At 44.0% G+C, this 140,322-nt stretch overlaps 7 protein-coding genes across 11 annotated transcripts; 2 read left to right on the top strand and 5 right to left on the bottom strand.

Annotated features, from left to right (window-relative positions):
- The first annotated feature begins 24,485 nt into the window (after window positions 1-24,485).
- On the top strand, window positions 24,486-28,153 carry SPP1 (secreted phosphoprotein 1). The gene is made up of 6 exons (XM_058024915.1): window positions 24,486-24,544; window positions 24,644-24,694; window positions 26,064-26,168; window positions 26,320-26,364; window positions 26,629-26,886; window positions 27,341-28,153. The coding sequence occupies exons 1-6, from the start codon at window positions 24,491-24,493 to the stop codon at window positions 27,875-27,877; spliced, it is 1,050 nt and encodes a 349-aa protein (XP_057880898.1). The 5' UTR covers window positions 24,486-24,490; the 3' UTR covers window positions 27,878-28,153.
- A 360-nt stretch (window positions 28,154-28,513) lies between these two features.
- Window positions 28,514-50,243, top strand: PKD2 (polycystin 2, transient receptor potential cation channel). Of its 4 annotated transcripts, XM_058024649.1 has the most exons (16): window positions 28,514-28,901; window positions 33,907-34,020; window positions 36,567-36,700; window positions 37,055-37,305; window positions 37,569-37,793; window positions 38,717-38,945; window positions 40,394-40,564; window positions 40,985-41,166; window positions 42,116-42,236; window positions 44,071-44,169; window positions 44,494-44,615; window positions 45,342-45,459; window positions 45,696-45,859; window positions 46,647-46,794; window positions 47,549-47,815; window positions 47,930-50,243. In XM_058024649.1, the coding sequence occupies exons 1-15, from the start codon at window positions 28,514-28,516 to the stop codon at window positions 47,780-47,782; spliced, it is 2,700 nt and encodes an 899-aa protein (XP_057880632.1). In that variant the 3' UTR covers window positions 47,783-47,815; window positions 47,930-50,243. The 4 variants fall into 4 exon arrangements, with proteins under 4 accessions (XP_057880632.1, XP_057880631.1, XP_057880634.1 ...); XM_058024648.1 differs by having other exon boundaries at window positions 47,549-50,243; XM_058024651.1 differs by lacking the exon at window positions 28,514-28,901 and adding an exon at window positions 28,930-31,499 and having other exon boundaries at window positions 47,549-50,243.
- Window positions 50,244-56,889: 6,646 nt separating this feature from the next.
- On the bottom strand, window positions 56,890-76,349 carry ABCG2 (ATP binding cassette subfamily G member 2 (Junior blood group)). The gene is made up of 16 exons (XM_058024325.1): window positions 76,286-76,349; window positions 70,376-70,588; window positions 69,007-69,066; window positions 68,407-68,521; window positions 67,517-67,669; window positions 66,936-67,093; window positions 66,411-66,562; window positions 65,858-65,953; window positions 64,603-64,853; window positions 62,862-62,944; window positions 61,922-62,011; window positions 61,193-61,317; window positions 60,126-60,280; window positions 58,925-59,014; window positions 58,122-58,219; window positions 56,890-57,628 (listed from the first exon to the last, which is right to left on the bottom strand). Exons 2-16 carry the CDS (start codon window positions 70,579-70,581, stop codon window positions 57,478-57,480), a joined length of 1,983 nt encoding a protein of 660 aa, XP_057880308.1. The 5' UTR covers window positions 70,582-70,588; window positions 76,286-76,349; the 3' UTR covers window positions 56,890-57,477.
- Window positions 76,350-86,941: 10,592 nt separating this feature from the next.
- Window positions 86,942-87,842, bottom strand: LOC131083931 (placenta-specific gene 8 protein-like). The gene is made up of 3 exons (XM_058024940.1): window positions 87,734-87,842; window positions 87,402-87,526; window positions 86,942-87,049 (listed from the first exon to the last, which is right to left on the bottom strand). Exons 1-3 carry the CDS (start codon window positions 87,840-87,842, stop codon window positions 86,942-86,944), a joined length of 342 nt encoding a protein of 113 aa, XP_057880923.1.
- A 3,408-nt stretch (window positions 87,843-91,250) lies between these two features.
- LOC131084110 (placenta-specific gene 8 protein-like) lies at window positions 91,251-98,351 on the bottom strand. 2 transcript variants are annotated; one of them, XM_058025227.1, is made up of 5 exons: window positions 94,417-98,346; window positions 92,666-92,794; window positions 92,393-92,517; window positions 91,670-91,773; window positions 91,251-91,402 (listed from the first exon to the last, which is right to left on the bottom strand). In XM_058025227.1, coding segments are annotated over exons 2-5 (345 nt in total). In that variant the 5' UTR covers window positions 92,781-92,794; window positions 94,417-98,346; the 3' UTR covers window positions 91,251-91,401. The 2 variants fall into 2 exon arrangements, with proteins under 2 accessions (XP_057881210.1, XP_057881209.1); XM_058025226.1 differs by lacking the exon at window positions 91,251-91,402 and having other exon boundaries at window positions 91,666-91,773; window positions 94,417-98,351.
- A 4,211-nt stretch (window positions 98,352-102,562) lies between these two features.
- On the bottom strand, window positions 102,563-110,946 carry COQ2 (coenzyme Q2, polyprenyltransferase). The gene is made up of 7 exons (XM_058024192.1): window positions 110,721-110,946; window positions 110,472-110,638; window positions 107,568-107,689; window positions 107,252-107,337; window positions 106,226-106,359; window positions 105,581-105,769; window positions 102,563-103,105 (listed from the first exon to the last, which is right to left on the bottom strand). Exons 1-7 carry the CDS (start codon window positions 110,944-110,946, stop codon window positions 102,992-102,994), a joined length of 1,038 nt encoding a protein of 345 aa, XP_057880175.1. The 3' UTR covers window positions 102,563-102,991.
- A 10,417-nt stretch (window positions 110,947-121,363) lies between these two features.
- HPSE (heparanase) lies at window positions 121,364-133,921 on the bottom strand. The gene is made up of 13 exons (XM_058025157.1): window positions 133,806-133,921; window positions 133,575-133,751; window positions 131,980-132,125; window positions 130,849-130,974; window positions 129,942-130,115; window positions 129,327-129,498; window positions 128,768-128,815; window positions 127,296-127,389; window positions 126,552-126,658; window positions 125,922-126,036; window positions 124,174-124,292; window positions 123,901-124,047; window positions 121,364-123,160 (listed from the first exon to the last, which is right to left on the bottom strand). Exons 1-13 carry the CDS (start codon window positions 133,919-133,921, stop codon window positions 123,001-123,003), a joined length of 1,701 nt encoding a protein of 566 aa, XP_057881140.1. The 3' UTR covers window positions 121,364-123,000.
- Between the last annotated feature and the right edge of the window lie 6,401 nt (window positions 133,922-140,322).

Raw genomic sequence — 140,322 nt, 5'->3', positions numbered from 1 at the left:
AATTTCTGACATAGGGTAGAAACAGTCTTTTGACAAAGTTTGGGTTCTGCTTGATATTATGCAAAAACTTCAGACCTAGAATATAATATCCTGTCTGGAAGAGAGCTACTTTGAAAAAAAAAGAACTCCTAGCAAAATGCAATGGAAATTTTTCTTCTGTGTTCATGAGGTCATTAATGAATGTGTCTTACATAATTGCTTGAGATGTGCTGAACTGCTTGCAGTACATAAGAGTTTTTGGAATAATTGTGTTGCTGGGCTGGGGTGTTGCTAAGTCAGAGCAGGGGATGTTTTAATTTCTGACATTCTATGTATCAGTAACACTTTATGTGTGGTGAAATTAATGGCTGCATGTTCTTTCTGGCTGTGTTCTCTCTAGTGCATGGTCATCAGGTATTCTTGGTTCTCCAAACTGGGTGGATGAGTACTTAGAGGTAAGGATCCATGTGTTGTTATGGTTTCTGTTTTGTGGGAGGGGAATGGGCAGAGAGGGCACTGTACAGCTCATGTGGCCAGTGTGAGGTGCTGTGGGCAGCTGGCTTGAAGCACAGCCCTTGCTTTGGAGCTCCAAAGAGCTCGACTCTCCAAGTCACTTCTTGGTGGTGTACCCTGAGGGGGAAACTCCAGCCAAGGTGGCACTGGCAGATCTGTGGGTTCCTCATTCTTCCAGCAGCTACTGACAGATTGCAGACATTGGAGTTCTATTTGCCTAGTGCCCATAGAGCAGACAACTGGAATTTTTTCCTCCCAATCCCTGTTCTGGTTTTTGGGCTTTTTTTTGTTTTGTTTTTGGTGCCTGTTTGTTTGTTTTGGTTTTATCTTTTCTTTAGTTCATCTAATAATGAATTTTCCTGTTTTGGGGAAAATTGAGGGAAAAAACACCTCCAGCCAACATCCAGTTTGGAAGCTGAAATGGGAGGAGGGAGGAGGGTTTTCAGGAGGTTCTAAAGCTGCCTCTGTTTCTATCCTGTTCTAGCAGTGGGAAGAGAACTAGCAGCAAGCTCTTATTTGTTCTCAGGACAACAGCTATTTGGCTACTATTTTTAATGTTCTCAACCAAAATTAGAGAGCGATAGCCTAGCACTCTTCATCTGATCTGTTGTAATTGCTTGGATGTGCTGGTGGTGGTATGTAACCCTGCACACCAAAATCTAATTGTATTTTCTTTTTTCTCTCTTCCCATATGCACTGATGCAAGCTTATTGAAGGTGAGTTTACATTTTAAAGTTGATAATGGAACTGTTATAAATATAATTATTAGTTTTTCTGTGTCCTTTCCAACCATCTCAAACACCAGGGATTGAAACTGCATTTAGCAAAAGGCAAAGAACAGTGTTAAAGCCTCTGTCCAGTGTCTCACAGAATGGATCCCACCTATGTCTGATAGCTGCTATCAAACACAGTATAAAATCCCCACAACATAAGTTGTTGATTTATACTTATGTAGGAAGGAACTTTAATTTGGTGACATTTTCTGTAATTTTTAATTGCTTAGTGCTTGATTATTGTTACATGGACATGGAAGTTGCAGAGATCATTGTTGCATGTGTATTCTGAGAATTAAAAAGCAAACAGCAGTTCTTACCCTTTAGGTGTTACCAGGCCATTAAAAATGTATCTCCTTTGAACTATATGTGTTATCATTTTCAAGTTACCTTAACACCATAGGACCACAGCAGACCTTGTTAGTACGAATTGTGTGAGAGATCTTCCCTTTATAAGGCAGATTTGTTCATAAATAGTATAACTCTGTGGAACTTATAACACTGAGACTCTCTCAGGTAACATTTTTAGCTGTTCATAGGGTGAACAGAACAAAAATTTTGTTTTGGTTTGCAGCAGAATAGTCTCAATGTGTGGAAGAGGTCAGCCTCAATATTTAGCGAAACTAGTTTATTTAAAACTGATTTTAACCCAGCTGAATAGAGTCCATTTCAAATAGGAACCATTACAGACTATTTATAATAACTCATTTAAAGGGTAGTTCCAAGGAGAGAGAGTAAATAATAGATCTAACTTACAGAAATTAAATTGCAGAGTGTGATCAGCAAAGAAGCCAGCTGCTGTTGGACACCTCTGCACTGAGTGATGATGATGAGGATGAAGCAACAGATAATGATGTATCTGTGACTGATTCAGAATCTGAAGAAAGGGATTCATCAGAAGATGAAACTGGGAGTTCAGAGTACGTATGCCTCATGATGTACCAGACATTGAGGTTTGCCTTTTGTTTTTCATACAGACAAGACTATGTTTTACTGCTGTGGGCTGGCTTACCTTTGAAACCTTTACTTACTCTACTTATTTCCCTCTTCCAGTGATGACCACATCCCATGCTGCATGATGATCAAATGATACCATTTTTACTTTAGGAGAGGAAGGCAGCCCAAGGCAGATGGAAAGCTTTGCACACAACCCTCAAGACAAGTTTGGGAGTATAGCAGGAGAGGGTGATTAGGCACAGGCCATAGCTCACAATACGTTACATTTTCTTTTCATGCCAGGCTCTAGTAGTGCTGTTAGATAAGGAAATACTTTCATTGGTATTGATGGCTTGGCAGCAGCTGGACATATTCTGTGCAGGCTCTATTAAATCTGGTGTGCTTTGGATTACTGGAAGGCAAGATAGGAGAGAACTTAATATAAAAAAGGCATAATTTTTCCCTTTGATCTCAAGCTGCTCTGTTACAGCTTGTGCCTTCCTGCTCTGTTTAGGTGAGGCTGAAGAGCAGCACTTAATGCTGAGCAAAGCCCTTCTTGCCAGAGCTGTCTGCAGTGTTACTCTGTAGTGTCAGGCCTTGTTCCATTCTAGAACTAATAATTCCCAGAGGACAGCTCAATGCTGTAGTTACAAAGCTGTTATTGATGACCTGTTGGACATAAATGCTGCTGTACATAGACTGCCCAGTGCTGGAGGCTGCTGGTACTTCAGATCCTAGGGCAGGGTGCCTGACTTCATCCTCCTCTCAATGACAACCAAGATGCTCTTTCCTTTGCGAGACCCACACTCATTTTTGCATACGGAGAGAGTTAAGGGTATGCAGGGTTCTCCAAAGGAAATGCATTGTGGCTGCTCAGTGCAGCTGGAGATTACATGACATTTTGTGTGTCACTCTGGTGACATAAACAGCTGCATGTTCTTTTTGGTTCTGTTCTCTCTAGTGCTTGGCCACCAGGTACTGTTAGGTGTCCGATCTGCATGGATTTTTACCCACAGGTAAGGACCCACCTGTTGTCGTCTTTCCATCTTTGTGGGTGGGGAATGGGGCACAAGGGGAGCTGCACAAGGGAAGCTGAGCTGGCTGATGTGGGATGCTGTGAGCAGCTGGTTTGAAGCACAGACCTTGCTTTGGAGCTCTAAAAGTTACTTCTTGTTGGTGTACATAGAGGGAGACACTCTTGCCAAGGAGGCACTGCCAGAGCTATGTGTTCCTCATTTTTCAGCAGTAACTGACACGTTGCAGATACTCCAAATCCTGTTTGCCTGCTTCCAGTAAAGCAGCTAACTCTGATTCTTTCCTGTTGTGATTTCCTTTCTTCCAGATTGTGCAAAGTGGACGACTGATTTTGTCAACACTGTGTGGCCATGTCTTCTGCAGTCAGTGTCTGCCTTTTGCCCTTCAGACTGCCAGCTTTTGCCCAACCTGCAGGACAGTTCTCACTCCAGGACAATATCATCCCATTTATATATAAGTACTTCTATTTTTCAAGACAGCATCAGATGGATTTGGGGGGATAGGTGGTATAATGAGTTTTTTCTCTATGTGTATATAGTTTTTGTTGTATAAAGTTCCATTTTCTCTGAATTTGATTACAAATAAATTTTAAATTTATTTAAATATAATCAAGTCTGCTCATCTATGTTAGATTCTGCTGGTAGACAGAGATTTCTTTTAACAGGTGGAAATAAAACCCTAGGTTTGATCAGTCAGAAGTGCTTGTTCTTTTCATCACAGTATAGTAACTGATTTTTTGGGGGGAAATGCTAAAGGCATAAGCTTCATAGTTCTTGTGATAGCATGTGCTTTATAGAGGAAGGGAAACAGGCACTGCTTGGGGTGAGAAGACTTTCGTTTCTTAGGACAGACACAACTGGATGTTTTGCTAAAAAATGTAATTATTTCAGTGCTTTGAAGGTTGAAAGAGTAGCAGGTTGTGCACACATCCAAAGACAACTATTTTCTTTGAGAATAATTCATTTGTATCTAGACAGCTTGTTTATGGCCCAAGCTGCTTCTTTTTCACTGGTTGCAGTGTTCCATTGATGATTGCCAGCTAATGACAGGAGCACTGCCAGCTTCTATGAAGCTCTTCAGCTTCTAAAAAGCCTGTAAGATTAGGGACATAATTGCTTCAATATAATTGCTTTATTATAACTGCTTCAATATTGCTTCAAATCCAGTGCACTATACTAGTAGTAATAGCTACCTAGCTGTAAATAACTCTGATTAAGCCCTTTAAAAATTATTGCAACCAATTTAAATGAATAATTCAATTTATTTTTATAAATATATTTGGTTTGCCATCCTTTGTGCTGCTGGACAAAGTTGCATAAAGTCTTAATTACCCCTGTATAACCTTTTGCACATATACCATTGACAAAGTCTGGTGCCCAAGACAGGATTGCAAACTAAGCTCTTCTTCGAGGAATTCAAAAAGCAAGGGGGTTCTTTCCACACCTTTCAACTTAATGGGAGGGCTTCTCTTAATAAACTTTTTCTGAAGCTCCCAATCTGCCTGCAACACAGGAACCAACCCCCACTGTTGTCTCAGGCATCTCACAGCAGTGTGGACAAGCCCTTCACACCCGTGTTTCACCTCTGGGAAGATGTGCTGGCCACAGATCCTGCAGGCACTGCTGCTTTGCACACTCCTCCCACCAGAAACTTGATCCAAGGACAATTTCTGGGCATGAAAAGTACATGTTTAAGGAGGGGTGGCAGCCCAGCTTGGCTTGCTTTGTCAATAAACACCGGGGGTGTGTAACGCAATAGCACGTATACTTGGCCCCAGCTGAGCTGGTTCTCTATACTGTGTTGTTTTGGTGTTCTGGATCAGAAATCTGTAGGTTTGTTTTTGTACCAGCCACTCAACCACTAAACTGCTCAACCTTCTCCGCAGTCAGCGTCTTGCAAAAGCCAAACACAAGCAGCTTGGGCTGCATGAAAACATGTGCAGCAGACTGGCCTGAAAGCAAAAACAAAGCTGTAATTTACTGGAAGGGAAGGTCCGCTTTAAATTTACAGAAAAGAGCATATATAGAAACCTAACAAAAGCATGTAATGATTGTCTGGCCAGGACCAGGGGATGCGAGAAGTGGTGATGTGAATCAGCTATCAGATGTTAAACATATTTTGTCTTGGTCAGGTCATAATCCCATATCCCTAATGACAAGCATCTTTTCCTAATTCTAAAACTGCAGAAATGCTGTTAGAAAAACAAAATCTCAGCTTGAATTTAGGTTGGCCAGAGATGTTGAAAACTGCCAGAAAAGGTTCTTTAGATGCATAAACAACAGGCAGAAACCTAAAGGAAATATTGGCCCTCTGTTAAAAAGGAGAGGTGAGTTTATCACCAGAAACACTAAAACGGTTGATCGTGATGCAGAAGTTCTCAACATTTCTTTATCTCTGTCTTTGCCAGTACTGCTGCTCTCCACCTTGAGAGAAATTGGATAAGGTAGTTGCAGCTGGCATGTATTTAAGGGGAGTCCCGATGGCAGCATAGGCTGCACATGCCAGCAAGCCAGCAATAAAGGGGCATCCTTCGGCAAGCTATGGAAATTCAGAGCACTGCATGAGCACCAGGGCTTGTGCCACAAACATTTCAGTCAACGCTCAAAAGCTTTTGTGCGGATCATGCCAAGCTTCAAGGCAGAGTTTGCAAAGTTGATTACTTGGGGAAAATATATTAATTAAACAATCAAGTTCATGAGAGCACAGTTGATGCAGGAGTACGGACACTGCCAGACCTACCCCAGCAGGGACCACTGCCACCTGTGCAGAAGGCTGTGTGGGCCTGTGGGGACAGGGACACTTGGGGCCACGCTTTTCCCTCTGCTTAAGCTCAGCCTCTGACAGACCAGCTCAGCCTTATGGAGGGGATTTAAATTCATTATTTTGCTTTCTCTCCCCCTTTTCCAGTCCAGTTTCCTCAGTTACCTGTGCTCCAATCCTTCTCCCTCCCAGCCTTCTGGCTTTTCTTCCCTATTGGCCTTTTCCCCCTCAACCCTTTTTTTCCACTGCTGTTTCTCCAGCTTTGCCTTTTCCACTATGCATTTCTACCCTGGTGCTTCATTTTCTCCTGCTCTGTCCTCTGTCAGTGTTCACCTTCTGTGTTCCAACCTGAGTAAACTGGTGCTAGCTCCTTGCTCTGACTGTCCAAAATTCTCAGCCAAATGAGGTCGAGGGACCCTTTAATGAAATTCCTTGGATATCAGTCTTGTGCAATAGTCTGCTACTCATTTTATCTGGTTCTTTTATGCTTCCTAGCTTAATTTTATGCTTTTTGAAATGGGCCAGAACAGAAGGGAAAGGGAAATGCTGTAGAGAAGGCTGTGGGGGAACATCAAGAGACCTAGTGCTGCCATGGCTTGGCATATCTGGGAGTCTCATTTTTTGCCTGGAAAATTTTTGCCCTTGTTCCTGTTTATCATTAATGCTTCTGAATAATGATCATTAATGCAAAGGAGTGGTTCTTGCTGTGCAATAGTCCCCTTTACCAAAGTAAATAACTGCTACCCTGGTGATGAGAATGTTGATGTTGAAGACCTGTAGGTTACTTCATACAGGTTCTGACTCCACTTGGTAGGGGGAGGTCCATGCTGCAGGAGGAGCATGGACCCTTCAGGATGAGTTTATATGGTTTAATTATTTGATGAAACAAAAAAAAGTCAAGATAAAAAAAATGAATGCGTAAAATAGAATTTAAATATTAGTTCCTAGTAAACGGTAAAATAATTCATATGTCTGGCAACGATTACATTATCTCCTGTCTAGAGGTAGGCAGTGCACCTTTCATGAATAGGATCAAAGTGCATCGGTCCCAAGTTTGCCACGACCTTAGGGACCCTTCAGGATGAGTTTCCCTTGGAAAAATCCCTGGGTTTTGCAAACAGTTCCTGTACCCAAAGGTTCTGGATGTAAATTCTGGATGTAAATCACTAACAGGCAGGGAGAGATGTTCTGATTTCCCAAAACTTGAGGTGAGTCACAATCAGATGATGATGATTTTGTCATCTCCTTTGGACCCACTGTCTGCTGTGGCCTCCCAGCTCTCATGGGTCACTGGAAAAAGTCTCTGACACATGCCTGGGGGCAAGATGGGATTTTCTGTGGAAGAACTGGGGAACAATTGCTGCTCTCAGCAGTTCCCAGCAGTGAGTAAATGCTCCTGGAAATGAATGCGTGTCAGGAAACTCTGCCTTTTTCTAACCTCCCTGTGTGCCTTCTCCCTTAGTCACCAGCTGGGGCTGTTGGGGGTACTTAAGAGTGTTTAAGGTGACATGCTGTGATACACAAGGTCTAACAAGTTTTTGCCCTCTCCCATCAGAGGAGGATGTCTCCCTCCCTGTTTCCACCCTGCACAACCTCCCTGTAAGCCCTGTATGCTTTCCTTTGCCTCCGTGTGGTCCTGCCTGCCCTAACCAGCGTGTCCCACTAAAAGGGCTTTGTGGAGGTGTGCTTGAGGAAGGTAAGGAAGTTTTAGCTTCCTGTTTGCAGAGCCAGGAGTAGGTTTTTAACAGAAATTATGTTATACCTTTGTTATTGCTTACTTAGTGCTGCCTGGCTCTGGGCCACTTGGAAAGTCAGATCCCAGAAAAGAGCAAAGCATTGCTATCATCACTGGAAAAACTGATCCGTGTCCTTTCTCCATGCAGCTCAAACACTGCCCAGGCCTGGGTTTTCAGAGCTATAGAAACTTCCCCCGAGTTGGGAGGTGGAGGTGTTTGTTGAGGTGTGGACTTGTGTTTCTCCACACAGGCACAAGGAAACAGCAGGGCGTCTGTGTCATCCGGAGGAGTTTTGTGGCTGGGGAGAAAATTTAACTTTCTGCATTTGCTGTGGCATCTGCTTCTGAAGGGAAAATCAAAGGGCTGATGCCCCAGGTGCCGTAGGAAGGGGACCAGGACACCAGCTGGTTCATCACAGGTCCAATTTATTAAAGAAAGCGTCAAACACTTATACAGCAAGTAATAGGCTTATGAATATTCTGTAAGCCAAGCGATCTATTGGTTAAACTATACTCATTCCTTAGGGGTTACATCTCTCTTTTCTCATGTCTCTTTCACTATTTGTTATTATACTACAGCTAGACCCAAGGACACACTATCTAGCAGGTGCAGGACTTGGAATTAGCCACGGCTTTGTACTTTTCCATTCTCTAGTCACCTAAATTTCCCAACACCCAGGGACTGAGGTCTATGGTCAGGCACTATCCTGGGTCATGCTGTCTGGGCAGGCCGCTCTGGCACACCTGACAGGAAGAGAAGGTGCTAGCAGTGGGTTTGGCATAGCAAACTCTGCACTACACTTAATCCCTGGAAGTCCTGCTTGTTTAAAGGCATGAATAGTCTGGTAGTTCATGGCTAACTAGAAAATGAGATTTAGTTAACAAGGTATGCATTAGGACACCAGTGAGATTAAATCACTTGACTTTTAATGACAGCAATAAAATCCTTTGAACCCATGGTACAAAAGCCTCAGGAGCAGCTGGTGTCAGCCTTGGTTTCTCTCCATGGTTTCAAACACCATGCTGTCAGGGACCAACTGAGCAGTACACAGCTTCATGTCAGAGCCTTATCCAGGGCCCTGTAGAGGGGAAGGGAAGGAGACCCCTTCCTAGGGCTGCTGGGCTCAGGAGGCAGAGCTGTGCAGGGCTTTGGCATGGACTTGCTGAATCAGACTGTTTTCAAAACAGCTATTCTGCTTCTCAGGGTTTGCAGAAGAATTCCAATAGCCATGAGGACCATAGAAAGGTTTGTAAGGGCTCAGAGATATAAGAAATATAAGGGCACAGGTCAAAAGCTAACATTTTCCAGAGCAGGTAAAGCCCTAAGGCTGTAAACAGCTCAGTGTGGGACAGCTGACTGTGCACAGGTGATAGTCTAGAACTAGTGTGTGAACATCTACTGTGATGTGCTCTTCGTATTTAGCTTGCTTGCTTTCTCTTTAATCCTCCACTTCCACTAAGCAGTCCCTTGGTGTGACTTGTATCAGAAGGGCAATAGTGATGTTGTTTCTTACTCTTTCTGCACTCAGGACTTGTATTTCCAGAGCCTGCTGCAAGGGCGACTGATGTGTCAGCATGGCAGGCACAAAGAGGGGGGGGGTTTGTCAAGGTATTTGTCATGGCTTGCTCTGTTTGCCTCCCCTTCTTGCAGAAACCATACAGGAATTAGTTTTCAGTATAGTTTCTAGCAAAATGCTGATATAATTCAATTCAGTTCATTTAAAAGCACTTACTGATAGCTACTTGTGTTCTTCTGACACTGTTGGATATTCCATATTTGTGTGCCTGAGAAATACTTTTACTTGGGGTTCTTCTGTCTTGCAATGGAAAGCTGCCACTAAAGGTCCCCAGAAAGGCAAAGCTTGAACTGGAGAGATGTTGTCTAGTGACTGGTGGAAGTTTCACCCCCTCTTTTTTACAAGCAGAGCACTGCTCAGGCTGGACCCTGCTCTCATTTCAGTGAGCAACACAGAGCTCAGTCCCTTGCTGCAGGGTCTGACATACCTTGCTGATGTGACAGGCAGAACATGATTCAGAAATCATTAGTCTGGCACTGGAATGCTGCTGGAAAATTCCAGTTTAAAAGTTTTACATGGTACTGAAACAAAGCAGTCTGTCACACCTCTCAAGTTGCTCAGAATTCATGTGCATTTCCTTGTGTTTGAAACAAGGAGAGGAAATTTGGACCTCAGCTCCTTCTGAGAGTCAGGCTGGCTCTCCAAAGCCTGCAGGTGTTTGGTCTGAGAGATGGGCATCTGCAAGAAGCTACAAGCCAACAGAGCCTGTGGATGGGGGTGCATGAGGCAGAACCATTGCACACAATGCACAGAATGCTTTGCTTAACCCACCTCCCCTCAGTGATTGGCCTGACAATTTCTCTGTGTCTTTTCCTGCTTGTTTTTCCTTAAGAAGTCTTTCTGTACCCCATGACAGGCTATGAGGAGAACTTTGTATGGCTGTGAGCCTGTGGCAGTCCCAGTGACCACTGTCAGTATCAGATGGATGCTAAATCCAAGCTGTGCCTGGCACCCTCACCCTCCTTTGCACCTGCTTGCCTGCATTATCCACTTGCCCAGACAAGGACCACCCAGGCCACCAAGGTCCTGGGTTTTCATAGATGAATCTTTTCACAGGTTTCACAGACAAAGCCTGAAGAATAATTGGGTTCTAAAAGCTTGCTGGAAGGGTCAGAAGTCTGGGAAATCATTGCTGAGCTGTAGCTGTGAATGTTATGTTCATTATGTTCTCTGTATGTGACAGAGCAAGTCATCAGACTGAATAGGCCAAAATATTGTGAAACACTGGCGACAGTTTTTGGATTCCTGGTTTTTAGCAAGAATTTGATTCAAGAAAATCTTCAGGATTTGTGAAGTGGCCTTTGTGCAATCACCTGGGAATCAAAATATCCTTCCAACTCCCCTTCTGAACACACCTTCCCAGCAGGATGAGGGCACCTTCTGGTAGATAACCAGCTATCTTCTGATATCTAGAAAATTAATTTTAAAAGTGTATGCTGTGTGTATATACCACTTGTGCTTAGTCATGTGTGCTCCTAAAGTCATGTGCTTAGTCATGTGTGCTCCTAAAGCTTTCTAACTCAGAATCACAGAATGGTTTGGGTGGAAAGGGACCTTAAAGACCATCTTGTTCCAACCCCCTGCCCCTGTGTCCCCTGACACCCCTGTGTCCCCTGCAGGGACACATTTCACTCGACCAGGTTGCTCAGAGCCTCATACAGCCTGGTCTTGTACAATTAGATGGGGATTCCAAAGTTTCTCTGATCAACCTGCTCCAGTGTCTCATTACGTTTACTGTAGACAATTTTTAACTAATATCTAATCTAAACCTGCCCTCTGACATTTAAAGCCACTTCCCTCTTGTTCTTTTTGTCTCTAGTAAAATGTCTTTCTCCAGCTCTCCTGCAGCCCCCTTTAGATACTGGGAGGTACTATAAGGTTTCTCTGGAGTTGAGTCTTCTCCATCCTAAATAATCCCATCTCTCTCAGCCTGTCTTCACAGGAGAGGTGCTCCAGGGCTCTGATCATCTTTGTGACCTCCTCTGGACCCCCTCCAAAAACTCCATGTCCATCTCCTGTTGGGGATCCCAGGGCTGGATGGAACACTCCAGGTGGGGTCTCAGCAGAGTGAAGTGGAGGGGCAGAATCCCCTTTCCTGACCTGGCCACACTGCTTTGGATGCAGACTTTGCACTTGGCCTTGTAGAGCTTCGTAAGATTCCACATTTCAAGTCTGTCCAGGTCCCTCTGAATGGCATCCCTTCCCTCCAGTGTGCCTATTGCACCACACAGCTTTGTGGTGTCATCAGCCTTGCTGACTGTACTCAATCCTGTTGTCCATGTGTGCCACAAAAGTATTTAACAATGCCCATCCAAACTGACCCCCGAGGGACACCACTCATCCCTGGTATCCAGGTGGACAATGAGCTGTGGATTGTAACTTTGCATTCTGCCATCCAGTCACTTCTTTATCCACTGAGTGATCTAGCCATCCAAACCACACCTCTCCAGTTTAGAAACAAGGACGTTGTGCGGGACAGTGTCAAATGCTTTGAAGAGTCCAGATAGATGATTTCAGTCACTCTTCCTTTATCCATCAACACTGTAATCCCATTGTGGGACGCCACCAAATATGTCAGGCATGATTTGCCCTTAGTGAGGCCACATTTGCTGTCACTAATCACCTTCCTTGTTTTCCATGTTCTTTAGCACAGTTTCCAGGAGGACGTGCTCCAGGGTCTTTCCAGGCACTGAGGGGGGACTGACTGGTCTGCAGTTCCTCAGGGTGCAAATTTGATGCCTGTTTTTCCCAGTGGTTTATTCAGCCAGGCCACTTGTGCTGCAGTGTCTTGTTTTATGGATGGAGGACGATTGTATATTCCTGCAGTGAATAAAGAAGATAAGAGAGAAAGCAGCTGATGTTTTTTTTAAGGTACACTGGCTCAAAAAAGATTTATAGTAATGACTGTAGAGCCCACATCCAAACAAATTCAGTACACAAATTCCTACTTCTGCTAGAGAGGGTTTGTGCTGATGGAATGTAAATTCTCACTTACGTTTAATGATTGACCTGGTGTGGAGAGCTGGAGAAAGTAAACCATTTGTTATTTCAGTCCCCTGTTTCCGTCTTGGATTATATGTTTTGCATGTGGGGACACGTTGCAGGGAATTGCCCATCTGGATACAGTGACCTCCAGGCAGGAGGTGACTCACCACTGCTTCCCTGGGCTGCAGCCATCCAGTCCCACTGTGCCACACTCCACTGCTCTCAAAAGCTCTTGGGGCTCAGCTGTGTACAAGTTTAAGTGCTTTGCCACCTGAAGAGCAAGTGCAAACACACAGTGAAATGTGAAGATGATCCCACGTTTGGTCAGGTTCTTATGAAATGCTTTTTCAGAGGAAAGTCTCGCTCGTTTCTTTGACTTTGAAAGGATATCCCACATCCTTGTTTGAGTTATGTGTGAGAAAGTATATAGAATCATAGAATAGTTTGAGTTGGAAGGCTCCTTGAAGGTCATCTAATTTCAATCCTCCTGCCATGTGCAGGGACACATTCCACTAGGCCAGGTTGCTCAGAGCCCCCTTCAACCTGGCCTTAAACACTTGCAGGAATGGGGCTCCCACAGTTTCTCTGATCAAACTATGCCAGGGCCTCACCACCCTTACAGTAAAGAATTTCTTCCTAACAGCCAATTTAAATCTGCCCTCTGTCAGTTTAAAGCCATTCTCCCTTTGCCCTATACCCTTGTAGAGTTAGTCTCCAGATTTCTTGAGTTCTCCAGAATTCTTGTAGGCTCCCCTCAGGTATTGAGAGGCAGCAGGTTTGTCAGAACTGAGGCATTTTTATGTAAGTTTTAATACAACTTGAAATCAGACCAGGGTTTGCCATGTCACACAGCATCACAAAGCACGTGCATATTCTGGCATATGTTCAGCCTTCAGAAAACTGCATTTATCGACTGGGGGAAGCAAGTTTCTTTGCATGAGCTGACCATCATTATAGGTTATGGCAGCCCTTCCCAGACCACTGGGTTAAACAGGAAAGGAAAGAGACATCTGCCCCGTCTTCTGTTTGACAAACCGAACTAGTCACAGTATTTTGCTGCACAAAACCATCACCCAAAATAACCTCATTCTTGTGTGTCAGTCTATATTTGTAATTATACTTTGCAACAGGAAGAAAACCATGTTAATTACATTTCGCAGAAGAAACATTTCTCTTGTGCTTTCCTAGAGCGCCTGCAGGAAGATTACTATGTCGAAATAAAAACCCAAACAAATAAACCAATAGCTGTTTTCATTGGAGAGCCCAATTTCCACCTTGCTGCTTATTAGAGTAGGGCCTGTGCCATCAAAAAGATTTTCTGGAGAGTAAGAGCAGGAAAACCTGCACAAAAATTGCTCCTGCTGGAAGACAAGGTGCTCTTAGGAAGTTGAGAAAAGCTTTTGCAGAAGAAAGAGCAATGAGAGTACATTGTATTGCATTAAGAAAGATGTGGAGAAATATTGTAATTTCTAAATATTTTTAATACCCATGTGCTTCCAATTCATTTTGCATCAGTGGTTCAGGTAATTTGACATCCTGCTGTTTTTCAGAGTTGATCACTGGGAGAAGAAATATTATTTCCAAAAAGCCAGGAGATCTCAGGAGGTGTGCATGCAGCCTAAGGGAGCTGGGGAAGCTCCTGTTTCCCTAGAAGTCACAGATAGGTTTGCCATGCAGTGAAACAGACTTCTTGGGCAGTAAAATCTGAAACTGGATCAAGGTGAGAAGCCAGTGCTCTGGGGAGCCTTTCCCAGCTGTGAGCATAAGGATGCTGGCAAAACCTCACCAGCATTGCCATCAGGCTGATCTCAGTTAAAATCAGTATATAACTTGTGAATACCAGGGACTGGAATAGAACTGATAATTGTGAGCCAATCTGCTGTGTTTATATGTGGCTGAATTGTGTAAATTGCCCCAATAATCTAATCTCTTCTCTGGCCGCAAAAAACAAGGGGAAATCCGAAGGCCTGTGCTTAATTTAATTCTTGGAGTTACAGCTGGGTGGTATAGCTGCTGCTCATCAACATGACTCTGTGGAGAGTAGCTTTAACAACAGAACAACTCCAGTGCAGGAGGAATAACTACATTTGGGCAAATGCAAGCTGATAAGCTCAGTAGAATGTGAAGTTTGTCCTTCAGTCTGATGTGTGCAGGGGGGTCAGAGTAAAAGGTGGCCTGTTTAAGCTTTTAAAATCCACAGAGTCTCATCCTCTGGTTTGTATCATCTGTACACTGTGGTAATTTACCTTTCAAGTCTGTCTGTATTACCAGTCCAGGCCTGGGACAGTTGTTGGCTTTCCAGGAAAGATCTCCTGGTACTGACCTGGACACCTGGACAGCTCTGCAGCTTGAGTATGGAACAAGGGAGGCCATAGGCTTGCCTATGCCCCCTTTAATTGCTAATCAGGGAAGAAGCAGACAGGCTAATTTGTCAATAGGCCTTATCTTTGTGAAAGGGGAGCAGCCCTGCTGTCTAAGGGTTCAATCTGCAGCATTTGTGAAGCCCATGTAATTAAAAGAGACTCTCTCCTTCTCTGCCTCCTCTGTATGTGTAAACAGAGCTGCTCTTCACTGGAGTCTATGGAGAAGACTTCCTGCTGGAGAAAGAGATTTAAAACCTACAGCCAATGAATGCAATTACTTGGCTGGGTTTATTTTTTATTTGTTTTCTATTTTGCCTCTGTATTTTTCCTTGATAGAGTGGCCTGGCTTTAAAAACAGTATATTTAATAGTCTACTCAGTAACAGGACCTGATAACTATTTGATCTCTAACAGAAAGCTTGTGCCCATACAGCAGCTTTGCAAGACCAGAGCCATACTTAATGTTATTTTTGCTGAAAATTATCGAAGTCACATGCTATAACATCAGTGTGGGAAGGGCAGGTATGGTAGACAGGAAGATGAATGAAAGGTCACTTAAAAAAAAATCTTGCTGTGGTAGTTTGCATTTCTAATTATTTAGATGCTACTGGTTTTTAATTGTTATTGGAAAATCTACATTATTCCTACCATCTTAAGACCCCAAACAAGCCACTGAGGGTGCTTTGTAACTTGCCTGTGAAGCAGCAGTGTTACACCCCAGCAATGACACTGCTGGCACTGCCCAAAAGAGAGTCATGGATAATATTCCCTGGACAATCCATCTTCTATTGCTCTTGCTCTGAGACTTGGTCCTGCCTTTCCTCTTGTAAAAATTTGTGTCGAATGGGACTGCCACACTGCTCTCTCTCTCAGGAGAGCAGCTACCTAAAAAATAGGTAGGATGAATGAATCTGCTGACCTGAGAGATTGGAAGGTATATCTACAAATTCCAGTAGGTATTGGGGGGTATATATACAAATGCAGTGTCTCAGCCTGGCTTCTTTGCCTGGGGGAGAGGAAAAGAGACCTCCATGACCATGAACATTTGTTGAAATTAAGCCTTCCTCTTCCTGTTTTTACTTAAGCCTGAATCAGAAGACTAGCAATAATCTCACTGGGAGTTTCTGTGATGCAGCACTCCTTTGCTGTTGATTTTTCAGTGGCCAGGTTTAGGGAGCCTGGATAATGTAGCTGTGTAATATGCCCTTGCCTGCACTTTTAGGGTAAAGCAGAGGTAGGATTTGTCAGGGATGTGGCAAACTCCTGTGAGATGTGGTGCCAATGAAGGTACAGAGTTCCTATAGTGCTCCCTTCAGGAGCTGGGTGCATAAAAAATGCTTTTCAGCTCTGCAGAGGGCACAGAGTTATCTGGTGACAACCTGCACCCTGAGATCTGTGTTCTCCAGCCTGGCACAGCCCATGTGTCACTGCCCTGTTGCTGCCCTGCTGTCTGAGGTGAGACCAACTCAGTTGCAGCCAGCAGTTGAGCTTTCTCCTTTTGCCTAATCAATTGCTGAGATGAGATCTAGTCTGTGTTTCAACAGCAGTTATTTTGGGTACAGCAAATCAAGTTTCTCCATACAGAATGGATGTTCCTTCCCAAAATTGCCTGTCATCCACTGTGTTCACATTTTCCATGGGTGAGGAGAAGTCATTTGACTTCTTTGTGACAAACAAGACTCAGTGAAGAAAATAGCAGAGTTATTTATTGACTGGTAATGTTCTTCCTAATGCAAAGACCTCTGATGCTGCATATCCTCCTGAAAAGTAATTTGCCCTGACAGCTGCCGCTTCTTATTGTTTGATTCAGATCCTGCTGCATAACTCAGTTTCTTAGGCTTCTCTTTCCTCTAGTTAATGTATAGCTGCAGTTTGCATCCTGCTTTGCCTCCATATGCCAACCACAGTTTGCCATTTATTCTGCCAAATTTATAGCTACACACTCAACCAACAATCTGTCTAGGTAGCCAGTATGAATTATACGCAAAATGTTATTTCCTAAATCTGGATGTGATTATCTCTCAACTGTGTATTTCCAAAATAGCAGCTCTCTTCCAAAGAGAGCTGGTAAGCAAGGAGGGAGAGCAGGGATTTGCCAAATGTATTTGTGCTTCTGTGCTTAATGAGAAGAAACCTTTTTCCCCAGACATTTGTATCTGAACTATTCAGTCTCAGACACTTGTATCTGAACTATTCAGTCTATAAATTTATCCTATTTTCTTGAAAAATTACATGTTTAAGAAAACATCCCCTTTGATTTGCTGATGGTAATATCTGTCAGGTATGAGTTATTACTTCAAATTTCACTAAAAACCCTTTCAAGTTTAAAAAATGTAGTATGCTTAACATGAGGAGAAATTGCTGGGTCTGAGGGATTTCTCTATTGGCACTTTTATTGCTTGCTGTACAAGAGGTGGCGGCCCCACCAATACCAATTCAAAGAAGAGTACTGACATGCAGGATATGTTCTGGCTTTCCAAGCCAGAGTCAAAGTGATTCCTTGCTGCAGTGGAGAGGATAGCTCCTGCAGAGCTCCTGCCTGCATAGGCTTTGTGGGAAAATAGCCTTATCACCTCCAGGCTGAGCAGGCTGTGGGGAATGTCTCCATTATTCAGTCGAGACGGGAGAGGCCTTGACCCCGGCCTGCTGATTTTTGGTTCCCCCACAAAAACAAATCAGCTTCTTGGCCAAACAACTTCCTCCCTAAGCCCAGTCTCCAACTCTTTAATTTCCCTTCACCAGGCCCACAGATGGGTTTTTCCTCCCACTCCACCACAGGGCCCGCACAGCCTGGGGCGCAGTGCCTGGGACATGTTTGCTTTCACACTGACTCAGCTCTGCCCCCGGCCCACCTCAGACCACAGTGGCCCTGGGCTGAGAGTTAAGAAAACTGCTCGCAGCAGAAGCTGAAGCCGTGTGAAATCTGACAGGATTCTGATATGTAGCCAAGCCTGTACCTGAGGTCAGGTTTGTTGACAGGGTCACAACATGCAAGCAGCACATGCTCCAGCCTTCTGCAGAAAAGATGCCTTGTGTACAGATAGCCACAGATATGCAGGATGGAATCCTGGGTTGTGCAACACCCGGCACCTCTCCAAATTATCTGTTTTGCACTGGCCTCTTCCAGGAGCCACTCAGAAAGTGTGTCTTGCCAAAGGTTGGGCTCTGGGTTTGGTAGCAAGCTTTTTTGGACTCAGCTCCTTGTGCTGTGATCCTTGTGTGGCTGGGTATGGAAACATGACATGAGCTCAACATGGTAAGTGTGGAATGCAAAATCAAGGCTGCTGTGTGATAAGGATTCCCGGGATGCAGTCAGGACTCTGTCACGCTCATCTCAGTTATGCACAGAGCAGCACATGGAAGAGTTGGCCCATCATCTCCCTGTCTACCTCTTCTCTGTCCAGCTGTGCTGTGATCCACTCTGTTTCTTGCAGCAAAGGCTTCTCTCTGTTTTGCCAGCAGAGCTTCATGGAGATACAGCTGGAGGGGTGCAGTGTGCAGAATCTTTCCTGTTGTGACCTGCCAAAACTGCCAGCACTTGGGAGAACAGGCATCTTGTGACTTTCCAAGTTTCACAATGCAGAGTGAGAGGATGCTGTTCTTTCCATATCCATTCTGCATATTCAGATTTTTCCATTAGGGTCCTTTCTCAGTAGGAGGAGAAAATTTTGCAGTAGGATCAGAAACAGGGAACTGAGCAAGGCGGAGAGAGGGAAACAACTTGTCACAAAGTTTTTCCAATACTTGTCTGAGAAGCAATCTTCTGTAAAGCTGTTTCCTACTTTCCAATTCCTCTCAGCACTCAAACTGTGAGCCCTGAGCTGGCAATCCGATGGCTGCTGTTTTGTGAGCTTATAAAGGATTTAAGCACACACACCTCACATCACAGGCTTTCCTTCATCCTGGAGCATTATCTCTGCAGCAGTGTTCAGACTTCAGACTGAGCTCAGCTCCTTCTCATCCTCCTGTTCTCAAAAAATTGCTTTTTGAGGGTTACATACATTAAGAAATGGTACAGTTAGGAAAACATGGTGTACACATAAATTCTTTCACTGGTCGTTCTTGATTCTATGAGTACTTCAGACTATTATTGTGTTTGTTATTTTCCAGTCAAAACAAATGCATTTCTTCTCCAGTCAATTCAGAGCTGAAGCACAGCCACAAACCCAGCACTGAAAAGCTGGTGTTTAGCTCTTCACACTGGTAACTCTGATGACCTGAAAATAACAAAATGTTTCTGTGCTGGTTTAATTTCTCCTGCTACATAGACTTGAGTATTAAAATACATGAATTTCAATGGGGAAAAAAATCTGGATTTTTTTTCTAATTGGCTGTAAAAGTCAAGGGAGAGGACATCAGTGGGGCTTCATTTTAGAAGTTCTAGACAGCTTGTCTGTATTTATGCTGTTTCAGGAGCACCCACTTGCCTCTCTGAAAGATAGGATCTGACTGAGGTTGACTAACCTCCAGATTTGTGAGATTCAGCTGCATGGCAGTTTCCCAAATATTAATTTTTTTCTTCACTTTCCAAAGCTGTTCCTAAAACGCCATTTGAAAATGGGAATAGATAGTGACTAGTCCCAGAAGCCAGAGACAAATGAGTGGGCTCTCTTTGAGTAGAGGAAGATAAGGACAGACCAAAAAACTGCAATCTGTCAGACACTGGCACTTTCTAGTATGCTGTCAGCCTACTGTGGGGTTGTTTCCCAGAAAGTCTGTGCCAATTTATCACCTACTCTAGCTCTAGGTCGGTGTTGTGCCTAGTTCTGCAACTCCTCAAGGAACTGGTAGGGCTGACTCTGGGAAAGTGACTTTAATTGCTCCAAGTGGTACAAAGGAAGAGATAGATATACAGCTGTGCTGCAAAGCATTTGTTATCAGGGTGCCCTGTTCGCACGTGTAAGGAGAAAATCTCTGTTGTAATTGCTTTATCAAACAGATCTGACACCCATATCTCTACTGCGTACCAAATATTCTCCTGGGCCCAGACACAAACACTGTGGTGGTCTATGTGGTCTATTTAAGAGGCAGAAGGCTTTGTTTTAAGTCTACCCACTGCTGTAGGTAAGCTTTTCCTCACTATTGAAGGTTTAATTAAGAAAATGTAATGGCTTTGGGAGGTATATTGGTTAATACACTGAGTTTCCGAAGAGCATTTTATGGTAGCAATATTTCTTTTCATCTGTCTTTCACAGAAACCTATCTTTACTAAGTCTGCCTTTCTTGGAGATATTCTAATTGCAAAACAGTATTTGACAGCATTCTTAATGCTACCAAAGAAAATAGCCTCTCTCTTCCAGCCTTAGTCTTTGCCATCTAGTCTTTGTGTTTTCCTCCAGACTTGCTTTTTGATGAACAAAATTCAACAAAAGCCAGCTGTCTTGAAAGCTGACTGACCACTACAGGTCGCTGCAGGGAGGCTGGGATTTCCCAAGCCAGCCAGAGGTATTGCTGGGCATCACACTGATGTCCTAGTTCAGGATCTTAGGTAGGTGTTGGAGGCTGCGCAGGGAGGCAGTGATACAGCTTCTTGACAGCACAAAATGACAGCCTAACCACATGTTACCAATATAGCCCAGGATGGAAGGAATTGTGGTCAAAAGCTTTGTTCGACAGGACAGACAAGTAGAAAATGTCGCCTACATGGCAACAAATCACAGCCAGAGTCATGCTCTGCACAGACCCTGACAGATCTTCACAACCAGAATCATATACCCTCCCACCTGTACAAATTCAAGCAAGCTGCTTCTGCTGTGCCACCAGCAGACATGAGTTCTCTCCAGAACTATGGATTTTAATGTGGGAAGTGAAAATGGTGAAAGCTCCCTGCTTTCACCAAAAGAAGCACAAATCCTACCAAGGCAAAGGATTTCTCAGCTAGATGATTTACAGGAGGAATAACCACATAATGATAGGCATGAGACAAGTGCTAAATTTACTATAGCTCTGTACAGGCTAATCTTGCATAAAATGAAGACATTTAGTAATAGCCATGGCTTCTCATCCTGCTTCTGGATTACTGCAAAACATCCTTGCTGCTCCTTAGCTCTTACAAAATCTACTGTATAATGGATTGCGTAGTATGTTTGGCAACATACTCAAAAACACTGTAATCTCCCAGCACACTGGAAACACCAGTTGTTTGCCAGAAACAGCTCCCTGGGGGTCACACAGAGACTCTGCTGGGAGACAAGTGTTTCAGGTTCTTGCAAAACATTTGCCTTGAGGTGCCACAGTAATAATTGACCTGTACAGGAACGTCTGTAACAAACTGCAGGAAGGCTCTGTTTCTAATGGCTCCATCAGCACAACTGATAACTGCTGCTGAACTTGGTGAAACAGGTTGTTTACATAATACAGATTTTCCTGATGGTCTGATACTCAGTAATACACCATTATGCAGATTGCAAGTGTTGGTTTTGGCCAGACAGCAGCTCTAGAGGATCTTTGAGCATAATGTTGTTTTTCAGTTCTGTGTCTCTTGATGAAAGGCTTGTAGGGAAAGTGGGTTTTTCAGGCTTAAAATTTAATTCAGGGTGTGGACAGGAGAGCAGGACACAGCACACCCAGTCCCACATGCAGTGGTGTGAGCCACTGGCTTCACTCTGTCTCCATTTTTGCTCTGTCAGACCAAAGTAGTTTTTTGCTGATGGTCAGGACTGGTGTTTGGGACAAAATGTACTTGGCCACCTAAGGGCCTGGCTTGGGGTTCCCTGGAGTCAACAGCAGTGGCCTTTTGAAGCCCTCTTAGTAACTAAGTATTGGCTACCACCTGATGCTCAAATCAACACTTCCAAAGAGCACCCACTTCCAGCTGGAGTCCTGTATCTGCATGCAAGGCCTTCAGCAAACTAGTTTTCAGCAGCACTGAGCTGCAGATATAATGGGAGATGGTAGATCTGTCTAAATCTGCATAAGATCTTGATGCTGAAATCCTAGTTGCTGAAGGCTTTTTTGGTTGAAAAGTCTTTCCTGAGTTATGTTATGACAATGGTCATATAGCTTCAAAAAGAGAAGCTAGGATGGTCCTGGCTAAGGTGGATCCTTACAGTCAGAACTACTAATGATATACTATTACTATGTTTTTATGCAGTTCTCTCACTGGGATATTAGAACACTCTCTTAAGTACACTAAGTTGAACTTCCAGCTGTTGCTGATCTCAACTCAAAAATATAATCAGCTAGGTCTGTGTGATGGTGTAACCGGGAGGTGCTGAGCCAAGCATGGGTATGCTGCTCCTGAGGTCTTTAAGCATGCCCCAGCAGTGCCAGTAAGCACAGGATAACTGGGAACAGGAGTTGCTACAAACAGATCTTTCTTGTCGGCTTGGCTAAAGATACAGCAAACACCAGTGGGGTGCCACAAATGAGGAGCAAGATAACCACCTTGAAACAGTTACAAATATTCTGCCTTCTAAGAGGGCTGTTTGGAATGTTTTTCTGTGTTTGAGTGACTCCTCATTGTTCTTTTAGAGAAACACCACACAGAAGAGGGTCTGAGAGTCCCCCAGCACATCCCAGCTGATGCAGAATCAGTCCAAAGTTATGGACATCTAAGGGAGGCCACAATAGGTTTGTCACCCATCAGCAGGGCTGACGCACTGCTCCAGAGCAGGCATGGAATTTCATCCCATGATGTCCTTTGCTTCCCAATGCCAATCATGGTACTCCTCATGCTGGAGCTATATCTGCACTTTCTTTTCTTCTTCTTCTTCTTTTTTTTTTTCTTAATTGAAAAATATCTGATAACTGGTCCCTGAAGAGGGCTCTGAAATGGATTTGGTGCATGAGACAGCTGTAGCAGATGACTTGACCAAACCACCTGAGAAAGGAGCCAGAAGGAATACAAATGAACAGAAAAGGAGTAAGAATTCCTCCTAATTCCTTATAAGGATGCACCAATCTTCTTTAATAAGAGCTCTTGTACATCTTTACAAACAAGTTGCTGGATGCAGAATGCCTACTGAGACAACTAGTACTACTAATTTTAATTTTTTTTTTAATCCAGGTTGACCAAAAAATGCAAAAGGCCATAATCTGCAACATCTTTGCAATTCCTGTAGCACCATGCATGCCCTGGAGAGAAAGTCTACAGTTTTGTGGAAACATTAACACATCTTTTATGTTCAGATTTATTTCTTCCAGCACACATTAGACATTCCTACCCCCTACAGAACAGTGTACAAAAGATTTCTGGAAAGCTGGGCTTTTTACAGAAGTAAACCAGGCATGCCCTGAAACCCTCCTACATGATACCAAACAAACACTGTGCATTCAACAGACCTGCTGGTTAATGATCTCGCTCATAAGTAATGTTTCAACCTTAGAATGGTTTTTGTTTGCTTCAAAAGCCACAAAGCCAAAGAGGAAGTGTAGGAGAACGTGGGCAGGACGGTGGCCACGAGCCTCATGACCTCATCTTTTTCCACCACACGGGGATTGGTGGCTGTGCTTGGGACAGAGTTTAAATTCCCAGAGCTCAGAGATGTCAGGCAGCAGGGGACGAGGGGAGAAAGCCAGAGCTGCTGGGAGCCAACTGTCTGGAGCTGCTGCTGGGATCACTGAGAGTGCTCTTGTTGTGGCTGACTCCTTCAGCACCAAAAAAGGTAATTTTTTTTTTTTCTTTTTCACCTGACATGTCCCAGTCCATCTGCAGCTTTAGCCTAGGAAACACTGAGCAGAACTTTGAAAACTGCTTCACTGAGCAGGGATGTTTGATATTTCTCTGCGGAAAAAGGGGTGCTTTTATAGGACCAAGGTTGTTTAGCAATGCCAGGTATTGCACATAATCACAATTTTAAATTTGTGCACTGATAGATGTTGGGAGAAGGTTACTGAAAATCCTGCCACTGAATCATGCACCAGAAACACAGAAAGCTTTCTTCCTCATGTAATCACTGCCTGCCAGTGTCCTGTTTCTCCTGGCAGGCTCACGATTTGTGCTGCACAATCCTGAGTTGATGGGACAGTGAATGGGATACATTTCTCTGTGAAACTTGAAATTGCAATACCTCTAATAGAGTGCCCTGTTCTCAGGGCCAGCCTTTACTAACGCATTTAAATGTCCCAAGCAGCTTTCTTTTCTGCTGTGATTTACCAAAATTTTGAATGACTCTTGTTCATCAGTAAATTGGTTTGAATTCTCAGCGATTTTCTTTATTCTGGGAACTGGTCAGTAAGCACTGAAGTTTACTGTAGCTCTCCTAATTTCAGCAGGAATCAGTTATTTATTAAATTGCTATTGGAGCAGCTATTTCACCTAATCTCTTGTTTGGAAACACAGGTTATTTTGTTCTAACTTCTGGATGGGGAAATGGAGATCTATAAATAAAAGCAGTTTATGTTCATGTAAACTGACTTTACTCAGCAACTCAAGTTAATAACCCTAAAAACTAGTTTCAAAATAGCTGACAAGACAATACAAATTCTTTGCCTTAACCTGCCTCTTTTTCAAAACAATCATGTCAAATGACTGAAGAAAGCTGGTATTTATAACAGTTTTTCACAGAGTTTTTCCTTTGCCTATGCAAGTCAGTAGACAGCAGGGGTCAGTTCACCTTTTCAGTGTGGTTTTTCTCACCACTGCTCAGCTCTTTTTAGCATTCAGTTTCAAAATTCCTGGAGCTTTTTGAGTTGCTAAATCATTACAAGGTAAGTGGGAGGTGGTGACAGAGGATAGAAGAAATAAAATTAGCATGGGCAAGTTGAATCCATAGTAGGGACCTGGTCTTGGCATAGTGAAGTATACAAAGATAAAGGAAAAGCCTATCGTTTTTTGGGGTATTTTACTTTCTTGACTTACTGTTCCAAAATATTTTCTAGGTAAAATATCACAATGAAGGTGGTAGTTCTGTGTTTATGCCTTATCAGCATCACAGCTGCATGGCCAGTGAGTAAATCACAATCACTATCCCCAGTACTTGCATTATTTCCTTTGCACATCAGCGAGAAGCACTGATCAATGTTTTTTCTCTTTTTTCCCTTCAAGGTGATTCAATCCAAGCAGCATGCCATTTCTTCCAGCTCCAAAGAAAAATATGTAAGCTCATTTTGTCTTTCTGTTAATTTTCTTTGATAAGTACTTTTTGATTTTTGTTTTGTGGTTTGTTTTCCTCCAAAACACATTTTCTGGTACCTGTTCTATGATTGTAGATGCTTGTAGAACATGTCCTTACCTGGCTGTTATGAGCTAGTTTTAAAGCAGAGAGCCACTGATGTCCACAGACTTTTTCCTGTGTCATGTGTCTTGGTTGTGGACTTTCATTAGTTCTATCTCCAGACCAACACTGGAAATCTTTTTTTTTCAATGAAAAATGTGTTAGCTGTTAATTAAAAAGAGAAAGAGACTGCAGTGTTGAAAGCGAGGGGAGACGACCCATCCTTGTTGATCAGCATCGAACTCCAATTTATTGATCTCACACACTTTTATAGTGGTGTTAATTAAGCTCATGCATATTGCAAAATCCGAGCTCATCATAGGTCACAGATTACACATTAACCCCTCCTTTTCTTTTCAATACCTGTGGTTTGTTATTGAATCCAATATTTATTTTCTCACCCTGTTATGAAAGTTCTCAAGGCCTCTATGTTTGTCAACTTTTGCTTTCCCAAACCAGCCAAGGACAAGATATTTACTTGTTATTAAAAACAACCTGAGAACCTCAGCTGTTTACATAAACGTGCCTGAGAACTTTTGTTGTTTACAAAAACAGGCTGTGAGAATTTGCTCCTCACAGCTGCCTTTTACTTTTCCATCAGCTGTATATGATTATGGCATGTCTGAACAAAACTCTATAAGCCATTTCTGAGCAAAATTCTCCAACACTGCAGTATGGCAAAATTACTATAACCCATATTTGTTAGTGTGGATCACTATTTGGTGTTGGAGGAGCGCCTTAATCCAATATCCTATTTATTTTTTTGAGTGATGTAAGTGAACTGCATTTAGTCTTGTTATATAGCTCTTTAAATCATTCCCTATTGCTAGCTGTTACCCTTGTAAAATCAATTCTTGGCTCTGAGAACCAACTACTGCATTTAGTTTAAAGTCTTCATGAAGTGGGAGATAAATCTCGCTCCAGAAAGGGCTTAAGAATTAGAAGAAGCAATGATTGTTAGATATAACTCCAAATTCTACTTAATGAAAACAAGCTGGAGAAACTGATCGGAATTTGCCCAGGCTCTGCCAGTGAGAGAGGCACATCTCTCTATCTTATCTATCAATGCTCATCTGGGATGATGGCTTGCTCTGAGTCCTCTTCCTACTGCAATGAACAGCTGAGGACACATCCCATAACAGAAGGACTAGGTACTGCAGATGCCACATCTGCCTGAAAGAACAGGATGGGATGCAGCAGTTTTCCCTGCTCCTTAGAGGATTAACCCCTCCTTTTTATTTTCTCTTTAAGGACTCCAGGGGCCATCACTTGCATAAGTACCACAATGACTATGTGAATTCTCAGTCTCAGGAGAGTCAGCAGCACCCACAGAGTGACCTGGCATCATCTCAGCAGGTACAGACACTTAACTGGAAGAGAAAGCAGAGTATCTTTCCATGCCAATATTTGCAAGTTAGGATTAAGTACTTAAAGAATAGTCAACATGCTGATCAGCTCTACTGTATGTGCCTTTGTGTACTAACATTGAGCTTTGTGTTGCTTTCAGACCCTTTACTCTTCAGAAGAAAGTGTGGATGTCCCAGAACAACTGGTAAGTGTTTTGAAGGACAGCATGTCTGTTGAATGCTGTAGGGCAGCCAGTGTGGAGCAGCTCTCATTTTCCTCACTCAGGTGTGGTTCTTGCACTAACATCTACCAAAACAAAACAAAGCTCCAGGCAGGGGGAGGTGAACTCAGTGCAGTGCCTGCACATAGCTTCTCAACAGTGCCTATGCCCTGGGCCCATAGGACAGGTACCAGTCTGCCCCTCTCACATCCATGTTCATTTGCCTAATGGGTAATAAATGTTTTCCAGCCCTTTCCTGATGTGTCAAGCAAGAGCCATGAAGACGTGGATGATGATGATGATGACGATGACAATGATTCCAATGACACAGATGAATCTGAAGAGGTTGTCACGATTTTCCCCACGGACATTCCAGTAACTGAACCATTCCCCACTTTCCCTTTCACCCGAGGAGACAATGCTGGCAGAGGTGACAGTGTGGCCTACAGGACGAGGGCAAAAGCTGCACTGTTGAAGTCTATCAAACTCCGCAAAGCCACGAAAAAGGTAAATAGCACTGACCAGTGGTGCCCATGTTCTTGGAAATGGGGAGTGAACTTGAAAATGGGCATTTCATAGGGGTTGGTTTTAAAAACTGATATGGGGAAAGTAGGCATAAGTGAAGGAATGCATTTCCTTTCTCTGGGTACCACAGATCAGGGGTCTTGATGACTGCCAATGCACTGGGGCAGGAGTGCAGCTTGCTGATGCAAGCTGTGCCAAACTGCAGTTTGCACTGTCACGATTTACTTGCACACATGAAATCTGAGGCCAGGAGCAAATGAGAGTTTCTCATATGAAAGGTTCATGTAACTCCATAAAACATCAGAGTAGCTCCAGGCAGAGGTTCATCACGCAGGCTTTGAGCATCCCTGCAGTCCAAGCAGCCTGCATTAGTGCAGCACTTGATGAAACAGTTCCTCAGGGGTGACAATGGCTCTTATTCTGCTCTCTAACACAGCTCATCTATGATGCGACTGAGGAAGATGAGAGCGACATGGATGCAGAGAGCCAGCACTCTGTCTCCCGGGAGGATCCTGCTTCCCGCAGGTCCCTGAGGAAGCACGCCAGCAGTGTGGTGTGGTCTGACCGGAGCCACGGGCGGGACAGCAGCGAGCAGGACAGCCACCCGCATGACCGGAGCTTGGAAAACGACAGCAGGCCCAAATCCGACAGCCACGAGGCAGAAGGGGACAGTAGCAAGTCTGGTATGAGAGGGGCCAGCCTCTCGAGTGTGGAAAGCAGGGAGAGAAGGGACAGCCACTCGAGTGTGGAAAGCAGGGAGAGCCATCCGAGTGTGGAAAGCAGGGAGAGAAGGGACAGCCACTCGAGTGTGGAAAGCAGGGAGAGAAGGGACAGCCACTCGAGTGTGGAAAGCAGGGAGAGCCGGGACCGCGTGTCAGCGGAGCTCTCTGACCATATCAGCAGCCAAACGCTGGAAAGTGCCGAGGATTCTCAAGATCGTCACAGCATCGAAAGCAACGAAGTCACCCTTTAAAAGGAGATAAAAATAATTTTTCCCTTCTTTTCCAATCTCTACCTAAGGGGAGCAGGGAGTAGCTTCATTCTTCATTTCGGGGCACTGTTTCTTAATGTAGTTCGCGTGGTGGCTTTTGGGGTTCGGGGCGGTCCGTGGCCCCTGGGGCTGTGCCGGCGGAGGCGGTGGGACACGGTGGGACACGGCGGGAGAGCGTCGCCCCTCGGGCCCGCTGCTCTCTGCGCTGCCGAGCGGTGTTTTGCTGTAAATGGAATTCAATAAAACCTCAAAACCCTGTACTTGCATTACTGTTCACTGGGGCTTGGACCGAACCGGGGGAGCTTTAATACTTCTTCTTAAAATGATGTGAAATGGCTGTTCCTCACAAATTTAACCAGTACAACCTCTTCGCGAGGCCTCCTCGTACTTTCGCCGAGGATGAGCGGGACTGCAAACACCCAGCGCCGGCCCTGCCCCGTTACCGCACGGGCGGTCCGGGGCTGTCCTGGAGAGCGGAGGGAGGCGTGGGAGGAGGAGAAGGACGGCGGGAAGGAGGTCCCGGCCGCCGCTCCCGCCGCCAGCCGGGGGGACTACATCTCCCTCCGCACCGCGGGCTTTCCGCCAGAGGGCGGGGAAGGGGCGGCAGCGGCGGGGCCCATGGCGGGCGGCGGCGGCTGCCGGCGCGGCCGGGAGCAGCTGGAGCTGGAGCGGCTGGGGCAGGCGGCGCGGGCCGGCTCCTGCCCGCCATCGCCGCCGCTCTCCGTCTGCTCGCGGCAGGCCTGGAGCCGGGACAACCCGGGCTTCGAGCCTGAGGAGGACGCGGCGGCGGCGGGGCCGGTGCTGGAGATGGACGTGGAGTGGGGCAGCGGAGCCGCGTCGTCGCTGGGCAGCGGCACCGGGGGCCCGGCGGGCGGCGGGCGGCGGGCGCGGCGGGGCCCCGCGGGGCGCGGCGGGGCTGAGGGGCCGGGCCGCCTCTCGGGGCCGCCCGACGGAGCCGCGCCCCGCAGGGCGGCCTGGGCCAAGCGCCTGGCGCGGAGACTGCGAGGTGAGAGCGCCCCGGGCCGCACCCCGCACCCTGACCCGGCTCCTCAGGCGCGGGTGCCGCTTCCTGTAGAGTTGTTTGTAGTCTCTCCTCTGTAGTTGCCTGCAGTGCTCCTTTTCCTCTGCCCGTGTCCTTTTCCATCCTGTGCCTCTATGTCCCCATCTCTTCGTGCACATCTGTCTTCCGATCCCCGTCCCGGTTATGGCCCCAGCACACGCAGACGCACCCCCATCTCGCTCCTTCCTTTCCCCACCTCTCTGCCTCCCAGGTCTTGCTCCTGGCTGCTTTCCCTGTGCCACACTCCTGCACAGGGGAAGTTTAGGTTGGACATTAGGATGAGTTTCTTCACAGAAAAGGTGGCATTGGAGTGGACTGCCCAGGGAGGTGGTGGAGTCATTGTCTCTGGAGGTGTGTAAGGAAAGACTAGATGTGGTACTCGATGCCATGGTCAAATTGTCATGGTGATGTTGGGTCATAGGTTGGACGTGATGGTCTCCAGAGGTCTTTTCCAACCTTGGCTATCTGCCCCACCACCAGGTCTTTGGAAGGTTGGGGCAGAATGCTTGTGCTTCATTTTCAGCAAAACCCTATTCTATAGAAGTGGTTAGGATGGGGTAGGATACCTACAGTGGGTTGCTGGGAGGGTGTTTGAATCACTTTTCTTTTTCTGCAGTATTGTACAGTGCCTTGGTGCTGCCCTTTACAGTCAAGTGCTGTCTGCTGCCACACAGCTGGTGACCAGGGACAGAGTTGGAAGCAAAACTGAGCACATATCATGTGAACATTTGAGGTGTCGTTAAAAGCTTACTGCAGTAACTTCCTGCTGATCTGGCCTTGGGCTGATTTGACAGCATCAGAGAGAATGCTGGATGGGGAGTCTTTTGGATTTAAGGTTGTGAGAACACATTGAAAACCTTCCTTTCTTTTCAGAGAAGCTTAAAATGTCAGCTTCAAAGTACAAGGATTTTAAACAGAGCATCGATTTAAGTGTCGGGTAAATCTTTATAGTTATAAAACTGCAGAAAAAGTAAAACATATTTAGAAAATAAAGATTCTTCTTCTGAAATGTGGATTTTCTGAAGATAGTAGATCGTACTGCTGTTACTGGCTGCCACGGCATCAGTGGAACTATGAAAACAACCTTGACTATAAGGAAGGATTTGTGCCTTCTCTGATTTTCATGGGCATTCAAAGATTATTTGCTGTAATGATTTCTCTGGCTTTGGCTGTATTGCACCGAAAGAAATCCCTCTTGAACATTGCAATATCTTGGTGGTATGCAAGTCAGACTTGCAGAGATTATGGAAGAGAGCATGTTTTCTTTTTAGCAGGTTTTATTGGGACCATGTTCAATGACCCAAGTCACTTCATAGCAAGAAACCAGAATAACCAGGAAGAACTACCAGGAATAATTGTGTTGGGCATGAATTGGCACTGTGCTGTTTGGAGTCTCCAGTAGAGTGTTTGTTTTAGTCCATTGCTGAGATGTGTAATTTCCTAGGAAAAGAGCTGCTTCACATGTAGAAAGCAGAGTACTTTTATAAAAAGTTTTACAAAGTTTTTATCCTTCAGATGCTCCCTTCACCTTAGTTGTTGCCAAGAAGGAGCCTCCTGGGCATGTTTTCAGCTGTGGTGAAAAACAGCAATGTTTGTACATGAGGCGAATGTGAGTCACCTGGTGGTGACCTGGCAGGTGTTGCTCCTGTTCCATCTCTGTTGTGATTTGTGTAGTAGTACTGAAAACAGTTTCTGGTGATTCCTGACCTCCTTCTGTAGGCAAGTGTAGCTAAAGTTGCTGTAGTCGACAGATCCTTTTCTGGCTCTTTGATGAGAATGTTGCCATAAATTCCTGGGCACAGTAAATGTCTGGGTGAGCCTTTGGTGCTGTGGAGGTGCTGCAGGGTGCTGTACTTCTGTGGAATAGGAAACACCTTATCTGAAGGATGTGATCCCTGTGCTGCAGAGTTCAAAGGGGCTGATTGCAAGCCTGACATTATTATTGGGCACTTGAAGGATCACTGTGGGTTTATTGTGGGAAAGAATACTCCACGGTTCTTTAGATATTCCATGGATGTCCATGAGTATCTTTGAAGACTGGAAATGGTGCTTTCAGTTTTATTTCAAGGACTACAGGAAAGTTGGCATAGATTTATTTAATAAATTGCATCTCACTAGACAGAATTCAACAAGAGGGAACAATCCTTTGGCTATCACAAGTGATAGAGTCACCATGGCAAAAAAGATGCCACTTAGTATTGAAGGATGTTCAATGACAGATTGCACTTTACTTGCCATGAGTTATGAAAGAAAAATGCAGAGAGGATTTAAAGTATTGGGATTTTTGTAATTGCTGTAACAGGAGTTACTAAGTGAATAGAACCGACTATCAGTAGTTGAGGTCCTTCTTTATGTGGATTCTGTTCAGATTCTAACATGAATGTTTGTGAAGTGCCTTTAGTTCCTCTAGTTTTACAGATCTCTCCAGCAAAAATCCCAGATGCTGAGACAAGAGGGACTGATTATTTTACTCTCTTAAGGAGGAAGTTGCCAGAAGTTTTGATGGGTAAAAACAAGGTGTATTTCCAGAGCCAGCCTGGAAAGGTAATCCTGCCTTGTAGAGCTGTGCTTGGTCACCCAGTGCTGCCATGTCCTCATGTCTGTCATCACTGATGTGTGTTGGGCATTTCTTGAAAGGTTTTCTTAGTTATTGCTATATAAAGGTACAAAATACCCTTCCCAGTCACTCATTAATTGATACTTTCATGAAGACTGCTACATACAAAATGAGTATGAGCAATTTCTAGTTGCAGATTTATTTGATAAAAATACACAGATTATGTCAAAAAGTTGATGAATAGCAAATGTATATAGGAAAACAAAACAGGTTTGTTGTTTGCAGCAGATGTCACATCCAGCAGTGCTTACCTCTACTATATTTGATGCATCTAAATCAATATTCTAACAAGAGAAAAAGGGGAATAATATTTATATTGCAAAAATGTTACAGCTAATGAAAGCTCCAAGCTAGCTCATTTAACACAAAAATCATTGTGTGATCCCTGGTGGTGTTTAGTTGGATTTTTTCTTTGCTGTAACTATCTGTTCTTTGCTGACTTGATTCCTAATAGCAGTCTAATATGACAGAGTTTGAGTTTGGAAACTTTCTGCTTCTGCTCACCACATATCTTATTGGTGAGTAATTGCTGACAGCCGGGACTTGGCTTTCTCGCCAGCTTAGCTCACTGCCTTTTCCAGCCTTTTCCTCCTCTCTTCCATAATGTCTTCCTGCCTTTATTATGAAGGTTGCTAGTGCAACTTAGTTTTGTGCTAGAGGCTGAATTTATTGAGTTATTATTATTAGTGACTCAGTAAATGTTCTTGGATTTGTGTTTTTGTCTTCAGAATGACCTAATGGGGAGGATTTGGCATTCAGTGTAGTAAAGTTGCAGTCTTTTTTCTGCACATTTTCAAACTGGGCCTTAAAGAACAGCTTTGGAAAAGCTCTCCTATTTGGGGGCTGACACTAGGGAAGGCCCTAAGTTACCAATTAAACCATGTGAACAGAGATTAATGCTTAAACTGTTAGTGCTTGCTGTGCCCATGCAAGAGAGGTTTCCAGGTTTATGTCACAACTTAAAAATGTGGTAGCTGAAAGGCTTCAAGAAACATCTAAGACATTTTTTTCTCATTTACGCAGGTAGTGGTCAGAGCTTCCTTATTCCCATCTCTGTTAGCAAACAAAGGTCTGCAGCTGGCAGCTTAGCCCGTTGTCTTAGCCTTGCAGCAGTGCTTGCAGATTGACTGAACTCATGCTTCATTGTCAGGTTTATAATGCATTTTGGCTATCCCTTGTTACTGTTCCATTTCAAATTACTGTGGTATGTTTGATGGACCCAGGATTTTTCTAGGGAGTTTGAGGTTACTACATTTCCATCTACTATGAAGGTAAAGGATGTTTTGAAAGGTTAGCTGTTTAAAACACCTGCAAAGAATGGAAGTTTACTGCAGTTCTGTAGGAGTGAATTTTTAGTTTTAAATGCTTTTTCACTGATCAGAAACTGAGGTCAAATTGCCTTGCTTTAGGTTTAAATGAGGAGAAGCTCCATGAAGGGAGCAGTCTGAGCAACAGCAGCTGTTCCCAGCTTTTTTTCTACTCTATACTAGACATGGGAAATAGGGATGGTGATTGCTAACTGGATTTTGTTTTGAGGTGGTTGTTCATTTTAAAAGAGTCTATTTAAAAGATTCTTTTGCTTTTTTGTTACCCACTTGGAAGAGATCACCAAAGTTTAATAGCTTCTCTCCCTGTCTTTTTGGGAATATCAAGCATTATATGGAATGAGGACCAGGCAGAGAGAGTTCAGCTGATGCAGTTGCTCAAGCTGACAGCTAGACTGTAGAGCAGTTGCTCATTTAGGCTGCTACTGATGTTTAATTGATAACTCTTTGTTGTGCAGGGAAAGAAACCATGCAGAAATACTCACCAACATCCCTGCTGTGTCTCTTGCCTATCTGAGAGAGGAAGGTTATCATACGGTGTTTTAAAAATAAATTTGACTCAAGTATCCTCCCTTCATGTAGAAAATTAAGACTGCTTCTAAAGGCTCAATAATGAATGTGCATTTTCATTCATTGAACAACGATTTGCATGTTTAAAAGATAACATACCAAAGCACTGCATTTCCATTTCTTGAAGGATGGCTGTCTGTGCATGTCTCTGTATGCTTGTATCTGTTTTTATACCATGTGGTTCTAAGCAACAGTATTTCTGCAATTCTGCTAGAGTTCTGCTGAACTGTTCCTAAATTATTATGGTATCTCATTGATAGTTGATACTGCCTCAGGCCCCATTCTGTCTGCAACAAAACTCCTCTTTCTTAAACTTAAAATCCATAGAAGAACTTGCAGCAATGATAAAGGTTAAGCTTTCAACACCACTTACTATGTCACCTGTGTAACTGTACCAGACATCTGTGCACATCATTATATATATATTTTTCCTTTTAAGGTCTGTGGGGAACAAGACTCATGGAAGAGAGCAACACCAGCAGAGAGCAGTACTTGAAAAGTATTTTACGGGAGCTGATCACGTACATGGTTTTCCTCGTGGTCCTGTGTGTCTGTAAGTACTATCCAGCACCAGTGCATCAGTTCTGTACTACCTGCTTGTGTCATTCCAGAAAGGAGGTTGTTTGATGTGGGAGAATGAATAGACAGGTAGGCAAATACTTGGAATCAAATATTTCTCTTTTTTCTGCACATGGGCTGTTGCTTGAGACTGAAAATACTACAACTTTCTGCATCTTAACAAGCTTAGAATCTTCAGGCAGGATGATAGTAGACTTATTCTTTGTTTTTAGACAGCATTTTTTTATTGTAGTACCACATTGCAGTGTAATACTTCTGCTACACTTTTTGCAATCACTGAGAAGAAATGGTAAATGAAGAGGAGGAGTTAGCCATCCAGGACAAATAATTGAATTGAACATTTAAAGTTCATCAGCAAGATTATATACAGATCACAGCTGGAGACTTCTGTGGTTTGTGCCATTTGTTGTCTTGATACCATATGAAGTATCATAACACTAAATGGCACAGAACATAGTAACATTACTTTTACAATGCAAGAAAGAACTTCTGGTGGAGTTACAAAATATCTGTTTTATTTGTTTGCTAGGGAGAAAACCAACAAAATGTGCACATTAAGTTAGTGTATCTTTAGAAAGCCAGTATGTTTCAAGTCTCCAGTTTTTAGTGTGAGCAGTTCTGCCCTAAATGGCTGAAATGCTGGTGGTGACTCTTGAGTTGCCATTTATGATCGGTTTTAATATAACAAAATGATGTTTTAATTTTTGTGAGAGGGAGTCTCAGAGGAAAAGCAAAGGCAAAACTGCACTGATAGACTGTCTCTGAGAGCAAGTCTGCTCTGCTTGAACATAACAGAATTACTAAAAAGCCCCAATTTTATACTATTGACACAACTGTTTTGATGTTGTACTGCAGGCATGTTTATATATGAAATATCATGTTTTTTCCTTCCTGAGTAATTTAAGAGTGCTTAGAGCAGGTTTATGAACAAAGCAGTGCAAGGATTCTTGTCGCTGGCACACTGTAACCCCAGGAGAAGTGTTGCAGTGAGGGGTCTGCTTTAAAGTGAAATTTATTTCAGTAGAAGTTTGGCTCTTAACAGGCTGTTAACTGTTTGTTTTGCTACAGAAAAAGATTTTTGCTAACAGAATAAAGGAAAAATGTGGTGTGTTAAATATCTGGAGATATTGCTAACTTATTAGTATTTTTAAAGTATCCTTTTTATTTTACACATAAGCAATAACTGGAGGTCAGTCTGGTTCTGTGGCTGGGCATGCCCTAGGAGAGTGCTTCCCAGTGCAGGCTAAATGCTGTGAGCATTTCTTGTTCTCTTGTTGTTTGGAGAGTAATGTTTAGAGAGAATCCAGGTATTGCACAGTCACGTGATATATTCCATCCATGTGCACAGCAGAACTCTGTTAAAAATAGTTTTTGCTCTCTGGTTGTTAAGGGAAAAAAAAAAGTTATAAATTTTAAACAATTATCAAAACTGACAGTAATTGTTCAGTGTAGGCCTAATCTTTCAGATTCCTCTGAGTTTTAGCCACAGAGTGGTTCAAGTATTTACAGGTGGTAACAATACCTATTGGCAATGGAGAGACAGGAGCATCTGAGCTTGGATCAGAAGCCAATTTTATTGAGAATACAAGGCATTTATATATGATTTTACTGGTATGGCACTTCATTAAGGTTCTATTTTTGGTAAAAATTTCCCATTGGTTACATATTCTTCATGACATGACATGACATGACATGACATCACCTGGTAACATTATCTTATCACAAAAGTTTCACAACATGTCTCTTGCTCACTTCTTGCCCAGGGAGAATTTATCTGTGTTTGTCTCTCCCAAGGTTTCTGCTTGATCAGGCCTGGGATATCAGGCTCCTTTATCAGTTCCATTGTACTCTGTTTTATTCCCCATAAATACCCATGCCAAAGACTGTTTCCTCAATGCATCTTAGTTTTGTACATCATTTTATAATTTATGCTCTGTGGCCCTCAGCCATACCTTTGGCCCTGTGTGAGGAAATACAGTAATTTATTTTCTGTGGGGAGTTTTTCTTAAAGGCACTGCACATCTGTACTGGATGTTCATTGCTTAATCCATGTCATTCCCAGTGCCCTGCAGTATCCTGGTTGACTGTCATTATCTGCTCAAGCAGAGCATAGTTGTCCTGAGGTCTTTGTGCCACCTGTGCCAGTTCTCCATGCATGCCTTGGGTAGCACAAACCACCTAAAAGGCCCTGCCAGCCTCTCTTCAGGCTGCTGAATTGTGCCTTTTTTTCCTTGAGGTTTACTTTGGTAGAAGCATTAATGATAGAATGAGATGTGGAAAGGAGAAGAGAGTATTACAAATTGGTTGATCAGTCTACCTTCACTGCTTTTTGTATTTTTATCACAGTTGACAGATAAATGCTGCTTGGTGTGGATTTTGTTTTGGAGCTTAATAGTTCCACTACAAAATCTGTACAAATTCAACTTGATGCATTCAAAACAAATAAAGGCTTTTGTTGTTTTTTTTTCCCCCTCTTTCTTTCATTCCTTTATCTCTCACTCCCTACCAAACCTTCTGCAGTGACTTATGGGACAGTGAGTTCCAGTATGTACTATTATACAAGGGTTATGTCACAGCTCTTCCTGGAAACACCTGTGTCAAAAACGGAGAAAACTGATTTCAAAACTTTGTCCACAATGGATGACTTCTGGAAGGTAATCTAAACCCAAGTTTTTATATCTCTGTTGCTGTGGTTCACTGGTACTGTCATGAACCTTAAATTTTACCTTTAGAATCTTATTTCCTAACGTGGTCAGACTTGTGCATGAAAATCTATGTGCACAATGTCAAAGCTATGGAACAAAGTAGGCCTTTAATATGTGAAAATTTAGAGCTCAAATAATGTTGGTGGGGCAGGGTAGGGCCTGTGGGATGTCTTTGGAGGGCAGGTAATAGTAAAGTCTTATGTCAGAGAAATTATTAACGGCAATTCTAACACTTCTGTGGAATGAAGAGCTACAAAAACAGTGCTGGCAGCATGCAAACTGAAGTTCTGTCATCCTCCCCAGTTCACAGAAGGCCCTTTGCTGGATGGTCTTTACTGGGAAATGTGGTACAACAACAAAACCATGGCAGAAAACAAAAGCTTCATTTATTATGAGAACCTGCTCCTAGGAGTGCCTCGCATTCGGCAGCTGAAAGTCAGAAATGGTTCCTGCTCCATACCTGAAGATTTAAAGGAGGAAATCAAAGACTGCTATGATGTCTATTCTGTAGCTAATGAAGATACTGCTCCTTTTGGGCTCCGGAATGGAACTGCGTACGTAGCATTCCTGTAGATACATACTCATTTTTTATATACTAGTCACCCAGTTTTCTGTCTTAATTTTACAGTGTTAGTCAAAGGAACTTTGTAACTTCTTTCTCAGAGGTTACATCAAAACTTTGTAGCAAGGACCCTCTGAATTAAAGTATATTTAATAGCTAATGCATGTTTTTTGGTCAGGTTTGGTTGGTGTCTGTTTTATTAATTTTAAGTTGAAAGTGGAAAGACCAATGTGCTCTCTTTCATTTCTGAACTAGCTGGACATACACCAATGAGAAGGATTTGAATGGCAGCAGCCACTGGGGCTTGATTGCCACGTACAGTGGGGCTGGTTATTACCAAGACCTCTCGCGGACCAGAGAAGTGACAGCTCTGCAGATTGCAAGCCTGAAGGAGAACCTGTGGCTGGACAGAGGGACCAGAGCAGCCTTCATTGATTTCTCTGTGTACAATGCAAACATCAACCTGTTCTGCGTGATCAGGTATGAACAGAATCACCGCAGTGTTCAGTTGCACAGTGTGGGTTGTAGACTGGGATTTTCTTGTGATGGCTTTGTTTTGGGGACATAGGTGTATGGGTGATATTTTTGCCTGAAGTCCAGGAGAAATGATGAGGACTCCTCCATGGATATCAGAAAACTAATTAATTAATTTATTATACTATATTATTCTATATTATATTACACTATATTACATCTAAACTGAATCTGCGCAAGCACCCAACTGCACAGAATCTTGTGACTGTCTGCTGACTGACAGTCTGCCCATGTGCTTGGCCCTGATAGGCCAAGGAAACAAAACCCCATCACTTTGGGTAAACAATCTCCATATTGCATTCTGCTTTGGCACAACACAGGAGCAGCAAATGAGATAAGAATTGTTTTGATCATTCTTTTCTCTGCTTCTCTCACTGCTTCTCTCAGGTTCAGAGAATGTGAATCCCACATAGGTGAGTGTATGTTTTGTGTAAAAGAGACAGACAGCTGAAGTGCCATACCTCCCTGTCAAAGAAGTGAGGCTCCTCATGGAGTCTGTCCCGGCTTTCCTGGTGCCACCATGCCTTGGGTGCAGTTTGCAGGAGACCTTTCTATAGAGTTAGCATATTCAAGTAAATACATGGGTGTAGAGCATCAGCCTTTGGTTTAGACAGAATGAAACAGGCAGAGATGAAAACAAATCTTTTAGTCTCTGTTTCCCCACTGTTCCTGAAAGGCTTTGAGTTTTAGTCAAAAGTGAGTGTGGTCACGTTTACAACTTTTGTGTGGTGTGAAAAATTGGAATCATATATGGGTTTGTTTCTATTATTTAGATAATTGTACAAATAAACCCAAGTCTTTTAGTAGTGCTTTTCATCAGTTCTTGTTAAATTAAATTCTTTTTTTTCTTTGCCTTTTTTTAAATGCAGGTTGCTAATAGAGTTTCCAGCCACTGGAGGCCTGGTTACATCTTGGCACTTTCAGCCTGTGAGGCTGATTCATTACATCTCCACTTTTGATTTTTTCCTGGCAGCCTGTGAAATGTCCTTCTGTCTTTTTGTTCTGTATTATATGGTGGAAGAGGTCTTAGAAATTCGCATTCACGGACTGCGCTACTTCAGAAGTGTTTGGAATTGCCTTGATATCCTTATCATTGTGGTGAGTAATCTTTGTAATCAGGCTAAAATTGCTTTCTAGAGTGCACTTTGTGGGAGACATGAATTACTCAGTGTTCCTGTTGTGGTTTTAAAGTACAGGACCTTGATTAGGAAGGATACTTCCAGACTATTAGGGTATTCAGTCTGAATATGACAATTTTAGTCTGTGTTTCACAAAGTTGGTTGTTCTGTCTTCAGTGCTTTCAGCCTGGTGCAAAGTTAGAGTATTTGTCTATCATGCATTTGTGGTTTTTGTTTATACAGACTTTTACTGAAGGTGACAAACTTGCCCTCCCTTCTACATATCTGGTACAGACTATTGGCTTTCAAATAAGAAAATCATCTGCTTTAAAGAAGTGATTTACATTTCAAGGAATGGGACTTGGATTTGAATATGTTTGCAAAGAACCACAAGGAGATTTATCTTGGTATTAAATACTCACCAGCTAATACCAAGTTTGAAGAAGTGCCTCAGAATTGTAGAGTGCTAGCAGCTGTCTGGGTTAAGTGGACAGTGTTGCACATTAGTAATCTTAGTGTGCCAGAAAATATGAGCTTTGGATATAAAGCTGCATAATGTAATTCTCTCTAGACTCAGATCAAGCTGTGCTTACCAAAAGTGTACAAAGCCAGAAATGCTGAAACAGTTCCAGTCCTGTACTTGTTTTATATCTTCAGGATTGGATTAATCAAAGGCTTCAAGTCTTGAAGCCGGTATTTGTAATCCAGGGAAATATTACTTGCATCACAGTGCTTTGTAAATGAAGGGCTGCTTAGGAAGATGTTTACATGAACTGTGTGCTGATTTTTACACTTAAAGGTTGGGCAGGGAAAAAATGCTTTGCTATTACAGTCAGTGAAGAGTATTCTACTGTGAGTGTAAAATTCAGATCACACAAGAGGTCAGAATTCTGTGTTTATGTGTTGCCTGAGGGGCATTGTTTAAATGTAGGATTATGTACTTATGACTCTCCATTTGTGGTGAAGTGTTCACTTACAGTAATGAACAGAACATTTGCAGAAGTGAAAGCAAGAAACCTCTGTGGTAAAACTGCAGCTTCTCTGCTGTTGCTTGTTCTGGGCAGTACTGCTCAGTCTGTGCTCTGGAGAAACTGTAGTACCTTTTTGGCTACGGCTGTCTTTCTGTTCTGTGTTCTTTTTCACCTTTGTCTGTTTGAATTCCTTACATTTTCTTCTCTGCGACAACATCACTTCTGTAATACTGCTAGCTGCCACTGTCATCTTGTTGTTCACAAACAGTGGCAAGGAAATTACTTTTAAATCTTCTTACTCCCAGACTATTTGTCTGTAGTCCAGGACTATAATGGTTTTATTGTGAAATGCATGAAGTTCCACATATCTTAATTTTATCTGACGTAGATGTCTCAAACATGTTGTTTTAAAGCCCTAATTACTTTTTGTAAATTTGTGTGTTTCTTTTGTCCTCAGCTGTCTGTGGTAGCTATAGGAATTAACATCTATAGGACATCAGCTGTCGATATGCTCCTGAAGAAGCTGCTGGAAGATCAGAACTCATTCCCCAATTTTGAACCCTTAGCATATTGGCAAATGCAGTTTAACAACATTGCTGCAGTCACAGTGTTTTTTGTCTGGATTAAGGTAATTCAAGACACACATCTTTATTCTACCGTTAGAATGGAAGCAGTATTCTGAGTTTCATGAGACACATTATTTGAGGTTTACTCATGTTTCTCTCAAAGTCAATCATGTGAGAAAGTCAGAGCAGTGGTAACTTCTTGCAGATGAAAAGCTAAGTTGTAATTTGCCACAGGTGTAGTCAGCTCTTGTTTAGGTCTAGAAAAAGTAGTCAGTCCTTGTGTTTTGTCAGCAGACATGTTAAGAAATGTTTTTATTATTCCTCAATTGATAAGTCAGTAATTCTTACTGGGTATTGCTTTGTCTCTAGCCATGTTCAGGACATCTTATGTAAAAGAGCAATTATGTTAAGCAATTATGTTAAGAAATTGTCTTCCTTCTCTTTTCATCTTTTTTCTTTGTTATTTTTTTTTCTTTTAACAGCTTTTCAAATTTGTTAACTTCAACAGAACGATGAGTCAGTTATCCACCACAATGTCTCGCTGTGTCAAGGATGTAATTGGCTTTGCCATTATGTTTTTTATTATTTTCTTAGCATATGCTCAGTTGGCCTATCTTGTCTTTGGCACTCAAATTGATGATTTCAGCACTTTCCAAGATTGCATGTAAGTACAGGTATAAAAAATGGAAAGAAGATTTTGGTGCGTTGGTGAATCAGTTACTTTATCAGAGGCAAATCCTGTGATGTCCGTCTAAGCAGATAAGCTGCAGGCACACTGCTGTTGATATAACCTGGTAGCAAACACGTTTTTATTGCATTTTAATCTCTGTATTATTGCTGTCAGAGCAGTAAGCTAAAAATGGCAGGGCTGGGTTGGTGTGATTTTTATAGGGGTTGGTTACATTCCTAGACAAAGCAATGACTCCATGTTCAGTGGTTAAATGTTTATTGAAATACTGGATGCATAATAAGGTTGTGTTCCTGATAGCGTTCATAGTTGCTTGACTCAGAGTCCATCTTAGACAACCACAAAATTTATAAGCATCTGGAATCCCGGAGAGAGAGAGAGGACTTAATATAAGATTGCTGATCAATTTTTCCTTGATCGATTTGGTGCAACACAACCTGATTGTAACTGAGGAAATTAGTAGGTTGTTCAGTCACTGATTTCCTCTGCTCCCTTACACTGGGGCAGTGTAGCAAGGAGTTTCTTGCAAAGAAGTGAAGGAACTGGAAATATGCTGATGGTGCCATAAATTGCCAAGCTTCTTCCAGCTTAGAGGGAGAGGGTTGGGGTTGTATGTGTGTAAGGAAGATGGGACTGGATCTAAGAGCTTCACAGTAGTAATTGTTAGTTTGTTCTGCTTCCTGTTGTGACCAAAAAGGAGAAATAACCCCCATGGCTTTGTTCTGTGTGTGCACCTGACTGTGAGTTGGGTTATGCCTATAAGATGTGCTTGATGAATTGTTTTTGCAGACCCTGATAAAGTGTTACAAGAGTGCAGATCTCTCTGCAGCCTGTCAGTCCCACTGCTAGAATAAAATAGTTTGAGAATCCTCACACAGCTCCAGTAATATTTTCTCCAACTCCTGGATGTGTTTTGTTTTTTAAGATTTACTCAATTCCGCATCATTTTGGGAGACTTCAACTTCACAGAGGTTGAAGAAGCTAATCGAATTTTGGGACCTGTTTATTTCACTACATTTGTGTTCTTTATGTTCTTCATTCTTTTGGTATGTACACTTTGTTTATATGGGGTGTGTCAGTGGCTGCTTTTGCATCACTTGTCCTTTGATTCCTCCTGCTACTTTTGGGGCTTTTTTGATAATGATGAGTGTATGGCCCATGAAGGGGCCTGACTGCTACATGCTGGTCACTACACTCTTTCCTCACTATACTCTTTTACACTGTTTTTCCTCATTTAAAATTGATTTGCATAGTATATTTTTTGTCATTCTCATGTAGTGATCCACATTTTAAATTTATTATTATTATTAATTTTATTTCTAAAATCTGAATAGTGCCTGGTAGTCAGATACAGCAAGGCTGTCTCTTTTGGTGAAAAGTACCTGTACTGTTCCACGCAGTCTCTTGATTCATAAATTGCTCTAATGTGTGGCTGGCTGGGTTTACAACAGCTTTGTTCCTGCATGCCACACACAGCTTTGCCTGCTGCAAGAGCATGGTTCTTCAGCAGTCCTGTATCATCATAATTTTTAGTGTTATTTAGTGACCCTCAAACTGCAGGGTCACTAAATAACAAAGTGCAGCTTTTTGTTACTGTTTGAGATGAGGAGGAATGGCATTCAGATTTTATTTGTGGGAAAATACTTCATCTTGGATGAAGTTCACTGGTAGGGATGCAGAGAATTTTAAATCTTTTGTGAGGAATTTAAGTGTTTGGTGAGATGGACCAGGATTCAGTGGGAAAATAACAAATATGTCACTATGTGCCAAAGGTTCACATGAAGCAGGTTTCCTGTTTGCTTTGTAGCACCTAAAGTGTTCCTGAGGAACAGTCTAGTGTCCAGCAAGGGAAAGAAATCTCTTCTTTCTAAGGGGCAACAGAAAAGCACTGAAAGGTGAAGTCAGAGCAGGTTATCCAAAATACTCACTATAATTTGTGTGGTTTTTAATATCATTTTGTCTGAATGAAATATTGGTGCAAGTCCCTTCAGATCACTCTGGAAATTCAGTTAGGGAAGATGAGCAGAAAGCACCAACTCTTAAAGCTGGGCAAAATAGCAGCAGAAAATAGCACAACAGTGAATTGTCAAGTTACCTTTTACTTCTCTGGTGTTGGGCATGAATGCATAAGGATACAGCACTGAAAGATTGTCCCAAAGCATGTTTTAAAAGTCCATGAGGAAACAGAGGATAACATTGCCTTTCTACATTGAGCATGCCAGTAAATTGAGTAACTCTTCTTGAATATGCAATTTGTAATTCAGTCATGTTTACTCCATGTCTAGCAGGAGCCCTTCAGCAATGAGAGCATGGTTTAAGTTATATGCTTGGCACAGAGTTAGTGAGACCAATATTTTCTCCTTTCTCTGTACCAGAAAGAGCTCTTTCCAGAGCTGGTGCCATAAATGCCAAGTGCCTGATTTTATGCTTTTTGATTTTATCTTTAGTTTGAAATGCAAGCAGAGCTGTAAATAGATAAGAACATCTGTTTTGTGCTGATTATTACAGGATGAGTAGTTAACTTGATTCCTCAGGCATTTTTGTTGCCAGCCCTTCTGCCTGCATTAATTCACAGCTGTTACCTATGTAAGCTTTGCTTTGCAGGGTTTACTGCCACTGCTGTGTGTAGGTGTGAACTGTCTCTGGAAAGGAATTCTCCACTTATGTTAATAACCAGTGATGTTGATTAAAATTTGTTATACTTCAATATAACAATATCAAGCTCTGGATGTTAGTTTCATTTTAAACAGATCACCATTTTCTTCTGGCCTTTTGAAACAAAATCCATGTTAAGGTCTGCACAACAAGGTCATAGGAGTAGTAGGGCTCAGTCCTGTTGAAATTTGAAATTTCAACATTTTTGTTTTCTCTTATGAACAGAACATGTTTTTGGCCATTATCAATGATACCTACTCTGAAGTCAAATCAGATATGGCACAGCAGAAGGCAGAAATGGAATTGTCTGACCTTATCAGGAAGGTAAATGTAATGCTTTGTTTGTTTGACATCTTATTCATCACATCTGGACTTATTTCATAAAATACTATATAAACTGTACAAAGTAAAGCTTGCAGCAGCTAGTGAGAGTACACATCTCAGTTAAAATAAATTCATCTGAGCTGAGTGTAAATTAAATTAGTGAAAACTTCCCATCACAATATATTTCAGTCATCTGAGACTTTGCCTTGAATGATCACACTGAACACACTGAATGAGATTATACAGTAGCTGATTTCTGTAATCAATATACTTATTAGGAATCTCGTTTCATGACAAACAACAGAATTTTACTTTCTCTTTTAGGGCTACAACAAAGCCATGATCAAACTCAAATTGAAGAAGACTACTGTTGATGACATTTCAGAAAGTCTGAGACAAGGTGGAGGAAAACTCAATTTTGATGAACTCCGGCAGGATCTCAAAGGGTAAGGGAGTTGTTACTTCTTATCTTGAATAGTATCCCCAGGGACTTGTGGTGTTAATTTTGTGATGTGATTTTCCTCTAGCAGAAGCACACTAATGTGGATAAAGACACACACCAGAGTGTTTTTCTCTGCATTATGGCTGGTGTTGGCATCACATATCAGAGAAAGGTTTTTGGGGCTCTGGGGCCCAACCTCCTTGAACTTCTGTGTTTTGGGGAGAACAACACAGAAATCTCTGAGGAAGAGATTTCTCCTCAGAAATCTCCTCAGAAATGACAGAAACATTACCATTTCCTCAGAAACATTACAATTTCTCCTCAGAAATGACAGAAACATTACCATTTCCTCAGAAACATTACCATTTCTCCTCAGAAATGATAGAAACATTACCATTTCCTCAGAGACCTTTGAGGAAATGGTAATGTTTCTGTCAGACTGCTGCAGGAGTTTGTGAACAGTCGGGAGTCCAAGGCAAGGGTACAAATCAAGGAGATATAGAAGGGAGTTGTGAAGGAGAAATGTTCAATGTCAGGAAGACTGATGCTTTAACTAATGAAGAATAAGGACTGAGGGGTTTTTATCAGTGTTGTGAATCTGTAGGCAACAATGGGATGTCTTTGTCTTGAGGATGAAAGTCTATTTGAAGTGAAATGTTTTCTAATACACAGAGTTCTTTCAGCATCTGAAAAATGGAAAGTGAAGGAACTGCTTTTACTGCCTTTTCAGGAAGGGGCACACGGATGCAGAGATTGAAGCAATATTTACCAAATATGATCAGGATGGGGACCAGGAATTGACAGAGCATGAACATCAGCAGATGAGAGATGACCTGGAGAAAGAGAGGGTGAGCTCAGCATTAGGAGTGGGATGCTGCCAGCATTGTCTGCCAGTCTGCTCCCTATGCTGGTTTCCTGCCTCAGAAAAATCCTCTTGTCTCCCTTCACTTTTGCTGTCATTCCTGGCTGGCTGAAACTGATAGAGGACAGGAGCTCTTTGACCTTGACACCACCATCCCCCATGTACAGGTGAAGGGTTTTAACATCTTCTCTCTCTCTCTCTCTGGCTTGTGTTTTCACAAAGGAGGATCTGGACCTGGATAGGAGCTCTCTACCACGTCCTCTGAGCAGCCGCAGCTTCCCCCGGAGCTTGGACGACTCTGAGGAGGATGAGGATGAAGACAGTGGACACAGCTCCAGGAGGAGAGGCAGCAGCTCCAGTGGGGTTTCCTATGAAGAGTTCCAAGTGTAAGTTTGTCCTTCTGAGGGGGACAAATCTGCATGTTGGGTTTTGGTTTGTTTGTTTGTTTTTTTTATTGTGGGTTTTCTTCTTTGGGTTATATAGTATTCTCTCCTTGATATTATTCAAATTATTTATAAAAGCAAGTGTTAGGATTTTGTTGTGCATAAATCACTCCTTTTAGTAGCTTTCAAATAATATCTGAATTGGAAGTGCCTTAGAGAGCCTCATGGGAGTTGGTTAGAATATAGAAAATCAGAATAAACAAACAAAAAAAAAAAAACAGCAACAAATCCCCTGTCCTTAAAACCTTGTCACTGAAAAGTCAGACAAAAGGGTTATGTTACAATAATGCCAGAAAATACTTTTGTGGTGTTTTTAAGTAGTAAACTCTTGAGTTTATTTAAAGTTCAGTGAGAGCTTTAATGGTTGTTTCTAATAAGATTTAAGTTACTCATGAGTGTGTATTTTGTCCGAAGTGATAGATCTCCATATTAATTAATTACTGGCTGAATAAAGAATTTTATAACTGGAACCAACAAATTTCCATGATGATGCCCTAAGAGCAGTGAAAGCAGAGTGCAAGATGTACTTTTTTCCCCCATGTGCTTTGCCCCTGTTTTACTTTCTTGCTCTGGAATGCCTTATCCCTCCTGGCTGGTAGGTTTGTGGGAAGTCAGAGGCGTGTTTGGATAACAGTGATGTCTCATCCATGTCTGCCCTGGTGCTGACATGCTAGAACAGTGCTGTCTGGGCAGTGTCTGAGCCACTGAAGCTCCCACTTGTTGCCCCCAGGCTCATGAGGCGGGTGGATCGCATGGAGCATTCCATTGGCAGTATCGTCTCCAAGATTGATGCTGTTATCGTGAAGCTGGAAGCCATGGAGAGGGCCAAGCTGAAAAGAAGAGATGTGTTGGGAAGGCTGTTAGATGGAGTGACAGAGGTAAGAAACTCACTCTCTGTGATCTGGTCTCAACCTGAATGTCTTCCTTTCTGTTGGCAGTTCCTCCTACTGCCTGGCTTGGCAGGATTGAAGGAGTGGTTGTAAAGAGGAGGTGGTTGCTTGGGCAGTAGGTGAGTGATTTCAGTTAGGTGTTAGGAAAACATGAAATTTAAAACATGAAATTTTGGGAACATGATTCAAGATTCTGATATGACAACATGTTTTACAGCAGCCCTGTGTCACCATTTAAACCTATGATCTGGACAGCAGTAGTTGCTGAAGCAGCTCCTCCAATCCTTGGTGTCTGTTGGGATTAATACAATATTTTTTGTGGACTAATATGTTAGAGTCTATGGGATCCAGTCCAGTCTGCTCTTATTCTCCTTTGTTGTTCTGGGACTGTGTGTGGCAGGTGGGGGAGGTCACTTCTGTCACGAGGGTGACCTGACTTCTGCTGCTTCCCCTTTCACTCTCTCTTTCCTTGAGGGCCCTTTGGAAATGGCCAGTGGGAGAAATGTGTTATTTCTGTAGATGCTAAAATCTGTCAGGTGGAACATAAGTTGTGCTTTGCTAGGTGGCAAACTGGGCATTTAATTTCATCCCTGGAAATAAAACACTTTGCTGTGGGAGCTGTATCCCCATTAGCCTATGGAAGTACTCAAGTGGTATAAGAATTTCTTGTGGTTGTATAGGGTTTTGCCTAGACTTCAGTTTGGAAGCTGCACTTCCAGCTTGTGCCTTTTAATGTGTTTAGGATGAGAGACTGGGCCGGAGCAGTGAAATCCACAGGGAGCAGATGGAGCAGCTGGTGCGAGAGGAGCTGGAGCGCTGGGAGTCGGACGACACGGGCTCTCAAATGAGCCACCGGCTGGGAACGCCGCTGGGACCGAGCGGCCAGCCGCGCTCCCGGAGCTCGCGGCCGTCCTCCTCCCAGTCAGACGGGGTTGATGCAGGAGCAGGAAATGGGGGCAGCAACATCCATGTGTAGCTTCAGCTTTGTAGGGGATCCCACATGTTTCAGGTCAGTATTCAGTCAGCAAATTCCCCAGCACGAGGGGATCGTTCTGGTCAGACCCCTAAGGACATCTTGCACTGGTGGGTAAAAGTAAATATTCACTCCATAAATCATTTTCAGGCCTGCATAAGCCATTTGTAATGCCAGCAGTGAGAGTGTCACCCTTGGAAACAAAAATGCTGGAAACTGAATGGATAGCAAGTGGGAAAACATCCACCAGGACAGAAATCTGATTCCATAAAACTGTTATTGGGAACAATTGCACGAGGGCAGCAAGCTTCAGACAAAATAATGTGCAGTGGCTGACATAATAAGAGGCTATTAATTTTCTGCTTCCTCTTGGAATGTACAATTTTTAAAGGCCTTCAAAAGCAAATTTTAAAATAATATGGCATCACTTTGTCTTATTCATTAAAACAGCTGGCAGATAAAAGGGCACTTTTTTAGAAAATAGGAGTTTCTACTTGTCTTTCTGAGTTATTCTTGTGTACTTAGTATTTTACTTAATTTAAAAGATTTTTCTCCTGTTTTGAGAGGTACATTTCTTTAAGCAGAAGAAAGTGCACTTAGTTTGTACAATTGTAAATTGCATCATTCTGTGGTAGAAACTGAATGCCTTATAAGTAGCATTTAGCAAGAAATACTCTTCACCCAACAAACATAATAATTTTCAGCTAAGTTGCAAAGTGCCCATTTTTTAATGCTATCTTTTAATGTGTTTCTGGGATAAACATTCCAGAGGTTCTTAGATAAGTACAACTACTTTGCAGAAAATACATTATTTAAAAGCACACAAAATTGAAAACCACTGAGTTTTCCTTGGGTGTGACAGGGAAAGAGGCAGAGAAGTTTCTGACGGTTGGGAAAATCTGATCTTGTGCCATGTGAAGTTCTAATCACATCTCAACTATGTGGTCTGTATTTACATTTAACTAAACTGCTTGTGAAATGGTTAGCTACATTTCTACATAGACTTCTCTGCTGAGGTGCAGCACAGGATTCCTTTGGGAAGGTGTTTGTATTACAATCACTGGTTTTTAGCATTTTTAGTATTCCCTCTGCTCTGTGTCATAGAAGCTTTATTTTTGAAAGGACATGCAACGTTGAAATTCTGTTGGTTTCCTGTAGAGAGCACCGAGGCAGTGTCTGCAGTTTGGCCTAGGAATGTGTCTCCATGTGTGGAATGCTGGTTTAGGAGGAAGGCTGTCAGTTGTGCTTTTTTCCTGAAGATGGCAGTGTTCTGGTGTTTAAAGACTGAGCTGGTGAAAAAGATAATGGGAAGCCACATAATCAACCTCATCTTAGCTATTAGTAGCATATGCAGAGGAGAAAAGGCCAGTTTAACACAGTATAAGTGGCATGTGTTATGTTGGTGCCTTCTGTTTCAACAAGCAGTTGGTATCTCTTCATTCTTGTGGGAGTGCTGCCCAGGCAAAGCTTCCATGTTCCATACCTTCTTGCAATGGCATTGCCTGGATGTGTGGAATGCCTTTCCTCTCACCAGGGAACTTGCTAAAACTAAATTGATTCACACCTTTCCATTTTTGATTTTATGAGAAACCATATGCACAGAAACCTAATTAATGTAAGCTGGAAGAGGACGAAATTCAGTACTGGAATTTTTTAGTAGCTGTGTCTTGGGAACAGAATTAAGTAGGAGAGCAGGTTGTGGTTCTTGTGTGGGTTATTTGGTCCTGTATTGGGAAGGAATTCATACCCTTTCACAAGAGTCCTCATGAACCTGCAAAAACAGTGCACAGCACAGTGGGGGTAGGCCATTTGTGCAGGGTGAGGGCATTCAGATTAAGCTCTCACTTGCCTTGATTGAAGGGTTTTACACCTCAGAAACCTTTCTGAGGGAAGCTTTTCAGTGTTGAACTGCATTTCTGACTGTAAACAGACCAAAGAGAAACACCAGCTGTATTCATGGCCATTGGGTGTGCAAGAAAATAGAAAATACTATACCAAAGCAATTTAAATATACAGAGCCTTGTCTTTATGTTCATATCCAAAATATGTCTTTCAAAATGTAAATTCAGTCACTCAGTTCACCTTTCATTTGTACTATATGTTTATTATGAAAGTGTTTGCATTAATAGCTGTATTTTTTGGGGTATATTTCTGTAACATGTCGTTACTTGATAACAAACTTCATCTTGAAGTGCAATAAGTTTTCATGGAGTACCCATGTGCGTGGACAGTGGGCCTTGCAGTAAGTGCATTGCCGCTTGATAAATGTTACAAACATTTTATTGATGCATTTTTCAGTTTTAGATTATAATATCTTTGTCACTTACTACAAAGGTACAGTTATGCATAGTATTGTACAGTGTTTGGTCTTATTTGGAAGCTGTTAATTATGCAAGTCTTCTACAATGATCAAGAATGAGCACTTTATTTCCTAATAAACATTTTATATAATCTACAAAGCAAATATTGTGCCTATACTTGGTTTGTTTATAATGGAGCATGAAGAATCCTGCATTTTATTTGTGTTTCTTTTAGCTCATATCTTATTCTCAGATTACCTAATAAAGGGAGTAGAGGGTATAAATGAACACAGTGGACTGGGCTGATCCTGCTGATTCATTGCCCAAGCAGTCCTTTTTTAACACTTTATTTCAAATCTGTGTTTCTGCAAATGCACAGATCTGCTTTCTGCTACTTCAGGTAGCAGCTCCCACTACTAGTAACTGTCTCTTCATTAATTGCTGGGTAATTTAAGTATTTTTTTTCTCTATTCCCCCTGCCCCCCGCCTTCATTCAGGAGAGAATACTACAGCATCTGGAGGGTTTGAATAGAGCTTGGAAAACCCAGGCTGTCATGTAAAACCCATGGTTCTCTCTGGACAGCTGTATTAATGAAAATGGAATTATTAATGTGAATACATCTCAATCTTTAGTGAAATACATACATACTGAATTTATTAAGTATATTAAGCCTTTAGTCAATGCACTATAAAAGTCACAGTGTGTGGGGAGTGGGAACTTTATTGATTTATCTATTTATTTATTTAATATTGTGTGTATGCTGTAATATTGCTGATTTTGGAAGATTTCTTCAGGAAGTGCAGTTTGAGGTGCATATTTGAAATAAGAGCTTTTTGGAGTAATTCTTGCATGTCCACAGGCATTACTTGGATGTCTTGTATAGTCCAAGATTCTTCTCCAGTAAATCCAAGCAAGAAGAAAAATTTCGTCAAAAAACTGAGGAAAAGGGAACCTTTATGATTAAAAGCCTGCAAGAAATTGTCACTTGTATAACAAGGACTTCCAGGTTTTAAGCACTGATCATGCAAAATAGGTACAGAAAGGTGGAGTGTGACAGCTTAATGCTTCAGGTGACAGACTGGCATTCAAAGAGTTGTGTTTTATTTGTGTCACCTCACACTGATGCCTTAGCACACACTCAGCTGCTTCCAGCTTGGATCAAAGGGCTGCTACAGACATGCTGCCTAATCACCAGTAATGCTAAAACCCTGGATTTTCCTTGGATTGGAGATTCTGGCAGCTCTTCTGCTTTGTTTCTACTCCAAGGAATAGTCAGGGAGACTGAAACTGCATCCCAGGATGCAAAGAGCAGCAAACTTGTGCCTTCTGTAACAGGCCTGAATTTGGATGAAATGTGAGAGCAGATCCTACAGCCAGATGTTCAGGTGTTTTGGAGCAGGCCTAGCAGCAGTGGGGTACCAGGAAGGGAGCAAGAAGGGTTTTGAGATGTGAGGGAGTGTACTGGGTTTGTGTGGTTTTCAAAAAGCCATTAGTAGTCAATGCAGTAAGATTGCCAAAGGATCATGACAGCTTGTATCAGCCACAGTTTTGCTGGTGACATTTTGCCAAAAGTTGAGACCAGTAATTTAATTCATTTGCAAAGTCATGGAAAGAGTTAAAGATTAGCAGAGACTCACAGGGGACAAAGTGCTCATTAAGGAATTACTCATGAAAAACAAATCAACAATATTCATCTCTTTCAGAGTTCAAATTTGTTTTAACTCCTGTTCAGGTTTTAAGACTTCTAGTTTTGAAAAAAATAATTTCCAGTGAGAAAAGTTAGGCTTTGTTTTCTGGGAAGTCACAGTAGAGGTGTTCTCAAAATAAAAACCTAACACTGTCAAAAATGCCTGTGTGTGCTGCTCAGGCTGCTGCTTTTCACTGCTGCATGGAGAGTGGTGTGATGTAGACTCCGAGAAACACTCAAAGGAGAAGAATGCTCCTTTCAGGCTAAACCTGAAATTACCAATTCATTCCAAGGTCTGAGGTAACCACACTTCTGTACTGCTACTAGCTTTTCCTGGAGCTGAGGTGGATGCTGTCAGACTGAGTTCCCCAGCTCCTCAGTTTCAGATGTCTGTGTGCAGAGGATGCAGCCACGAGAAACCTTGTGCTGCAGGAAGGCAGAGCTGGCAAGCACTGGAAAGAAATTTCCATCTCTCTCAGTGTTCCTGTGATGCCACAGCTGTGTAATAAAGGCCAGCTGTGTTTCCTGGCTTAGTTATTTGAAACAGGTTTGACAAGGGCTTTAACTGTCTTAACTGATTGTAATTTCATGTCCAGCAAGAAGAGGAGGGAGATGTCAATTGGGAGAGGAAAAGCATTTACGTTCAGGATACTTCTCCCTTTTTTTATGGCACAGGAAGATGAAAATAAGATCTACCTGATAGGAGAACTAATTTTTTTTAAAAAAGAAGGGAAATATTTATGTTGAAAGAAGTTGTTCATGTCTGTAAGAACCATAATCACAGATTATTTAGCAAATAGAAGTGTGTCACATGGAATATCCAGGGGAGCAACGCCAGGAGCCTTGGTTGGCATTGCTGCTATTTACATTATCAGATTATATACTCTCTCCTCCTGCTATGTAGCTTTTGTGTAAAAAAACACAGCTGAACACAAAGTAAGCACTTTCACTTCCCTGAATGTTCAAGAGACAGCAAGTTGATGCTTATAAAAATGGCATTCACCAGTTAATATGAGAAAGCTATTAATATTTTTTTTCAATTTTCTAAATTATGATGTTCTCTTTTAGAAGAACATTTGTATGAAGTGTGCAGAAAACCTGGCACTGTAGCAAGGAATACTGAAAATTTTTATCCAAGACATAAAGGTTTGAATACTTGTAGTGTATAACAGCATCCCAGAGAAAATTTGCAAACTGAAGTAATTACAAATCCATAACAGGGATCATTCTGATGTTGCTATCCTAATTGTTTTCTTTCTTCCTTTTCAGTGGATATATTCATTATCATTATTGTTTGACAGCTTCCAGTGTCCACCTGACATAAATTCTTTCTGTCCTTTATGGTGTTTTTTCCCAATTCTTGCTCTGTACTGCAAAAACACAGAACTGCAAACCTTTTTATTGATTTGTTCTCTGTTTTAGAGGAGTGCTAACCTACAAGTACATTTCTCAATGCTTGTGGAAAACCCAAATGAAACAAATGTTTTTCCTCACAAGTGGTTAGTATGCAGCCTACAAGGCTCTTATTTTATCCACCAGCACAGAAGTCAAGAAAGATGATGACATTTTTTTATGCAGCCCAAAGCATCCAGACAGTGGTAGTGGCTTCATCAGTAGAACATGAGGGCCCATGGTGAGAACGAGAGGGTCAGCAAGCAGTCAGACACTTGTTAAATCTTTGCTTTTGAACAAATACAATTTATAAACCCTTGGTACACTGTGAAAAATAAGTAACAATCCCCAAGTCAGTGTAATGGGCCTTTTACATGTGTCATTTGAAAAGTCAGCAGCCTATGTCATTCAGTTGTCCAGGTATGTGTATTTTCCATGCTGTCTAGCCTTCTGCCTCCTCATCAAAAGCCATTCATACTGCTCTGCCTCCAAGCTTACTAACCTGCTTCAAAATTCACTGAAACAATTCTTTATTCCAGAAGAATTGTTCCAACAATTTTAATTATTGATAATTAAATATTTTTAGCACAAAGAAGAAGAATTGAATTGAATAGAATGGGTAGAATTGAATACCAGTGATTTCAGTTTTGCCAGTGCCCTTCTGCATATTAAAAGCTCTCAATTAATACAGGTTTACTCCTTAGGCTGCTCTTAGCATTAGGTTGCAGTTTATTTTTTCTTCTTCTTAATAAATAAATATAGAGCTCTGAATAATGGCATTCTAAATCTGTGTAAGTTTTGAATATTCTTCCTGGGACATGACCACTTCAATTGGGTGATATAGTAGCTGTATCTAGCCCATTTGCTATCTATTCTTGCCTTCATGAACATGCACTGCAAGGAAAAAGCAATTACTTCCAGTTACTGGCACAGAAAATATCAAAACCTTAGTTTCTGTACTGAAAGCAAATAAAATTTAAAAGTGGTATATTTTAAGATTATTATCATAAAGTTTCATTTAAACTAATTGAAATAAATGAGTTTAATATCTCTTTAGAAAGTATCAACCCTCAGCTTGTGATTTATTTTAATTGAAGTTGTTCAGACAGAGGATGTAAAGAAAAACCTTCAACTAGATTGAGTACTCTAAAACCTAAATAAAAGTAAGTCTTACATAGTTTCCAAGAGTACAGATTAAATCACTTGCTGTAAAAGTGTACGAAAACTAAAGAGGAATTTTTATACATGAAAACACATTTTCAGTTGAGTTAGTGATATAATCAGAATCATTAAGTTCTGTACATTACAGTTTTTAAATGCTAAATGCAAATGACAAAAAAATCTCAGGAAAACAATGGTATCAGGCAGTTCTGTCACTTTTAAGCCTGAGCAATACATGGGTCTTAACACCCTAAACTATTTAATCCTGTTACCTTCTCTTGCTAAGATCCTGCCGAAAGGAGCAAATGTCAGGGATAATTCAGCTCCCGAGCCAGTTGCAGTGGAAAGCAGGGATCATTTCAAGACCAATTTGGAGCAGATTAATGAAAAAAAGGCTTAATGAGGCATAGACCCCTCAAAGAATGCTGAACAAATCCCTGATGAGGATGGGGAGATAAAAAAGATTGTGAGAAACAAGTCAGGACCATTAACCTTGGGCTATGAAGGAGGTTCTTGAGAGTCTAATTCTTGTCACAAGGTCAAGCTTTTACAAAGCAATTAAGGATCTCCATAATATCAACCTACAGGCACACACACATACTCAAAGCCTTCTGACCTTGGGGACTCTGGACTCATTTCCGTTCTCTTGATTGTCTCTCCCCCTCTGCTTGCACTGCTTGCAAAATACACCTTCGAGGATTGGTAGGAATGATGTGTCTCCTGCCTTGTGCAAGAAGTTGTAGTTGTACTAATCTGTAATTGTACTTGTACTGATCTGCCCCAAACTAAAGGGGAGAACCAGATATATCATAGAATAATAGAATTTTGGATTTAGAAGGGACTTTAAAGATTGCCTATTGCCAACCCCTTGCCATGGGCAGGGGCACCTTTCACTAGAACATGTCATGTGTGGTGCTGGACAAAAAGAGAAAAATAAAATCTTAATTTAAAGCCTGTAGTGTGAGAGAGAAATCTGACGTTACTACTACTGTAATTTCTGCCCATGCAACTGAGGTATAGAATTTTACAAGTTTACAGAATAAAGTATTGGAAAGTACTGGAAGAAACATTTCTTTTATGTAAATACATTCTTATGGATGACCAGCTGCTGAAATAAGTAGTAGAAAGCAGGAAAAGTATAGGAGTTTTGTGGTAAATATTATCTGTGCAATAAGGTGTCAAAGCCTGTTCAAAATTTGAGTAATTCAACTTAGTTTGATCATTTCCTTTCTCAGAAGCCACTGCTATATACAGAAATAATTTTCTTTTATGACTGGAACACAGTCTGTGTGGTCATGCTTATAAGTTGTTGAAATTGCAAGGACCAGCTGCAATTCAATCAACTGTAGATTTCTACATTTTAAAATCTGGGATGATTTTCTCTTTTCCAAAAGCAAAAATTCCGCTTTCATTTCTTTGTAGTACCAGGACCTGGTACTCCAGGACAGGAGTTCCTGTAATTATTTTTTTTAATAACAACATAACTCTTATCTCCTCACTGCTTCCTTTGGCTTAAAAAGGGCTAAGCTAAAGGTACAGAACACACTCTGCCAATTTTTTGTGCTCTGAAGCTTTTATTTTCCCCAGCAGCATGACATCTTACCAACAAAGCAATACAATAATTAGTGAATCCTAATGTCATATGTATGGAGATGTTAAATTTACAACATATGTAAGCTGCCCACTCTCAGGGAGTGGTGTAACTGAAGGTAGAGAGGCCTTGAGAGTGTGGAGGGTCTGGAGGGGAAGTCGTGGGGAGTAGCTGAGGTCATTTGGTCTGTTCAGCCTGGAAAAGAAGAGACTTGAGGGGATGCCTCAACTCAGTCCACAACATCCACAGCATGAGAGGAAGAGGAGGGGCAGGCCCCGATCTCTTCTCTGGGGAGACAATGACAGAACCCAGAGGGAACGGCCTGAAGCTGTGTCAGGGAAGTTTTAGACTGAATATCAGGAAAAGGTTCCTCACCCACAGGGTGTTTGGGCACTGGAACAGTCTCCCCAGGGAAGTGGTCACAGCACCAAGCCTGACAGAGTTCAAGAAGTGTTTGGACAATGCTCTCAGGCACAGGGTGTGACCTTTGGGGATGTCCTGTGCAGGACCAGGAGTTGGACTCACTGATCCTTGTGGTCCCTTCCCGTTCGGGGTATTCCATGTTTCTAAATCTCTTACAGAAACAAGGTCCTGTAAGGTTTTTTTTGTGGCCTACGCAAGCTGGGGCAAACGCTGCAGGAGCAACAAGATGAACAGTAACAACCCAGGAAGGAGCTGTAAAGTTGTCTACTGTGCATCATTATGCATTTACTATGCATAACTCTGCAGATAAAAAAGAGATGAGTTAGCATTGCTGCACGTGGCCAGGGAAACACTGGCCTGCCAGGAAGTGATTGCTCCAATCTATGGACTTTTACAAAGGTGCTGCCATCCTGTTTAGTCATGCACTTGAAATTGGTCCCCATAAAAATTACTAAGAACTACTCTTGATAGCAGCACTAATGGGACAGTGAAGATGACTTGCAGTTTTGCAGAGGAGATACAAATTTCAGGAAAGGATCATGGGAACTGGCCATGTAAGAACAACACCTTTATTTAAAAGCACAGTGCTTCTATACTTGACTGAGGCAGGAAAGGCTTGATGGCATCAATAAGTACATTCTAGCGCAGCAATGATTCCCAAATAGAAAAAGGCGCTGGGATTAAAGGAATTTTGTCCCTGTCTCACATATCCTGTGACCACATAAGCAGCTGAGATTGTGTTGGTGTCCTGATAAGCATCATTTTAGACTTAATTTCTTCCTGGTGAAGGTAGGTGCTAATTAAAGTATGGAACAATTTATTTCAGGTTAAGCCACTAAATATTAGATATAGTGTTTGACAAGATCATAGCTAGAATATGCAGAAAGACTGATTCAGTCTCTTGAGGAAATGAACAGCTGTACACTTTTTCTTTTCCTCTGTGGCACAGAGGAGTGAGCCATGCTACACATTTTGACAGAGTAAATTAACAGCAAGTATTTAATATACAAGGATGGCATTCATGTTGTTGACTTGGGTAATAATAAAAGTACAAAGAAATGTCTCCTTAAAAATAATCAAGTCAGTTGCACAATCCGTTCAGCAAACTGCTGAACAGTGGGAATTGCGCCTTTCCCTCTGGTTTTAAGAGAACTTCTTCATGAAGTGCAGTTTGAGGTAGGCGATGGTGAGGAAGATGAGTGTCATGCAGGCCAGAGCCAGGTGGTTCTGCCACAGCCCCCAGGTGCTCATATCGATGCCTTGACTCTCCAGATACTCCTCTCCAGTACATGGCCTGCAGATAAATGCACACACTTTGATAAGCTTAGTCACTTGATAACCCACTCAGCATGATCTAGGAAGATCTCTAGAAGTTGTAATGTGGTTGCATGTGTGTAGCAGGCTGGGCAAGCACCAGTTCTATGTCAGTGGTTAATTTTCCATCGTAAATTTGCTTTTCTTGTAGCTCCAGTTTCACATAGGAAGCTGAAGTGGATTTTGTGAGGGTGTACAATTGTGTGTGTGTGTGCATAGCTCTCACTAAATACAGCTTGAAGAGAGGTAAGAAGCATAATACGAGGTATTTCTAGTGTCATAAATACTAAATATGCCAACAAACAGAATGTTCCATGCAGTAGAATGCAAAAACCCAATCAAAGGTTTCTTTTCCATGTAAAAGCTCATAGATTCTCTGATCATCAGTGAGTATCTCTGATACTCAGACTGATGTTCTAGGACTTCTAAGGCTGCTGATAGTGGGATTCATTTCAGTGTACCACAATACTTACATCCGGCCTGTCTCTCGATAGCTACCGCCACTGTTTAACACTGTGCTGTTACTGCTGCCACAGAAGTTCAGACCAGGCAACTCATTGATCTGTAAAGCCTTTTAAAATAAAAGAAACAATGACAACAGAAATTAGTAGGTAAAGGAGTGATACATTAACAAGATGAGAAATAATGCAATTAAAGTCATCCTAAAAATGTGCTGGTATCACTATTATATTGGCCAAATCCTCATTTTTTAGCAAAGTAGCAGAGTTCTTTTTTTAATTTTACGAGAGGGATGTATATAGCCTGTACACACCTAGTAAAGCATGCACCACAACAGGCTTTACCACTTCTCCCAGGCCAGGCTATTTCTGCACAGGAACAGTAAAGCCCAAATTTCTCTGCAAAACATCACTCTGACTTAAATTTTTGCAAATTAGGAGAAAAGCTTTAGCAAGTTTTTTGTTTGATTGATGGAAAAGACAAATAGGAGATTTTTACTTTTTTGGGTGGGGATGACATTGTTCTTTACTTTGAAACATTTCTGCTAGCTGAAGTCCAGTGAATGTAGTAGTTGTGTCTCTCATATGAGGTATTTCCAAATTATTGAAATGAGCTCTTCTCAACAGCAATTGGTGCTAGTTGATGAGAAGCCCTTCTTGTTTCAAGACACTGCACAATACTCCAAGGTTGTTGTACCTAATTAGCTTTCCTTTTCTTCGTTAGGCCACCAAGTGTGAAGATTTCATTACCACGATTCAAGACATTCCTTTCTAGCCAACCATTTCCAGGTTTGTACGCAGGAAATCAGAGCACTTACTGTCATTCCATAGCGAGGGATGCTAAAGTATTTGAGCCAAGAGAGCCAGTCCATGACGCTTGTGAGATTGACCAGCAACCCAGAGAAAATCTAGAGGCAATGTTTACCAAAAAAAAGCCATAACAAAAAGAAAAAAAAACCAACAGATTACAATTACATGCTTTCATCATGGGTCCTTCTCTAGCTCTTCCCACATGCTTCCTGTCTAGGGGTCCCACATAGGTTCATGTGAACTCTCTGCTGCTCCTCAGTGTGGAACTGCTCTGGGTTTTGCCTGTGTGCCCTGAGTCTGAGGCAATGTGGATTTTGGCTGTAGGTTCAGTATTGCCGCACCTGAGTGGGCACGGCTGGTGATAGAGAGACGGTGAATCTTGTATCTTGATCAGAAGACTTGATTTATTAAGATATTATATATAATACATTATGACTATACTAAATAGAATATAGAGAGAGGTTTGCAGAGCTGCTAGCTAAGCTAAGAATAGATAGAAAGAATCTAAAACAAAGTTGTGTCCAGGGACTCAGTCCCCTAGCTTGCACTGGTGATTGGCCCTTAATTATAAACATAGAAAATGAGCCAATCAAGGTGAATCCTATTGCATTCCACAGCAGCTGATAACAATTGTTTACCTTCCCTTCTGAGGCCTCTGCCTTCCAGAAGACACAGAAATCTGAAAGAAAGGATTTCTGTGGAAAAATGTGTGCGACAGTTCAGCTCTGCCTCATCATAAGTGCCAATCTCCTGACTGTGGCTGTGTGTTGCCCAGTTTAACATGCCCAAGGTGGGCCCTGCAGCTGGGGAGGACAGCTGGGCTAGCGGTCTCAGAAAACGGGGCTGCACGTCATGCTCTCAGCCAGACACATTTGCTTTTCACAAAGTTAAGGGAGAGAGGATGAAATGTAGCCCTAAGGGGCTTTCCTACTTTCCAGGCAGTTTTCTGTCTGCTAGAGCCCAGAGAAGAAGTCAGAGGAACCACTCCCCTCCTCATAACCAGGCCTCCAGCCCCTCACTTCTTATTCTTTCAAAGGACAAATATTCCACCCCACAGCATCAGGATACTCAAACCAGAACAAAACAGGATATGTTAACCCCAACAGATTTTTGCAGAATTTAGCTGAACTCCATGCTAGTAGGATTTCTGGATTTCAGCATTTCTGGGATTTCATGATCCAGACTAGAGAACTGAAAAGTGCTACTCACAATCATAAAAACAAATGCAACAGTCGAGAGTAGGTTGGCTATAGTGACCACGCTCTGTCCTGCTGCAATGGCAAGTGCCATGGAAGTGGCTGTGTAGGACACCATCATAAGAGTGAACATCATTATAAAGAAGGCTTCTGCTGTTGGTTTCAAACCTTAAAGATCAGAACAAGAAGGGCTTCAGAATGATCCTGCTGAAAGCTCTGCCATAACCTGAACACTATCGTGATTTTCCTAGTGTGTCCTCCTTTCAAATTACATGTTGTCTGCCAGCACAGGCTGTGTCACTGTGACCCAAGACTGCTGTGGTGCCTGTGACAGCCCTATGTGTCTGTCTTGACAGTGGAAGAGAGGATGAATAAGTAGTATGCCCAAAACTGCAGTAAGACTGAAGGTAGTAGAATGTGTGGAAGTACTGTACTTCACACATCCAAAGTGGCTGCAAGTTGTCCATCAAAGGAGAAACTTCCAGTGCACTTCCATGAGAGGCAGCTGTACATCATTTCACTAGTTTCCAGCAGAGAGCTCTCCTAAAAAACCTAGCGGTTTTGAGGTGGTTATGGATTCGGTAGCAAGGTCTGTTCCTCTCCAGTTTCACAGTTTGAGAGCCTCTCGCTGATGTGGCCTTGTTTCCTATTCCTTAGGGTAAAAACTCAGACCAAAGCCAAAAAACTGGTATTAATTCACACAATATTAAGATCTTAAAATAAAACCTTTTCTTTTAGGTATTTTTGCAAGGATCAGAAAAGTATCTTGTAAGAGTCATCAGAAGCCAAGAAGGCCATAGATGAAAAGCAATAAATCAAAACAATGTTGTAAACGTTATGGCTTCCTTCCAAGGACAGTGAAGATGAGACATGTCACAGATTCTCTGATGAATGTTTTAATTTTTGTGTCTTTTCTGTAGAAAACAACATGGAGTGCTAACAGTAAGCTCAGTAGCCAATGCCATGCCAGTGTAGGGATTTAGCTTATATAAACATCTGTGTATGCATACACATCTGTAAGATGCACATGCCATGATTTATTGGGAGGGTTGGAGTGAGACTGTAGGAGACCATACTTGCCTAGCATGAAGTAAACTATGCAGGTGAAGATGATGCTGGGCATGGTCCTTATGGGTATTAAATCAGCCATTAGCTTTGCTATGAAGTATGCAGATGTTCTGTAGTACCCACTGATATATTCATGCCTGGAACACAGAGATAGGTACAGCGCACTACAAATTTAACCATTAAAAACCAGTTTGATTTTCACCCCTTGACAAATGTATTCTAGCTCAAACTAGAAGAAAATCTTTTATACTTGGGCTATAATGCAGCTGTCCAGTAAGCCTATACAGTATAGAACTGGTGACATTTTCACATGCAAGTGAACATGGGTATTTGTGCACATAATTTTTAGTAAATTTATGTCTCATGTCATCAAGACAGAGTGTAAAGTTTGAATAATTTTCATATTTTATACCGCATAGTTTTAAAGAATCCAGTTAGATGACATTTATTGCCCTCACTAGCAAGTCACACATTATTAATCAATGCCAACATTGAGTATTCAAGGGGTTTTTACCAACTGTGTCAATAATATTACACTCTGAGCCAGTTGTAATCACAGGTACCTTTAGAGGGGTTTGCAGACAACTCACTAATAGATTAAGAGAGCATATTTGCAATGAGCACTTTCATTGAAATAATTTGAAAATTCTGCACTAACTGTACTTAAATGACATTTACGGCATGTCAGAAAAACTCACAGTCTAACAGCAGTCTGGTATCTTTTTTGTATGCTTTACTTACATAAATATCTTCTTTTCTACAACAAAGAGTTCAAGAGCTGAGACACTGCTGAAACACTGGTTGGTGGTCAGAAAGAACATTGCACCCACTCTGCAAAATAGCAAAACAGTGAGCTGTTATTTAAAATGGGATGTGAATGTAGTGTTTCCACAACAGAGTACATAAATCCACGTGCAGTTCATGAAGTTTAGTAATGTTTGAACTTCCATCCCAAAATCCATGGAAAACTCTTGGCTATGAGCCTGAATCTGTAACAAGCCTGACATAGATGTGGTACAGTCATTATTTGTTTTTGGCATGCAATGATAGCACATTCTCTGATGCAGCCAAAATATAGAAAATCAACTGAGGTTTCTTTTGAGGGGTTGTGGTTTGGTTTTTTCCTTGATGTAATTTCCTGACACGTTAAAGATTCTCAGGTGGTGAAGCATTTGTCTGCTGCAAACAGAGAGGAACCAAATAAAGAGCGTGAGAAGTACTTTTCACTTTTTCCACAAAAATTTAAGGCACTTCCTACTCAATTTAAAACTGGGTTGTTTTTAAACAAATGCTATGAAGTTTTATGGGATTAAGAACCCAGAGGTTTCATAGCGGCAAACTCGTGTGTTAGGTCAGGCCAGGTCATACAGCTGTCAAAATGATACATAGAGCAGCATAATTTGAAAATCTCTTACTGATGGTAAATTCAAGCGTGTGAGTAGAAACAGTTGCAAGATTACAACTTTAGTTACCTAGGTTTATGTAGCCACAAGTCTGTATATTTTAACACACTCAGTTCTGCAGGGACCTTGCTAGAGGAACAAAATCACATCCTCACTTCCAAGTCACACAGGCTTGGCCTTACTGATGTGAAGGGAAGCATTTGCTTTCAAGAGGTATTAAGCTCCTTTGAAGGGAGCTTTATCAAGTTTTCAAATATCCATTGCCTAGACTGACTGACCTGTTCTGTAGTCCAGCAGAGTTCTCCTCAAGCCCAAAGAAGATGGCACCTACAACCAGTCCCAGAAGAGCTGTAATACAAAGCTAAATGGGAAAAAGAGAAAAGAGGAGGGGAGGTATCATTCTCATCACTTCAAAGGTTTTCCTGACTGCCAGCATGAGGATGACAGTTTATTCTCATGCTCCACAGTGTGTGGTTACTGGCCTCTATCATACATCTTCCCCATGGGATTGTTTGTAATGAGACACTACAACAGGGCTACAGATATGCTGATATTTGCAGTCTGTAACTATTTAAATAGCAGAGATAACAGGACTTACTTAAAAGACTGAAGTGGGCGCATCACAGTTTTTAAATGCTAAATGCAAATGACAAAAAAATCTCAGGAAAACAATGGTATCAGGCAGTTCTGTCACTTTTAAGCCTGAGTAAAGCAAGAGTCTTAACACCATAAAGTACTTGATCCTTGGTACCTTTTCTTGCTAAGATCCTGCCAAAAGGAGCAAATGTCAGGGATAATTCAGGTCCTGAGCCAGTTGCGGAGGAAAGCAGAGATCATTTCAAGACCATTTTGGAGCAGATTAATGAAAAAAAGGCTTAATGAGGCATGGACCCCTCAAAGAATGCTGAACAAATCCACCCCTGATGAGGGTGGGGAGATAAAAAAGATTGTGAGAAACAAGTCAGGACCATTAACCCTGGGCTATGAAGGAGGTTCTTGAGAGTCCAATTCTTGTCACAAGGTCAAGCTTTTACAAAGCAATTAAGGATCCCCATAATATCAACCTACAGGCACACACACATACTCAAAGCCTTCTGACCTCGGGGACTCTGGACTTGTTTTTCCTCCACACCAGCCCTCATTATATAATTCCCTCATTATATAAAACATGATGAAGTTAATTTATACCCCTGGCTACAGGCCAACTTTTCTATTGGCCCCTCCCAAATTGCTGAGAATTGCAGTGGGAATTTTTGTGGTGCTGTGGCTGCAGAGTTTGGCCCATGAATTAGGGGATTCCTGAGGATTAGTCACTCTGCAGACACTAGCTGAACTTTCTTCATTTTGAAATCAATGTGCAACTCTGAAGGAGTCAACACTTTTGGTTCTGATCGTTCAGAAAAAGCAGCACTGACAGAGCCAGTGATTATCTTTCATGGTGTGTGCTGAACCCCATAGTGGACTTCATGACACCTTGTCCAGAAGACATCATCACCAATGTGAACAGTCAAATAACCAAACAGCACACACATTACAGGGCTGCAAAAAAATTTTTGCACTTGAGCCAACTGCCAGCGCTTACTTTTGTGCTGAAGTTTAATGAAGTACACAAACACAGTCTGTTAACTTTTCCTGGCAGGGGAGAGGATTTGAGGCCAAACCCCACAGTGCCAAGCCTGGGCAATTAGAGTCAAATCTGAAGAATGCTCTCGAGCAAACGTGTGAAACTTCTTGGGACATAATGTGCTCCTGGCTGGGAGCAGCAGAATACCCTGCTAGGACAGGTCTTACCTCCCAAAGCCTTTCAGTAGTCCAAAATTGATTACTGAGCAGTCCCACATTTGGGAGCATTCAGAACACCTTTTATCCCCAGACTCCTAGACCTTGAGCACTCTTTCTTCAGATGCTTACTGCAGTCAAGATATCAAGAGGTAAAACCATCCCTGTGACTTATCTAATACTCCAGTACCCAAATAAATTCAACGTATATCACAAAACCATAAATACAAATAGCCTTACCTGAGCTATGGAAGCCTGAGGGTTTCCTATCAGGTTTTTAAATGTGCGCCTGGACACCCATTTCAGCTGGTGGAGGAAGGAATTGGCATATGTGATTTGCCGGAAAAGTGGTTTGGTTTTCTTCTTGTTTCCTGAAGAAATGCTCTCTAAATGTGCTTTTGTTTCTCGGTAGTAGGCAGAGTTGGAGTATTTTTCTGCTAATTGCTCAGCCAAGGTCTTATCATATTCAGAGCATTCTTCAGTTCTCTCTGCTGGAAAGATTAAAAAAACAGAAGAATTAAGATGTACACGTAGTTCCAGTGATTCACTGCACTCAGTCCCATAGGACAGTTCAAAAGAGTTGGTATAAATACGATAAAAAATCTGTGTTTGCCTGTGCAACCTGTCCCACAAGCAGCAGCAGCCTCTCTGCTCTCTGACAAGGCAAACCCTTGTCTGCCCATGGAGTTGCAACATGGCTTTTAATCAAAAAGTGATTTTGACATCCCCTTTGTCCCCAGAGGCTTCTGTAAGTGATCTGTTTCACAGATATTGACACAATCCTGGGCTTTCCAGACTTTTAGATCCAGGTAATCCTGCATGCATCCACTTTGGTCATATATACATTTCAGCTGGACCTCCTTTTTTTCTTAACTGTGGTGTAGTGTGAGCTTTTGCAATGACAGATGTAATGTGTCATATCTGCCAGCTATAATATTTGCTAGACCCTGATCAGAACACTTTTGTAAAATGATGGCTGCTTGTTTGGTAAAGGTATAGTGAAAATGTGCTTGGACACACAGCATATTCATTACTTCCTTTGCCTTTTCACTCCTGTGAAAAGACAGTAAGCTATTACTGAGTGGCAGCAGAAAAGTATGAGAAAGCATGCTCCAAAAAAATAGGTGAGAGCTGATTCGTTAGTTTGGGGATAATTTCTGCCTTAGCACAACTTCAGAGAAACATCAGATGAGCAGTGGTACCCTATGTCTACCCCTTCCCACCCTGCTCAGAGGAAGGAAAACAGTAATTTCCTAACAGAAAAGTTGTTACATTAGGTAAAATAGTCAAGTCATAACTGCATCAAATTACGTTCTTAACTGGAACAATTATCCTGGTTTATCATCTCTGCTTCTGCAGGATTTCAGCTGGTTTGCCTTGAAGATGAAAGAAGTTATTTCTGTGTGCTGAGAGTTACCAAAACAGTTTTTAAAATCCCCATTCCCACACATGTGAGGATAACTTGACTCAGCTATGGGTTTCATACCTGTGTTACTGTCATCAGCCTTGCTCATTGCCACGGCGGTGGAGTCTCCATTGATGACGTCCAGGAAAAAATCGGCGGGGTTGTTGTAGGGCTCGCACTGGTAGCCTGTGGTGACATTGACACTGTGGTGACACTGACACTGTGGTGACAGCATTTTGAACCCTGCGTGGGGTTGTGTGACTGGCCAAGGACCGTGCTTGGCTGTCAAGAGCACAGCCGCACATCCTGCCATGGAGCAGCCTGCCCCAAAGCATGGCAGCCTTTGGGAAGTCCACACTTTCTAGAGGGATGAGCGGCACTGCCAAGCAGCACCATCAGCAAAAGTGAGGTGACAGCTAGCCCCGTGCTCTTCCCAGCCCTAGCCTAGGCTTCCTCTAATTAAGATGTACCAGGAACAGCTCACCCAAATCCACATGTGAGCCAAGAGGAGAAACACCCAGAGAAGCCTGTTAAAATACTGGACCTGCTTGAACACACCGTGTCCAATTCTGGCCCAGAGCTATGGGCATTGCACTCGAGTTGGTGCAAACCAAAGGTTGGCCCTGCTGGAAGTAGTGCTCACCAATGGACTGAAAGTACTCGATGGCGTGCTGGGCTGGCCCATGGAACAGCACTCTCCCTGCAGCCAGCAGTGTCAAGCTGTCAAACAGTCGGAATATGGAGTACCGAGGCTGGTGGATGGAGAAGATGATTGTCCTCCCTTGTTTTGACATCCTGAATGTGAAGAATGACAGAGATGTCAGCTTTGCAAGTTGATTCAGTGTTTCGATAAGAGCATTTGAAAGTTCAGTTAAGTCTTGATGAAGTCTGATTAACTTGGTATGCCAGAGAAGGAAGAAGAAAGAAAAAAAAAAGAAAAAATATTTAGGTCATATTTACAGTGTCTGTATGAGAAAAGAATTCTCACTTTAGAGAGAGAGAATTCATTCAGTTTTTTTCCTACTCCGTTCACATCCTCGGCTCACTGGTAAATAATTACATGTCTGAATTCCCTGTTTGCTCATTTGAACTGTAATTCAAGTCAAATACAACTGAAGTCTAGCAGAGCGGAGTGCTGAGAACAGGAAGCTGTTTCTAAGGCCACCACCTTTTCAGCAGCAGTAAGACAGCATTAGCAGTGCTGGAATCAAGCCCCGTGGTTGGCTCATCCAAGAATAAGATGGCAGGATCCGTGATGAGCTCCATCCCAATATTGGTCCTTTTTCGCTCTCCTCCAGACACCCCACGAGTGAACTGGGTACCAACCTAATAAAAAACCAAGAAACTTGTCTTGTTTGGCCCAAGGAGAAATCCTTCCACAAACAGTATTGTACCCACATGGCAGTATCTGGGAAGAAATGTGAGAAATTCTGGCTCTACACTCAGAAGCAGATGTAAATGTTATCTTACACACATCCTTGTTCTTAATGTTAGCATTACTTGAGGTCTTGTCTTTTTCTCCAACCACTAACTTACCCTTTCACCTTTGCCTTTGCCTTTCTTTTTACCTGCAATGTAGTACCATATGGCAGCATCAGCACAAGTCTCCATACAGAAATGTTACTAATTATTTTATTGCTGAAACATCCTGTTGAAATTGACTTTTTTTTTTAAATCTGCCATGATGACTCATTTGGTTAATTAATAAACCACTTACTACATTTTAAGTAACATGTTTACAGGTCTTACCTTGGAATCTGCAACTTTGCTCAAACCCAGTTCCTTGATGATCTGATTCACTCGTTCATTTTTCTCATGCTCCTTCACTGACTTTGGCAAGCGCAGTGCCGCTGAGAACTTCAGATTTTCTCTTACAGTCAGGGTTCCCATGACCACATCATCCTTCATTTAAAAAAAAGGGGTAGATTCTTGGTGGTTGCTCAGCAGTTTCTATTTATTCCTCTGAGAACTGTATCTACCTATGTTTTATGCTGTCCTTGCATGCAGAGGGACAGCAGCAGCAGCCAGAACATGCAGTAAGGTGCATCTTCAATGCCCGTGTCACGGAAGAGTTTGGATTTCATGCACGTAATTATATTTGCCTTAATTCATAAAGCAATGCCACATCGGAACAGTGTCCATCATGCATGATATCAAAATATATAAACAGGCAAATATTGAAAACAGTCCCTTATGTATCCTTACCTTATTCAGTGTTTTGGAGGTGTTGAGGGAGAGACTCAGGGGCTGAAGGGACTTAGGGAGCAGCTACAGCTCAGGTCATTCTCACAGTGTGTGTGCCCGTGCAGCCTCAGCCCACCGCAGGTGAGAAGAGGAAGAAAAGAGGGAAGGTAAAGAGAGGTTGGCTCCATGTGGGTTAGGGCGATGGTGTTCAGCATCCAAACTTGTTTGGTCAAAGGAGGACAGAGGGGAGGTTTTAAGATACCATTTGCTTGTCTCTTGCAAAGGGAACCTGCCAGTTGTGGGAAGTTGAGATTTACATGTGGTTTGAGAGACCACCTTTCTGTAACATGTTGACATAATTTTAAGGAGTTTTCATTGATTCTTGGATGAAGGCAAGGTATTTGCAACAAAGCAGCAACTTCTTACAATAGAATCCACAGTTAAATATTACTTACCTGTACTACATAGCCAGAGGTACATTTAAAGTTGGCGGGCTGAGGAGCTCCATTGATCAAAATGTCACCAGAGAGTCCATGGGGATCCTTCCTTGCAGCCAAAATGTCCAGTAGCCTAAAGGAAAAGTTGGTTACTTTGTCAGATGAATGTACAGGAGGCAAAGCTCTCTGAACTTCAAACCCAGCTCATGGAAAGAACAGCTACATAAAAGCAGATCAAATTCAATTTCTGCAATCTAGAAAACCCCCAGCAACTTTCAAGGACTGAGTCTCTTTTGTCCTGGTTTCCTAAGGAAATGAGATCCATGCAGGTCCATGTCCATTTTTTCAATAATTTGAGTTTATCCTCAAGCTGGTTACACATTAGCAGAATGGTGTGTAAGGAGTGACTATCAGTAAACTGTGGACTAAAACTGAATTTCACCTTTCTCATATAATCTGTCTTTTGGAATTCAAGTATTTCTCAGAAAACAGTGAGACTTACACAGCCCTAAATAAAAACTCAATCTTTCTCTGAAAGAGAAGGCCACTACTGCTAAATGTGTACAATTTCACTTTCTCCTTGGTGCAATTTCTGTGGAGAGTGAAGGGGGCACTTACGAAGATTTACCACTGCCAGTGGGTCCCAAAATTGCATTCAATCCTGGTTTCATGATGCCACTGTAAGACAAAATGGATAAGTTTTACCTAATAGTTAGGGTGAGGTTATTTCTTTGCCTGTTTCAACTGGTAGACCAGTGTAATTTATCCGTACAACTACCTTCTGCATGCCATTAATTTTGGAATTAATGAAGCTGCCTAATCACAAGCAATATTTAAGATCAGACTTCACCTTAACTTTTTATTCTTAATTCAAGAAAAACTAATAATCATATAATAAGACAGAACAGAAACACGACTAAAATGTAGCAAAATCTGTACATGTATTTTTACCACATGGGTCTCTACAAGAGAAGCACACACTTGCTGTAACCATACTCAGTTCTAAAGGATTTATTCTCTCAACAGAGAGAATAATAGTCCCTGTAGTCAGAACAAACTAGGGATTTGTCTGTGCTTAAAATGTAATAGATAGTTTCTCTTTATCTGACATTAAAGCCCCATGAAACTCAAAAGCCAGATGGCAAATGTCACAAATGACCCATGTTAGTCAACTGAGGTACCACAACATATGGCTTTTGAGGAAAGCAATAAAGCCTTTAAGAGCTCATGTTTCGTGAAAATTCCCTGGGCAAAGAGTAGGATAGACAGAGCTACAAAAAAGGGCAAATATTTATGATAGCAATTCGAGTTAGGGAGCTGAAAGTCATGGGTGACTTGGAATGGCATATTGTATGCCAGTGCCTTGCACTGAGTTTAACTACTGAGCTGTGAATGGGCAAGTTTATTCACTGATTATTGAACAAAGACCATAGGGATATGACTGCTTTACTGCAGTAGTGCTCACTGTTGGGGAAAAAAAGGCAAAACAACTCAAAAAGAAATGCCAAAACTCCAGAAACCTTTATATCTCTTAAAGTTAACCTAACCCTCACTAATATTAATGTGTTAAATGTTTTAAATTTAACCCCCCAAAAAATTAACCTTTCCCAAGGCCACCTAAGGGAAGGAGACAACCACGAAGGACAGGCTGCTGGTATCTCAGCTAAACACCCTGGCACAGTGGGAGGATTGCCAGGCAGTGGAGAGCAAGCAGAGCTGGCTGGTGTGCCCAGTGCTGTAGGAGCCAGGAGGACTGTATGCCCAGGGCCAAAGGAAGTGTGCTCTCTGATGTACAGGCTCAGCTCAGGGACTGAGCACCTGGGCTTAAGCACAGCTGACAGCAAACACAAAGCAACCACACATATAAATAATTTTTCTAAACCTTGGTCTGCATGTTGTGCTGTATGGCTCAGTGACATGAGTGAAGTCAACTCTCCGGACAGAAATAAAACTTACAGGTACTCTAATGGGATGTTTAAATACGTACTTGACATCTTTCAAAACTTGTTTTTTGGTGGTTTTTCGGAAACACGGGAACCCAGTCTTTGTCTTCACATGGTAGCAGATGTTGTGGAAGGTAAGCACGCTTCCTGTCCTGCCAGCCAAATCTGGCAAGGACTGCGTTTTACTGGGAATGCCATTTGTACCGGATTCTGACATCTGAATACACAGGTGTGGCTGGTCTTCTGCCATCTTTCCTCTGGACATGAAACACAGGAAAGAGAAGATTTGATTCGGTATGAAGAGGAAAGGTGTGTGTGTTTTGGGCTCAGTGTTTGGCACGGGGCCCATGGTGGGCCTGCAAGAGGTCCATCTAGGAGTATCTCTTTTGGATAGGAAGGTTCGGTCCGGTGGGCTCAGACCTGGAGATGACACAAAGCTAATGAGGGTCTGCCAGAGGCAGGGAGATAGAAGAGTTTCCCTCCACCCTGACAGTCTGCAGGGTGGGCTGAACTTGGGAGACCTCAGCTGCCCACCCAGCTGCCTTCTGAGGTGAATATCTGCTCTGGCACCTGGACTTCCTTCTCTAGGGTCTGTTTCTCCCACATTTTCTCACTCCTGTCTCACAGTTGCTGAACAACATCCTTTGCCCTTTCTTACATGTTTCCAGAGAAGCTTTATCAGCATCCCTGACAGCCTCAACTTTGCCTCAGCAGCTGGAAGTGGCTGTGTCTGCCCCAGCACAACCCCAGAATCCTATCCCACAGAATCCTCCCCCTCCAACTACCCCTCAGCAGCAGCACCTGGCCACAGGTAGCAACTGTTCTATTAATCTAGATAATTTTGGGAAGGATATAGCAACATGGAAACTGACACTGCTGCCAAGTAATTCTCTTCCTTGGGTTTGCTTTCCATGTGAGAAGGTAATTGTGGAATAATTAAAGTTTTCTCACCTCTCTCATTGGCCAGGCTTCTGCCTGTGAGCCATCCACTTGCACAGTGGAGCATCCCTGGCTGTCCCTGTGCACACAGACCTTTGTCCCCTTTGCTCCACCTTAAGGGTCATCTTGGGGAGAGGCAGAGTCTGGCCTCTCTGTATAACATATTGACTCATCAGAGTCTAGTTACTTTAAATACCACTATGGGAAAAGTTAACAATGCAATAGTTCCTGGGAATCAAGAGGGAGGGTGATCAGCGGGGAGCTCTGGGGTGACCAGTCCTCTCCCTCAGCATAGTTGCACTGCTTACAGCAAGAAAGGAGGCAAATTATGACACAATTTCAGACATGCTGAATGAATTTGAGAGCTGTCAGTAAAAAGAGCACTGGGGAATAAAAAAAAGCCATTTAATCTAACGGGCTCATATGGTCATATAAAAGCCCAAATGCAAGCCCTTATCTTGTCAGTTTGCTCAGGGTGCTTGACAGACAGCTGAGCTCTCCTTGGTGGCTATCAGCACAGTGAAACCTCTGGAAGCTCAACATTCAGCAACCAGCCTATCTCCACATAAAGGCTGGTTCATCTGTCTCCCAGCGGTACTATCTCAAAACTAGCCCAAGACTGCCTCTTCTGAAAAGCTGCAGTCTTCTTTGCTGACAAAAATATAAGGTCTTAATGCTTTAGTAGCCAGTAATCTTGGCCCAGTGCAAAGAAACCCTGTTTGAAATGTAATTACAATGGATCTAGCTTTAATTTTAGCTAAAATGCATTTTGAATAAGTTGAACATCAATCAAATGGGCAACATTTAAAATATAGAGGCCTTTCACTGAAAAACTGCATACACTCTCACTGGTGCCAGATATTTACCTGCCTGGAGGAGGACAGGTAATTTTACATGGCTATTTTTCCTGCAGTCTCTAGGTTAATCTGTCTGGACATCAATCACTGCCTTTGAAAGGATGCTTTGGTAAATTGGAGATGTGCATTCAGAGCTGCAGAGGGAACTTGTCACTTAAAGTCTCACCTAGTGCTGAGCAGATATTTGCTGATCTAGGTGCCAAGTACACAACCACAGGGGCAACACCACATGTAGGCATTAGAAAATCCCTTGAGCTGTTGGATAACCCAGCAGCACAGAGTGCAGAAGTCAGGAGACAGTGTGACTATGACCTGGATATATCATTACATATACAAAGTATTTCGATCAGTATTTTCCTTGATCACATTTTTGCTCACCTTAATATTTCAGTATTACAGATGCAACATTATGACCAAATGAGAAAAAAAATGAGGTAGAGTTTGACCTCAGACATAATCAACAGAATAGTTACATTTTTCTTTGTTTAATTTGATTTCGTTGGTTTTTGGTATTTTTTTCCAAAGACCAGCATAAAAACCTAGCTCAGCACTTGCACTGAAATTTCTGAAATGCTCTTCAGGAACCAAACAATTTTTTTAGCAATTGAAGAAATTAATTTTTCCAGATTGAACCAGACAGGTAGACAATAAGCAGAGAATCAGAAACTGCTTTCACAAGTGAAGGATCATGCTGCTTTTACAGTGTTGTTCCTAGGAACAGACAGTATGTTGTAGTCAAATTTAGTCCATCAATCAAGATAGGATGAGATTGTACACTTCCTTGCAAAAATGTGTGTAGAAGCTATATAATTAAATCAGGTATGGGAAGAATTACGTATATCCATAGCAAACAGTCTCTAAACGGCTATTTAATACAGCTGTCAGCAGGAAACTTCCAGTTCAGGAAGGCTTGATAACTCAAATTTCCAGAGAAAAACAACATTCTTTGCTATTGTCCCTGGGGAAAACATTAACTACAGGGAGCTGTGAGCAGAGGTTGGATTCAGGTCTCACCGGATCTCAGGTTTAAGTTGTCACAGCCCTTCCTGGCTGCAGGGTGCTTGCAGGGACAGGGTGGGGTGCAGCAGGTAGAACACCTGGTACATGGATTTACCTGTGTTTTGTTCCTTCCTTCAGGAAAAAAACGTGTATTGTTGAGGACATGCCATTTATCAAAGTAAAAACTCCATCTATTTCAAATGCTACATTAATACTGAAAATAGCATTTCACACTTTCAGAGCTACTAAAATTTATTGCAGAAAAAAAATGCAGAATGCTCATTCACTTAGAGCTGGTGTGGTTATTTCTGCTGTATAAAATCTGTGTTGCCTGCTCTCTTCTGAAAGGGACATAACCACTGCAAGGTCTCCACCACAGCAACACCTTGGTCTGGCAGGATGACAGGGCTCTGGACATTCTTCTTCCCTCCGTGTCACAGACATCTTTTCATTAAAATCCTTTTGTTAGGATTTTTCCTGCTGAAGCTGAGAAGTTTCAGCAACAAATGTAAATAATGGTTATCTGCTGCTGTGGAATGCAGCAGGTGGATCCGTGATTGGTCTCCTGTGGATGTTTTGATTTACTGACCACTCACGGCAGAGCTGCTCTCCCTCTCTGCCGAGACACAGATCTTTGTTATTCATTCTTTTCTATTCTTAGCTTAGCTAGCTTCTGAGAACCTTTCCTTCCATTTCTTTTTAGTATAGTTGCAATGTATTATATATATAATAAAATAATAAATCAAGCCTTCTGAACATGAGGTCAACATTCTCGCCTCTCTCTTCACCTCAAGACCCTTGTGACCGCCGTCACACCTCTGGTGGGAAGGGGGCCTGGGGAAGTCCCAAACTCCTGCTTGTCCCTCAGAGAAGGTCTGGCATCAACACGAGATTGGGTCAGCTGTGGCTCTGCCTGGGGGATCCGTGGAAGCCTCTGGGAGCGGCCATTTGGATCTCAGCTAACAGTGTGCTCGGAGAAGATGAAGTGCAAACAGTAGAGAATACGCGCTCCTGCTAAAATCAGGCATTGGATTAGCTTTCTTTTTTTGGATGCCTCTTTTTTGCTGCGGTGTAAAAAGTTGCAGTGAGATAATCCGTTTGGTATTTCACAAAACAGCCTTCCCATTTCTGATCTAGCAATAAACTTCACCAGAGGAACGGAGGGTCCTGCTCCTTCACAGCTAATGTAATTGCCAGCTGTTTGCAACCATGCCTCAGAAATTGAATCTTTAAAATATTGCAGATTCTATCTGTTAAAAATTAGTTATTTAAGTTTAATGTGGCATACAGCCATGAAACATTTTAAGTCAGAACACTTACAGGACAAAGAAACAGCCAAGATGAATGTTAATCAAATCAATTTCTATGCAAATTTTAAATTAAGTTTCTCAGATTTCATTGCCATTGGCTTACAAATATTTACTTTAAATCAGATATGAGCAGGAGATTCTATAACAACATATACTTTCTGCTGTATTCAAAAGTATTTTTTAATCTCAATAAATGTTTCATATTCTCATCGTATCAGCCATGAGTATAGTACGCTTGGCATCAGCAGAATTAAAAATTTATAAACTCTCTGGAAATTTTGCAAATTTTGTTTGTTTTGCCAAATAGTTTTGAAATATTTCTATTGCCACTGATTTCAGCATAATTTCAGCTCAGGGCACATAGAAAATAATTTTCTTCAGAGATATGTAGTCTCAAAAAATTTTGCCAGGAGACAAAGTACTGGATCTAGAGATTTAACCTTTGATTAGTGGCAAAATGAAACTACTTTCTTTAAAACAACCAAGAAACCTCTTTGCCCGCTGTTTCAATACAGGTAAAATTAATGTCTCAGTACAGTCATTTTCCTGAGTATTCTTCTGAGACTTGTAAAGTACAAAGTTTCATATTTTCCTACACACAAAAAAGGGAGCTAAACAAAACCATCCAACAATAACAAAATGTGCTACAAAGTTCAGTTGATTCAAACATGATTGACTCCACAGCAAAGTAGAGTCTTTCAAACAGTTTCAGTAAACGTATTTGTGTCCTTCATGATACATTGTCTATATAACAAAATAAGGAACATTTATTCCTGTCAGTCTTCCTGCAAAGCTTTTGGCACCAGGGGGATTTGCATTTCAAACAGAAACCCCCCCCCCACAATAAAGAACAATACTATACAATAGTATTGTTATATATACAATAGAACAATACTATAGGACAGCTAGTAAAATTATAAATAGCAAAATTCAGATGTGCATTTTAAAAAATCCAAGTAGATACTCAATAGATTTTATCTCTATAGAGAATAAGTGTTGAAGTTACTTAAGGAGGAAGTGTTTTAGAGACAAAAGCAGCTTTCAGTATAATTTTCTAAAGGAAGATGCTCTAAACCCTTTTTAAAAACAGTCTTTTTCTTTTTTCTGGATATTTGAACATGCCAGAGAAACCGCAGTTAAGTGTGCTATTATTTCTCTTATTTTTAGTGGTTACAAAGTTAGGTCTTGCAGCCTGCAAGCTGAAACAGTACTGTATGTGCATTTTGGACTTTTGAGACATATATAAATTCAGAGAAGCTGTAACCTTTCAATATATATAAATTCACAGAACCTTTTCTCCCCTCCTTCTCTAGCCATTTCCAGGGATGTGACTGACTGGAGAATGGCTGTGGGGAAGCAAAGGGGGCAGGACCATACATTCCTCTTTCTCAGGAACATGTGCAGGAAATTAAAACCGTTTGAGTAAATGAGGATAATGCGATTGAGGCAATCTGTAAATTAATTGCCAGCCTATTTACCACGGATTTGTAATCTACCTTTAACGAAAAGAGCACAAATGTTAATGTGCATGAGGGAGCACGGAGAATGGCAGCTCCAGCAAAAATTTCTAATTTTTCATCTTTTTACTGGTTTTAATTTGTGCCTTGAAGCTTTTATAAAGCATATTTTCATTGAATTTTTTGCCTTCCCAGCAAAATCCCTTGAAAAGTTGGGAGAAGGCAGGTGAGCGTTTTGCTGCGGTTTCCTTGGGTGTTGGAGAAGACCAGCTGCTGAATATTATCCCACAGCAATGGCAGTGCAAGCAATTCATGGACGAGGGAGCAAGCCACTACATGGAGCTAAACCTGCCTGAGTGAAAGGGCTGAGCTGCTGCACCTGATCCACTCACCAGCAGCAGGTCCGGGTCGGCGCCGCGGGGCTGCCGAGGAGGCGGCAGCGGCGCTGCGAGGGATGCAGGATCCGGGGAAGGGAGGAGCGAGGCACAGCTCCGAGGCGCAGCTCCGCCGCACAGCTCCGTGAGACAGCTCCGAGGCGCAGCTCCGTGAGACAGCTCCGTGAGACAGCTCCGAGGCGCAGCTCCGTGAGACAGCTCCGCGGCACAGCTCCGCGGCGCAGCTCCGAGGCGCAGCTCCGAGGCGCAGCTCCGTGAGACAGCTCCGAGGCGCAGCTCCGAGGCTCGCTCAGCGTGCAGGGCTGGGCAGTGCCACGCACATCTCACATCTGCTGCAGGACGGGCCGGCAGCGGGGCACCCTGTGCTCCATCAGCCCGCGAGTCTCCGCCCTCTCCCTTCGTGGGGAGGGCAGGGCCGGGGCGAGCCCCGCTTCCACCCTTTCTCCTTTCAGCTGAGCAACTCGGCAGCTGCCACAACCCACCCGCGCCCACAGGGGGGACACTGTCAGTGAAGGAGAGCATCCCCACCTGCCCAAGGCTTGCAGCCAAGAACAGGGCTGGCAAAGCCGGCAGGGTGGGATGAATGCCAGCACGGCATGTCAGACAACGCTCAGCTGGCTGTGATATCTTCTTGCCCAGTATCCTGGAGACAGATACGTTTTCCTTCAGTTCGGAATACCTGCAAAAATGCAAAGGCTTTTCTGAGCCCAGCAGAGTGGGGTTTTCACAGGACAGTGTGTGGGTATGACATTGATGCTGTGGAAAGAACCAAAGGTAAGGCAGCCCTTGTTATACAAAGTAGGAGCACTTGTCCCCAGCTGAGGTTACTGGGCAGCATCAGCCACAGATTTCCAGGAGCTGTGCTAATGGGGATCAGGATCACTGACAGGTATACCTCTTCTCCTACGTGCTCCCTGATGCAGTTTTTCTTTCCAGGACAGATGTAGCTTCCAATAACCCCAAAGATGATTTTGTACAAACTCTGGGGGATACTGAAGGAACTCCTTCAGTTCTGTTGGCACTGTACCACATGAGGGTTCTGCCAGAGCTTTGACAAATGCATGACCCCATGGAGTCACAATCTTTCTCCTTGGGAGATGACACAGAAGAGTACACGTTATGGATGGTTTCCATTTAAAATCATGATTTTTTAAATAATCTCTTTTTCCTAGCAAGACTCATCACTAATTATTAAATATCAAGGGCGCCCATAAGAACTCTCCTGGACCAAACGCCACAGGGCAAGATCTTTTTATGCAGCTGTAACCTGGGTTTGGTAAGTATATAATTGTTCATGAACCATGCTTCTGAGACTTTGGTCTTTCTTTTATCAATGACTTTATAATAATTAACTCTCTACTGTATTTATATAAGACCTAGAAGCATGCCACCAGCCAGTGAAATCATTGCATAGTCCCAGTGGCATTTGGGAAGGTGTACGTGTCTCCAAGGAGGTGCAGAAATACTGCTATCTTGTTCAGGGAGAGTGTATCTGCAGCCTGGGCTGGAAACCTCAGCAGACAATTTGTAGTATCAGATCTTGCCTTTCCCCAGGCAGCTTGGATGAAGGACTCAAAGGTGAAATAAGTTGCTACACTGGGATGAGCTGTTGACTCCCTAGAAAGCCCTGCAGAGAGACCTTGACAAGTTGGAGGACTGGGAAATCACCAACCACATGAACTTTAAACACAAGTGCTGTATTTTGCCCTGTTGTTGGGACAGGGCAACCCTGGGTGTATGGACAGGCTGGGGAATGAGAGGCTGGAGAGCAGCACTGTGCAAAGGGCCCTGGGGGTGCTGGTCCATGGAAAGTTGAGTGTGAGTCAGTGCCCTGGCAGACAGGAGGGCCAGCCCTGTCCTGGGGGGCATCAGGGACAGCATCACCAGCTGGGCAAGGGAGGGGATTGTCCTGCTCTGCTCTACACTGGGGCAGCCTCACCTCGAGTGCTGGGGGCAGTTTGGGGCGCCAATATATAGGAAAGTATGAACTATAGAGAGCATCCAAAGGGGGGCAACAAAGATGGTGAAGGGCTTTGAGGGGCAGCCATACCAGGAGTGGCTGAGGTCACTTGGTCTGTTCAGCCTGGAGAAGAGGAAGCTGAGGAGAGACCCCATTGCAGTTACAGCTTCGTTGTGAGAGGAAGAGGAGGGGCAGACACTGACCTCTTCTCTGTGGTGACAATGACAGGACCCCGGGGAATGGCCTGAAGTTGTGTCAGGAGAGGTTTAGGCTGGATATTAGAAAAATGTTTCTTCATTCAGAGGGGGGTTGGGTGCTGGAAAGGCTCCCTAGGGAAGTGGTCACAGCTCCAAGCCTGACAAGGTTCAAGAAGATTTTGGGCAATACCCTTAGGTACATGGTGTGGTTCTTGTGACTGTCCTATGATGGGCCAAGAGTTGGACTTTATGATCCTTCTTGGGTCCCTTCCAACTCAGGATATTCTTCCATGAGCTAGGAAAAACCAGAGCACTTGCACAGGATGCAGAGAGAGGTGAGTGCTGCTCTCAGGATGACTGGTGCTCCAGCTTAAACCAACCAACCAACCAACACAACAACAAAAGGAGATTAAAAACTGTGGTTATTTTGTTTGCACAGGTATTTGCTCTGCTTTTAAGAGCCAATATGACTTGGTTTCTTTTTTTAATTGTGGGCACAGGTATCCTTGATATTGTTTCTGTATGCGTCAATTCACAGTTGCTCCTGTCTTTAGGAGTGGAGCAGACTCCAGAGAAGGAAAGCCCCAACTGATGCATGCATTAGAGTCTGAGACATCGAGTGAAAGGAGTTCTGCCTTCCTGCAGTTTCAGCAGCTGGCCAGGAGCAATTTAACTTCACAGGGAAGTTTTTTCTCTTAGACACATGTATAGGACACATGTATAGACAGTCTGAAGGGACTGTGTTATCAACTCTGGTAGCTGCTAGGATTTTTAGTGGTCCTGTATAAAGATAGCCCAGAGCCATTCACATTCAAATAAGCAGTAAAAGGAATGCATTGTAGGAACATGATTCCTCAGAGATAAGATTACATATTTCGTTAGGGAGAGACAGAGCACTCTTTGGCACCTCATCAGCTTTGCTGCTTCAGGGCTCCCACAGGGATCAAGGTTCACATATTGCTGCAGGGCTTGAAACCTGTGCCCTCAGGAGTGCAAAACTCAGTAATGAATCCTACCCTAATAAATTTTTTTCTATCTTACTGTTTCCAAGGTCATGCCTGCCCCACATGCTTATTTGTCCGACAATGCACAAAAAGTTATCATAAATTTTCCCTCATCTATCTTTGGGCAAACCTGTGGTATATCACAGGATTACTCAAGGTTAGCAACTGATTCAATATGGAGTTCAACCTTTCACACTTCTGTTTTGTGCTTGGTCACATGTGAGGCACATCCATAACATGCATGAGAGCTTTAGTCAGTCCAAACGCATAAACCCTGAGATGTTAAACACAACGTAAGTGAGGTATCACCTTATCAGACAGTCCCTCCAAGCAGCTTGCATGTTCTGTTTAAATATTAAATCTGGCTGAAGGTCACCACCAGCTGTCCATTAACCAAAATAAAAGGGTAAATCTGCACAGCAGCAACACCAGCCAAGGTGTGTTCTGAGCTGTGCCCCTTCTTTGTTTGGAATGAATGGAGCTTTCACCTCAGCATTGCGAGGCAATGTTTAAAAACATCATAAAATTTTATTACAAGGAGAAGGAAACACACCTTCTATGAGTAATTGCTGTTGAAAGATTAAAGGTGACGAACCTCAAGGAATGGATGTAGACATGGAGTCAAATGTTGCTCAACATGATGCTTACCAGGAATTCTCCTGAGCTGCAGATCAGGCTGGCATGATACTGCGCCGTATTTCCAGCTTGGTGTCAAACCTCTCAGATGTCACCCTGTTCTTCTAAGTTCTTCTAGGCCTTCTGATGTTTACATTTTTGTAATGAAATTTCTCACACACATTTCATGTAAATAATGATTGTTTTGCATTCCTTTCTGGAGGAGGAAAAATTTGATAAACTCTTGGTTTGACCAGTGTAGCTGGAGAAGTGGCAACTACATCCTCCAATCCATGGTCACTTTTAAAAATCTGTAAATATTAGAGTCAAAAATAAACTATGCTTTTTTGCCTTAGATGTTTCATGCATGTCATATGCAGGTTGTTTAACATTCCCATAACAAATGGCTTAAACTGTGCCCCAGAAAAGTACCAGTTAAATCACTGTGATGTTAACATCACATATTTCACTTGAGTGTGAGATTTCCTAGCAGGTTCCCTGTTGCTCAGAGTGAGCTGCATTTCCCTGATGTGTTCCAAGCTCCTGAATTTAGGCTTAGAGCTATAATCCTTCACAACCTTGCTTTGTCTTACAGGTGTTTTGACTCTGCCTTGCTTTGCAGGCCAAAACCTGGCTTAGTTGAGAATTAACACACCTGGGAGATATCTAAGACCTCTGTTTCCTCTCAGTGAACACAACAGTCTCTTAAGCTGCTAACACCAGATTCTTCTAGCATGTTTCCATGTCTGCAGTCATGTTTTCCTCCCCAGCTCTCTGATTTCTTTGAGACAGCAAGTCCCAGAGAGGGAGTTAAAGCACCCCAATGTCAAGCACTGCACCCTCTGTGAAATGTCCTGAACACAAACAAAGGACAAGTACAACTCTATAGATACCCTCACAGTTTTTACACCCATTCATATCTGTTCTAATACATAGCAGTGACTGAGATATTTCTTTCTCACTGCTAAATTGTTGTGATCTTTGGCTGGAACAGATGCTTTGTCATGGTGAAATTGCCTGTGGACAAACAGCAGCAGCAGAAGCAGCAGGGCAGTGCTGAAGAACTGTCCCTCCTTCATGTGCTGAACTGCAAAGCAGAGAAACAAGAGGAACTCTCAGCATCCCTCTTCCCTGGTGCCCTCTGGTGACTGACATTGATGTCCCAGCTCACACCGCACAGAATCCTGAAATACAAACCTGCTTAGGGGCCAGGCCTTGGGGAAGAAAAGAAATAGTATCGATTTTGTCCATTAGTAACAGTGTGGGATGTGAAACTTGGTGGTCTGGTTTATTTCCCTGTAGTTGATGCAGGCAGCACCACCACTGCTCTGCACCAAAAATGAAGGAACAGCAAAAGAGCTTCTTGAAAACAGAGAACCACCATGGAAATGTAGGAAGGCTGTATCAGGAGAGGCTTGCATTAGTTGTGCTTTTACCACCATCCACTACATCAATACTCACACTGCATTAGCCTTGAAGAGAGGAGAGTGTCTGATCTGATGCTCAGGGTCATACCCCACTACATCATCTCGTGTCCCTGTGGGATCAGTGCAGAGCTGGGGATGTTTAGCCTGGAAAAAAGGAGGCTCAGGAGAGACCTTATTGCTCTCTACAACTGCCTGGAAGGAGTTTGTAGAGAGGTGGGGAATCAATCTCTTCTCCCAGGTAAACAAGTGACAGGATGAAAGGAAATGAAAGGAAATGTCCCCAAGTTGTGCTAGGGAAGCTTTAGATTGGATATTAGGAGAAATATCTTCATGGAAAGAATGGTCAGGCATTGGAACAAGCTGCCCAAGTGGTGGAATCACCAGCCCTGGAAGTGTTAACAAAATGTGTAGATGTGGCACTTGGGGCTGTGGTTTAGTGGTGAACATGGCAGTGTTAGGTTGATAGCAGGACTCAGTCTTGGAGGCCTTTCCAACCTTATCAGTGTGCTTTGTGAGACAGCCTGTCTCTCACTTCTGGGAGCCCTTCAGACTGTTTGCAAACATCCCCCAACTTAATTTCTGCCTCTGGAAGCAGTGGGAGCACCTCTCCTCTGGTGTGTGCTGGAGCCAAAATAGCTCAGGGTTTCAAATAACCCAAGGTGGAACACCCATTGCCTGCAATTAGCATACCACATCCGGGATCTGGAATGACCTGAAACTCAAGAGAAACCCAGGTGTCCCTAACACTTGGGGAGAAGCTCGGCTGGCAAGAGCATCTTGTGCCTCAACAGCAGAGCAGCCAGAACTGTTATCTGGAGGATGCAGGAGTTGAAATCACTTAGAGCATCAAATACCTTGAGCTTTAAGCAGCTGGAGCATTTATCAGTCAGAGCTGTGAGAAACAGGAGCATCCCTAATCCAAACTAGCTGGGGTGTCTATCAACTGGAGCCAGGGTTTTTGTCACCCAGGCGCCACATGGGCTGTCCTCTGCAAGGAGCTCTATGTCATCTTATATATCAAGAGTTCTGTTATCATTATGGTGCAAGCATTCTATATCACCAGAGTTTCATACCCCCTCGATGTTTCTCACAGTCAGCTCCTCTCAGCACTGACTGTTCCTGGTCCTTGCAGCAGCCATCTGACTCCAGATCCCACCAATCCACTCTTTTATAACACTGTTCTTATTGGCTACAGGCCTGTTAACATTAGGCCTGCTCCTGATCTTTAGTAATTGGTCCAGCTGCAACTCATTGGGGGATAAGATTACATTCTATACCACCTTTATTTACCCACACTGTATCCCCCTACAGCTCTACCCAGCAAGAGCCTGGCCCCTTCTCTTGTAGATTAAATACGTCACATGCTCTTCACTGGTGAAGGGTCTCTCTCAGTCCCATTCCTGGCAGCAGAAGTGAGATGAGGGTGAGCCAGGCTCCTCTGGGCAGCCCTGCTCCGAGGGGCTGCAGGTGAGGGGGCAGCACAAGGCAGCGGAGTCCCTTCTGTAGCTAAAGAAGGAGAGGCATCAGTCAGTCAGAGCTCCTGGTGGCACACCCCAGAGACCCTCAGGAGATGCCCTTCCCCCTCCCTCTCCAGAACAGTCACATCCCTCCCAGAAGGGCACTCCAGTAAGGGCATTTGCACAAACCCCTCAGTGAAGCGGGGTGCACTTTGCCCTGACTGTGTGCACAGGAGCTGTACCGACAAACACTGGGCTGTCCCCAGCACTACACAGAGCTCCTGGCAATGGGGTGCAGCTGGGCCAGACCCCAACAACTCTTGGTTCACATTTCCTGAGCTCCCTTCCAAGATCCCAAGGCCCCCAAACATTAGGCACAAACCTCCTAGGACAGGCTTTGGTCTGGGGGGCTGTGACAGATCCCCACATGGTGTTGACCCCCCTCTGGCATTGTTTGCCCCCCACCCATACTCATACAGTGCCAAGAAAGGCAGCAGGAACAGAACCAACCCAGCCAGCCCTCAGAGGGGATCTCAAGTGCTTATCCATCACCCACAATGAGGTTTTCCTGGTTATGCTGGGCTTCTCCCACCCTAGCCAGCAATGAGAGACCCCCTTGACAGCATGGCTGGGTGTGGGGCTGTTTGGCCATCACTTTGGGCACTCACCAGGCATTGCCTGCAGCTCCTGAGCCCCTTGACACTCCTTGGATGAGGTAGGCACTTTTGGCTCTCCCCCAGGCTTGGGGATGGCTGCTCCCGGCTCCTTGCTGCATTTCCACAGCACGGCCTGGGCAAACAAAGCCCCATGAGGACACAAGGGCAAAGCTGTGTCAAGAAGGACCTGTCTTAGCACCAGCAAGGAAAATGATCATCACGAGCATCCCGGTGTGAAAAATGCCAATCACTTGTTTTCAAAATTTTAAAAGTTTAACAGTAATAAAATGGTTATAAAAATAGTAATACAATTAGAGTAATAATAATGTGGACAATTTGAATTAGGACAACATGAGACAACAAATGCAAAGAGTTACGGACATCCGGGTACCTTTTTCTGGGCACAAAAAAGGACACCCCTGAACAAAGGATTAACCCTTAAGAGCAACAGCCTGTTGCATATTCATACACGTCATACATGATGCATAAATTCCATTCCAATACAGGATTCTGTGTGGTCATCATCACCTTCTTCCTTCTAATCTTAACAGCGCCTTCAAGGCAGGAAGAAGTTAGTTTCTTCTGATAAGAGGGCAATAAATTCTTCTTCTCTGAAAGATTTAGGTGTCCTGTGGCTCCTATCTCACTGCAAGTCCTTTCTTTAAAAAAAGTATCCTACATAGCATCGTTTCTATTTTAACAATTTTTGTAACCTAAAACTATATTTAACACACTACTTAAGAGAATTAATACAGCATTACTTTGTAACACAACACATATAATATTGAATTTAATATTTGTGAAAAGCCAATCATAAAATACACGCATTTTTTGCACCGGTCTCGAGGGAGGCATCACAAGAAAACCACAACCATCCTGGCCCCAGCAGGCTGGCAGCGGCCTGGAGGGAGGTGGGAAAGCACAATGCAAGACTCCGCGAGCAGGAAAGGAAGGTTCAGCATTACTGACAGAAACGCCTCAGGACCCGGAAAACATCCCTGTTTCGGGCATAAGCAGCCGCGGGGCGCGGGGACTGCTGCCCATCCAGGGCTGACTCCGATCGGGAATTGCTGCCACGGAGGTGCCTCCCCTGGGGGTGCCGTGGGCAGGTCCATGTCCCTCGATATCCCTGGGCCATGGTGCCATCCCAGTGGCGCTCAGCCCGAGAGTCCCGGTGCTCCTGGGGCGGCCCAGATGAGGCAGCGCGGAGTCCTGGCACAGCCCGCAGGGATCTCAAGGGAGAAGCGGGATCCCCGAGGAAAAACCGAGCTTGCTGCGCCTCCTTGTGTGCACCACGAGGGTGGAACACCGGCAGCAAGTGGGACAGCCAGGGACCGCCCGCTCCGGGATCGGGATGGGGTTCGGGATAGGGATCGGGATCCGGGCAGTTGCAGCTTCGGGCTTTAGGACTCCGTGATGCGGAGCACCTGCGACAAGAGGCTTTTCCTTCCTACCCGCTGCTGGCAGCACCTCGGCGAGGGTCGTGCTGGTGGCACCCTAAGTAATGAATACAAGTGAGTGATCTTAAGTACAGACTCGCTTTAGTTGTGGTCATTTGTAGTTACTTCTAATAAAGAAATTCACAGAAACAAAACCTCTGCGTCCTCGCGTCTGCTCAGCAGCCTCCTGGATGCTTCTGGCTCGGGGTGTAGGACATGGGAATTGTGGAGGTTCATGGCTTTGTCCCTGGTCCCGATGGACCAACCTCTGCATGCAATGGAGGAGAGAGACCCGGGGAGGAGACTCCATGATCAAGGACGGGCGTAGAAGGATGCCAAGCAGGAATGACTGTCAGGGAAGTCCCAAACAGCCATCACCGTGGGAGGAGAGATGGGGACAGGGAGCATTTGTCAGTCAGGGAGCCCCGTTCTGGGGACACACTGGAAAGAGGAGAGCTCAGCACTCCTGGCTGAGTGGCTTAGAAGTCCTGGATCTTGGGTGCTCTCAGCACTCTCGTGGGCTCCTGCAGGAGCAGCAGGGCCGTCACTGAACCGGCCCCTCAAACCAGGCAGCTGCATGTGCTGTGCATGGGCTCAGAGCCGGCCCTCAGCCCTGCTCTGCTGGCTGGCAGGGTGCACAGGGATTTGGGACCAGCAGCCAGGAGGGAGCAGAGGGGGCCCAGCAGGCCTGTGACATCAGTTCCCACAGCAGGCACACTGCCAGCTCCCGGCTCCGGCTGGCACCACGGCACAGCCTCTTTCCCCTGCTCCTCTGTGCACGTTTACGTGTGCGAGCACACACGGACACGGCGCCAGCAGCGGCACAGCCTCGCCCCTTCGCACCCGCGGCAAATGCAGCGGGAGCTGTGACGGTGAGAACAGGCCCGTGGAAAAGGTATTTTTGAATAAATTCCCGTCCTGTCCTGCAGGTGCCAGCACAGACGCACAGATTTGACAGAGCCTCCGGGCCCCCTGCAGCCCTCTCTGGGCAAAGCCCCACCTTTCTCTGTTCAAACCAATAAACTTCAAACCAATCTGAGCCAGAACAACCCCAGTCCCAGACTTGCTTCTTCTCTGTTTGTCACCATGGTAGGCAATGGATAAACCTTCGCGCCCCCAAGCCCCAGGTCTTCCACCCAACACCCACGAGCTGCAGGGGTCTGACCCACAGAGAAGCCATTCCCGTGGGATGGTCGCTTCACAATGTTTGTGTGGGGAAAGCAGAGTGACTGGGAATCCCACAGTACCACCACCACTCCCCACTTGTGTCTTGGTGCTGGGGACGGTCCAGGCATCCATAGGGATGGGTTCAGTGCTCTGAGGCCTCTCTGAGCAGAGGGCAATGCTGTCACCAGCTCTGCACATTGGTGGTGTCCACAGAGAAGTTGCTCCCATAGCAGATTTGGCATTTGTTTTATCTTCCCTCATTGAATTTTGTGGTCTGGCCTCATTCCAGTGTGGGCGGGCAAGAGAAAGCCTCATTTACCTGACAACCTCATCATGCCTCTGGCCACACAGCCTAGAAAAGTACAGCACTAATTCTGATGCTGCAGAAAGACACAGGGACATAAATAACACACAGGCAGGAAGACAGACAGTACTTTTATTGCTGGCTTTACCAAGAGAAAAGGGGATCGAGCACAGTGAAGGCAAACTCCTCATGGTGCACATCCAAACATCCAGGGCAGCAGCAGCTCCTTCCTGCAGCGATTCTACAGGGTGCACTGAAGACAGAAGCATCTGCAACGGGATAGGAGAGCAGGACCACCCTTTACTCAGCCATTACTGCTCTGGCACTGCTGCAGCCCTGTGTCTGGAGTCAGGTGCCAGAGGAAAGGGAGACCCCGGGAAGGCACTGGTGCTGTGCAGCAGTGACAGAGCAGCGCCAGCACCCCCAGTTACCAGAATATGCCCATTGCCCTCCTGCGGTTGATGTCTCTCTTCAGCTGGCAGAGCGCACATGGGGTGCAACACCAGATGGAGCAAAAGTCTCGCAGGATGGAGCCCTGTGGAGCAAGGGACAGTGCATGGAAAACCCCTTCCCACACCAAGCGTTAAACCTTTCAGCCTTTCTATTTTACATTGTCAGCACCCCATGGGAGCTCACTTGGGCCCTGCAGCATCCTGCTGCTCATATCCAGCAAGAACTGGGATGAAGCAGCATGTGCTGGGATTACCTTCAGCTCACAGTGCTGAGGCAGATATGTCCCTGACTCCTGGCCAGCTGGGATGCTCATGCAACTCCTCGTCTCTGCCCTTCCCCTTGGGCACCCCTTTCTCCTTCCTTGAGCCCCCAGCTCAGCACCCATCCCGTGGCTGCTGTCGCTGTGGGGACAGACCCCCGAGCTGGGCACTCACTGGGATGTTGTATCTGGTGCGGTACAGGGTCCTCATGGCCACACTAGAGCCGCACAGGCAGCACTCATCCATGTTGCCAGCCACCTGGCAGTTTAGGCAGAAGAAGCAGAACATCCCACAGAGACCTGTGGGACAGTGAGACGTGGACTTGGCCGATGGGTGCAAATACAGAGGGGGAAAAGCCAGCTGAGAGCTGTGGCTCCTGACATCAGGCAAGAGCTGCTCTGCCTGCAGGACCCAGGGGAGTGGGGTTTGTGGCAGGGTAATGCTGCAGGAGGAGCAGGAAACACATCACAAGCATCAGCAGGGATGAGGGCTCTATATGTACTCACATACACCGCAATCGGAGCAGCAGTCCAGCAGCCCTGTTTGCCACTCCCCAACAGGCTGTTGGGCAGCTGAAAACTGGGGTTGGACTGTAATCACAGTTTGAGAGGCCATTGCCAGCACGGGCTCAGGTCCCTCCAGGCAGTTGGTGGTCTGGAAAGAAAAGCCATCAGAGGAAGATGCTGCAGGTGTTTCTGAAGTGGGCGTCTTGCTCAGGCTGCTGCATTCAGAGAGAGCTCCTTGGGGAGTCCCCACTGCCAGGGTAATGCCCCTCTCACCACAAAGGGGGGGGGGACGGCTCTGCCAGAAGCTGCCACTACCCTCTGAAGGAAAGCCCTCTCTAAAACCAGTTTTCCACCAAAGGCAGCAGCACATCATCCTATACACAGCACATATCCTAAGTAAATGTCTGTAAAAACAAAGGTCCCTCTGCTTCAGACCTGCAGTGCTTCAACACCTCAAACTAGTCTTTTCATCTCCCGGTCATCTTTCATCATTGTCTGCATAAAATCACATAAAAATATCTGTGTAAAATTGTCTGCATTTTGGGCAGGTTTGGGGGGGTTTGTTTTGTTTTGTTTATGATCACAGTCTCCCAAAGTTACTACTGCTCAGTTCTGGTCTCCCCAAGCTCTCAGGAGCCCTGCCACCAGTTCCTATCCCTCCTCCACTGAACTGTCTGTGCCAACACATCATCCTCCTCCTCCTCAGTCTTGTGGGGTCACCATGGCCTGTGGAGTTCTTCTCCATCCCATCCTTCCTCAGCAACGGGCTGTGTTCTCTGAGAGCAGAAAATCTCCTACTTCACAGTACCATCCCCAAAATCACTTGACCAAAGTAACAACTCCACCTGCACCTCCATCAGGGGCCCCTTCCCTCCCTGCCACCCCTGCAAGGCACAGGACCAGCTTCTGTCACTCTCAGTTTTGGTTTTGGAGCTTTAATTAAAACAAACAAAAAAAAATTTGAGGATTCTCCCACAGAACTCCCATGCAGACACACCCCCTGCCCTTTGCCCAAGCTCAGCACCACTTTGTTAAGACTCTAAGAGGATTGTTTTCACACCAGAATTGCACAGTAACACAAAGTTAAGTATTAAATGACACAAGAAATGGGGTGGAACAATTACTATGCCCAGCACTCAGACTGTGCCATTGAGCTCATTACTCAAATCAGAGTGGCACCGGCTGTGGCACTGCATTTGCACTGACTAATGGCAACAGGTGGCAAAGGGTTGCTGGCTCTGCTGGAAGCTCCTGTGACTCTCCAGCAAAACAGACACATCCCAGCTGTCAGAAACAGCCTGTTGCTGTAGGATGAGCCCCTGTTCCTGGCAGTCCCAGGAAGAGGAAATGGGTTGCTGAATTATGGTGTAAGAGGGAAGAAAGCTGGTAAAAATCTCCACATGGTTTGCTCCTGAGTTTTTGCAGCTTTCTGCAGGCAGTGGAAGCATGGCTAGGCTGTCCCCACCTGAGACACCTGTGAGTGCAGCAGGGGACACTGCATCCATCGTCCCTTTCCGGTCACCTCCTGGCCCTGCCTTGGCCAGCTGTCCCTGTTTGTTCATCCGTGAGATGTCAGGTGATTCCCATCCCCGCTGCAGCAAATGTAACACCTCCCAGCACACCAAATCAGCAGCCCCTTCACGAAACCTTGCACACAATGATTTAAGAAGAACCAAGAGGGGCAGGGGAGGAGACAGACCCTGGACAGGCTGTACAGGGGTGAGCCCAGCATGGGGCTCCCATGCAGGGACAGGGTTGTTCAGCAGCAGGCAGGACCACAGGGAGAATTGTGCACAGGAGCAGCACCAGCAGCAAGAGAAATTTTAGGGACAGGATTCCTCCAGTCAGGCTTCTTCTTCCCCTCCCCAGGTACGAGCACACCACATCCCTGCACAGGTGGTGGCTGCAGTGCAGAGCAGGCAGCAGCAAGGAGAAACCTCTGCCATACACTCAGCTACTGAGAGATGGGCCAGGCCCAGCACAAAAAAATGTATCACAATTTCACAATTCACACCCCCATGGCATCACCAGCTGTGCTGGAATGACTGATGGGGGCAAAAGCATTCTGAGGTACATGCAGCTTCATTTCACCAACAGCCAAGGTCATAAAGCTGTATCTATGGGCACTGTGTGTGCACAAATACAGTGCGCTATGTGAGCAACACAGTGCAAAAACTGCTGTCCTCCACCTCTGTTCCCCACATCTGTCAAGATGCCTTCAGCAGCACCCACCACACTGTAGTTAACCCTGAAGCAGCTTTCCAGGTAGAAAACCTCACCTTTGCTTCCACCCTTTCCCCTTGCCCAGCATCACCACTTCAGCCACAAGCAGTTTCCGTACCAGACCAAAGCAAAGCCATGCCACACATACTTTCCAAGCTATCCTTGTCCCAGCAGAAATGTGTCCTTTTCCTGGTTCTCATGCTTTATATGTGCTCTGGCAAGTGACCTCTGCTCCCTCTGACTAACAGAGCAAAAGGTAGCTTAGGTGCAGCTCTGCACAATGGCAGCTTCCCTGCTGCATTCCTACTGCCAGCCCTCACCTCTCCCCACCCAGTTGTTCTCCAGGCCCAGAGCCCTGGTGGGAGAGGTTTTCCAAGAAGGGCAGTTTGTTGCCAGGCTCCTGTGCTGCCCTAAGCCATGTGCTGTTGGAGGGGCAGCACCATTCCTTTGTCAAACCCGAGCATCTGCAAGAACTGTCTGTAACTGCACTGGGTGACACAGGGGCAGCCTTCCTCAGGCTAAAAATGCATTTTTCTGCATTGCCAGGGATCATCCATCTGAGCCATCTGGGTTTAAGCAGTTGGGAGTGCCATCACACACATCCACCCCTCAGCATGGACAGAGCCGCTACTTACCCATAAAATGTTTTGTGGTAAAGGGGAAGGTAGAGTGGGGACAAAAAAAAAATCATATTCTCCTTAAAGAATGAAGCTGGGAGATATTTTCAGGGATCAAAAGTCCTTTAGCATTTCTCTTGAGATTGATGGAGAGAGGGTGGATGCAACCTCCACCTTCAGGGTGGGAATGCAGGGCTCACAGCCCAGAGCAGACAGATGGGCAGTGTAATGCCATGCAGGAAGATGGCACCATTTGTACCTAGAGAGGACGCAGATAACCCACAACCCAGACAGGTTTTTTATTGCAGCTGTGGAGGAATTCATTCTCAGGATCCATATCTCTTCAACATCAAGGTGAGCTGGTGCCAGGTACCCCCTGCCTTTCTATTCAGAAAGCGTCACTCACCAACAGCAGAGGTCACTTGGCTGCAGGAAGACCCAGCTCTACCCTGCAGCAGTAGTCATTTTCCCAAATTTTAAAACTTGGATGGGCAACACTGACTCCTTCAATATATTAAATATCCTTTCTAATAGCTGATCCAATAACAAAATACTAGCGAAAATCTCTCTCTGCAGCAGGCACAGGGAAATCTCAGCTACACCAAGGGCTGCTGAGATGGATGGAGCAGGAGAAGGATTGGTGCTCTCAGGTGGTGCAAGAGTGACACACACAGAGATAGGAAGACAAATTCAAAACTTTATTTCTGCAGTTAAGTAGGGAAAATCAAATGCAGTCAAGGCAAGCTCCACATGGTGCATTCCCCAACAGTCAGAGCAGTGGTGACTCCTGCTTGCAGCAGCTCCAAGGATGCAGCGAGGATGGCAGCCTCTGCAACAGGATGGGAGAGGAGTGTCAGGACTGAGATGTGCCTCACCACACTCTGTGTATCACCCCAGTCCTCCTCCCTCCACCCTGCATAAGGTCCCCAGTGACGTTTTGCTTCAGGACATGTCACTCTGGCCAACTGTCCATGGCCATTTCCCCACTGCAGCAAACTTGGTGTGGTGTCAAGATGTTGGCAGGAGAGGCTCTGGGAAGCGACCTGCGTGTGTGTGACAGCAGCTTTATGGACGAGCACCAATATCCCTGGCTTACCAGAATATGCCAAGCTCCCTCCTGCGGTTGATGTCTCTCTTCATTTGGCAAACAGAGCAAACAGTGCACCACAGGGTGACACAGTAGTCAGAGCAAATGGACCCCTGTTAGGGAGACACAGGTTAGGGACAGAGGTTTCCCAGAGACCACGTTCCAGCCAAGAAAATGTTAATTGCATTCTAGGTCAACTACTCTTTTCTTCTCAGCAGGCTGCAGCATCCTGAGTAGAAAACACTGAAGCCTTGGGCTGGCAAACCCCAGGAACCACAGAAAGGAAGGAAGGAGCCCTTTGTGCAGGCTGCAGATAACAGCTTATCTTTTGACTTCTGACGTTCAGACTGGGAAGAAAAAACGTTCACAGGAAGAGACAATGTGGGGAAAGTGAACTTGGGACCCTATGGTTTGCCCTTGGGATGGCAGCAACCACCTCCCTTGCAGGAAGAAACACCCTCACATAGGCACCGTCCACCTTTCTCCCAGACCTGATCATGGATCTTTATCCGTGTAACCTATTTATCAGCTTCACCTATTCTTTATTCAGCCCACGGTTATCTCAATCAAAGCTCCAAGACAGAAGCAGCGCTGAGATGGATACGAATGGGAAAAGCAGGGGGAGTGGCAATCCCTGCTGTCCTGAGCCCCTCCCTTAAGCGCAGAGAGAGGGGCCTTGGGGCGCCCTGTCCTTCAGGCCCGCAGTGGGTGAGGGGCAGGCTCAGCACTGACCGGGATGTTATATCTGGTGCGGTACAGGGTCCTCATGGCCACGCTGGTCCCACACAGGCAGCACTCGTTCATGTCCCCAGCCACCTGGCATGCCAGGCAGGGGAAGCAGAACATCCCGCAGCAGCCTGGCAGGGGAAGAAACACGGCCCTGGCTGAGGCTCTGCCTGCCGGCCTGGAGCCGCCAGAGCAGCTGGGAGAGCCAGGCTGCCGGGCTGCTCTGTGGCACCACCACAGAGGCAGCAGGGGCAAGGAAAGTGTGTCCAAGGCACTCACAGACGCCACAGTCGGAGCAGCAGTCCATCAGGCCTGTCTGCCACGTGCACCTGGAGACAGAGGACATGGCCCCACCGAATTGGGGCTGGATCGTCACTACGGTTGGGGCAGCCATTCCCAGGCCCTCTTCTGAAAGAGACAGGAAACAGGAGAGTCAGTGAAAAAACCGTGCTTGGTCTGAACCTCCAACCAAGCTGGTGGCTACCACCCTTCAGCAGGCCTCCTTCTGCCCAGCTCCCTTGCTGCCACTGGAGGGCATAGAGCATAACCACATCTTGCCTGCATTTCTATCTGTTCAAGGTTTTCACATTATCTGCCATTTTATCCAGCCTTCAAAATAGCATCACTCATGTTCCCCACTCCACTCCATAAAGGCTTTGCTAGTGCTTAGACATGACTCATTCCCCTCGTGCTGAACTGGGCAGTGAACCCAAGCTAAAGGGAGTGACTTGGGCATTCCAGTTGTTGAACTTGGTGTATTTTACACAGCATGGGCACAGGGTATGTGGGAAGCAGCTGTGGGCTCATTTCCTCATAACAAAGCCAGGTACACACAAAAGAGTAGTATAGAAAACTCGTATCTCCAGTTTCCTTATGTATGGAGCCACAAAGAGAGAAAATCAATGTCCAAAGTCTGAAATACTCTCCTTGCCTTATGTGGTTAAGCAAGCAAGTAAACCTTGAAAATCAGTAAACCTCAGATCTAAAATAATAATAATGATGATGATTATAATGATAATAGTAAGAATAGAAACAAGAGCAATTTCTTTCTGCTTCTAATTCCCAAGCCAAGTAAAAAAGCACAAAGCTTTTCTAGGTAACAAGTCTAAGAAAGTTTGGGCTTGGGTGAGGTTCTCTGAGATAAGATAGACTGCCTGCTCACATTTGTTGTGCCTTCTTTTCTGTAAATTGAGTGGGTTTATTTTATGTCTTAGAAACAGCAGTTTGACAAAGGCAGACCCACCCTACTGGGTGGTCAGCCTCTTCATCTTCCTCCTCTTCCTCCTCTTCCTCCTCCTCCTCCTCCTCCTCATCCCATTGCTTCTGAGCTCAGAAGCCAGAATAGAAACTGAAATGAAGCAGTGATGCTGGGGGAGGGGAAGCACTTTCTTTCTCCATAAGCACTTTCTTTCTCCAGAAATCCCACTCATGGCTTCAGCTGGCAGCACACACCAGTCTGTAAGCCCTGCAGGAGTGCAGCTGGGGGTAGTATCAGGTGTGTGCCCAGAGGGAAGTGCAACACTTCTGCCAACCCACAGCTTCCCTCTGCCTGGCAATAGCAGTGCCACCACACAAGTATTATTCACCTATTTTCTCCTCTCCTAGCTGCAAACAATAATGAAGAGTTTGAAGCATAGTGCTCTTGCCACCAACAGCACAAGCCATTGAAGGGACAAGCAAGCACATGGAGAGAGCAGGTATCAAAACCCATCAATATCCAAACTTCTGGCAGGGCAGCTCAGTTTAAACAGAGAGTACTGAGTACCAGTCAGATTCCTTTAACACATTTATACAATTGTTTTAGCATCAGAAAGCAGTAAGCAAAGGTAAACTCTCCATAATCCAGCTTTTGCGCACAGTTTTTTAAATCCCATCTCCTCCCCCCCTGCACCAGTAGGATTTGCTATATAGTTTGATTTATATTTTGTGCTAAGCAGGAAAAAAAGAAAAAAAACCCTACTTTGACACTTTTATCCCACTCTTCCCAGGCTAACAAGTTAGTAATATTTCCATGCTTTTAGAGAACTAACCTGGTGAGCAGCCTTGCCTCCTCTCCCTGCACAAAGAGGCTCTGGCAAAGAGGAAGCTAAACTAACTCCCTCAGATGTTATTGGCAGCCAGTAGTAAAAAACGTACAAGTGGGAGGTAACTTGAAGGGGGAGGTCAGGAGCTGTTCCCTGTCCTTACAACCACAGACTTTACAAATGCAGAACACAGTAATTTATTTTTCCTTTTCCCAAGATTAGTTATTTCTTTTTTTAAAAATTGTTTGCATGCTTATTGTCTTATTCCCTTAACTTTGCCCACATGATGTTGCTGCTCAGGGAAGAGCAGTTCTGAATAATGTACTTTTATCAGAACAGACATATAGGTTTTCATTTCTTAGAAAACACATCCTACATGGGGAGGCTTTTCATAATAATTAGGCTGATTCCTTAAGTGCTTGTCACAGGCCATGTAGCCCAGCCACTACAGTAAAATTAACTGGGCAATTACTATATGCACATAAATTTCACTTCATAAGACACTAATCTTACAGTTTCTACACTAACATGCCCCAAATACGTAACCACTCATGCCCCACGCAAGACAGTTTTGGATGCACTTCCAAATTTTGTGGAGAATCTGTGGCACTAGGACAGCACTTTTTGTTTCCCAGCAGGATGCACACAGCATGCAGAGATCCCAGAGAGGGTCTGGGTGGTGTTTCTCGGGAGCAAGTCAAGCTCAATGCATCCCATGGGAAGTGCTGATGCTGAGATTCCCTTCTCTCTCGTCCTCATGAAGAATGGGGAAAGGAGAAGTTTGGGCTAAACTTCAGTATGGCAGCTTTGTCAGCAGGCTGGGACTTAGGGTGCTTTATGGGAAGGCTTTATGGGAAGCACCAGTAGTGCTGCTGAGAAAACAGAGAGATGTGCCTTGAAATGCTTCCCTTGGCTTCCAGCAGCTCCAAAGTTTCTGTGTCTGTCCCTGCTTTTTACAATGGGGCTGCCTGGCCACTCCCTGGCTGGCTCATACACAGTTGGTGTTCTTTGTGAGAACATTGCAATAGGCTGTGAAAACTGAGGTTTGCAAAAAGTTGTGAATCAGCAGATTCTCCTAGAGGAGGAGATGCCTGACATCCCAGCAGCTGGCTGGATGAGGCTCATGGTCAGGAGTCTGCTGGGGAGGAGGGAAACAGCAAGTTGAAATGCAGTCAGGTTTTTTAGGTGGTAAGAAGGAAAAGCTCCAGAGAGACCTCAGAGCACCTCCCAGTACCTAAAGGGAGCTACAAGAGAGCTGGAGAGGGACTTTTCACAAGGGCATGTAGTGACAGGGCAAGGGGGAGTTGCTTTGAATGGGAGAAGGGTAGGTTTAGTCTGTATTATGAAGAAATTCTTCATTGTTAGGGTGGTGAGGCATTGGAATAGGTTGCCCAGCAAAGCTGTGGATGCCCCATCCCTGGAAGTGTTCAAGGCCAGGTTGGATGGGGCTTTGAGTAATGTGCTCTAGTGGAAAGCATCCCTGCCCACAGCATGGGGTTTGAAACTAGATGATATTTAAAGTCCCTTCCAAACCAAGCCATTCCATTTTTATTTCTAAGAAGACAATGGAAAAATTCCACTGAAATTAATATTCACCAATTTAACATGTACTACAGTAAATGCAATACTGATGAAGATTCAGGAGCACAGATGAAAAAAATCTCCCTTAATACCTTTTTGCTTTCTCTGCAAAGGACAAAGTATGGATTACACAGTCTACCTCTGTATTTTATGGAGCAGCTACAAGCAGAAACTTATGTGTTCCAGTTTGGCCCTCTCACACGTAAAAGTTTGTGCTTGTTCTCTGTACCACTTAAAAGAAGTCCAACCTGCAGCTTCAAACATGACCACAAATGAACAAAGCCACTTTCCCCAGCACGCTGCCTTGTACTATTTACACAAGCTAAGTTGTCTTCAGTGGTAAGAGGTGTGTTCATTCACAGAGGGTCCATGAATCCTATTGGTGTGCAGGTCAGGGGGGGCTGTCTGGCACAGGAGGGTGCATGGGGTCCTCTCTCCAAAGCTCTGATCCCACCAGTCCTTTCCAGAGACAGCTCTGTGTCAGACATGGAGAAGGTCTTCTGAATCAGAAACTTCACCTTTTTTCTAGACGTCTCCACAGCTTCAATGGAAGAACATGTTACCCACAAACCTCGCTCTCTTCCCACAGCTTGAAATTGCTCAGGCAGAAGGGAAGTTCCTGCAATGGTAAAAGCTGCAGGAGAATGGAGCTGAGAAAGTGCAAGGGGAAATATTCACAGCCCTTAGAAATATAGCTGAGGGTCAGTTGCACATCTCACCAACACTGAAGCCATTGCAGTTGGTACAAGCAGAGAGCTGCTCCCATGTCTGCACATCCCTCATCTCTGCCATGCCAGGAACACTGCACACAGTGGAGAGAGTCTTGGGTGGCTGATCAGAGAGGAATTGATGCTATGGCTGGGAGTGTGCAGTGCCCTCTGGGCAAGGGGCTGAACCCCTGTGCCACAGGCACCGAAACATGAAGTCCAGCACACAGTGAAGAGCTCACATCCAGGGCCAAAGGTACCACCAGCTTCACAGCAGCTCTTAGCCACAGCTGGTCACACCTAAAAGTGGTTTCAAATCCCTCAACAATTGCATGCTAGCACTAGCAATGGTTTGTCACGAGATGTTTCACACATCTTGTGTGAGAAAGACATCACACATCTTGTAGCTGAGCTTCTGCTTCCTGTGGCTTGCTACCTTTTCATGCTCTCAGTGGTGCCACTCTTTCTCCAGGTCACTCAGACTTACAGGATAATGCCCTGTGAGAATCAAGCTTTACCTCAGGAGCTCACAAGGTAAAAAACAACTAAAGTAAAAATCAACAAGTCAATCCTCTTGTTACAAACAGATCAGTCCAACTTACACATTTTGTAGTCTGCTGCTTCATTAACCGCCTAAATCTCACTGAGTTGCACCTGCACACAAGCAGAACTATCAGAGGGTGCAAGTGTGGATCTTCCTGTACCCATCCCCATCCCCACAGAATGGTGGGAAGCAGGAGAACCTCAGCAGTTCAGCTGCTCTTGGGTCAGCTCCAGAGGCTTTCTGGAGTAAGCTGGCCCATGGCTAATTTCCAGCTTGGACATGTACTCTTTGCCTTTTCTATGGCAGTTTTATCCCAAGCTGACAGCTGCCTCCAGGGCAATGCAGGGGACGATGGACCTTCCCTTCTGCTGTCCCTTGAGTCTGCCACACGGGGTGTCCTTGCTTTAACACCTGAGCAGGAGTGAAGTGAACAGCCACACAGGATGCATCATGAAGTTAATCCAGCATTAACCAAGGTATTAGCAAAAGGACATCCAACACACTTTGCAATGGTGTTTGACAGGTGAAATGTATTTTTTTAATGTACTGATGTTATTTAGCAGAATAAATTGTACTGTAGATTAAAAAAGGCCTTTACTACTTAGTAATAATAATGATGTTTCTTAAGACAGATGGGAGAAGGGAGAAGGTATTGAGAGAGCTGAACCCAGAGAGATGATGTGCAAGATGGGGAAGCTGTATGGTTCCACACCTGCTGCATGTACATGACTGCAAGTGCCCCTCAAAGGAGAGCTTTGCTTCTCTATGACAGTCTCATGACCCAACATTGCTCACCCCAATGGAAGGGTAGGTTATAACCTCTGATGGAAGCTCCCCAGCAGTTTAACCTCCATTTTTCTGACTTAACATGTCATATATAAATCAGCACTGAGCAGCTCAAATCTTGAAGGCAATTTTTTGCCTCTTGTTTCCCCTCCTGCCACTGATTTCTCAAGCAAATCCCAAAGACAGCAGACAACAACACTCACTGCCTCTGCACCTGCCGTATGGGGATGGTTTCCCTGTGCGCATGTCCCAAGATGTCCCCTGGCAGCACATCATCTCACAGCTGAGCTGAGACTCAGGGAGGACTGAGGGAACACTTCCCCCATCCTACCCAGCACAGGAGAAAAAACCCACCAGCAGTTGTCCCCAGGTGCTGCTAGCAGTGGTCCTGATGTGGAGGTCATATTCATCAGAAAAAGCCACATAAGGGAAGGAGCTGTGTAGGTGCCAGAGTCCTGCTTGGGGCTGAGCAACCAAAAATTTATCACCTGTCACCTGGGAAAGGAGGCATGCACTGCACACCAGACCTCCAGCCTGCCCTTTACCTAGCCAAGAGCAACCTCAGCCCCACCAGCTCCAGGGACCACTTGTGCATACATGGCCTTGGCTTTCTGCCCTGGGCTTTCCTCCCAAGAAGGAGAGAGGCAGGAAACTCCCACCCCTATCTAACAAACACAGTCAAAGTGACACTTAAACATGGTCTGCCAAATCCTTCTTTTACTGCCTTGCTGCACCCACTGGGCGCTGTCATGCATGCGGAAGTGCAGGGGAAAAAGGGATCACGCAAACTCTAAGCAAATAAATTCAAGGTGCCTTCCAGCAAATGCTTAAAAGCACAACAATAATACATCTTATGGTGTACATAAGTCTGTGCTTTCCTCCATTTTCCTCTCAAGTACTTTTATTTCCATTTATACATATTCCCTGAAAAAGTGATTAATAGCATGACAGAATTTGGGGAAAATAAGCTCTGATGAAGCTGAAAATCTGTTTGACAAATATTTGGCTGTGCTGCAGCATGACAGGCAACAAAAAATGCACACAGGTTTTTCTACTAAGTGGTGTGATTTCACAGTGCTGAAGTGAACATTGAACAGCAAACAGTGGTTTCACCAGTGTTGAAGTTTCTCCGCAAAGCAGTCCCCTGGTGTTATGCATGCGCTGCTGCTTGTGAGGTTGAGCACCCCTGATAACCTGAAGATAGAATTATTCCACTTCAATATCAAATCACAGAAAAACGTTTATGTTGGAAAATACCTCTAAGATCATTGAGTCCAGCCACTAATGCAGCACTGCCATGTTCAGCACCATGTCCCCTAGCCCCACAGCCTCACACCTTTTGAACACTTCCAGGGATGGTGATCCCACCACTTGCCTGTTCCCATGTGTAACCACCATTTCAGCAAAGGAATTTATATCCAGTCAAAACCTCCCCTGGTGTAACTTGAGGCCGTTTCCTCTCCTCCTGTCACTTGTTACCTGGGAGATGAGACCAACTCCCACCTGGCCACAAGGTCCTTTCAGGGAGTTGCAGAAAGTGAGATACTTTACGTTCAGAGCTGAACTCTGTGAATGCTTTGACAACAGTGCAGGAAAAAAGTAAGGTCCTGTGGAATGGGCAGACCACCGCTTTCCCCCACTGCCCTTACAAACTGTTACAGGATTGATTCTGTTCTTTATGCACTTGATGCAACTTATTTTATATTAGGTATATTTTATTTATTTATTTAATTTGTATTAGGTGTACTTCCTTGTTACTGTACCTGTCACAGACAAGCTCTGCAATTTAGAGGAACTGTGTTTTGCAGGCATAAGAAGTCAGGGGTGGCTTTGGATTTTGTTTTGCATTAGGATGGGAACTTCCACTCCCAAAAATACAGCTGTATTGTTAGAAGCATTGAACTTGGCATAAACACTGTTCTTTTGTTGTTGCTTTTTTTCTGTTTCTTTTAAGTGTATTAGGCCTCTTTCTGCTTTATTCAGACAGAATCACTTCTGTACAGCTGCCTGGAAGTGGTATTTTTTATGGGTTTTCTTAAACACCACCATCCAGGCAAAGAAAAATGCTGTAAAACCAATGAAGTTTTTTTCTATTTCTTTTGTAATTCTTGTACTGCATCTAGCACACTGCATTAAAATTTGCTCTGGCCTTTTGCCTCCATCACAAAATGCAGGAAGGCACTGCAGGAAAAGCAAAATCACCTCTTCAGTACACCAGGAGCCTTCAGCTAGTACCTAAAGTTCTCATTATCCATGGCCAGCTAAGATGCACATTATTTCTTGGCAGCTTTCTTTTGAAGCTCAAACAGAGCCTCTCTCCTGGTATTTGCACCGTGAAGTGTTTAGAAATTAATTAACGGCCCTCTGCTAGCTTTTGCCAAAGTGGAAACAGAAAAGGAGTGCCTTTTATTTCCAGATCATGTCACCCGTGGCTGGTGAGATGCCTGACCCACTGCCATGGTGTTGCCAGGCTCCCTAGCAGCCAGACCGGCTGGCACAGGCACTGCAGCTGTTCACACAGCACAGCTCCTGCAGCACTTGCTTGGGAACAGAGGGAGGGAAAACCCTGACCTGCCCCATCAACACCTTTATATTTACTAAGAAATACTAATAGCAGAACCCAGGCAGAGTTTGCCTTGGCTGACCCTCCTCTGACAAGTCTTCTCCCTGGGAAAGGGGAGTGTGAGAGCTCCCGTGTGCCACTGTACGAAACAGGCTTCTAAGGCAAAGATCCAGCCCCACCCTGCAGGTTTCCAATGCCTTGGCAACCTCTCCCTTTATCCTTGCAGGACATCCCTTACCTCTATAGGGCTAATCCTGGACAAAGAGCTAGTGTTGCTTTGATACACCCTTCTACAAAGTGCAACACACAGGCAAGGGCTGATGTTGGTACAGAGCTTTCTGTTTCACTGAGCAGTGTTTCAGTTTGGGACATTTGACCTTTCTGTTGCTGGAAAAACGCATTTGTTATCTCACCATCCTGTGGAGGAATACTTGGGAAAGGATGTGTGGGAGAAAGGCAATGATAGTGGAGAAGAAACTTCCAGAGGATGTTGTTTAGTTCTGCAAAAACACACTAATAAAAGCTGATGCTTAGAGACAGGAGTATTTGAAAACTTTTTAAGAAACTGCATCCAATTACAGCAGAGGGCATCTTAGTGAAGATTTGGAATAGAACACCTTGGGAATGAAGGGAGGAGATGTACATATATCTGCCAACAGATCCAAACAGGAAGGTTTTAGCCAGGAAGCAGCTCAGCCTTTATCTCTTTTGCACTTAAAAATTATTAATTTCTGTGCATTAATCATAAAATGCTCATGCAACTAACATGCTTAGTAGTCTTTACCTCTTTTGCACTTGAAAAATTATTTATTTCCTTGTGTTAATCAAAAGTTTTTAATGAATTTAATATCCTCAGATTACAGCCTGGAACCTAAATCTTTCTGTTTTACAGGCAATGAACCTAAAATACAGCTATGTCTTATCTGTGTGAAATGAAATTAAGATGAATTTGGAAAACTCACACAGAAAATATGAAGTGATTTTCAAGTTCCGGACATGAGGACTGTTTTGAAACTTTAATTTACACTGTATTTAGTGACACCTTTTTCCTCTTCTCATTTTAAGACTTGTGACAAGCAGTCATCAGACACAGGACACCAGAAGGTACAAACACATGACAAAATGAGAGCTCTTCCCAATTATGAGCTACTTAAAGATGCTTCAGTATGTTAAAAACAGATTAATAACTTTTGCCACGACCTCACTAAAGTAACACTACTGAAACTGATCCATACTAGTTACAAGACTTTTTAATTACTAGTAAATGGCTAATAAACAAAGTTCAACTTCAAGTTGGATGCATCAAAATTCTCCCTCTACAAAATGCAGCTATGTTACAAAACTGATCAGAAGCTTATGGTTTTTCATTATTAAACTCTTTTCTTCAACTTAATACTTTCTCCACCCCACAAATACAAACCCTATTTAAGAACAACTTCTGTGCAAGGACCACTTAGTTAGCCTGCACTTGCTATTTTTACTGTTTCTAGGCGTTCCCCTAGAAAGAGGTTTTTCCTGTAAGACTACAAATAAGACCGGTAGGCATAAGTCAAAACAAGCGGAATTAAAATAAACGTCAACAGTTTGCATTGACAGATGAACTTGTAGCCCACAGTCAACCACTCCTCACACACATTTGGCAACAGCTCTGGGCTTCTCTGTTTTTGTTTTCAGTCCTTAGAGTGTGTTCAAATCACTCTTGACAAACAAGCTTAGCTCACTCTGTGCAGGCAACTTTGCAGAAGCCTGTCTTTTTCACATGGAAAGCACCTGCTGCAGCAATCACAGTAAGAGCAGAAAATCTTCTTAAATACTTCTCTACTGACTCCTTACTGTGGACCTCACACACTTAGAGTCCTGACAGTTTCTAGACATCCCAGAAGGAAAACAGTCATTGCAACTCTTCCATGAAGCAAGCTCCAACTCAAACTCAAAATTACCTTTGTAATAAATCAGACCATCAAACATACATACATTTGTACAGACAAATTTATTTACATCCGGAAATAATTTTGCATTTTTACCCGTGCTGTCACTAAGAGACACCTGTTTCATATAAAATCTTGGGTTCACAGTCTCCAGAGCTTGACAGAAATTTGCTGCTACTACACAGGACCAGCAGAGCTTTTTGGAGCTCACTTTTTGGAGCTTCTACGCAGATTGAAGTTATTCCCAGATAACCAAAACTTCCACTTTTTTATTATCAAATTACCAAAATTGCATGATTTCAGAAATAAGAATGTTTCCACCAGCTTTTATAAATAAACAATATAAAGCAGCTATATTTATATTACAAGTGTTTTCCTTCTTACAGTATCTACACTTCAGTTAGACTAAAATATCAGTATAGTGATTTCAACAACTATCTGTTTTCTGAAGGCTTTTTGCATTTAAGCCTTTTCATTTCCACAGATTTCCAAGCACAATCCCTACGAAGAGCAGAATTCCTACAGTACGATTTGAAGCAAATTTTTTCCAACAGTCTTCGGGCTTGTCTATGTCCAAAGTGTAAATCTGCAAAAGTACAGTATAACATTAAAGGATTACTATTATTCTACAGATTCATAAATATCTTACACATCACAAAATTATCTGCAACTTCAAAAAATTATTCTTAAGCTCTAAAGTCTACCCTTAACTACACAAGAAACAGGAATACTCGGTGTTTAATTTTTTTTTTGCATAACTGGCATCTGTGTTTGACAGATTTTTTTCAACATACAGCTGAAAAGTCAAGGATCTCATAAGAACATGATTCCCAGACCATCTCAATGGAAGCCCAGTTACTGGTGTGTCTGGATTGATACTTAAAAGTACAAAAATATCTGGGTATGTAAATAAGTTTTGAGATTTTCCTTAGTAGGTTGCCACCTAATTCTTCAATGTAACTTTAAATAAAAATGAATGCACTTTTCCATCTCTGCTACAAGGTGTTGTGCTATGTTTCAGCAGAGACAAGGCACTGCAGAGCCAGCAGTGAACCAGAGCAAGTGCTAGAGCCTGCCTTGCCACACAGGGCTGGTTTCAGTCCAGTTGCTCTTAGCCAAGTCCATGCAATTCCCTTCCAAACAAGGACCAGGACACCTGCAATAGCAGCCAGAAGGCCTGGCTTACCCACATGGCAGCTCTCTGCTGTGAGTCACAAATAAAAGTGGGAAAAAAAAAAAACACCAAAAAAAAAACAACAAAAAATCCCAACTCACAAGGTACAGCAAGAGCAAATTTACTGAAAAAATATTCCCAAAATCAAAATTTGGTGCAGAAGTCTTGAGCACAACAACAAGAGGAAATGTTGAGCAAAATGACTGAAAGGATTAACAGAGAAGGAGCCCCAAAAACCTCAAACTTTGCATTTCAGCCTTTGAAAAAGTTAAAATAGAAAGAAGTATTTGACTGAAAGAAGTGAAACCTTTGCCAGGAGATCTGCTTCATTTGTGGCTGTAGAGAGAAAACAGGGCTGGGTCCTGATCAAATAATAAAAAAAACTCTTCACAAGCTTCTCAAATATGATGTGATTCACGCCCTTAAGAACCTGTCAGCTCCTCAGACACTAGGAACTTGAAACACTGAACTGGCAAATGAAACTAAACAGCAGCTAAGCTATTCTTTCAGAAACACATGGAAAGTAGAAGATGTTATTTTTCTACTGGCACACCTCTTGAGAGGGATACAATTTGATATCATCATGACCAAATTTTTCTGCCTCAGGCAGAAAAAATTCAGTGAATCAAGGAAATCTTGGAAATCCTGATCCTCAAGCATCTTACTTAGCTTTCTAAACTCAGTTAAAGACACAATCAGAAATCTTGAACAAGAAGACAAGCATAAAAATATTTAAGCAGGACTATACTAAAATAATTCCTCAAAAAGAAGCTACTCTGTGGTACACAGAACAGTTCTGCTCTTTTGACTTTGGCAGTCCACACAATTGTGAATCCCCCATCATTTATACTCATTAGTCTGCATCCTCACTTACAAAGATCCTTAAAAGTGGTTCTCATTTAGGACAAAACAACAGCACAAAGGCTCTCTGACAATTCAAACTGTAAATGATCATGCAGAGGACATAGGATTCTTTTCCTCATACATTTCCAAGCACAGTCACTATGAAAACAGTGGCTGAGTGCCAGACTACATCAACACAAGGATTCTCTTACCCACTGATATGTTTAATATCCATTACCTGCATGAGCTCCACCCACTAAAATGCAACATTATGATCAATGCGCTTTATAAAAAGTTCCACATCACCATTCCAAATTTAACTTCTCAGACTAGTAATGGTTTTACTACTTGCAATACACAATACTCTGCCATCACTTACCTATCAAAACCAGCAATTAATTTTTGAATAGACTGACTTGTCACCTACTACAACACTGTGTAACACAGTTGTTAGGATTCAGAAATAACAAGATAACAAGATTCTATCTGCATCCTTTACTGACAAAGCTAATCTCTTTCTTTCTGTTATTCATAAAAATTTCTAAATGAATGCAACTACAAGACTGAATTGGATTGTTCTCTGCTTTTAAGAGAACTCTTTAGAACTGTCAATTAACATAAAATTATAATGCTAACATCTGCTATTATATGTGCCAGACACTGCAAGAACTGAATCAGAGCAGTCAACACCACAGTATTTTGCAGCACATTGAGGCGGATCTAGCAGCAGCTGCTGCTGGCAGTGAGAAGAAAACACTTTCCTTGAGATCACAGCTTAATGTGTGGCACTTCTCTTGGTTACAAACAAACTGAAACTCAGTGCTCCACTGTTTGTGGTCAGGACTGAAGGTCTCCTCAATCAAAAGGTCTGCAAAAGGTACTTCAGAAGACCAAGCTTATTGTCAGAAGACTTTAGTTCTCTTTACAGGAACTGCTTTTCATGGGTAGCTCATTAATTGATGGGAGTTGAAAAGCTCTCTGAGTTGAAAAGCCCTTGTTAGTAAGAACTTCCTCATGGAAAAAGTATGAATAAATCCATCAAACCTGGTGTGCCAGATGAGCCCCTACGGCAGCCACAGCCGAGTAATACGGGAGGGTTTGGTTGCAATTCACCCCTGTCACACACAAACTCAGGAGCATTGCCAGGCTGAAGCCACTGAGCCACTGCTTTGTGTCTTTCTTGAAATGCAGTGCAGTTGACTTCACACCAATCATGATGTCATCCCTCTTATCCTGGAATAAAAAGATGAATTACCACAAAATCCATAATCCAATGCCACTTCATAAGAAAAATAAAAATTAAGGACTTGCTTACATTTTCTATGCTTCTTACTAGGAGCCCAATTTAAGGGCAGTTGTAGGTCCCCACACTAAAATTTAAACTAGAAGGTTGGCCTTAGAGCTGTTTAGCAGCCAGGAGTTAATATCAATGTCAAAAATATTTCCACAACACAAAAGCATAAGAGCACAAAGGGTATTGTACTTCCATCTTTCCACCTGACTTGTAAAACCTTGGCAAACAGCAATAAAAATTTGAAGGGCTGGGACTTCTTTGGGGCTGCTTCAGCTCAGCTGCAGGTGAAGAACTGCAAGAGGTTAGTTCTGCTGTTTGACGACAAATTTGTAAACAAAACACACAAACTTGTGTGTTTAAACACGGGTATCTGGAAGGTTTCACTGTCACCCTACCTGATGTGCATAAATGGTGTCGTACACCAGTGTCCACATGACTCCAGCAAAGTACAAGGGCAAACACACAGACCACTCACATGACCCTTTGATGGCAGACCAGCCAAGAAGGGCTCCCCAATTAAATGTAAATCCTAAAAACATTAAGAGAATTTAAAAAAATGGAAGTTACAAGAATGTCAGCAGCAATTAAACACAATTTATCTGAGAGTGTATCATATCAGCAGCCTTTTGTATAATACCAACATCTCTATTTTTCTACCACTTATCTTCACGCAGGTAATAAATATAAATAATTTGACATTTAATACTCTGGACATGCAAGAAAAATTACATATGCCACACATTTTTCTCTAATTTGAGTTTGACTTCATTAGTGTAGGGAAACATTTGCACAGAACTATTCTAGAATACTGTAACAACAGGTCTGAAGGTGAAATGCTCAGGTGTCAGTGTAACAAAACATGTCAGGATAACTGGCTGCAAAACAGTACACAGCAGCCAACTATGGTACTTCTAGCCTGAAAATGACAATTTTTGGTCAAAATTGAAGCTGAAGACAGCTGGAATGTGAGAGCCAATATACACAGGTATATTTTAGTAGCTCAACCCAAAAGACAAGCACCATCAGTATCTGTTCAGGAGTTATTTTAGAAGCTGAAGACTGAAATGCTGTACAGACAAATCTGTATTTAAGAAGGGTTTTGAAATAACTGCAAAACTACAGCTCACTCTCAAATGACAAAATGTTTATTTCCACACTACTCTTCTACCTCCTATCACTGCATCAAAACAAGGAACTAATTTCTAATAACAAAAAAAATCCAACCCCAAAACCACACACCAATGCCAGGGCCTGTCACAAATTAAGTAGCTTGTGGCACAACAGAGCTTTGTCTGTAAGGTATTTCTATTTTGATATAAAGTTATAAAAAGTCAGATTGCTAAAGCTCAAGTACAAACTTGTAAAACACCCCAAAAACTACATCTGAAATTAAAAAAAGAGAAAAAATCTTTCCATCTCACCTAAAACTAGCTGTGGCCAGTATGTTATTCTCTTCATCAGAGGGTAGGTGATCACAAGGAATAAAGAGGATGCTCCCAGAATGATACTGTAAAAAGTACCAAGAGAATTATTGTTTGCCAGGCTAAAGATCAGTAGATGTAGTGCAGCACTGCAGGAGATGTACATGGTACTGATCTAATTCTTTCCTTTCAATTACAATTCCATGACTAATAACATCCTCCCTCTGACCCCAACACCTTTTCTACTCAAAATCTCTGTGCTTAACTCAGGACCAAGAAGCAGACTTTAAAAACCAAAAGATAACTCATACATCACCTGTAGTAATTCAGACACAGAAGCACACACAGTGCCAGGCTGAGCTGTCCCCCGAGAAAAACCAAGGACTGGAAAGTGGAGATATCTCCAGCTGCCAGGGGTCTGCTTGCTGTCCTTGCAACCTAAAAATGGAAATAATATTACCACTAGGTATGTCTGTAACTGATGGGCAATTTACAATGGTTTTTTTCCTATTTTCTGAAGCGAAATGAAAAGGTCCTAATTCTGTTGTTTGCTTTTGTTTCTCTCTAATGGCATTTTCAGAATCCAGTCCCATTGATGTGGAGTTAACAGCTGCGAAAAGATATTTAATCCCAACTGGGATACAGTGGAATTTAGAAATTCTGTATGGAGCAAGAAATCATACAAGCTAAACTGAAGAAAGAAACAAGTGTCAGAAAAAAGTTAAACTAAATGAATGGTGAATACTTGCCAAAGATTACCAGCACCAGAAGAACACCAAATGACTGAATTTCACCTCAACATGAGCAAGAACTTCTCTACACTGAGGGTGGCAGAGCCCTGGAACAGGCTGCCCAGGGAAACTGTGGAGTGTCCCTCTCTGGAGACATTCCAAACCCCACCTGAACATGTTCCTGTGTCACCTGCTCCAGGTGACCCTGCCTTGCCAGGTTGGACTGGATGATCTCCAGAGGTGCCTTTCAACCTAACAACTCCATGAAATTGTGCATTTTGATGAAAATGGTGTCAAGTCTATTCAATGAGGTTCAAAAGCCAACTTTTACAGAATATTCTGTACATAAAAAGTATCTTGCCTATGCTTGAATAATGTGAATTTATATAAACCCTTTTAGCTTGTTCTCCCCTCTGCCATCAGGCTATGCTAACATCAAATACTGCTTTTGGAGCAGTAAACATGCACTTAACACAGCTGTGACCAATTCCACTGCACAGTGCAACCAAACATGGGATGCTTCACTTGAAGAAAATATGTCCCAAATAATCAGTAACACAAAATCTAACCCCCAAACCACCATTATTACAGGGCTTGCAAGGGTTTTTCAGGATGAAGAGGAGACGAGAATGTTGACCTCATGTTTAGAAGGCTTGATTTATTATTTTATGATATATATTACATTATGATTAGACTAAAAGAATAGAGAGAAAGGTTCTCAGAAGCTTGCTATGCTAAGAATAGAAAAGGAAAGAATCAACAAAGTTCTGTGTCTAGGCAGAAAGCAAGAACAGCTCTGCCGTGAGTGGTCAGTAAATCAAAACATTCACAGGAGACCAATCACAGATCTACTTGTTGCATTCCACAGCAGCAGATAACCATTGTTTACATTTTGTTGCTGAGGCCACAGCTTCTCAGAAAGAGGAAAAATCCCAAAAAAAAGATTCTTCACAAAAGATGTCTGTGACACACCATCACCTACACCAACCAACTCCTGCTGTTGGCCTGGCCTTTATGGCACCTGTGTTGAAGAAAGCCTTTTAAGGTACCCCAGAAAAAGCTGCGAAGGCAATTTTTAAAACTTTCTATCTGACCACATCACATAATGCACAAATTAAACCATTATATTGAAATTCGTTTCTTACTTATCACATCCCCACATCAAATCTGTTTAGCATATGTAGTTGTTAACACCTTCCAAACCCTAAACCATCCAAAGCTTCCATAAACCCCATTCTGATTCCCTGCCTTCCCAACAGCACAAACACAAGTGCCATACTAAGAACTCCACGTACTGGATTGGCTCATTAGTCAGTGTCTTGTAGGGCCAAAACTCAAAACTCCAAAACCACAGGAACAATACAGGAAAAAAAAAAACAGGAGGAGTAAACAGCATCATCAGGATGTTCCCCTCCAAGCTGGAACCTGTGAACATTTTAGAATCTCACACTGGGCACTGCCTTTTACTTATTTCCCTCTTCTGAACAAATGGGAGATGATAAATGAAAACACACAACATAATAGAAGGAGATTAGCTCAGGGCTGGGCATGATACTGTGAACAGCCAAAATTAACAATACAACAATAAAAGGAAATGCTGCTCCTAAAATTGGGGGGGGGGGAAGTAATTCTTGGATAGATTGTCACTAGCAAGTGTAGCAAAAAAGTGTTACTTGGTTTGTTCTGTGGTGCAAAACAAGGTTGAAAAATAAACTTGTTCAAGTACTGCCTAAAGCAAACAAGCAAACAACAGCATGTATTTTATCTTACACAGAGGTGAGTGAGTATTCTAGAAGACTTACTACAGTCCTAGACAAAGAAAAAAATACTTTCTACTGGTTTTGGAGGAAATGTAAACAAATTAATTGCATGCATCTCAGACAGAAACATGGAGAAATTCCAGAAGCTGGAGCCTGCACTCATCAAGGAATCACTAGTGATGTTAATATATTTCAGTGCCTTCAGAACCCTTGGTGCATGGCTGAGAAAAAACAGCATGTGTTAAGTGGAGTTTCTCTCCCTGGAGACATTCAAAATCCATTTGGATGTGCTCCTGTGTAACCTGCTGTAGATGAGCTGGCCTTGGCAAGGGGATTGAGCTAGATCATCTCCCGAGATCCCTTCTAACCCTAAAAATTCTGTTGATTCTGTGACATGGAGATGAATGGGCGCATGCTCAGTTCTCTGAATCACAGAAGGGCTTGGGTTGGAAGGGGACCTTAAAGATCACCTCATTCCAACCCTCGTGTTGTGGACATGGACACTTTTTACTAGACCAGGTTACTTACACCCCATCTAACTTGGCCTTGAACACTTTCAGCGATGGGCCACCTAAAACTTCTCCGGGCAAACTACTCCAATGCCTCACCATCCTCAGAGTGAAGAACTTATTCCTAATATCTAATCTAAACCTACTCTTTCAATTTGAAGCCACGCCCGCTTGTCGTGTCACTGCACACTGTGAGCGGCCTGGCCCCGCGGTTCGCTACCTGTCTGTCATAGTCACGGTCCCACATGTCATTGATGGTGCAGCCGGCCCCTCGCATGAGCACGGCTCCCACGCCGAACAGCGACAGCATGTGCCAGTCCGGCAGGCAGCCGGGCGCGGCCGCCAGCCCGATGCTCCAGGTGCACGGCAGGTAGAGCAGCCACGTCCCTGCGGGGAGACAAAACCCGCGGGCGGGCTCAGCGGGGAGCGGGAGGCCACGGGCGGCCCCGGCCCTTCCCGCCGCGCTCACCGGCGGGCTGGTGCAGCCGCATGAGCCGCAAGTACGGCTGCAGCGGGGCCGGCGCGGCGCGCACCAGCTCGGCCGCCGAGAAGCTGCGCGGCCCCGGGGGCGCGGCGAGGCGGCGGAGCAGCAGGGGCGGGGCGGCGGCGAGGGGCAGGCGGGCGGCGCGGAGCCCGAGTGTGTCCCGGAGCCCGGGGACACCCCGGCACCACCGCGCCAGCAGCGGCGCCGCCATCTTAGCGCCGTCCCGCTGCCGGCGGGACGGAGTCTCGCGGCGCTGCGCATGCGCGGCGACCCCGGGCACACCGCGCCGGGGCTGAGGCGAGGCGGGGTTAGTGCATTCTCCGGGAAATCCTCGTCCTCGAAACTTATTAACGTGATCGTTCTTAACATTCCAGGATCGTTCTTAACATCTCCAGGACCTTTCCTCACCGTAGGAATTAAAAAAGAAAAAAAATCACATTTTCCATGTGGCCTATGTGTGTCTTCTCCTCGCTCACTCAGTTCTCCCACCGTCTGTGTGAGGGACTGAAATGCTGGGGGTTAATGACTCCCACACCCAGCGGCTTCCGAAAGCAGCGCGCCCTTGGCTGAGGCCGGGTTTGCTCTCCCCGAGCCGGACGGGAGGAGGAGAGGGCTTGGGATGTCTGTTGGGAAATCTCAGACCAGCACAGGAACAGCCCGGGTGGCCGTAACAAGCCCACCTTCGCTTAGCAACAGAGGAGGTACCTGAGCATTCCCACCTGAACTGGATTGTGTATTAACCCATTGAACTTCATGTTTCAGGGGCTTCCCCCACCCTTGATGGATCAAGACTGCAATCATCGCATATGAAAATTCAATGCATCAATTAAGTCTTGTTGCTGGGTCCACAGGTGGTGTTTTCTGTGCAGAAAAATTCACAGCACCGGAGGTTTATGTCCAAAAAGGAGACAGAGAAGTCCTCTGACTTTATTCCAAAAAAAAAGGGAGAGGCCATGGGCATTCCCGTGGCATCTCTCAAGTGTTTGGAGGACGTAGCTTTCTTTTAATCCTATTTTCCCGGCCGCATGACCCTCTTCCTTTCCCCATTGACTGAGGTACTTGGGAGGTACAGGCTGCCCGAATCACCTCATACGTATCCCCTTCTAATATACACACACACACCCACACACCCACACACACACATACCCACCCCCACCTTTTCTTTGTATCTCCAAGTCCAGGATTTTAATACAGCCTTAGATGAGAAAGTCTCTGTCTGAAATTTATGGTTACTCCCGTTGCTTCTTTCACCTATCAGCATCTAGCTTTTCCTACAGGCATGCTCACAGTTTGTTTGTAAAGACACATTCTTCTCATTCCCTTCATATCTTCCCACTGTCTGTCTTGTCCTTTCTCTTTCTTTTCCTTATATATTTTCTTAAATTCTATCTTTATATTTTCTATGGTTATATTTCTATAGATAATATCTGAAGCGGCTGCATACCTCCTTTCCAGAGTTCTAAACTAAACCTGCTCTATATAAACACTGGTCATTCATGTGTCATTTCACTCTTCTCTACCCCATTAACAAGAACCTGTTACCTCACCTTCAGGGTCATAACACCAACTTATAAGTTATTGCACAAAACAGAGAGCAGAGAACCATAAAACCTTTGCTTTTCATGGCATGGTTTCAGTGTGTGTGTCCTCAGATCTGCTGCTAAAAGATTCCGTGGGGAGTTCATTGTCCCTCTAGAGTATAAATTCTTTTGCATTACACACTTCCTTCAGCTTGAATGACTCACACACTGGTAGAAAACAATGGAAACCATTTTGAACTTTGATTTCCCAAGATGCTGACTAGCAGGAGGAAGTGAAATATGAATGCAATGGAGAAGTGACTTTAATGTTTTGCCAACGTTTTGCCATTGTTTTATTGTTTTAATGAGCAGTACTCCACAGCTGTAAAACGATTTGCACAGGACCATAAAGGAGAGAATTGCTCAACTCTGGTGAAGAGTAGCTAATAATCTAGGTTCCATATCATGCTGAGAAAGTCATCATGGGCTTTATTCAGACACAGACAAGTACCTGAGGTGTGATTGAATAGTGAGTCCTGGCAATGAATCCCCACGGCCTATCTGCCTGCCATGTGTGTAGGAATGTGGATGCTCATTGTCACCAGCTGGATGTCCTCTGTAGACACTGCTTTGGGGTTTTTATATGTGTGAAGTGGCAAGGAAACCCTGGACTGTCTGCAGAAAAATTTTAAGGAGCTCGGGGAAGTAGAGCAGTAAACTTTTACAAAGTAAACTTTTACAGTTACTGCTGCTGTATTTACATTCATAATAAAGTGGCCTGGGCCTTCACTGAAAGATAATCGAGGGAATAGCTCGTTTCAGACTAATAAAGCCCTGCTGTCTTGTTAGCTGAAATCTGAGTTGATGGCCAAAATGTCCCTGACTCTAAGGTGGTTATCAGTTTCCTTATTTTCACATACACCAAATGATCCCCTGCTCCAAAGTGTGATGCAACTTACTCCACCTTCCAGGAGATTCAATGTAAGTAATCTGACCTCAAGAGTCAAAAGGGCAAAAGTGAATTGGAATGAGTGTGAAATATGATTCTCCCTGTTCTCAAATAAGTGTACACAGTGTTATGAACAAAAACTCGGTTAATATTTTTTTATGAGAAAAAGTTTCAAAAAGGCAGCCAGACCACTGGCTCTGCCCAAGTTCTGTGTGTTTTGTTATTGTAATCACGGGTCGTTGTCGTTAATGGTTGTTTTTGTATTAGTAAAAGCCCTGGCCGGGGCGAGGTAATGGCCCTTCTCCTGGGTGGGGACCTTGCCCGAGGCTAAGTTGTACCTTTCCCAGAATAGTGAAGACACCTGAGAAGGTGGGGGGGGTTATGCAAAGTGACTCGCAAGACCAGAATGCTTTGTGGGACCCCCATCTCCAAACTCATGGAGAAACCCCAAAAACAACGAGCCACCTAAGAGTTGAGAGACTAGAGTGATGTCTGGACGTGAAGAACCGAGTGCTGAGCCTGCAGAGACGCGGAACACCTTCGGACCCTCTCGCCCTGACCATGGGAGTTGACCCCGGAGCTGAGACCAGGCCGACTGAGTGGGAAAAACTAACATCTGACACCATCTTATGGGATCAGGAGACCCAAAAAGGCTCCCAGAGAGGATCTGATCCCCAGCTCTGCCCCTGGTGGACAGAGCTGCGCATATCCTCCTCCTCTGAGTCGCCCTGGGAGACGACGGACGCTGCAGACCTGTCGAGCCGCCCAATCCTGAGCTAGTCACTTTTTAATAAAAGCATTACACAGGAGAAGAAGTCTCCTGGCCCTGTTTATTTCAGCTGGGGGCTCGTCCGGGATAGCCACGCCGCAAGAGGACTCAGGACTGGCCATCTTGGATCTTCAGAGGACAGCTGGCTACCAGGACCAGAGGGACCGGCTCAGGACAGCGACGCAGAGGAGCACCGGAGCACCGGACTGGTGAGAAACTCGGTGGCGGGAGCGGGAGACGTGCGCATGTGTGTGTGAGTGAGACGAGGGCCAGCAGCCGGACCTTCGAAGCGAGAGTGGACCCCTTATTACTGCGGTTCCGTTTTTTCGCGAGAAAAGCGGCCAGGAACAGGGAGACGCGAGTGAAATTAGTGTGAGTGAGTCGTCTCCCAAGGGGGAATAAAGGGCCCCCCCACTCCGGGCGTGCGGAGTGAATTACTGTGTATGAGTGGCACGCACCCCAAAGTCCTGACAAAGCGAGGTCAGGCACTTTTGTAAGTCTCGAGAAGGATTCGAGTAAGATTTGTCAGTCCCGAGAAGGATTCGGGTGGTTCACAAGCCCTGCAGGCAAAGTAAGTCCTGACGAAGGGAGGTCAGGCACTTTTGTAAGTCTCGAGAAGGATTCGAGTAAGATTTGTCAGTCCCGAGAAGGATTCGGGTGTTTCACAAGCCCTGCAGGCAAAGTAAGTCCTGACGAAGGGAGGTCAGGCACTTTTGTAAAGTCTCGAGAAGGATTCGAGTAAGATTTGTCAGTCCCGAGAAGGATTCGGGTGTTTCACAAGCCCTGCAGGCAAAGTAAGTCCTGACAAAGGAGTCAGGCACAAACCCCAGCGAAGGAGGCTGCGGTTTGCTTTTAAGTCCTGATACGGTGAAGCCTAAAAATTGGCGGGTTAGGCAAACTAAAAATCAGGCAGTTGTTTTTCCTGACTGAGGGTGTCAGGCACGACCCGGATTCTTGGCCGTGGCTTCGTGTGTTTAAGTCCCGATAGATGTAAGACCTGACGCTGAGAAGTTGGGCAATCAAGAGATTGGGCAGTTGTTTCAGTATAAAGTCCTGAGCATCAGGCAGTAAATTTGAAGTTCAGTGGAGGAGGCTGGAGCTCCTCAAGGAAGGTTTTTTTTGAAATTCCCAGTCAGTAGAGGCACCTTCGGGATATTTTTTATTGAGACTTGAAAAATGGGATGTTGTAGTAGTAAAAAGACTGGCAAGAGACTGAGGGATATACCTCCTAGTAGTCCCTTAGGAGAACTGTTAGTAAAATGGGATTCTATAGAGGCCACGAAGGGATTAGATAAAGTGAAAATGATCCATTATTGTATGGAAGCGTGGCCAGAATTAGAGTTGCAAGGAAGATGGCCTTGGTGTGGGACGAAGGATAAGTGGATGTGCCAACAATTAAATAATTATCTGACAGCTCGAGGGGATACTGATCCTGAGCAATTATTGTATGTAGCTTGCTGGTTAAAGAGTGCTGTTGGGGATGAAGGGGTGCGAATTTGTAAGGTACAGAGGAAGAAAGAGGGGAATGAAGGAGGGGATGATAGGACTAGTAAAAGATGGGACCCCCTGGATTATTTGCCTCCTTCTGCCCCTCCACCTTATAATCCTCTTCTTCAAGCACCTCAAATGGCAGGTCCGGTTCCTCCCCCGGCTGCCATCTCATTACCACCTGCTCAAATTCCTCCTTCTACCTCTTCAGCTTCAGCTATGATAAACCCAGTATCTCCTCCAGTTCCTTCTGCACCACCACAAGTGCCTACTCCACCTGCTGCATTCTCCACGCCTTCTCCAGCTTCACTTAATATTCACTCAGGCTCTTCTCCCCCTCCTATTGCTGTCCCTTTACCTCCTTCTACCTGGGACACAAATGCCTCCTCGCCCGATAGACAGCTATCAGCAAATACACCTGCTGATGGGCAGAACATTCAGGGTAACCCAGAAAACCCACAAAGTAGTTTGGCATCTGAAGATGGGCCGTACTGTAGCACCAGATCCAAGACCTCCAAGGCAGAGAGACTCTTTCCCCTCAGAGAGGTTCCTATGGGAGGAGTGGCGGGAGGTGTTGGCTTTGTGAATGCTCCCCTAACTGCTTCTGAGGTGAGGGGATTCAAGAAAGAGTTGGGGCATTTAGTTGAGGACCCAGTGGGCATAGCCAAACAAGTAGATCAATTTCTAGGTCCAAATATCTACACTTGGGGGGAAATGAATTCCATCCTGAGTATATTATTTTCCCCAGAAGAGGTCCAGATGATAAGGGCGGCTGGCATAAAAATTTGGGAGAAAGATAACAGTCCAGGACCCCAGGTGCCATCAGGTGAACAGAAATTGCCACTAACAGAGCCCAACTGGAACCCTAACCAGGAGGAGGGGAGGAAGGCCATGAGGGAATATAGGTCTTTGATAATACGGGGGATCAAAGAGTCAGTTCCCAAAGGAACTAATACCCAATTGGCATTTGAGGGTGCACAGGAGAAAGATGAAGCTCCTGCTGCCTGGCTTAATTGCCTAAGGCGGAACTTTCAGTTGTACTCTAGAATAGACCCAGACACCCCAGAAGGTCAAATGCTACTAAAAGTCCAATTTGTTACCAAATCTTGGCCTGATATACGGAGAAAACTGGAAAAGATAGAAGATTGGCAAGAGAAGAACATTAATGAGTTATTAAAAGAGGCACTGAAGGTGTATTTAAGGAGGGAGGAAGATAAAGCAAAGGCCAAGGCTAAGATCATGGTTGCTGTAGCTAGAGAAAGTGCAGGGTGGGCGGGTCCACCACCAGGAGGAGGCAAGGATAGGTCAGTACTGTCAAGTACAAGAGGGATAGAGACACCTCAAGGCCCTTTGAGAGAGCGACATTGCTATTACTGTGGAAAGGCAGGACACGTCAGGAGGTTTTGTAGAAAACTCAGTCTTGATGAGGCAATAGCTAGAGAACAAGATAATTTAGGGAAGATCCTTAAAGGTGACGATTAGAGGGTCAGGGGCTTTACACTATAGGGGACCTGATGTAACATCTAGAAGAGCCCTTGGTAAACTTTGAAGTGAGACCCTTAAATGAAGAATTTGAATTTTTGGTAGATACAGGAGCAGATAAGTCCTGTCTCAACAAAGTACTAAGAAGTATAGTATAGTATAGTATAGTATAGTATAGTATAGTATAGTATAGTATAGTATAGTATAGTATAGTATAGTATAGTATAGTATAGTATAGTGAAAAACATCTGAAGTTAGACAAAAACAGCTAGGTAGAAAGGATATCCAATAGCACCAAAACTGGCCAGTAATACTTAACTTGTAATAAGTGATGTGAAAGTAAAAGGTACCTTATTGTTGTCTTGTTGTGTGCGTGAGAGTGAGTCACAAGCAAAGTCAGCCTCAACTTCCCGGGCACGTGGGAAGGGGGCAGTGGAAGTGTGTGTATGTGTGACCTGCAAACCAAGCTTGTGTCCCCCAGGCGGGTGGGGGCTGTGGCCAAAGAGTGTGTGTGACCTGCAAACCAGACTAGTGCTCCTCAGGTGTGTGAGAGAGCCATAGCTGTAAGAGCGTGAGTGACACGCAGACAGCCTCACAGGTGAATATGCACCAGAGGCAACCAGAGCCAGGGCCCTTCCAGGAGGCCCAGAGATGCTGAGACCTGTGGGCCAACCCCAAGGTGAGGGGAGCCACAGTGATTTTCTAGCAATAATGATCCAGTTTGTGTCTTGAGGGTGTGAAGGAATGTGTGAGAATAAATATAGACAAATTAGAATAGAGGTAATGTAGATTGTGCATTATAAGTTTTACCACATCTCCTTAGAGGGAAGTGTATTGTGTAGAAGAATGGTGTAAGAAAAATTCAAGTGTAAGGGGTTGAAAGAAGTATTTAAGCTGTAAGCGAAAGTAAGAAACAGAAGCAAGAGATAAATAGATAACATCTTGAAAAATAGAACAGAAAAACCAGTGAATTAAATACACAGAAAAATAGGGGAATAAAAATACTTTGGGAGTTAAGTTAGCTGAGAACAACTCCTTGCAAAATACAGAGTATGTAGAAGTTGATGAGAGAAACATGCAAGCTATGGAAAATGAGAAATTAACCAATAACATTAAACAGAGAAACTGAGTTTTGATAAAATCATTAAATTGCAGACCATTAATGCCTGTGTTTGAAAGCCCGTTTCAGGTACTCTTCATTACTAATTCGACTGTGCAGACCAAAAGAAAAAGGTTGGACTCACATCACTCTCACCTCCTGGCATTGGACCAGGATTCAACACCAGTTTTTTTTTTTCCCCTCTGGCATTCTAGCATTGGACCGGACTCCACCCCTTTGTCCTTCTGGCATTGGGCCAGAGTCCCAGTTTTTCCCTCTGGCATTGGACCAGAGTCCACATCACTCTCACCCCCCCCCGGCGCTGGACAAGATTCATCTGCTTCACAAGTTAATTCACCTGAGTATACTGTGATTTAAAGATGACTCTCAGAAGGAAGAGTCAAAAAGACTGAACTGTGTGGAAAAAAAAATGGTATCAGAGTTCTAATATTGCTTAAAATGTTTTAAGACTGTTCTGTGTAAATTATGTTGGAAAAAAGTTTAGGACTGTAAATAAGTAATTCGGGTTAAGTTCCCCAATTTATTTCTAAAGACTCCAGGTTAATCCTCTACAGAACACTCCCCTGGGAGGAGAAACCAAAATTGGTAAGGAACAGACCGAGAGAGGTTTAACCAGAGAAACGGGTAGAAGAGACTCAAAAGAGCTTGGAAGCTTTTCCTCAGTAAAGTTCCCCAAGAGGCAAGGCCGGGTGGGCAGGCTGTGTGAGATGACCCATACCGGACTCTTGGGAAGGGTAGTACTGATGGCTCTGATTGCTGGTGGTGCTCAGGGGAGCCCAGCTGAGCCGTGCAATGAATGCTACCAACCCCTCTGTGAGGAGGAAGTGAGCTCCTTGTCGAGAGTCCACATAAGTTCTAACCCTGATTGTGTTAACCTCTCCCAATTGGTCTTTTATCAAAAAAAAATAAGAGAGTGTATTGGATAATATACAATACTGCCACTTTTAAGCAGCCACTCCTAGGAGAGTGCCCTATAGGGGAAGCCTGGTTGTGCTTTGAATAGGATGCTGCTGAAACAAGCTCAGCAGATCTAGTAAAAAGCAAAGAAATGGTGAAAATAGTAAGAAAAATTGTTTGTTACAAGTATTTATATGGGTATACTGGAAAAGAGATAAACTCCTTTAGGAACACATTTCAGGGGAGCCTTAAACCCCTAGATTTGATCTTGTCTGGCAGCTGCACCGCTAGAGTGATAAAACCAATTTTCTTGTTGCCCAAAGAAACTAGATCAAGTTTGGGAGTTCCTATATATAATGATTTAAGAGAAATTAAACAGAACAGGCACAGTGAAATAGAAATTGAGAAAATCCAAAATTGTAAAAGCCAAATTCGGATCCCAATATCTATGTTAAACAAAATTATTCGGCTCCAGGCAGTATTAAAAATAAAGAATTCAATTATTAGGAACATTTCAAACAAAATAAAAAAGTTAGCATGTGTAAATAATGAAGATCAAACTCCTACACTTGATCCCAGCGGGTGGGAGAACCTGGAGATTTTCAAAAAGGATGTGTGGGAAAAGGTAGTTTTTCTCGCTGTGTGTGCACTTGGAAGATTGCTATTTTTACTATGCTTATTTATCTGTTTCAGTAAAATAGTGTTTGCCGTGAAGACAAACCTGAAGAAACCAAAAAAAGTAACAAGGTTAAGTAACCGTGATTACCAAAGTGCACAAGAGATTTATAGTAGATTCAAAACAAAAATCGAGAGTTGATGCGAGCTTAGAGTTTAAGCTCGATCAAAGAAAAAGAGGGGGGACTGTTATGAACAAAAACTCGGTTAATATTTTTTTATGAGAAAAAGTTTCAAAAAGGCAGCCAGACCACTGGCTCTGCCCAAGTTCTGTGTGTTTTGTTATTGTAATCACGGGTCGTTGTCGTTAATGGTTGTTTTTGTATTAGTAAAAGCCCTGGCCGGGGCGAGGTAATGGCCCTTCTCCTGGGTGGGGACCTTGCCCGAGGCTAAGTTGTACCTTTCCCAGAATAGTGAAGACACCTGAGAAGGTGGGGGGGGTTATGCAAAGTGACTCGCAAGACCAGAATGCTTTGTGGGACCCCCATCTCCAAACTCATGGAGAAACCCCAAAAACAACGAGCCACCTAAGAGTTGAGAGACTAGAGTGATGTCTGGACGTGAAGAACCGAGTGCTGAGCCTGCAGAGACGCGGAACACCTTCGGACCCTCTCGCCCTGACCATGGGAGTTGACCCCGGAGCTGAGACCAGGCCGACTGAGTGGGAAAAACTAACATCTGACACCATCTTATGGGATCAGGAGACCCAAAAAGGCTCCCAGAGAGGATCTGATCCCCAGCTCTGCCCCTGGTGGACAGAGCTGCGCATATCCTCCTCCTCTGAGTCGCCCTGGGAGACGACGGACGCTGCAGACCTGTCGAGCCGCCCAATCCTGAGCTAGTCACTTTTTAATAAAAGCATTACACAGGAGAAGAAGTCTCCTGGCCCTGTTTATTTCACACAGTGTATTCAATCCCCCGAGGTTTATGACATTCACAGAGGAATAAAAGCCCCAGAGATAAGGGTGGGGCAGGCACTGGTCCTGTGAGGGTGATGTTCATCTCTTTCAGACCATGGCTTCCTTGGAGTGCTGGGATCCAGCCTCTTTCCCATTCCCTGCACTTTTGTCCCTCGTGCTCTGTTTGTATAGAGCTAACAGTAGCTATTAGCTTGATGTGCAACACTTTGTAAAGAGCAAGGTTTTTGATTTACTGAGCTGTAAATCAAACCTCCCCTCCCTACCCCACCACCAAGAACAGGGCTCAGAGAGGAGACACGGTTGGCAGCAGCTGTCATTTGCATGTGCAAACATCCCGGGCCCCTCCTGATAGTTCCTGTGTGCCAGTCAGCAGCACATGTATCACATCTGAGTCACGTTGGGCAGAGGGCTTCTGAGCTGCTTGGCAAACACGATTGAAACACACAAACCTGTGTAGGATTTCTTTCATTTTTGTGTACTTGGGTACTCTTATTGATAATAAAAAGAAGCATGGGTAGTTATACCAAAAGAAAACTAGGGAGTGTCCTGATATCAGTATGTCAAAAAGGAGTCTTAAAAAAAATTAAGATTGCCAAAAGTTGGTATAAATTGCTTTAATTAAAATCTTCAAATACAAAACTCACAAGCATTGGAATAAACAAAATTTTTAGAAAAGTTCTAAAAAGAAGCTACCAGGCAAATAACTTTGATGTTTTAGTTGCAACTTACATTTTTACAATAATAATAATAATAATAATAATAATAATAATAATATATTATTATTAACTTTATGTTGACTGTATGTAAGACTTTCCATCTTAGACTCTCTTTGCTTCTGTTATGGAACTTAGACAATGTAAACAAACTCAGCCTTCCTGGTTTCTGATCTATGTTATCCCCTGATATATAGCCCTTCACGGAATGCATCTGCTCCATGGATGCACACACTCCTTTGACACACTGAACTCAAGCATAACCTTTTCAGTGTGCAGGTTTTCATCACAGCTACAAAAGTACATCAGCTTTGAAAGTCATCTTGTTAAAAAAGGTTCCCTGCCCTGCATTAAACCCCATGTAGCTAGTAGCATCTTTTTAAAGCTTAAAAAGGAGGTACAGTAGTGTGGGGTTGTTCTTCCCTGCTGTGCTCATAAATATAAGGCATTGAGAGTGGTGTGGGCTACATACCTTCAAGAAAAGTAGATGCAAATAAATATATGCAGGAGGCCCCAGCTACTGTCCTTGGCTTTTTGTTGCCCTGGGGACCAGCAGCCTGTGTGCCACAGGGAGCTATTGCTGGCACAGCCACCTGCAACAGGGTGTGCGTGGGGAAGGCTCAGCTGGGGAGAAAAGCCACCACCAACACTGATTTCTGTCCAAAAGTGCTGTTTTTCCAGTAGGAAGGATGTCAGCCTGACTGGGCACTTCTGTCCCCAGGATGCTCTATAGCAACTCTGGTGGTTGAGGGGTGAGTGATTTCCTCAGCACCTTTCCTATCCCATTTCCCCAAGACAAAAGAGACCTGGGTGCATTAGGGAGTGTGAAGCAGAGAGAGTTTGAGAGCTTTACCTGTGCACAGGTTCAGGAAAGTCCTTTCCAGCTCAAGTGCCTGCAGAGTGGTGCAGGCTGAAGGGTCATGAGCACTCACTGTGCAGCCTCCTGAGCACAGAGGGTTATTGCCAGGGCCTGCTGGGCTCCTCTCCTTTTCGTGCAGGGAAGAAGTGTGTGATGGCAGAGTTTGACCACCCTACAGGAGCAGCCTGCATTTCCTGCATCAACAACTTGCCTTTGGAAAGCACAGAGCCACAGCTCCATCTTGTGACTGAACAATCCTAGCTTGAGAAAAATGTGTGTTGTTTCCCCAAATCTAATAGAGGATCTGGTGTCTCTGCAAGGCCTTTGCCCCTCCAAGCACCCTGACCTTGGTTTGCTTTGTGTGTCCAGACTTTCCACCCCAAGACACCCTCAGCAACCACAACCCCCTCTCAGGCTTCCCCAGTGTGAGGTCACAGCTGTACAGCTCAAATAAAACTCTGCTTATCCTTTCTAAAGGCAAGCTTTTGAAGAAACTGCTTTAGGAGCTGTGCTTGCCAAAAGGAGAGGGAGAGGGGAGGTTGCAGTGCCTGGGTAGGCAGAGCCCCAGGTAGTGTGAGAAGCTCCCTGCGTGGTGTGGAGAAGGGTTCCACGCTCAAGCACAGTGACAGACTAGATTAAGAGCAAAACCAGCACCTGACTGGTCTTATTCTACCTGGATAATTGTCCTGGAATCTTCCTTGTACCAGTTACCCAGTGGGACCTTAGTCTTCCCCAGCTAACAGTTGTGCTAGTGCTGCAACATTTGCATCCCTTACCAGAATTAAATCCCGTGGCAGAAACGTGAATTTCTAGGATTAGAATTTCCTACTAGGCAAATGCTTTACATTTATCCTGAGTGTGTGTGTTGACCACTTAAATGCAAGCAATAGCTTTGGCATTTTTGATAACATAAAAGCCGTAGGAGAAGGCTGGAAGGCCAAGCAGTCTGCCAGGACCAAGGGGCTTTTCCACAAGCTCTGGCAGTGTTTCATCATCCAGCATCCGCAGCACGCGGCCGTTCAGCTCAATGGACCTGCAGAGGGACAGAGAGGCTGTTTGGGCAGCTGTGCCCTGTTTGCCATCGAGTGCAAGCTGCTCTGGGCCTGAGTGTAAACATTAACTCAGCCCAAAGCCAAACCAAACTTCCCTTGAATGTGTGTGTACACACACACACAGACATCTGCAGCACTCCCACTACAGGGACTCCTTCAGAGTGGTTGCACAAGCACATCTAAAAGTACATTTCTTTCTCTTCCAGTGAGGTCAACAGGTAGACAGACTTCGAAAAGTACAAATTTAAATTGCTTTTTCTTCTGAAAATATTAATATTCTTTTTTGCCCACAGAGCAGATCTTTTCCCTGTGGATGCATTAACAATGACATCAAAAAGATCCCACCCTCATACAAAGTCTGAACATGTTGCTGTAAATCAGGAGCTGGCACTTGGGAAAGCAATATACCTGTGCTTGTGCAAAAAAAAAAAAACAAAACAAAAACCAACCAAAACAAAACAAGACTTTAGCAGCTGGTCCAGAACACTGACACCTGCTAGGATAAACTTCCAAATTAACATCAAGTAAATGTCCTTATAACTTAGTAAGCTTTCAGCAGCCTGAGTTTAGGAGATCTGATTTAACAGAAGTCGGATCTTACTGAAAAAACCCCAGATAGTAACCTCTTCTTTCCCCTTGCAAATTGAATAAGGTGAGGTTTTAAAGACCATCTAAGCTTACTCACAGTCTTTCCTCAGGGACTGGAGGAATTGCAACTTACCTGGAAAGAATATTCTCTTTGCCATGAGGAAGTAAGAGGTACTGATCCACATGCTTGCTCGATAGGTAATCTGGTAGCTCCAAATGTTGGGTGACGTTGTAGAGGTTTAAAGCAAACAGTGTCACATCCCCTTCTCTGTACTTTGGGCTGCAAGGCAAGAGAAGGTGATGGTGGGGATCAGAATGATGTGTGACCTTGCAGTGTCCCAAAGGGCATTTGTTGGCCCGGGGGTGGCCACGGGCTCAGTTTCCAGGCTATTTCACCCTTTCTTACTTGAGGCTGCTTGTGCAGTGGAGGTAGACACGGAGCTTCCTCTTGTTGGCTCCTGCCAGGCTGACCTGCAGCACCTTGGTACCCACCAGCTTCTTGTAGAGCAGTGAGAGCCAGTAGTCCTGGGAGGCACAAAAACACATGGAAAAAATTGTGTACATGCCAGGTGCTCCACACATCTAACCTTAATTTTGAAGCTCATGTCAAGGGGTTTTCCCCATAGCTTTTTGCTTTACCAAGCTTTTCACATCTACTTAAATTCACACACCACAGCTAAAGGGAAACCCTGCCTGTGAGCAGCTGTGTTTAGAAGGTGCCTTAGACACATTTTCCCCTTCATAAGGAACTCTCAGAGCTCTGTCAGGGAGAGACTGTGCTTTCAAAATGCCCTTCTGCAGGGTACAGAGAACTTTGGGACTGAGTGCAGGAGTGCAAGCTGCCCTTCCTGCATGAAAGCTTGTACCTAAGGCACAGGTGCAACACCAGGAAGAAACTCCTAAACTTTGACCCCTTTAACATTGTACTTCTGAACAGGTATCAGGATTGACTTCTAAATCTGAGTCACAAATCACTTTGACACTCCAGGATTATGCCTCAGTGCAGGGCAATGACCAGTGCAGACTCATTTTTTCCAGGTCTTTCCTGCTTTCAGAGAGCTTCTCCCAGCTCGTTTGTTGGTCTTTGAGGTTTTCTTAGGAGGAAAACTATTGTGTTTCTCCTCTGACTCACCAAAAGCCCAGGAAATTACTTTTGCTATCAGCCTTCATTCTGAATCCCTCTGCAAGGAAATGTAGCCTTCTGACACTGATGTGCTTCCTCATTTCTGTGCTAACTACAGATGGGCTTGGATTTCCCTGCCTCTGAAGCATTATTGGCTTGGTTAACATCTGTACTGTCTGTTGGTGAGGAAAAGGGCACACAGTTTCAGTCCAAATTAAATCTATTTTAATGAGGGAATGAAAATCCCAAAGTCACAAGCCTGATGATGCAGCCTCTGGCATAGGAAGCAGCTGAGCAAGTAGGATGGAAAATCCCTGTATGCTGGGTTTTCTTTTAGGCTGGCTCTATGACCACCAGTGAAAATCACAATTTGGAAGCAGAAAAATGAGAGGAAAGCTAAAAAGGAAAATGCTGTCCTCTCACCCCAATCTAAGCGCTAGTAGTACAAAGAAATGTGTCGCTTCTGCAAGAACAATGTGTAGTTCATATAATGAAGTTTCATCACAGCAAAGTATATTTCCTAATAAATAAAACTATACTAAATGTATATTTCAATTTAATTATCCTTCAGCCACAACTGTAGGATGAATATGCTCATGACCTATAACACTTTAGTGTTGACTTCACTGTGGCCTGGTTTTCACATGAAATATAATTGATTTTAATACCTCTTTTCCCTTCTGTTTATAAACTACACGTCACTCAGCTGAGGAGTAGTCAAACCAAAACAGGCCATCCAGAAAAACCTTGTGAGATCCAGGAGCTTCTATGTACAAACCAGAGCATTGTGTCCCACAAATCAGTTTCTGCTGTGCTGAAGACTGGCTGCCCCCCTGCAGTTGGAGTAAATATCTAGTGTGCATACATATATATGTAATAGTACATTAACCTGTAGTGCAACATGAGATAGCTTAAGGTGCAAGGATACCTGTGGCCATCCAAGCCAAAGAAGGTGTTGTTAAAATAGCTGACCTGTCCCTCCACACCCAGAGCTGCCTGTGCAGAGGTGCATCCAGGGGCTGTTCACATACCGGCAAAGGCTCAAAGTTGGCGTCCACCAGGTGATAGGTCCCTGCCCCGAAGAAAACCTGTCTCATTACCACATCAATCCCCTGCCTGGCTGAAAGCCCGAGTTTGTCCAACCACCTGCCAAAAAATGAGGCAAATATCATGCAGATGAAAGTGCTGACCTCACCAGTACTCTGTCGCCCCTCTCAAACCAGATCGGGAAGCAGGAAAACATAACTTAGTGAGTGATGATGACTTCCTTAAAAGCACACAACTAATTTCAAGTCTTGCATTGGTTACATGAAAAAATAATTTCAGTCCACCTCTTGAAGTCCAAGTTGATGGGAACAGTTGCTCCATTCCCCTGTTTGTAGGTGGTGGAAACAAGGAGTGACAGCAGGTTCTCCTGAACTGGCCAAGGGTCTGAAGGCTGAGAGAAATCATCACACTAACAACAAGGTTGTCTGTCATTATCAGACTTTGACTTGCTGGCCCACCACGCCCTGATAAAAAGTCATCATGTCTTATAGGATGGAAAAAAACTGCTCATACTCCTCCCCAGGCAGCCTGAGGAGGCCACATTCTTCCTGTGGGGCAGCCTCATTCAGCTGTCAAAATACATGATTTCCCCACATCTGGGACCCAGTACTCACATAAAACCAGCAACATAGGTGTTAGACAATCTGGGAGCTCCTCCTCCATAGGCAGAGCTCGTCTCTCCCAGCCACACCTTCTTGTCCGGCACAGTCTGACCAACAATCTGGCCAGCGTGGCATTAGGAAAGAAGAGAAAGAGACGACAGTTAATTTTTTGGCTACTGAAATTAAAAATATTTTGTGTTTTAGCCAAAGGCTTACTTAGGATGTTTACATTTAAGGGATAACGCTCTGAGATGGGATGTCACAGAAATTTGGATCGAAAGGACTAGAAGTAGATTTACATCCCCCCTGAAAAAACACCAAACTTGCTACTGATGTAAAACAGGACAAACATCACTAAAATCCAGGTCCCATAGTTCCTCTTGTGCTGAGTAGTGCTATATTCTAAGTTATAATGCTGTCAGGATCTCCGAAAAAAAAAAAAACCCAAACAAAAAACCCCCCAAAAACATTGGGGGGATGGGATAACAATAAATTACATCCCTGAGTAGTTACTATATCAATAAATGAGAATGTTGTAGGTGTGTGATGCACCTGGCATCATGTTTGCTGCATAGCAAACTGTTGGAGCTTATTTTTGGTATCATTACTTTTAATTTTATTTTTTTTACATACAATGCCAGCAGAACTCAATCTTTGACTATCCCTGTCTATTGCTAGTAAGAAGTAGTGCTTTATTTTGGATTCTGTTAACCCCCTGGAAACTGAACATGGGAATGATTGAACAGGACGAGGCACCTCCAGGACTTCATATATGGCTGTGGCAAAGGAGTCCAACACTTCAGGGCTCAAGAAATCCCCCCTTGTTGCGCTCTGTCCATTCACATAGTAACTGAAAATCAGGGAAAAAACATAGACAAAATTAGGGAGTAATACCACCAGTGGTACAAAACACCACTGAAAGTATTCAGTTGATTGGTACATTTATCCACAGCATGATTTTTCTGTCCAGTGCTTTTTAATTTTTTGTTTCCAAATGTGTAGGTCTGTCACTTGTATTTAAGGGACTTCAAGATATAATTACCTCAGTGGAGTAAGGATATCACAGAAATTTCCACCAGAAGTAATAGGTTTGTTTGCATCTATTTATTAAGAATAAGGAAAACATTACCAAGAGCCAGCTTCTGTAAGTCTTCTCCTGTTGAGGAGTCTATGTGATTACTTGCTGTACTCTATCAAGTTATATATTAAAAATATCAGCTTACAGCATCTGTCCATCTGCTGGAATATTTTGGCCACTTGGAGGGAGCTGAAATATGGGCATCCCTATGGCATAAATGGTGCCCTCCACCACGAGCAGAAGAGCTTTTAAGTCTTATTTGTCCAAAAAAATTGGAATGGTGGTTTTTGCAGTTCATCCTGCTCTCACTCAGTCTGACCAAAAACAGCTGAAGCCTTCCAGCCACAAGAGGAAGCTAAAACCTGGTAATCCTAAATGAGTTAACAGCAGCCCAGGAAGGGGAAAGGACATGTTTCATGCCTTTCTAGCAGCTGAAAATGCATAGATAATTGATGTATGTATACATATATATAAAAAATGAGTGTGTACATCTTTTCTCACTGTTGTCTGACTGCTGCATGTCATGTCCTGCATTTGGCTCTTTAAAGAAAACTGCCTTCACCTGGAAATGACTTTCAAACATGTGGAGTTCATGGCCCTGAGGCCAGTTTACTCCACTGTTGCCGTGAGCACTTTAAACCTACCAATCAAAGTCCCTGCACAGGAGGAAAGGGCCAGGTGCCAGTCCTGTTTGCACTGTGTGTGGGATCTGAGTGTGAGTTACCCACACAGAGCCTGAAATTACTCCAAGAGCAAACTCAAGGGAGCAGGAGGAGCTGCTGGCAATTCTCCATGGACAGGGGTCAGTCAGACCTACAGGGCTTTTTCTTTAAATCAACTAGATATAAATAGAGCAAACAAAATTATCATCTTGCACATTCTCTGCATTCCCTGTGACAAACCCCTACCACTGCTTTTGGGTCTCTGCACCAAGTAGACCCTTTGGAGGCTCCAGCATCTCTGTCATGTGCTCCCTCAATTCATCTCCTTTCTGAACACAGAACTTTGTGGAGAGGCCCCTGAGAAACTGCAAAAAGGGGCATTTCACCCCCCTCTTTTCTGTTGAGACTGATAACTCTGTTCAAATTGACATTTTTTAAAGAAAATGAGGCAGTAATCAGAGTGACAGTGGCATCCAAATGGTACTTACTGGTGCCATGTGACAGAGTCGATCACCTTCCCTCCCGATTTCAGGAAGCTGCAAGCAGAGGGAATGGTGGAGGAAAGGGGATTAGTATTACCAGTCATTACTCCCCCTAGTGCAACGCCATGCACAGCCCTCCCCTCTCCCCACAGCTGGCAGTACTGATGGTGAATGCTGGGGACCAGGCTTGCCATGGCTTTTAAGCAGGCTTTGGGCAGCCTGGCTTCCTCAGCAGGTTGCTGGGAGGATGAATTGACCTTTGTATAACATGTGGGTGTTTTTCAGGCTAAAAAGCCCTTGTTAGCACAACCCTAGAGCCAGTACTCAATGGGAAAATGTGTGGATCACTGATGTACTTCCAGCAGCTGAGTTTAACTGGCTGAGTATTCAGGCCTTGAACTCAAGCATGCAGGTAAGATTATAATTGTCATCTCTCAAGGTAAAAAAAATTGTTCAACCCCTGCCTTAAAGCCTCTTCATGCCTCCTGCATATAGGGGCAGACAAGCCACAATTCTCCACAGCTGCCCCACTGCAGGGAATGCTGCTGGAAGCTCACACTCCTACCTTCTGAGCAGTCTCCGCGTGTGCTTTCGGGGCTGCCCAACGTCAGGGCCATAGAGCTTGGCATGCTGATAGAGGGCATAGGTATTCAGCAGTTGGCGTAAGTGAATGAAATCTTGCCCCAGCTGGAAGCCATCAATGTGGATGCCAGATTTCTTCCTGAAGCTGTTGGGCTCTGAGGAAGACACATGCACATCAACACCCCTCTCTATTTCTGGGGCACAAATTAGGGCAGTTCCATCCACGTGGGAAGCACCAGTTCCCTAAGGCTTCACCTGGTCTGGCATAGTGTGAGTGAGATATTTGAAGGTGAGCATGAAACCAAAAGCTTGGGGGGTTCAGCGTGCTGCTCTCCAGGACTCTGTCCCAGCCATAGGTGACATCCTGCACCTTGTGGGGGATTGTTCACCTCATCTCAAAGCCCTGATAGGAGCAGCAAAATCATCTCAATTTGCTCATTCATTTTGCCTTTCTGTAAAATCCCCCTGAAAATTAAGACCTTAATGTCTCTTTATAAAACATCACCGTGCCTTGATGTGCCATCATCCAAAATATCCAAAGTTACTAGCCCGCCCCTACTTTTCTAGGTGATGGCTAGTCTGGCCAACAAGCACTTACCATTCCCAAGTTCCCAGGAGATGTTGTACCTCTGGGAAGCACAGTAGTCCAGCAGTGCCTGGGCATTCGAGCTGTCCCACTGCAAGCCACCTTTCCGCAGCAAGGCATTGAGTCCAAAGATCAGGTGAAACCCTGAGCAGTTTGCAAAGCTGTAGAGAATATCCAGTGTATTTTCTGCATAGAGGAGAAAGGAGGGGTGTTTATCTTAAGGTAGCTGAGCTCTGGCCAAGTAACAACCTTTACTGCCTGTATTTATTTGGCCTGATGCTGCAGATGTGACAAACTTTTCCAGTCAGACAGAAGAGGTCAGGCCTCACTGCACATCTTGCAAGCTTTGAGAACCTCCCAACTGTCGCAGACGTCTTTTGTGAAAAATCCTTTCTTGGGATTTTTCTCCCTTCTGAGAAGCTGCAGTTTCAGCAACCAAATGTAAACAATGATTATCTGTTGCTGTGGAATGCAACAGGTGGATCCTTGATTGGTCTCGTGTGGATGTTTGGATTTACTGACCACTCATGGCAGAGCTGGCTCTCGCTCTCTGTCTGGGACACAGATCTTTGTTATTCATTCTTTTCTATTCTTAGCTTAGCTAGCCTTCTGAGAACTTTTCCTTCTATTTCTTTTCAGTATAGTTATAATGTAGTATATATATCATAAAATAATAAATCAAGCCTTCTGATAATGGAATCAACATTCTCGCCTCTCTCTTCACCTCAAAACCCTTGTGACCACTTTCACACCCAACCCCTGCAGCTGAATGCTATTAAATGCGGGATGGCAAACAGTAGAAATAGATTTCTCTGAGTATTTTTCGAAGTGGGTGAAATATTTCTTTTTCAGTGGTTTCAGCTCCTCTTCCCCCTTTTACCATGGGGCAGAGAACTGCATCCCCCTGTTTAAGTCTTACTTGTAATGGTGGTGTTTTTGTGCTTTTTCCGGTTCTGTTCGGCAAGAATCATCTTCTCTTGGCTGGGCCATTGGGCCAGCAGCACCTTCTCAACAGCAGCAAATGCAGGCCTCGAGCCACAAGCCTCTGTAGGACAGAAGGTTGATAGGAATTAACTCCTCAGCTCAACAGCCAGCAAACACTTGTTCCAGTGAGCTGACAAAGCATGGGCTTGATGCTTGAGGAGCAGATGAGCCAGCCTGGCATGCAATGGTGTGGCAGGGGCAGGGCAATCCTTCCTGCCCTGGCCATCTCATGCAGGGGAAAGTGCTGACTTCCCCACAGCCAGCTCCACTGACAGGAGCCATAAGACACATTTCCTTCAAAGCTTTTTTCTTGGCATGCAAACCAGGAACAGGTCATGACCGGAGAAGAAGGCATGAGCCAGAGTCACAGGAAGTGGCTACTTAGCAAAGTGCTATGAGGTGAAAGTACCACTTGACTTCAAAACTGAGCATCGCTGGCCGTACAGTAATGTAGGATTGCACAATTGTGCTACGTGCCACAGGAATATACAGGATTTTTTTTTTCATTTGAAACACCTCTTAACACTCTTGCTAAGTTCAAAGAGAAAATACCAAGCTCAAGCAGTTGACAGGGCTTCATCAGGTTTGCATTTTCCCTGTCAAAGCAACAGGAAAGCAAGGCTGCACCCCCAGCCAAGCTCTCTGGTTTTGGGAGAGAGATTGAACACTCTGTTCTCCTCAGGTTATTTCTGAGAAGAAACAGAACATCTGTTCCTTAATTTTCATAATGAAGCCACAGCTTCTGAGCTGAACTTGACCATCTTCCAGACAGTGAGGGAGCTCCCAAGATTGCTGCAGGGAGCACAGGGCAGCAAAGAGAGAGTCTCAGGAGATGCCAGAGAGGATACAAGTTCCCCTACATCCTTTCTCAATTTCCCACAGTTGGCACAGCTCTTCCCACAAACCATGCTGAAGGTCCACAGATCTCTCCATGGATGATAGCAATACTGAGACTGTGGAGGGTCCCCAGTGCTGCTGCTGTGCCCTGGCAGCATCCTCAGCCTGTGTCAAAGACCCTCCAAAACCTAGGATGGTTTCAAGTCTGACAAGTTGATGCCCACTTTACCTTGCTGTGCCTGAAATTCCCAGAGGATTTTTTCTTCTGAGGTTGAATCCTTGTTGGGATCAAAGATAAGAAAGTCTGTCTCAGTGCCACCAAACCTCAGGAAACCTGGGGACAGGGCCGTTGCCAGGGCACGCAGCTTGGAATTGCTGAGGAGGGAATGCCAAGAATTAGGAAACCACTATATTTATGCAGACTGTGTAGAGGGTAAACATGGCAAGCACTTTGAGGAACATGCTGCAGTAGGTGACCTGGGGCTACCCAGTAGCCTCAAGGAATTCCTGATGGCTTACTGCATTCCAGCCCTCTGCACTGTACAAAAGGGATGCTGATGGCCAAGTGAGCCAGCAGAGCTCTAATGGGCAACAAGGGGAGAGCATACCTGAGGGAACATCAGCAGGGAGCCAAACCCTGGGGGCAAATAAGGCAATACTTTAAAACAATCTTGGTTTTTTTCTAAACATCCTCCTTCCCTAGATTTTTTGGTTTTGTTTGTGCAACACCAACATAAATGTGCTTGGAGAATTTGAGCGCAAGACTGACTTTACATCATCAGCCCCAGCTTCCATCACAGCTGCCAAAGCACTTGCCTTTGTACCCAAGGGAGACTGAGAGTACCTGCTGGGACAGGTGTTACCTCTATCAAAGCAGGTGTACAAAAGAACATAACTGTGACCTGCTCACATTCCATATAGGATGTGCAGCACCGACAGGCAGCCTTCTCTGGGGCAAGAAGCCACAAGGCTTTGGAGGGCACTGGGCATGTTAGGTGCTATCTGCTCCGTGGTGACAAACAGCAGATTAGAGGCCACCAAGTACTTCCTGCTCCTCATGGTGGCAGGGCTGGCCTCAGGCTGAACCCCAGGGTGTGAGGATGGGGCTGGATGTTGGAGACCTGAGCACTTTCCAGTAAAGCTGGTGACACCTTTCTCACCAGCCCAGTGAGGACAAAAACGTGCAAGTAGTGGGAAAGGAGGACTGGAGGATCCACACGTTTTTTGAACACTTTCATGGATGGTGATTCCACCATCTGCTTCCCTGCGCAGCCTGTTCCAATGCATGATTACCCTCTCAGTGAAGAATTTTTTCTTAATATCCAGTCTGAAGCCCCCTGATACAACGGAGGCCGTTTCCTCTCTTCCAGTCAGCAGTCAGCTGGAAGAGACTGACCCACACCTCACTACAGCCTCCTTTCCGGTGCTTGCGGAGGGCGATAAGGACACCCCGAAGCCTCCATGCAAACAACCGCAATTCCGTCCGTTTCCTTCTCCTTTTTTTCTGCTGGCAAAGCAGCTCCTCTACCAGGCTCATTCTCGAGCTGAGCTTTCCCTGCATCCCCCCATGCCAGCCCCTGCTTTCCCGAGCACAAGCGAGCCGGCGCGGCTCGCACCTGGGGAAGGTACCGCCTTCTGCCCCGGGAGGAGGGAATTAGTGAGCCCGAAGCAGCCGGGATCCAGCAGCCTGTCCCCGACCCCATTTCTAGGGGTGAGAGACTCCCCGTTCCCCCCGGCTCGCTCCGCAGCGCCTTTGCCGGCATGTCCCGCTCCTCCCCACGAGGACCCTTTCTCCTTTGCCCAGCTGGGCGACAGGCGACTCACCTGAGCAAGGCGACATAGCGCGGGTCCCGGGCGAGGCTGGCATCCAGGGTGAGGGAGAGGAAAGCCGGGCTCACCTCCGCTCGGGGGCTGTCCCGGAGCCCCAGCCGCAGCACCGCCGGTCGGTGCTCCTGGGCCAGCGCCGGCGGCAGCAGCGGAGGCAGCAGCAGGAGCGGCAGCAGCGGCGGCAGCAGCATCCCCGCTCCCGGCCCGCCGCGCCGACACCGCCGGCACCACCCCGAGGAGCTCGGAGGGCGGGCCCGGAGCTGCAGCGCTCCGCTCCCCGCCGGGAGGAACCGCGTTGGCGTGAGCAGGACCTTCCTCACCCTCTGGAAGAGCTCCAGCAGCATCTTCGAGCCTCAAATGAGCGGCAAGACGCCCGACAGCCGGTGTTACCCAAACGCCTCAGCCATTGCAAAATGAACCTGTGTTTACAGCCGGCTCCTTGCCTGCTCGCACCTTCGCAGCCTTGCAGCCGCTCCTCCAACATCCCACCATGCCCGGGCGGCCCTGGGCATTTCCGTGTACAGCCAGCGGTCTGGAAAATGTCACCAGCTCTGAACGCTGCCTCTGCAGGGCTGGGATGTCAGCCTGGAACCCCGTCTGCGGCCTTCACTGCGGGACACCGACTGCCAGCAGCACAGAGACCTGTCAGGCTGAAACCTGACTGTTGCAACAGTCCTTACTGTTGGAACAAGTGCTTGTCCTAATTGCAGAGGTATGAAATTTGTAATTGCTGTTACCAAAAGGTTTCAGGCAGGCTCTGGGTCTGCCCTCTAGGTGCACCCTGCAGAGTCCAGTCCGTACCAGAACTCGTTCTTTGGCAGCAGCTGACCTTGCCGGGGAGGCCTGTTAGGGAAGAGCCAGCTGCAGCCATGGAGCAGGTATGGCTTAGTGGCATGGAATGGCTTGGGTTGTTCCAAACCCTACACCATGGACAGGGATGCCTCCCACTAAACCAGGTTACTCAAAGCCCCATCCAGCCTGGCCTCGAACACTTCCAGGGATGGGGTGCACACAGCTTCTCTGGGCAACCTTTGCCAGTGCATCACCACCCTCACAGTAAAGAATTTCTTTGTAACATCGAGCCTAAACTGACCCTCCTTCAGCTTAAGGCCATTCCTCTCTTGTCTTAGCATTCCATGCCCTTGTAAAAAGTCCTTCTCCAGCTCTCTTGTCATCCCTTCAGGTACTGGAAATTGCCTAGAGCCTTCTCCTCTCTAGGCTGAACAACCCCAGCTCTCTCAGCTTCTCTTCAAAGGAGAGTTGTTCCAGCCCCCTGATCACCTTTGTGGCTTCCTAACAGATCCAAATTCTTCTTGTTTGGGGGGCCCAGGGCTGGATGCAGTACCAGAGATGGAGTCTGGAGTAGAGGAGGACAGTCACCTCCCCTGACCTACTGCCCACTCTCCCTTTGATGCAACCCAGAATACAATTTGCTTCCTGGGTTACAAGAATATTTCTAAGTTTCTATGTGCACTACTGAAACATTGGCAGAATTTTTAAACAACTACATTTAACACCACCACTACATTTCCCACCTACACCAATTAGTCCTGAACCATCCATATTTCTTAGGAAGTTTGTTTTGAAAATGGCTGTCTGCTGGACCAGGCTGTGAATCTGTTACTTTATTCAGGTGCAGTGCTTCCCATACACACCGAAGTTGGGGCATTAATCTGTGGCTCAAGTGCTTGCCTGCCTGGCCCTTCCTGTTCCTGCTTGCTCTACATTTTTGTACTATTAAGTAACTCTGCTCCGGAACTAGAAGAACTTGACTAAATTAACTCTGCTTTTGATAAGCTCATCCACGGCCCTGCCAAAAAGGAAGCATCAGTGACACTTCTGTCTCAGTATCTTAGTTGGGGTAATGCTTCCCATTTTGGGAGTGCAGCACCAATTATATGGCTACACCCCAGGAAGGGCTGGGGTGACTATCTGCCAGAGGAATAACTCATCTATCAGCTGATGACTGGAGCACCAAACAAACTACACCGCCCCATGGGTAAACTAAGGATACAAGAATGTAGTTCAGTGTGTGAAAAAATCATTGCTGCAATTCTAGCTAAGGTTGTTGCCACAGGTGCAGGAGGAAAGGTCAGGAGCTGTCAGGCAAGGTGAAGCCTGTGCACAATTTCTTTCTGTTGGAATTCCCTACTTCTGCCTTTATTTCCTTCATGTTCTTCTTTGAGAGGACACATTTTGGGTGACTTACTACTGCACGGTGCCCTTCCACAGCAAAGGCACAAGGTGTGTATTTCAAATGGTCAAGGCTATGTTTTGGGATCAGTTGCTGTGTACAGATGTGTGTACGTGAAGTCTGGCATGTGTTGTGTTTTTAGCAGCCTGTGAAACCTTGTTGCTGGAAAACAATGCATTCCAGCATTAGCTTAAGGTACTAAATGAAAAGTAGCAGCTTTTGCCTGGGCATTTTTCACATAGTTTTATACACATTTTTAAATATCGCAGAGTAGAGGAGCCCAGTATAGATGTATTTGGACTTATGGAAATCAGGAAATCAGCAGAATTTGAGCAATGCCCTGTGAACTACGAGGGGAGCACTTAAGAACTAGGACTAGGCTTAAGCCCACTTGAGTGTTACTTGGAGCCAGCTCCAAATAAGTGTCCGATGCCTCTTCCTCATTTCACACAAAACCTACCCCCTGCCTTGTGACATTCAAATGCTTTGGTCTTGCAGCTCCTATCAGACATTCTGCTTCTCCCAGTCATGCCATTAGACACCCTGTGGTGACTAGATTTTCATAACTAGAAAGAGCTAAAAACCTTCCAGGAATTTCAACTGTCTAACAGCAGCAGCAGCAATGTGCTATTGCTAGCAGGGGCACCTCTGCTGTTCCTGGGCAAGCACCAATAACTGATATAGTTATACCTGTATCTATATATATGTCAGTGCTTCACCTTGTGTATATTAAGGGAATTCAGAAGGGAAGAGCTGCCTTTGCAAAAGGCAAACAATTCTTGTGACACAGATGTTTGAGCAGATGAACAGAGCTGACCTGTGTCAGGATACTGCTCTGTTTCTATGTAAGAAGCCTCAGGAAGATGAAATTAAGGCTAAGCTGATGCAAAGAAAGCATGGAAACTGTAAAAGCAGAGATGCCTATCAGAGTGGTTTTGTGAGCTATCCTTCCTCCCTGCCCCAAGCCTGTAGCCAGACCTAGTCCTGACACAGAATACAGCTCTCAGTACTCCCTGCTGGTTTTATTTCTGAACCCAGATGGTTTTGGGAGTCTGAGATGGCACACCCTGTTTATTCAGAGATGGAAATGACACCTTGGGTCTAGATTTTAGCAGTTTTCTTTGATATGCACACAGAGATGAAATGAAGCTTTAAAAGGAAGGACAAAGTGAGAGCTAGGCAGGACTAACTCATGTGGAAATGGCTTTTCAGAACATAGGAACACAGTAGGTCTCATTCATACTATGAAAATTAACAGCTAAACCTTATCCTAAGCCTGACTCTTACTAGTCCTTCCAGGGAGACAGAGGAAGAAAGGGAATCACACAAACACAAGAACTGGTCTATGTGGGCAAGCTGGAAGGTGGAGTGAATAGAAATAAAGGCTAAGAAATACGCTCTGAGGTTTTAGGTCAGAACATTTCTCTGCACCTGAACAGACTTGCACACACAATAGCTCTCATCCAATTTACTGTGGGTTATGAAGACATTGGCAGGAACATCCAACAGAGCATATTTTTATGACCTACTTAGCTTTGAAGCATCTACAATTATATCGCATGGAAATAAGATAAATTCATCAATATTGCTTCTTTTCCTTTAACACAGGCCTTAGGATACAAACGTCCCATTGAAGCAAGTGAGGAATATTTGCTTTCCAAAATATCTTGAATCCATCCTCAGCATAAGTTTTCCCATAGCACATTCACCCATGACAGACATTTACTAAACTAATGCATATTGATTCCAACACCTGAGTGTTATATAAATCAGCCCACTGAAGCACTGAGCATCATCTGGCAGTACAAAAATACCATGAGCAGCATCTGTTGTATTTTACCCTTTTTTCTCTTCTCCCATCTCCACCTAGGGGAAAAGCCCAGGTAAGAAAGCTCTATATAAAAAGTATTTAATCACATTAAAACAAGCAGTATGAAATACATGTACTGCTTTGCCTGATAAGCTTGATTTCAGGAAAATAAGACAAGCTACATATAGCAAAGTTTCAGTGCAAATTAGTGCAGCTTCATTTAATTTCTGATCCTCTCTAAGGTCACAGATAAAGCCTTAAGGGAATTGCACTCATCCATCAAGGCAGAGCACAGTCTGTGTGAAGAGAACAGCAGAGACAACAATTGCAAATTTCTTTTTCTTTCCAGACCAGCTTTATGCAGATTTAAAACCACTCTCTTGTTTCAAACCAGCTTTTCCTACCATTTTCATGGGAGCTCTGGCATTTGTAGGGAATAGTTAACTTTTTTCTAAAAGTGTATCTCATCAAAACCTGATCTTGTAGCAGTGATGGACGTTACAGTCATGTATAGTGTGAGGGTGCACTTAGCAAGTGGCAGGAATAATATTTTGCTGCTGTTACCCTCTGCTATGTAAATACATAAAATGTACACTTTAATTAGCACACAAGTACAAATATGCAAAGAATTGTGACAGATGTTACTGGCTCATTAACTATTCTGTAATAGATGCAGCAATTAATGGATTATTTCCATAACATCTGTTATTGCAGTAACTCAGTACTCAGAGTGAATAATTTTATAGTAACTTCCTAGGGTTCTTTCTTCCATCAAATCCACACAAAACTGTACCAAACTTTGGAAAAGCACCATCAAGTACCAATAAACCTCTAAGGTAGTTGTGTTTTATTATGTGGGTACTACATCTCCTGCTAGATATGTATTCACTGTTATGCTGGAGTGAGCATCAACTCTCTTTTGAATGTAACACAAACCAATAGAGAATTTAATGTTATCTATCATTTGGTCAAAAATAGATCTTAATTAAAAGGCAAGTCATTAAGAGATAGATTTAGATAGAGCCTGAAGTCATGGCAAATATTGCTTCTGCTCTTGAGGACCAACTTCACATTTTTTCATGTTTCCAAATCCAATATCAGTAACAGGATTCCCCTGTGGGCACACAGTGTACCAGGGGAAATGAATCACATTCCCTCTAACAAGTGCTGGTTTTAAATTCCTGACCTGGTTTAATACTGAATGCAGTCAAATATTGCATTTATTCAAACCATGCAAGCCACTATGAAATATCACAAGTATTGGTTTAGAGGCATGTTTATGCCAAAGAGGCATGTTTATGCCAAATAAAGGTTTATAAAGAATTTATTCATTTGTTTCCTATGATTTCTCTAATGCAACAACAAGAATGAGCAGTAGAATATTAGCATTTTCAACAGTTTTTCACCATGACCACTGTCTATCATTCAACATCTAACATCCTCACTGGATTTAAAAACCTGTCTGTTTATTTCTAGAGCCACAACATAATTAATCTATCAACTCCCCAGTTTAACTAAGGTTTATCTTATTTTTCCTTTACTGAGAAGAGACCAAATTTTACACAGAAATGCCATGCTTAGGTGTGCTGCTACACTGGCTACCATAATTCAAAACTACTTTCAGGCCCTCATGAGACCCACCTGGAACACTGCATCCAGATCTGGGCTTCTCACCACAAGAAAGCCGGGGACACACTGTTGGAGCAGGTTCAGAGGTAGCCATGGAGATGCTCAGAGGGGTGGAGGACCTCTCCTGTGAACACAGGCTGAGAGGGCTGGGGTTGTTCAGCACAGAGAAGACTCCAGGTGTTACAATAAATGAGGGAGAAAGACTTTTTAGAGGGGTAGATAGTGATAGGACAAGACAGAATGGATTTAAACCAGAAGAAGAGATATTTAGATTGGATATTAGGAAGAAGTTCCTTACTGTGAGGGTGATGAAGCACTGGCACTGGGTGCCCGAGGAAGCTGTGGATGCCCCGTGCCTGTGTTCAAGGCCAGGCTGGGTGAGGCTTTCAACAACCTGGTCTAGTGGAAGTGTCCCTGCCCATGGCAGAGGGTTTGGAATGAGATGATCTTTAAGGTTTCTTCCAACCCAAATCAGTCTATGATTCTGTAATTGACCACATCAGGCTGCCCCAGCTTTCAAGTCCGTCTTAATGTGCAGGCCATTGTCAAGTGCTACACAGCAGCTTAGAAGTTTACCATGTCACAACTGAGGAAGGTTCAGGCTACTGTAGGTTCTAAAGTAGGTTCAAAACTACTTTAATGAAGCTTAACATTTTGCTGGAGCAAATCAGGTTCAGATGCCTTTAAAAATCCTGACTAGGGTGACTGACACATGCCCATGGACTCTCAGAACTTAACAGGGCTTCTCAAACTTCAGTTCTTTAAGACCTCATCTTTATTTAGTCTTCACATTTAAGCAAGAAATTAAAAACTTTAGAAAAGTAAATCTTCTGTTTGGAAGACTGCTTCAAAGGCATCGTGAAAGAATTATCTCAGGGAATTGCCAGAGGCTGAATATGAATTTGATATCTGCATTTTTTAAAAAGGCTTAAACTAGGCATCATTTACGATCCCTTGCACAACTCTGGGACAACTTCTTTGTTATGAATTGCAGCTCCTTCCATTAGCTACACTTAGAGTACAGAGAATCCTGCAAGCAGGCATTTCTGGGTAGCTCACTCAAATGCAGATGTCCTAAAGGGAATATCTAAAGATATTATTTAAGTCAGCTG

Source organism: Melospiza georgiana, chromosome 5 (assembly GCF_028018845.1).
Source record: "Melospiza georgiana isolate bMelGeo1 chromosome 5, bMelGeo1.pri, whole genome shotgun sequence".
Classification (NCBI taxonomy): Eukaryota; Metazoa; Chordata; class Aves; order Passeriformes; family Passerellidae; genus Melospiza; species Melospiza georgiana.
Note: the sequence above shows the minus strand (reverse complement) of the source record. Positions and strands in the feature narration are given on the sequence as shown.

What these genes read in the sequence shown, in the direction of transcription:
- PKD2 (XM_058024649.1), top strand. Translation starts at nt 28,514, where the DNA reads ATGGCGGGCGGCGGCGGCTGCCGGCGCGGCCGGGAGCAGCTGGAGCTG. An exon ending in CCTCGTGGTCCTGTGTGTCT is followed by an intron (nt 34,021 to 36,566) that starts GTAAGTACTATC and finishes AACCTTCTGCAG; the next exon opens with TGACTTATGGGACAGTGAGT. An exon ending in CTCCGGCAGGATCTCAAAGG is followed by an intron (nt 44,616 to 45,341) that starts GTAAGGGAGTTG and finishes CTGCCTTTTCAG; the next exon opens with GAAGGGGCACACGGATGCAG.
- LOC131083931 (XM_058024940.1), bottom strand. Translation starts at nt 87,842, where the DNA reads ATGGCCTCTCAAACTGTGATTACAGTCCAACCCCAGTTTTCAGCTGCC. An exon ending in CTGCTCCGATTGCGGTGTAT is followed by an intron (nt 87,527 to 87,733) that starts GTGAGTACATAT and finishes ACTGTCCCACAG; the next exon opens with GTCTCTGTGGGATGTTCTGC. An exon ending in GCACCAGATACAACATCCCA is followed by an intron (nt 87,050 to 87,401) that starts GTGAGTGCCCAG and finishes CTTGCTCCACAG; the next exon opens with GGCTCCATCCTGCGAGACTT.
- HPSE (XM_058025157.1), bottom strand. Translation starts at nt 133,921, where the DNA reads ATGCTGCTGGAGCTCTTCCAGAGGGTGAGGAAGGTCCTGCTCACGCCA. An exon ending in ACGCGGAGACTGCTCAGAAG is followed by an intron (nt 128,816 to 129,326) that starts GTAGGAGTGTGA and finishes CTCTGCTTGCAG; the next exon opens with CTTCCTGAAATCGGGAGGGA. An exon ending in CCAACTTTGAGCCTTTGCCG is followed by an intron (nt 124,293 to 125,921) that starts GTATGTGAACAG and finishes TGTGCCTCCCAG; the next exon opens with GACTACTGGCTCTCACTGCT.
- COQ2 (XM_058024192.1), bottom strand. Translation starts at nt 110,946, where the DNA reads ATGGCGGCGCCGCTGCTGGCGCGGTGGTGCCGGGGTGTCCCCGGGCTC. An exon ending in ACCGTGACTATGACAGACAG is followed by an intron (nt 107,690 to 110,471) that starts GTAGCGAACCGC and finishes TTCCATTTTTAG; the next exon opens with GTTGCAAGGACAGCAAGCAG. An exon ending in CTGTGTCTGAATTACTACAG is followed by an intron (nt 107,338 to 107,567) that starts GTGATGTATGAG and finishes TACTTTTTACAG; the next exon opens with TATCATTCTGGGAGCATCCT.
- SPP1 (XM_058024915.1), top strand. Translation starts at nt 24,491, where the DNA reads ATGAAGGTGGTAGTTCTGTGTTTATGCCTTATCAGCATCACAGCTGCA. An exon ending in TGGATGTCCCAGAACAACTG is followed by an intron (nt 26,365 to 26,628) that starts GTAAGTGTTTTG and finishes AATGTTTTCCAG; the next exon opens with CCCTTTCCTGATGTGTCAAG. An exon ending in TCCGCAAAGCCACGAAAAAG is followed by an intron (nt 26,887 to 27,340) that starts GTAAATAGCACT and finishes TCTCTAACACAG; the next exon opens with CTCATCTATGATGCGACTGA.
- ABCG2 (XM_058024325.1), bottom strand. Translation starts at nt 70,581, where the DNA reads ATGGCAGAAGACCAGCCACACCTGTGTATTCAGATGTCAGAATCCGGT. An exon ending in TCTGCTGGACTACAGAACAG is followed by an intron (nt 62,012 to 62,861) that starts GTCAGTCAGTCT and finishes GCTATTTTGCAG; the next exon opens with AGTGGGTGCAATGTTCTTTC. An exon ending in CATAGTTTACTTCATGCTAG is followed by an intron (nt 60,281 to 61,192) that starts GCAAGTATGGTC and finishes CTGATCTTTAAG; the next exon opens with GTTTGAAACCAACAGCAGAA.
- LOC131084110 (XM_058025226.1), bottom strand. Translation starts at nt 92,780, where the DNA reads ATGGCTGCCCCAACCGTAGTGACGATCCAGCCCCAATTCGGTGGGGCC. An exon ending in CTGCTCCGACTGTGGCGTCT is followed by an intron (nt 92,518 to 92,665) that starts GTGAGTGCCTTG and finishes TTCCCCTGCCAG; the next exon opens with GCTGCTGCGGGATGTTCTGC. An exon ending in GCACCAGATATAACATCCCG is followed by an intron (nt 91,774 to 92,392) that starts GTCAGTGCTGAG and finishes TCTCCCTAACAG; the next exon opens with GGGTCCATTTGCTCTGACTA.